Source organism: Euphorbia lathyris, chromosome 5 (assembly GCF_963576675.1).
Source record: "Euphorbia lathyris chromosome 5, ddEupLath1.1, whole genome shotgun sequence".
Taxonomy (NCBI): domain Eukaryota; kingdom Viridiplantae; phylum Streptophyta; class Magnoliopsida; order Malpighiales; family Euphorbiaceae; genus Euphorbia; species Euphorbia lathyris.
In genome coordinates, this window is record NC_088914.1 from 61,178,860 (window position 1) to 61,323,038 (window position 144,179).

Consider the following 144,179-nt stretch of genomic DNA (forward strand, 5'->3'; position numbering starts at 1 on the left):
AGTTTCGTGGTTTGTCAATTCCTACGGTTTTCGGTTTGTCACTTCCGGTAGAACAACACCTATATAACTCCTTAAAGATAGCCCAAATGGCGTCGGAAATTGCGTTCTCCTACACAATAATCAATTATCAATATCAAAACAAGTAGCAAACACTAACACGTAAAGGGAAATAGAGATTATAAATCATGAAATTATAAATATGAAATGTATATAAATGGAATACAACCAAGCCTAGTACATAGGAAGAGTACAAGCTAATTAGCACGTAAAAGGGGAGAATCCGCCCTTGAAACTAGCTAACCGGACTCAAAGCCGTCTCCTAGGTCGTGGAGGTGGAACTCTCGAGCTTGGTGACGAATGGTGGAGCGGAACTTCGATGGAATGCCGAAATAACCGAACAAGCTCTCGAGGTGGAGAGTTTAGCTACAAAAACTGAATCTATACTATAACAAATACCAAAACAAGTATAGTTTGCTCTCTAGTGTGTAATTATTTCTTGGTATCAAATGAAGTTCAAGAGCTTCCTATTTATAGACATCAAGCAAGGGTAAGTTTGTAACTTCACAAAGTGCAAGTATGGAGCAACATTATTTGGTGCAGAAATCCCATGATACGCCCCGCGTAAGGTGGTCTACGCCCCGCGTAAGTGCCCATTCCGTCAGAAATCTCCTGCATGTGGACCAATTCGTTGTCTTGTTGTCTCAAGCACGCCCTGTGTAGCTAAAGTACGCCCCGCGTGTTTGAGTCTCTGAAGTTTTATTGCTTGAATTGGAGCTTTTACGCCGTGCGTAGCTGACGTACGCCCCGCGTAAAAGAGTCTCTGAGTTTTTATCATTGAGGAAATGCCTGGTACGCCTCGCGTGTATGGTTATACGCCCCGCGTACGAAGAGTTGAGTCAGGGAGACAGTGCAGTCTGACTTTCAGGATTAGGCCAATCATTTCCGACATGTGTCATACGCCCCGCGTAGGGTGGCATACGCCCCGCGTATGCTGAGTCAATTCCACATGGCTCTTGCGGATAAGGCAATCATTGCTGACAACATGTTTCACGCCCCGCGTAAAGGATTATACGCCCCGCGTATTTGAGTAAATTTTTGCGCCTTGCTCGTACCTGAAATACAAATCTTGCGAGCCGAGTTAGCTTGACGTTTGTATTTCCTAAACTAATAAAAAATACGGAAAATGAACTGAAAGTACGAGATTTATTTTTATTTCTTTATTTTATCAAAACACTTTATTTTTATAATTAAACTTATTTATTCTATCCAAAATCAACCCATAAATCACGCTAAAAGATAGGGGTAAAATACCCCTATCAAACCTCCTCGGACTTTAAAGTTTTACTTGTCCTCAAGTAAAAGAAATCGAAAGACAAGGGATTGAGAAAATTAAGAAACAAAACGAAGGTTGGTTTTGCCAAGTGCGTGATTTCAAAGTAATGGTTTTGTGCAAAGGTTTCGGTAAGTACCTACGCAAACAATTGAGTACGAAACTTGTTTGAAACCTCCATGATCAAGATTTAATAGGCAATATTAATGGGGGTTGATTATCTTTTGAGAACCCGATAGTACCTCACCGAGGGATTTCGCTCTTACGCTCAATTTTAGGTGGGTCGGTGTTTTAGCACTCTTCTTGGCACTTACTCGAGATCATGTTGAATTTGCATTTTCATCCGGGTTTTTCCTCCTAAAATATGGTTAGGCAATATTAAAAATGAACCCGGAGGGGGGTTGTAATGTGGGTGGCTTCTTTAGTGGTTAGTTTAAAGAAACTCGAGTTCAAAAATACCATTTTGTGATTGCACCGTATCTTTGTTTATTTCGGCCTTGGTGAATTTTACAAAATATACTTCAAAATTGCTCGGGTGGAGCTTGAGAATGCCTTTTTATTTTTATCGTATCTTTTGTTTTGATAGAGGCACAAAAACAAAATTTTGAAGGCTTATGGTGCTCATTTGCTAAGGCCGTGACTTATTTCGGGTAATTCGGGTGCAACTTGGTTATGTCGGTATTTGAACAAGAGGAAAAAGGGTTAAATGTTTAAACATGTATTAATAAAAAGGTTGGTTAATAGGCTCGAAGGGGTTTCCTAATGTTCAATGAAAACGAGAAAAAATAAATTAAGAAAAATTAGCCTAAGTGGGTTCGGTTTATCATCTATTGCCTTTTTACCAAAAATAAGTGTACTTAACCCGATATTGGATGAAAATTCTATGAGTCGAGTGAAGTCAAAGCTCTCGAAAAGTTGTGAAAGAATTAGAGTTCTCATACGAACTCTTTTAGGCTCAAAAATACCTCACAAAGATTCGGGTTTAAATTGTGTACTATCAAGTCTTCGCTAAATTCTCAACTATCCCGTTTTTATTGCCTTTTTAAAGTTTATTATGGAGATAACATTTGGGTTAAGCCTCAATGCCTTAGTTTAGTACTAATCCTAAGTTTTGCACAAATTCCCTAACTTTAAGATCAAGACTAAAATCTCTTAATTGAATCATTCCTTTATGTTCCGATGCTTTTATTTTTGATGACAAATAACGGAACTTTAATTGATTTCCGAAGGAGGGATAGCGTGTCGGGAAAATTTTGAAGAGTCAATAAATGAGTTTAATTATTTTGTTGTTATTAAATTTTTATTTTTGTTTTTGGTAGTGCAAACCAAACTAAAAGTACGGGGTTGCACGGCCCTCCGCGTTATTTAAAATAACGCCTATTCCAAGGGCGTCGCAAAAAGAGGTTAAAACAAAAACAAAAATAAAGTAAGGAAAGGAAAAGAAGACCCTTAGTGGTCAGGGGCCCTACGCGAGGCGTGCCCAGGGGGGCGCCCCGCGTAGGGTAGCAGTTCTATTGCGCATTGAGTCAGAGACTCAAATATGCGGGGCGTAATAGGGGTGGCGCCCCGCGTAGGGCGGCATTTTTATTGTTTTTGAAGTCAGAGACTCAAATACGCGGGGCGCAGGAACAGGGCGCCCCGCGTGTTTGAGTTTCTGAACTTTTTTAAACATAAAAATGGTGGGTACGTGGGGCGTACCATGGGGTACGCCCTGCGTGGTGTTATTCTAAACAATAAAAACGAAAATAATGAAAGCACAAAACACAAATGGAACTTAACGCTTTAATTAAAAATAACATCATACATTAAAACATAAAAACATCATAGGAAATAACAAAAGAAAATACATAAAGAAAAGAGAAAGAAAAACGGAACTATGGTTGTGGTGGAGGCGGATTGTCATGGATGTTGAAGTGGGTGTAGAAGGCGTTGGTGAAGGCGTCAAAGTTAGCCCTATCCTCTAGCCTTTGAGCCTCGAGGGCATCGAAGCAGGAGTCGAAATGAGCCCGATCCCGACGTTGGTTATCCTCCAAAATATCCAACCGAGCATAAAGAGAGTTAAAATCATGGAGGGGTGGAGGACTAAAATTGAGACCCAAGCTTGAGTCCGAGTCACCGTCCGCATTGGAGTGGGCCACCCCCGAAGTCTCGCCCGGGCCGGAGGTCGAATGATTAAGAGACTTAAAGGCATTCTTATCCACGGGCCGAGGCAAAAGGCTCGGGAGGCGATCGAGGGCAGCTTCACCGAGAGCGGTGAGGGCGAAGATGGTGATGAGGTGGCCAAAACCGAGCTTGGCCCGCTTCCGGATGGGTGTGGAGTGGAGGTGAGCAGCCACGTGATAGGCGAGGTCATAGGTGAGCCCATTGACACAACAGTAGAGGGCCAACAGTTCGTGTTTGTTGACCTTAGAGGCCTCGGACTTCCCCGAGAAGTAAAATGAGATGAAGCGGTGGAGAAGTTGGAGGATAGGGTCACGGATGAGAGATGGACAGAGGTTGGAGACGTGATAGTCATCGGACCCGGTAATGGAGGCCCAAAACTCATGAGCGGCAACACCGTCGGGCCAACTGGATCGGCCCCCCTCCGCTTGGGGAGTGAAATGGTGTTGGAGCCATTGAGTGTCAATGGAAAAGGGGCGGTTGTGGAGGCGGAAGTTGAAGAGGGCGGCTCCGGGGACATTGTTGGAGGTGAGGGTGGTGTAGAACTCCACCACTAGGGACGGGTACACCCGCCGATGCGTAGAGTAGATGTCGTACCAACCGAGGGCACGGAGGCGAGCTTCGAAGGGAATGCCCAAATCATATTGATCAAGCACGCTTCGTTGGATATAGGGGAGCTCCACGATAGTGGCGGCACAAAGATCTTCGTACCTTTGGGCCTCCTCCTCGGTGAGGAGATGAAAAGGAGCCCGGTATTGGCGGGTGAGTGGTGGAGTTTCCTCCCGTTCGGGAGGTGGAGGGGATTGTTGGTTTTGTGCGGAACGGGAGGATCGGGCCCGAGTGGACCGTGGGGGGCGTATGTCAGTGGCTCTTTTTCGTGCCATGAAAATTAGTGAGGAATGGAGGAGAAGTAGAAAGAGTGGGAGATGAGTGTTGGGGAAGAGTTGGGTTAATGAGTGGAGAAAAAGAAGGAAAAAGGAAGGATATTTATAGGAAGGAAGTGGGGATCCAAGCAAAACTCGGATCCCCGGGAGGGGTACGCGCGACGTGAAGCGGCCACGCCACGCGTATCCCACCTTTTGAGCGCTTAATTGCATGATAGGGGTGCGATACGCGGGGCGTACATGGGGGTACGCCACGCGTAGTGCACCTCCTGCCCTTTTTGATGGTAGAAAAAGGCAGGGACGCGGGGCGTACAAGGGAGTACGCTGCGTGTAAAACGGAATGCGAAAAAATCTTTTTCAGTTTTTTTTTTTTTTTTAGATGTATTTTGAATTTTTTTGGAGTTTTAATTTATGATATTATTAATGAGGTGTTAATGTTTTTATGGTTTTTATGTTTAATTAATGTTTTTGGGTGTTTTAATTTTGAAATTAAGAGGGTAGTTAATGTTAATTTATTGTGGAGGGAGGTTGAGGATTTGAATTTGAAAGGATGGAAGTTGATTAGATGGAAGAAGAGGTGGAGTGGAGAAGTGGGAAAGATTTTTGGGGAAGAGGAGTGATGGGAAGTTATGACAAAAGAAAGGCTGCCATGGGGAGTTGTGATTCACAACTCCCCGAGGATACGCGCGGCGTACCCTAGGGTACGCCCCGCGTGTCCTCTATGTGGCATTTATTGGGATTAATCGTAAGATACGCAGGGCGTATGGGGTTATACGTCCCGCGTACCTTAAAATTTTTGGATTAATGTGGGATTTGTTTTTCTTTTGGTTTTATAAAAATAATAGAAACTAAGCTAAAAATAAAAATGAAAGCAAAAATTAAAAGAACGAAAACTTATAATACATATAAACAAAAGGGTTCGAGTAATTCAAACCGATGCTACGTTTATAGTCGAAGTAGCTCGACTTTCTCACGCCGCGGCTTAGGGCAAGATGTCCGGGTTGGAACTTGACGGGTCCGAACTCCTATTGTTGAGGAGCGTTACCACCTGTCCGGATTCCCGATTCTTACCCCGCGGGTTTTGTTCAGTGTTTGTCGGGAGGGTCCCTAGTGGCCTTTCTTGTTGTTGACGGTTTAGGTGGGCCACCTGGCGGCTAAGATCCCTGCAAAACACTTCGCTATCGGAAAGACGAGTTAATATGTCCTTCAACAAGGACGTGACCGATTGGTCGTGTACATTGTTGGAAGGTGGAGTGTTTCGATTACCGGGCGCGGCTTGTGATTGCCCGAGCCCGTTTTCCCGAAATTCTTGCTCAAAGCCGGATGGGGGCCTCAACACGTTATTATTATTGCCATATGATAAGTTCGGGTGTTGGTACCGAGGCCTCCATCCGCCATTATTATTATTATTATTATTGTGGTGAGAATAGGAGTTCGGATGGGAATTATACCTTTGGTTGCCTCCTATATAACTTACGTTTTCGGCATCGCCGGTGAAAGGGCTACCGGTTTGGCAATTAAACGCATCATGGTCTCCACCACAGTGAGTGCACATCAGGACCTGCACACTTTTATTGAGGCTCAATTGGGCGATCAACGAGTCAAGTTTCTTGTTCATTTCTGCTATGGAGCTTTTCAGAGCCTCTTTCTCCACAGCGAACGTCTGGTGTCGCGACGGGCCGGCAAGCCGATCCTCTTGCCATTGCACAGTTTTCCTTACGAGCTCATGAATGAGCTCGTAGGCCTCACTAGCTGACTTCCGAAATAGATCCCCACCTGCAGCGGAATCAACAGTCGCACGGTTAGTGGGGGTTAACCCGTGGAAAAAAGTGCTTACCAAGTCGTTCTTTGGGATGTCATGGTGGGGGCAGTTTCGGAGCAACTTCCGGAACCTAGCCCAAGCTGCGTGAAGGGCCTCGCATTCCAACTGCCTAAAGGATGTGATATCGGTCCGTAACTTGACTGTTTTGGACGGCGAAAAATAGTAGGAAAGGAACTCCTTTTCGAGCTCCTCCCATGACGTGATGGATCCCGCCTCCAATGAGTGTAGCCACTCCAACGCCTGTCCTGTCAATGAAAAAGGAAACAATTTCAGTCTACAGCCTCAATGGGAACACCATGTTGCCGAGAGGTATCGGCACACATAAGAAATTTATCTAAATGCTCGTTGGGGTTCTCATGGAGTTCCCCTCCGAATTGACCACATTGTTGTATCAATTGGATCATTCCGGTCTTGATCTCGTATGTATTGGCCGGGATCGTGGGAGCGACAATGCCATTACGATTTTGGGGACGATGCGGAGCAAGGATCTCCATCATCGAACGTGTATCATTGCCCCCGCGGATGTTGTTGACTTGTGGCCTTGGGTTTCCGTTGGGTTGGTTGACCTCGGCGTTGGGGTTTGCCATTCTCTCTTTTCGAAACCTACAAAGAGTACGTTCAATTTCGAGATCAATAGGAATAAGAGAATCACTTTTCGATCGGGTGTGCATAAAGTAAAAAGGAAGTAAAAAAAAGGTTATCAACAAGAAAGAATAAAAGAATATTGTTGGGAGCTTGATGTATGCATAGACTTGTACTGGGCCAGACATTAGTTTTTTTTGTTGGAATATTAGGCAAGTAGCAAAGTAACCTAAGATTTGATCATTGGAAAGCTGCAAAAAAAGTGTTGCAATATCTTCAATGAACAAAATATCATATGCTCACTTATAAGAGATCTGAGCATCTTAAAATGATTGGATATTTAGATTTCAGATTATGGAGGATGTGTGGATACGAGAAAATGCACATTCGGCTATTTTTTCCAATTAGCTGGAGGAGCAATTTCATGGAAGAGTGCAAAAGAATCTATAATTGCTACGCCCACTATGGAAACTGAGTTCGCGGCATGCTTTGAGGCCACGATTCATGGATTATGGTTGCAGAACTTTATTTCAGGACTTGGAATTGTCGATAGTATTGCCAAGCTGCTAAAAATTTATTGTGATAATTTTGCAGCAGTCTTCTTTTCTAAAAACGACAAGTATTCATAAGGTGATAAACATATAGAAATCAAATATCTTGTTGTTAAAGAAGACGTTCAGAAACAAAGAGTGTCAATCGAACATATAGCACAAATGTTATGGTTGTGAATCCATTGACAAAAGGATTATCCCTTAAGATATTTAGTGAACATGTTGAAAGAATGGTGATTATCGGATATCATTAATGATGTTATAATTATATTTTATCTTATAGTATATTTAACACTCTAAGCATATTTACTTCTTGTTCCTGATATAAATTTTATGCATGTTTCTTATGATTAGTATATAATGAGTTGGAGTAGCCTTCTGGTTTGGATCACATCTCTGTGCCAGGATCGGTCCCTATGAAAACTCTGATGCCCAAGTTAGTTCGATATAGAGAGATAAAGTATGATGATAAGAGAGAGAGAGAGAGAGATCATACCCCTTAATAGCGTTGGTGTGGTGCTTTTATAGGCGTGGGATTGGCTTTTAGGTGGGCCGGTGGCCCTCTTCGCCGGTGTGGGCTTATGTCTATATATGGCTGTGTCTGGCCTATATACCTCATCAAGTAGTCCCCCTCCCCCCCCCCCCCCCCCCCCCGCGAACCAAATTATGAGAATGAACCATTACATGTGAGGATGTGTTTCCGATGTGCCCATATGTGTCGCTATCGATGTGGCCTATAGGTTATTCACTTTTGATGTTGCTTAGCCTCGGCGTTCCATAAGTATGGTGTGGTGTTATGATGCGAGGCGCCTAGGCGAGCGGTGCCAATCGAGGATTCGGTTTTTGCAAGATGCATGCCAATTGTAATGCACTGGCAATTTTAAAAATAAAGGAAGAGACCTTTGCTCTTCTGTGCGTGCTTTTTTGTGTTGACTGCATTTATGACGCGTGACTAAAAAGGCGGCGTGTGAGAGCCAAGTGTCCAGAGTAGAATTTGATTGGCTGCATGTGCAGTATAAATAGTTTTGCATGTTTCAGTTCTCAGTTCCTTCTAGTCTTCTGAATTCTCTTTTGCCCTCGCTAGTTTTCTCTCTGCTTCCATTTTGAAGAGTTGTTTCCCGAGCTCGGATTACATTTCGTCTGCTTCGGCTTGCAACATTCCTCCCCGTGAAAGTTTCCCCTGCCTACGACTTGGAAGAAGAGGTCAGTCCACTTTCCCTGCCGAGCTTTAATCTTCCTTGGTGCTTTCTTTGGGGTGTTAGGGTAGGTATTATATCGGAGAGTTCGTCTCAATAAAATCGTGAAATTAGCTCTGGTTGCTCCTAGTGATTTCGCCTTGAAATATACTGGCCGAATTCGTCAAAGGAAACGCAAGGCGGAATCGGATAAGGGTAAAGACATAGGTGCATCGCGACCTAAGAGGGTTAGAATCTGAGGTGGTCATGCTGGGTTGATATCGCCGATTGTTCTGAGTCCCGTAGGGGGGGTGAGACCTGGAGTAGCCTTCCGATTCATGCTCACCGCCCCAAATAATGAGGAGTTGGAGTAGCCTTCCGATTCGGATCACGTCTTTGTGCCGAGATTAGTCCCTAAGAACACCCTGACGTCCAAGTTAGTTCGATATACAGAGATAAAGTATGATGATAAGAGAAAGAGAGAGAGAGAGATCATACCCCTTAATAGCGTTGGTGCGGTGCATTTTATAGGTGTGGGATGGGCTTTTAGGTGGGCTGGTGGCCCCCTTCGCCGGTGTGGGCTTATGTCTATATATGGCTGGGCCTAGCCTATATACCTCATCAGTATATATACATGAATGCATTATGTGAAATAAACAAGATATAGTCTCTAACAAAGATATTATGGTTGGACCATCATGAAAAACCTTATTACAGTTCACGTTAAGTATAAGATTTGTATTGTGATACATGGAAGGGACTATGTCGATAAACTGATATACGACCACTATGATCCTTATTAGACTTAATGATGACTTTATGATGTGATCAATATGATAATGGATTTATTTTAATGCGTGCATCATGTTTGTTTTTTAAACAGTATATATAAATTCACATGGACCAAGTGGAAGAATATTGGATTTTCCATAATATTTACATCAAGTTAATATATGGTCCTAGTATATTATATACTTATATGGTTTAATAAAATAAAAAATAAATTCTATTGGTCAGTTCACGAAAAGGTACGATCAATCGTCGTGATTGATTAATGAAAAGGTATGTTGAATCTTGTTGGTTCATTAATAAAAAAAAAGGTACCTTAGGGATGAAGAGACACCTTGAAATGTATATTTAAAGAATATAATCAGAATTAGTCCTCTCTCTAACATATCTAAAGTTATTTTTCTCTCCATCAAGAAAATATGTCAAGTCTGAGGGGTTAAGCGAGAGAAACACAATTCTCGGTGATTTCTAAGAACTCAATCATTCTCATCATGGATCAATGTACGCTCTCTTGATTATCATTATGTTTGTGAAAATCATTTTATTCAAACATTCAGGCAGTTAATGTTTATGTAATATTAGGGTTAAATTTAAAGAATTATAACAGGTTGCACTCTTGACCTATGCTTAAGGCCGACCGTGGATATAGGTGCAAATAACCAACTAAAAAATTATGAAATCGTTTCAATTTATCGACAAACTTGTTTGGAATGTTTCATCTGATAATTAAATAACAGTAAAACCAATTTTTTTAAATTTTCAATAATGTACGGCTAAAATTGATCTTACTTAAAAACACTAAGGTTAAATTTGTACCATTTTATACGTTAGAGTTAAATCTGCACTTCTTTAAAAACGTTAAGTTATTCCCATGTTAAACTATGCACTATAATATATTTTTGATACTTGCAATCTCACACCCAACTTAACAGAGCAAACTGGTCTTTGTTAATTTTCTAGGCTTTGTTTTGTTTATATGTTGTTACTAACTTTTGTTTTAGTAGTTAATGTAAATATTAGAGTAATTATTTTTGAGGGATTGGGACTCCCAGCAAAAATTGGTGCGGAGTAAGGGTGGGGATTAAAAAAAAAAAAAAAAAAAAAAAGTCTGAACTTTTTAACGATGATATTTCAAAACCGTCTCCATAAATATTGGAGGCAAAATAGGAAATGTATCGCCGCCCATGCCCTGCCATTTGCCACCCCGTAGTCGTAGTCAAGAAATACTTCGAGCTTCATACTTCCATGAAATTCAGGAATATCAATTCTCAAACCTGATTCCCATTGATGGTTATCCTCTCTTTGTATCCCCCACGTCTTCTACAATCAACTTTACCTTGTGGTTTTGTGCCTCTAAAGTTAAGGTTTCTTCTAAGATTAGGGCTCCTCTCCAAATTTAGATCAGCCGGTCATGAGCTTAGTCATCATGTGTATTAAAGTCTCCATGTCGAACTGTTGCTCCATTATCTCCGTCAATTGAGCAGTATTGTCATCCACCTGTTGTCTTCTTAAAACCTTAAATAACTAGGGCTCTAATACCAACTGTTATATGGAAGAATAAGTTTTGTTAGTAGTCGGTTAATTCGATTGAATATCAGAAAGATAGGATTCTATATACATATTGATTCTAAATACAGTAGAACCTCTATATAGGAATACTCTATATTAGAATAACCTCCCAATTGTTATACAAAAGTTTGGTTTCAAGTGCTGAGAGTCTTTGTTATACCAACCTCTATATAGGAATAATCTCCCAATTGTTATACAAATAGTCCGATCCCAAGTGTATTCCTATATAGAGGTTTTACTGTACTAGGAATATATAGGAAGAAAAAAGAGAAATTTTCTTTCAATTGTTATTTCAATCTCAAATACATCAAAAACTCATACAAAGTATTTTTTTTTTTTAACCCTATTGATAGTCAAGGCAACAAAAGAAATAAATTAAAGATACAAATAACCTTATAAGTGATAAAACAATAAATAAATTAAGATTTTAAACACCAAAGTTGCGGTAAAAAAAAATGGGCAAAAGACTAGCTGTCTTAAGACATGTCCATGTCTTTTCCCCAATTCTGATTAAGACTGGCTTCCTTAAGGCAATGCTCATACCTTAAGATTTCAACTTTCATATATTCATAAAACTTTCTGCTATTTCCTCCATTGCATAAATTACCTTATTATTTAATTCGGTTAACCATTCATAAATTTCTTATACATATTCTTTAATCGAGTTCTGTATTGATTTCTCCAGCTGTTAGTTGACATGTTCGTGTTGACCCTTTAAATACACTATGATAACAAAGTCAATATCTAATCAAAGTAAAGAAGTAATAATAGTATCAAATAGAAAATAAAAATTACTTATTTATAGACTTAAGGTTTTGTAAATGGTGTTTTACCCCTGATCTTGACAGTGGGACAATGGTGTTTAGAAATGAATTGAGCTCTCTCAATCCAAAACATATATACATTATTCATTTTAATAAAAATGTATTAATTATTTAATTTTAAAATTAAAATTTGAAAATCATAAATTTTAAGTCTAAATTTAAATTCCATGAGAAAAAACGTATATAATTAAATGTAGAATATGAGTATTTACATAGTAGTAAATTTTTCACTTCCAACCATTGATTTAGGCTAATCTGATTTTCAATTTTGATTTCGTTTTCATAAATTCATTTTTGAAATTAGTTTTGAGAACCTAGCAGCCAAGAAAAGAAAGCCACTGCCGTTCAGTAGTTGAGAAAAAGCATCCAGATAGTATAGCTCTCTAGTCCCTATTTAATATAATCTTTGTCAAAACACATGTATTTCTCATTCAGTTCTGTTGTATAGTTTTGCAACTTCCGAATTGCTACACCAAAATTGGTTTGTCATTCCTATAGAAAGAAATGACTAAGAAAAATAATGTTATGGTTTTTACGCGAAACAATACCCAAACAAACCAGTTTTACTAACTTAATGAGCTGTCAGCCATTTATAGCAGCTGCGTCTTGGATAGATGTGGACTCCTCAGGCTCAGCCGTTAAGTTTCCATTCATGTCCTGCGATTCTTTGACTCCAGTAACGTTTTCTTGCACGGGAGAGCTTTCTTCCCCCATACGTGCTGAAAGCCTTTGAAGCAGTTCTTGGCAGTCGATTGCTGTCACCATCACAGTTAAACTCGACCTACCCTTCCAGCATCCAATGGCTATTGTTGAAGCATCCACCTCGATACGATCTGGAGAAATTTTGCCATCTGCAAACCAAAAAATAACAAGCTAAACTCTCGTGTTTATGTGTTGTTATGTTGGACTGTACAGATAATACGCACCTCCCAGAATTATCACACAGCAACCCATCCTCAGTTTGGATGCCTTTTCCCCAAATTCAGAATCAACGAAGTCCGAGTATTTGACTCCTTTATATTGCAAAAGATGCTTGAAATCTACAGGAGAGGCGCAGAGGATCTGTTTGGTGATGTGAGGAAGAATCACCGGCAATCCTTCTGATGATATCCGAAATGAGCATGGAGCTGATGTGCCTTCCCTTGACGTTTGTCTCTCCTACACAAGGAAGAAAAATGAAAAATAAAAAATAAAATCAGTTCTCTGTTGATGGAGAATCTTAAGTGAATCAGGTCACCCAGCATCTTTCTCTAGAATCTATATTAGATATAATAAACTTTGATATTATAATGTAAAAAATAGCATGTCATTTTACTTACAAACATCTTCAGGCCAACCGAAGATATCTTGAGCTGTTGGCCACCCATAAGATTCAGCTCGAGCACATCCTTGATTGACTTGGAAACGTAATAGATTCTCTTCACATGGTTATTATCAATGTTTCTTGATATTAGGTGTCCATTGAATGGAAATGATTCATTAATTCCATAGAATGCCTTAATGCTATTGATGATGACTTCATCATTGAAGAACAAAACAGGGTCAACGCCTTTCCATCTGCCTTGAGTTTGCAACTTTCTCTTCCCCACTTCCTTCCCAGATTGAGTCTCAGTCTCCACATTACCCGTGTCCTGGGCTTTCTCTGAATCACTTTTCTCAGAGGTATTGCAAGTATCAGGTTCTAAAGCAGCTTGGTCTGGTTCATCCTCAATTAAATCAGACTCTGAAGCTGCTTCAGAAATTTTTTCTGATGGAGAATCTTCCATGTTTAGCTCTGGAACAACAGTAGCTCCAGTAACCTGATCTGATAACTTCTCCGGCAGCTCACTTTTTTCAGTTGAGCCATTTCTCCGCCGACTTGGTTTCTCTGGAATGACTACAATAATAGGATAAATTTAATACCATAGGAAGCAAAAAAAAAATGTGAAATTGTTCCTGATTAATGACATAAATACAATCCATCTCGAGATACAAATTGAGTAATTCACAGATGGCAAATAAAAACATAAGCAGTTTGGAAGAAAGTGGTCCAGCCCAACAAAAGACAAAAAAGAATGTCAGGGAGGATGGAGTGGCATGAGAACCAACAACAGACATTCGTAATCCTGATGTCCTACATGCCTACAGTATTAATACGTTAGCTGCATGTATGAAATGATACTTCAAGGATAAATTACCTGGTAAAGGAGAGAGTTTGTGGAGGACAGCGACGAAAAAAGCTCCACTGTTCTGATCTTGAGGCATAATCCTCATGCATCGTTCTAAAGGGAGATCAGAAACTTCTTCCTCATTCAAGTCATCTGTTGAAGCCATGGGATCCTGCACTGGTTCATCTTCAGAATGCGCATAACTACCATTCTCGTCCTTCTGGTTGCTATCGGCTGGGGCAACATAGCTTTTTCCCGAAGGAAACATGCTGCGATGTATCCCGAATCTGCGGAATTTGTAGACGTCTTTGTGTGACGATAACCAGATACCTTTATCACATACCTGTACATGCAATAATTATCCAAAAAGCCAAATTTTGAAAATAATTACCTACATTCAAATGTATAAGAAAAATGGTATTACAGGAAAAACGATCCTGATTTACTTCAAAACCTATGCAGCTATCAGTGGCTTATACCATGGTTAACAGAAGCAATTTGGCACATACAAGAAACAGTACAAACTGGAATTTGTTTTACTACCATAAAAAAACTAAAAATTATATCAACCTGGCTTGAGCAAGCTACCATACCAGTGTTAGACAATTAAAAAGTACAATAAAATCATGTATAATGTAGGTCAATGGGATTGTAAGCACAAGCCTCTCCATGTATGTGACATTATCTTAAAAGGCTGCTAAAATCAAAATCCTTAATATATGGAATTAGCAGGTCAACCCTTCAGCAGAAAAGGGCAAAGAGACAAAAATAAGCTGAGCACAGATAACAAACCTTCCATTTCCTTAGACCTGGGCGGCGGAGCAGTTGAGGAAGATCACTAGAGACATCAACTAGTTCAACAGAGCCTTCACACTTCCGTAAAATCTGATAATATCGGGCAGGTTGCCCAAAAAAAAATAGAATTTAGAAACAAGAAGCTCAGAAGTGTAGATATGATAATAATTCTGGAAGATAGATTGCCTCAGCGACAACAGCTTCATTTTCAACTGGATTCATTGAGCAGGTTGAATACACCATTCTTCCACCAACTTTAAGCAAGGATAAGCCTGAAACAATCAATTTCATTGTTCAGCATAAAATTCCACTTGAAATAATCTGGTCAGGATATCTTAAAATTTCAATTACCGAAGATTACAACTAGATAAATCCAAGAAACAAAACAGAGTTTGCGCAAAAAAAAATGGTAAAAAGAAAAAACTAAAGTTGAAGCCCAGGCTGACACTCCAGCAGCATAAAAAACATTTTAACATACATTGGTTAATCAAAGTTGGATTAAGAGCCTGAAAATCATCAGCCAGCAGTAGACTGCTCAATTATGTCTTTCCAATATAAAATACAGTAAAAAAGCAGCATAAAACATGATAAAGATCACGAGAGAAGCATATGAAGTCCTACTGATTCAACTCTTGACATCCAACATTTCAGGAGAAGTGGGAAAACACATCAGAGGCGAAAGCGCTCATCCTCACATTTCTCATCAAAATGTAGTCTCAGTTCATGTTTACGACAGAACAGAAAAAAAAACCTTCATTTATTGATGAAATCCAATTCACACAAGATCATGCATGAGAGAAGCAAATGAAGTCCTACTGATTGTTTATGCACAGAAGCTATAATGCACGGAAACTCTTCATGACAAGCGTTTCCCCGTTTCCGGCAGATGTGGGAAACGGAAACTCTCGGAAACTGATACGAAACGTTTCCGGGCACGTTTCCGTAATTACCAAAAATATGAAACGCGTCTCTCAGTTTTTGAACGGTTTTCCCTACCTATTTTGATTAAAATTCTGGAAATTCAAACTTTCTATTTTGCAGTTCCTCTTTAATCTAAGACTAGGAAAATTGAAACTTTGTATTTGAGAGATAATTACTTACTTGTATCCTTCAATTTAAAGAACTTATCCATATTTCTTTCTCCTATAATCCTTGTCTCTTGAATCTTGATTGAGCTTGGACTTTCTTCATCTTGTTCTTCAATCTTGTTTTTATTTAATGTATAATTATATTTTTACTATTTATAAATATGCCCCTATATTTTTAATATTTACACGTTTCCCCCACGTTTCCGTTTCCTATGTTTTTCAGAAATTACGTTTCCCAGTATCGTTTCCGTTTCAGTTTCCGTGCAACATAGCACAGAAGCAAGTTCAGTTCAAAGTATGCCTTAAAGCTTTATGGCCAAAAGCTTTTTCTGAAGGAGAGATAACACAGCCATGAACTAGAAAAGATTAGTGTCTAACTATCTATAACGCATCATTCAGTTCCAGTAATTTGACCCAATCCTTGTGAAAAAATTGCTCTTTTCTCTATTCTCTTGTTCTCTTATTTGTACATTTGTTCCATTATCCTTTCTCCATAAATGGCCATTATGATGCCTCAGAAACATTGTACACTGCTCTCAACCAACCGTCAGTTTGGTCTTCTTGATCTTCATATTCTATTCCTAATAAATACCAACTTCCTAGCTTTTCCATTCATTTTACCAGCCAAGCAAGTACCCTTCGTTTCGGAAGTTGTTTCTACATCTGTTTCTTCCTCGCTTTCTTCTGTTTCTGAGGTTTCTTTCAGTTTCTTAGTAAAAATGGGTGACGGAATTTGAAACATAACCAATAATCAAATTCTTGAAGCCCGTGTCATTCAATATGAAACTAACCAATTCAACCAAAAACCAAGATCCTGTCTCTTACAGTCCAAACATTAAACTGCCAAATTATCCAATGCTTAGCAGCTAAATCAAACAACATGACTTTATCATGCACTTCTACTTGCTACTGACACTAGAGTAGAGAAGATTAATTAAATTTTAAAACATGCAATTGGCATGCACTAGTAAGAAATTGCGCAACCATAGAATTTTGAAAAGAAAGAAAAAATCTCTAAAATGGTACTGTTATTTTTATTGACATTTTTCTCATCAAGGCATCAAGTACCTCGCATTGCTATTTGAAGCTGCAAGACATGGAGTCCATTGCCCATCCCTGGACTCCTACATATAAGGAAAGACAAATAAATTCCAATCTAAAGCCAATGAAAAAAGATGCAGATAGTTAAAAGAGAGATTATTTTCGAGAACTACTGTGTTGTCCATAAATAATGAAAATAAGTACTGAATTTAAAAATACTAGTTGATAATGTTCAAAACTTAAAATTTTAAATTAAATATTTTTACTTAACAGAATAAGTGAATTTTAACTTAATTGAATAATTTAAGTGGCCAAAAAAACAGTTATGAAACACACTTAAATCAAAGAAGTGCTTAATATATTAATTTAAGTGAATTTTTTTGTTATCAAAGGGGGTCTAATTCTACCATTTCCTCCACAGATCGGGAGCCTTCCGGAGGGTGCCATCTCCACTGCAGGGAACATCGCACAATACACGATCAAAATGAAGTTGGCTAATTGGGGGTTCAGATTCAATTTCAGAAGCTTTAGCAGAACTTTTGTTCAAACGACAGGCAGGGAAATGCTGGGCTTCATTATTTGTCACTATCAAGTTAGCAGTGCACATTCTTTTTGTTTGATGAATGAGAAGATTACATCTTTGCACATCAAGGTCATTTGCTGTAACCTACAACAAGAAAATAGTGAATCAAATTTACATAATAGTGTGTAAATGGGAGTTGTCCATTCTACATGACCACAAAGAAGTAAAAGAAACACCTTTTGGGAGATGATGTAATAAATATGGGATTCTAGAGTAACATAATTTTTACAACTTCACTTGTTAAGTGCCACCAATAGATGAATTATGGAAAGCATATTGTGGTTAAACTAATGAAATGCAAACGAAGTTATGAAGCAGAAACAGACTACAAAGAGAGTAAGCAAGATTATAGAAAGAAAACAAACCATTCCGTCAGGCAATGATCCTGGTTTTGTCGATTGGTATATTATCTCCAGTAACTGGAATGTTTTTGAACCTGGTGCAGCACACACTACAGAAAGGGCAATTCCATATTAGGAAGTGAGAGAGAGGGAGAGGGAAGATGGTGGACTGAGAAGGAAAGGGAATTATGCACATGTTACTCACTATCAAGAACAAAATGATTTGGATGTACATCCAGGAAGAGAGGAGGTACCTACATCACAAGCCAGCAATTATGGAAATGAATATGTATCAACAAGGTCAGCAAAAACCTCATTGAAAATCAAGGCGCTCATGCTCTGAAGAAAGAAAACAAAATATCATTAAGAAACCACAAAATGGGTTGCCCACCATGCTGACAGCCTCCTGTCTAGTAATGTTTCCGATTTCATTTTCCAGCTTCAAGAACTCATGAAACCTGAAAACATTGAATGAGAATGTTCAACTGAAAAATAAGAATAAGAATAAGAATAATAAACCAAAAAAGTTGATTGAAATGAGAACAGCTGGTAAATATTGCACATATACTCTAGTACTGAAGAACTGGGTGCCTAAAAAATTATTGTCGTGAGATTATCTGGGAAGAAGTACAAATTGACTTCGCAAATCAACTTTTTTTTGCCTAGTTTCCCCAAATTGGCATATTTTCCCTATTTAGCCTAACTTACTAATTGACTTGTCCAATTTGATTACTGTTGATACTGAGGTAAAAGTTGTGAGTTAGAGTAAATTATCCATTCGACCAAAAAGTTAATGCAGGTGCAAGTTTGTGGGTTATTTTGTACTTTCAGAAGGTCCTAAGTTACATGGGTGTAAACTGGAAGAAACAATTTTGATATATAAAGGGCGGCCCGGTCGCATTACGCGTCCCCGCTGAGCGAGGGTCCGGGGAGGGGTCCCACCACAAGGGTGTATTGGGGGCAAGCCTTCCCTTGCCAATTTAATTGGCAAGAGGCCGCTCCTAAGACTCGAACCCGTGACCTCTGGTCACACGGCAACAACGTTTTACCGTTGCGCCAAGGCTCGCCCTCTAAGGTGAAAACAGCAAAATGTTAAGCTAAGCACACAACTGCAAATGGAAAGGTCTCGCAGTTGCAATAAAAAGGAGAAATTGTATACTCAATGTAGCCCCAGTCAAAATATGCAACCTCTAAGGTGATTTCTTCTGATTCAAATGGGCACTTTTTATGCAACTAATCCCAATCCTTAATGTCACTACGCTGGATGATTTATGAATAATTCAAGACATGAAAACTATCTTTAACAATTGAATGTAATATTTCTGCGAAGTTGGTCATCAAATAATGACCAAACAATTTAAGACCCATTAATAAATCTTGCACAGTAAAAAAATAACAAAAAGAGATTCACTTATTATACATTTAGCCAAAAATATGAAAGTACCACACTGCCACTACAACCTTACAATAATCAAGTTGTATAAAATATGAAAAAGAAAAATTAGAAGTTCCAGCTTGCAAAAACAATTCAAAATTCAACACTTGAGCACATACAATTTATATCATCTTTTATGTCACATTTATGATTACACAACCATCAAAATTTCACGGATTATAAATCTTTTTTACAGCAACAAACACACAGGAATTTTCAAAATGTCATAAATGATGCAATATTGATATTTAGAACTAGAAACCAGAAAAATTCACAGTTGCAATAAGTTGCACATTTGGCATCGTATATTTAGGGCAGTAACCCCTGTCATCTATATCTTTATCCCCTTTACTCAGAATTTCTTATATCTCATTATAAACAATCAGATGTTGCCATTGATAGAAGATAATCTACTGTCCTTTCCATGGTATACATTTCTATTAAAAATATTGCCAGATAAATCAGAAGGTGAAATATAAATAAATCAGGTGGAAATTGGAATATAAATGAGCAGGCAAGCAAGTTTCAACATTATCAATCGTGCTTTAGTTGAAAACAAGTCTCCAACATTACCTCTCTAGAGTTTGGTTCTTCCTTAGCTGCATACGAGAAAAATTAGACTGCCATGCTAGATTATTAGGATACCAAGGCAATGGTCTGATAGCCTCCATTTCAACACCATCAGTGGACTGGCAAAGAAAAAAAGAACCTAAGAACAATAACAACAGTTGGCAAATGCACACTAAAACTCTGTATAAACGTACCTCAGCTTGAAGAGATTTTGAGAAATCATTCTCTAACTGTAGTCTAATATCTGTACAGAACTGGCCACTGCAAATATAAACGATAATTTGTAAGTTATGAGATTATATCACTAGCTATATCATTTTTGAATAATCATTATGTTTAAGTTTTCTTATGCTGCTCAACTTAAAAGGATTTTCCACTTTTTTTTTATGTAAGCTTCATCAGTTTTTCAGAATTGGGAAATAATGTGGTGAGATACAAGATGTCATGCTTAAATCGTGACGAACATCACTCACTTGATTGTTCACAACTTGTGTCAGTAGCCTCATTGTTCAAATTAAATAAGAAAAATAGAAAGAAGTCTCATTATTTTATTCTATAACAAATCCTTCATCAACCAAGACCACCTGATTATTTCCATTTAAATTGTGATCCACAGATTCTCTTCACCCATGTATTCATAACTTTCTTGGCACAAGTAGTATAGTGTTTACTGAATCTCTGACTCCAGAAAATATACTTCTCTTTGAATTTCTTGTAGGAAACTATTTCACAGAGCTCAGAACATGACCTGCTCATGTCCCAACATCTCAATATATTGATTGACGATTCAAAGACTGGCTGCCCAAACTAAATCCACCATTTACAACTGACTATTATACAGGAGATTACCATCTTGAATTAGGTAAATTTATAGCATAATGCTGCTATAGCACGCCTATGGAAAATTACACTACCACCTTCTAGATCTATCAAGTAGCTCGATTCAGTATTATGTGACCACTAAAAAAACACCCCACAATTCTCTTGATGTAAATTTCCATTTATTTTGAGCGAAGAAATCTTGCGTATTCACAATGAAGTAGTAATATCCAATATTTCTTCAGTCACTAAGTAGACAGATGGAACTGCAAGTACGTAACTAGCTAATGCCATAGTGAAGAGCAAGCAATCGATTTTAGTTCAGTTACTACTCTAGACATAATTATATCCATTGTTCTCATTCACTTGTATTAATTTAAGGCATCAGAAAACAGAAGAATGCCAGCCTAAAAGAACAAAAACAACATCAAGAACTACAACACAGAAACCTCGAGTTGATTCTGAAAGCAGATGGCAACGGTGTACGAAGAAATTGTACAAAGGAGTCCCATTCTTCTGGCGTCACTATTCCTTGCTCCTGTTACAAAAAGGGTATCACATCCACAACTAAAAGAATTCCATAGCCATGAGACAGTAGAAAAGAAAGAGAACCTTGTAGTATTCATCGAAGGCGGCGTTTTGAGTGGCGAAAGGCTGCCAAGAACGATCTTCATTGTTGGGACCAGAAGAAGTGTCAGATTTGGGGCGTTTCCAGACGTTTTCTCGGCCATCACGGAAGTGCTTTCTTTGAGTTCGAGACCTGTGTCTGCCGCCGCCCATTTCACTTCTTGCTGTTTGCTTCTAAGACAAAATGGAGCTTTGTTCCTGCTTCGAGGTTCAGGTGTACTTCTACCCGCTCTTGCTAGGTTTTAAAGCGGTTTTCTATTTTCAACTCTTCTAATTAAATTTTGCTGTTTTTTTCATTTCCACTACTCCCACTTTCCGCACAGCTTGGGCACCAGTAAAAGGAATGGAGGTTCCAGATAAAAAACAAAGATAAAAAAAAAATTGTTTCAAAAAAAAAAAAAAGATAAAGTTTAATTCATCCTATAACTTGTTATTCAAATCCTATAAGCTTATTGTTTTGTTTTGTTTTTGTTATTGAATAAATTTTTGATTGATTTATTAGGTTAGATTTGGTAGTTTCTCTTTATTTATAATTTTTTTTTTTTGTTCTTGATGGATGATTGTGGTATGTCTCTTTACATGAATGATATCATGTATTCCTTCATGGAAAAACATAAGAGTTTGTCCGTCATCACAATAATCTAGCTTATTGAAAGATTATGAAGTCATTTCTAAAGAAAAATACTATAAAATCGATTCTGGGTGGAGTGTGTATTCGTTGTTGTGCCAAAAACAGTTTTAAGCACTATCTAATATTGTTCTATCAAGATCTATGATATTGAAGATACTGATTCAACATTTTCTAATGTACTTCTGGATTGTGGTTTTTAATTAATTATATCGAAAAAGTATTTTTCCTATAAATAAAATAATTATCCTTCTTCTAAAAAAACAAAATGTTACTTAAATGAGTTTATATTTTCCATTTATGATATTATTGCATATAATTTAATTAGATTATTATTTAAATTTGATTATGATATCATAATTTTCATAATAGCTTTTAGTTTTTAAGGTAAATAATTATAAGTTGTTGTGTTTTTACTTAATGCACTAGTATTACACGGTCCCTAAGTTGAATCTTTGTAAACTCTTTAGTCTCTCTATTTATTTTTATATATAAAAATACAAAATTGATAATCATATAAATAAAAAAGACTTATCTTTAATTTTTAAATTTAATCAGAATATCTATATATTTATTATAAAAGTATACATATACTTATTTTGAGAAAAAAAAAAAATAAATAATATATTTTTATATATATATATACAGATCCGACCCTCTTTCGGACACTTGGAAATCCATTTGGGCTCTGAAAATCCCTTACCGAATGAGGAGCTTCCTGTGGCTTGGAGTCAAGGACAGGTTGCTGACTAATTCGGATAGACATAGACGTCACTTGGCGGATTCAGGTGCTTGCAGTAGATGCAGAGGCCAAGTTGAATCTTTGTGCCATGCCCTTAGGGACTGCCCTAAGAGTAAGGAGGTTTGGCAGAAAGTTCTTCCGCACCACATTCTCCCCTCCTTCTTTGCCTACCCTGAGAATGACTGGTTCTCCAATGGGGTTAAAGGTAGGTTAATGGCTAGCATGGAGCAGGGAGACATTTTATTTGCTATTATCTGCCACCACCTTTGGAAGTGGAGAAATGAGGAGATCTTTGGTGAGAAGACTGTTTTTATTCAGAACTTACCCGAGTTCTTCTCTAAAAAGCTCCTTACCATTACGGGGAGCTTCAAAGGGGACCCCCTTGCCAATTCTACCCAGAATAAAGAGGTTCAACTCGTTGGGTGGTGTAGGTCGAAGGATGGGGTGGTTAAGTTGAACACGGATGGCTCCTGTCTCAACAATGGAAAGATCGCGGCTGGAGGCGTGCTCAAGGACGCGGGAGGTGCCTGGTTGTCTGGATTCACCCATAACCTGGGTTTGGGTTCATCCTTTTCAGCGGAACTTTGGGGTATTCTTTCTGGAGTCAAGCTTGCCAGAAATCTGGGTATTAAAAGGCTTGTTGTGGAGTCTGATAATATGGAGGCTATTAGTATGATCTCTAATAATCATGCTTTTTGTCTTAGAGTTCAGCCACATCTACAGAGAACAAAATCGAATTGTGGATCGCTTGGCGGCGGCTGGGCACGAGGGGATGTTAGGTGTTTCCACCCTTTCTGATCCTCCTATCTATCTTTCTTCTCTCCTTTTAGAGGACAGAGTTGGGGTTAGCTTTCCTAGGCTGATCCCAGGTTAGATTTTGTCTCGGTGTTGGTTTGTTTTCTTTCCTGTTTCTACCAAAAAAAAATTAGAAGGAACAAAGTCAATACATGATGAAAGAGAAGAAGGAAAATCATTAATTAAGATTTGAGGGGAGAGGAGGGGGTGGACTACTACCCCATTTAGCAAGTTCGTGAGCAACTGAGTTACGAGAATGCCCTTCGAAAATGAAGCTCGAGAGAAGAAAAGAATTGGATGCCTCACGGATAGAAGAAGCCACAATATACGTGAACTCACATCATTGGCACCCATGATAGCATCAACAGCATCTTTGCAATCTAAAGAAATCAAGTGCCGCACAAAATCACAATTCTTTGCAAAAAAAACTACCTCATTTAGAATTGCAAGTAGTTCATCATGAAGGATTGACCAACACCGCCCCATTGGACATGCACCTCTCCTTTGAAATTCCGAGCAATGAACCTAGTTGCACCCATGTTACTCCTATTAGAGAAGGCCGCATCATAGATAGTTTGACGACATCAACGGGTGGTGGAATCCATCTCTGTAACCTAATATTTACCCTAGAGTTTGGAGCAAAAAAGACCTTAGTTTGATCAATTGCAGTCTGAGCCCCACATAAAATTATCGTATCACTAAGAAATTTCCCTCCATTAGTGATATTAATATGATCAACCCATATCATCCACATAGAAGAACAAAATAGGAAAAAATCATCCATGGATAAGAGTCTTTGAACACCTGCAATCCATTCAAAACAATCAAGCCCGTCTACTTTATACACTTTCTCAGAGAGCCCACATTCCTTCCATCTATACTTTGTACGAGAAATTTTTTTAAATAAGTGAACAAAAAACTCATCAAGTGCACCACAAAAGCAGCAAGATTTCTCCACCACAATATTTCTATGCATTAAGTTAGATGGACATGGTAAGTAATTATGACAGCAAGTACAAAGAAAATAAAGAACTTTAGGAGGTAATTTAAGCTTCCATACTTTATTCCACAACCTATTAGGGCCTGATGAACAACCTGCCAAATCACTTATAACACTATTAGGGCATGTTTATACTTCATAGACTCCCCCTCTTAACAAAGGCTAAAACATTTTATCTCTTCTAATGGGACTAAGTCGGATATGCATAACTTTCTCTACATCCTCAACAACAAAAACTTGATTGGCACACCTCGCATCCCAACATCTTCCATCGTGGGTGATTAGAGAATTAACAAACTCAGTAGGAGGTGCATTTTGCAGGACTAGTGGATGACCACATTGAAGATCAAGGACCCACCTATCTATCAGGATTCTTTTGATTTTTCTTTATTTTTTAATATATTATTTTTACACTAACATTAAATATATTGTTATGAATTGTTTATAAGTTGCGAGAAAGAGCTAGACTAGACGTTTATTGACGTCTCTCGACCCCGTTATTTTTTCAAAGCATCGTATTTTATACATTTCATTCATAAATTTATTCGAGAGAAAAAGAATTAACGTTTACGATTTTATATAGTTCTAGTCCTATTTTGATAATTTTTTAAATGTTTTTCATTCATTTTTCTAATAAATCAATTCTACATTACTAAATTAAAGTTTAATAATTATATAAAATTAATAAATCAATTACTTAATATTGGAGAGATTGTAATTATGTAGTAAAAAAGAAATATATATATATATATATAAAAGAAGAAGAAGAAAAATATATGTTTTATCATTAAACACAGAGTAAAAGATATTTTTGGTATTTTAAAATTTATTTAGTCTAATTTGATTATTAACTCAGGTAAATTTCATCAATAATCTTTACTCGATTTCACACTTTGGTGTACAACCTTCAATTTGTCTCACTAATATATACGAACTTATAGGTGATCTCTCAATTTAGTGTACATCAGGTAAAAAATAACCGATCAACGTGTCATGTCAGCAGTTTGACCGGTCAAAAAGTTAAAATTTGACTACCTAATATAAATTTATTTTATACCTTCCTCATTCTCCTTCCCCTTTACCTTCCCCTTTCTCTCTCTCCTTTTTGTGCGTCTAAATGGCCCTGATCGTCATTCTTTGATTTTCATCTTTGGCATTCTAGATATATTCACTCATTTTATCATAATTTTTTAGCATTCTTCCATGAAATTACATATTCTGATTAGTTTTTCTTTGATTCTACTGCTTAGGCACCATGTTTTTACTTAGTGAAAATACTGGTTGAATTTTTATGGAACTTGATTGAAGCTCCAAGTTTGAAACTACATACGAAATTGAGGAGATTTGAGTTTGAATTTTTGAAAATCTAATTCATTGATGATAGGATTTTTCAAGAGAAACCTAAGAACGATATCATAGGTTGGGAGAATATCTTTCAAAGCTTTCCAAACAAAATGTTTGATTTTCAGAGGAAGCTTTAATTGCCAAACCCAGTAATATCGATCATTCATTTGCGAAGATGATGAAGCTTAGTTTAAGATCAAACAGATGCATCTGCTCCGTCAAATAGTAGGTTGGACAGAAAAAATATGTCCATGATCGAGTTCCAGTCCAAAATTGATCATCATCTAGAAATCTTTTGCTAAAAGGGATCTCTACAATAGCCTTCGCTTCGTCTAAATTAAATACTTCGTTCAACATATTGCTCTTCCATAATCAATTAGAGTTGAAATCCTTGTAAAATTCACATCAAAATTTTGAGTTAAAGGATCCTTACGAGAGAGAGAAATAGAGAGAGAGAGAACCATTTTGTTTTCAAATGTCTATATGCTCTCCATCTCCAACTCTGCGGCGCAACCCCTCTTCAACTAAAGCTTCAATTATTCTTTGAAATTTAGAGAGAGAAAAGAAAAGTTAGAGAGAAAAAATATTTGCAGAAAAATAAATGAAGGAGAGAGTATGTATTTTACTTTCATTCCGTAAAGAAAGGATTTGGTGAATAAAGATTAAATAAAATGAATAATTGATGAGCAGCGGTGAAATCTGGGTAGAATTTAATTAAGAAGACGAAGATGAATAGATTTTATTAAATATAAATCTGAATCCTTTGAAGAGACAGAGGTTAGAGAGAGAAAGAAATGTATGGAATAAGATGAAGAAACAAAGGGATATGGATAAAGCAATAAGGTTGTTTTAGACATTTCAATCTTAGGGTTCCTATGTTTTTAAATGGGAGAGATGAAAAAAAAAGATGATGTGGCGCATTGACTGATCACTTTAACCTGTCATACACTAAAGTGGAAGGTCATATATAAGTTCGTACATATTAGTAAAATAAATTGAAGGTTGTACACCAAACTGTCAAATAGGGCACATGTTGTACACCATTGATGAAATTTACCGCTATTAACTCAAACATAAAGATTAAAGAATTGACGAAAGTAAAAATTAAAATACTATATAATTATTTTTAAAAATCCAGGAATTAAATAAAATAATTAGAAGTCTTATAATTATTTACCTAATTTTTTATATAGATTGAATTTTTAAAAGTAATTGTAACAAAAAAAAAAATTAAAAGTAATTTATAATAAGATACAACTGCATGTCATTGTAATAAATAATATAGTAGATAACTTTGTAGATTTTTTTTGTTACCCTTTAAAAGAAATCGTCAGGGAAAATACGAAGAAAAGGAAAAGAAATGACAAGAGGAAGTCACTCAAATGAGAAACGATCCCTTTTATAAGAAATGGTGCAGCACTTTGAAAGCCGAGCCAAACGTGTCACGTATCCATACCTAAATGGCGAGGAAACAGTGTTAGAGAGAGCAATAAATGCACAAGCACGCTTTGAAAATGAACAACCCTAAAGGGTTTTTTTTTTGTCTTTTTAGGGGAGCTTCTGATAATATCCGCATATTATCCTTAGGGCGAAAATGTAATAATAAAAGCAAATAAGGATTTACCAGCATAATACCAAGCCACGTGGCTTGGACCCATATATGTCTCGTATAGGCATATGCCAAACGGAGTCAAGAAGATAGGATTCACCCCAATACCCTCTTGAAGGTGTCTCAAGGAGAACCAAGGGTTAACACCATTAATGATATTGATGGCAGGAATGGTCAAATGCCAGAATTAAGCAATAAATGTGATAAAGAGCATTATAATGGCATGATTGTTCGTGTAAAACGTTATTAATGCTCAAAGGTTATAGAAATCTATATAAATACCTCAATTCCAAATTATTTGATGTATGTTTTATGATTTACTAAAAGAGCTCTTGTCAATTGCTATTATTCACAATCCTGATACTGACTTTGATATTAGAGTGTCCCCCGACCGATCCCACAGGCACTTCACAAGGCAGAACTCCGGCTAGAGCTACATTTCATAAATATCAAATAAGTTTGGGGTATTTTAATAATTTGAATATGTATTGACAATTTTGTATATATTGGGTATTTAGGATAGAATTTGGTAACTTTTGTGTTGTTCTTTCTTATTTTCTTTGTAATCTTCTTGTCTTCTTCTTCCTTCAACCTTCATTTCATCCTCTTTAATTCAAGATTGACATTTTCATCGGACTTATTAATCATGTACAAAGCTACTTCTATATATAGGAGTAATAGTCATTGTGTAAATCATCTCGTTCAATATAATTTATAAGTTCTCACTATGCCATTTTCCCTTTCACATGACACAAGATACATGACAAACATTTGTTTTCGTGTCGTCTGAATATTTTTCGTGACAGTATTTTAACTGTATGTCATCTGAAGGCGAAATAAAAAATGCGCTCGATTCTCAGATGACATTACGATTACAGAATCCTGTCATCCAAAGAAAACGCGCGTTTTCGTTAAATTTGATGCGCTCAACAGATGACACTTCTAATAAATGAATGTCATTGTATGTCGAAAACAAAAAAGCGGCAAATGAAATTTTACTTACGCAGCCATACCAAATTTTAGGCGCTCTATATCATTTGACTGAAATTTCAGCTGATATATAAACTCTCTCTCAATCCCAAACCCCAGTTTAGGTTACACAAGCTTCATCCCTCTCATCCCTCTCTATCTCCATGGTTGATTTGAACATGCAATCACTGGATGAGCTCGAAACATGGTACTAGTAAGCCATATTTTCTTTGTTCCTAGCTGTATTAGAGTATCATTATTCCTTACTCTATCTTTTCCTCATCCGATTTACTTTGGTGTATGTGGATTTCAGCAGCTGGTATAATGATCTTGTGATTTTCAGACCTATCATTGAAAGGTTTAGATCTCTCACTTAGCTACACTGATTTTATTGTATTTAGATTCAATGCTGTAAAGCTTGGGTCTTTATCTTTTTTAATCTAGGGCAAGACAGTGCCTGATACAGTAGATGGTATGAACTCATCTGATTCCTTTTTATTTGAACACTATTTGCAGGGATAGTAAGAATGCTTCAGTATATGGGAAGGCTGACTGAAGAGATTGTCAATCGGTTCATACCTTTAGCATATGGGAAGATTTCTTTAATTTACTGAATATATATTAATGTTATGTTGGTTTGAACTGATTGGTCATGCCTTTAGAAGTGATTGTGTATGTTTGATGTACTGTTTTGGAACCTAGAACTCATTGATTTAGGAGAAACTAGCCTGATTTAGTATATATATTGTTATGTGGGTTTGAACTGAACGATTACATATATGTATGATGTTGTAGGTGATGATGAAATGATTGGTATGAACTGACACTAGTAGAAAAATGGGCATTTTCATCGACACATTTGCATCGGCCCTTATAAAGTGCGATGCAAAAGGTCCATTTGCATCGACCGTTTGTTTGGGGCCGATGCAAATGTCATAACATTTAGTATTTGCATCGGCCCTTTAACAGGGACCAATGCAAATAACTGTATTATTTGCATCGGCCCTTTTAAACGAGCCGATGCAAATATCATTTGAATCATTTGCATCGGCCCCTTTATAAGGAACGATACAAATACCTATATTATTTGCATCGGTCCTTTCAAAAGGACCGATGCAAATATCAACTGATTCATTTAAAAATAGTGTTGGCCTAAATTTAAAATTTTAAGAAAATAAGAGGAGATATTTTGTAATTAATTGGGTCACTAATATAAATTTGGATTTTAGGGTTTTTCATCCCACTTAGCCGACCTTCTAATCTTCTGCTTCCTACTCAAATCGCAGCTTCCTATCCATGAGACTCAATCGAGAGTTCCGATCAAGCTTCCGTTCCCTAGGATCTCGTCTCCCTTCCTCTATTCTTTGTTCTCCTTTTCATGGTCTTCCTTTCACTCAATCGAAGTATGCAGAGTTTGGCCAATTTTCTACATCGTGGATTCTTATCAAATTAAAGAGAAATTAGCGAAATGGGAGTGTTGAATTAGCACAATGGGAGTGTTGAACTAGGATTAGTCTGTAGTGGATTAGCAGTTGCTCTCATTGGACCAATTAGCCCTTCACATCAGTTCGATTAATCTCTCTTTCTCTCTCTCGGGCTGGTTAGCTTCATTTGAACGCTCTGTCTCTACCGTCAAGCGCTGGGTTTTGGTTCAATTTAGGTAAGTTAACTTATTATGTTTGAGTGAGAATTTGATTTGATTTTGAATGGGTTTAATTTAATTTGAATGGATTTTTTTAAATTTTGAATGGATTTAGGGATTTTCCCCTTAATTGATATGTGTTTTAGTGATTTTATGGGTTAGGATTTATTGCACTGTAATTTGGTGGACTCAAAACCTATCTCACTGGCTCTGCCGATTCCAACCTTTCCATCCTTCTTATTTTCTGATACTTTTGGTAAAATTTCCCTTCAATATATGCCTTGTTTTTCGATTCTTCTTTTACTTTCAGATTATGTTGGTTAGGTATGATTATACTTGAAGCTCCAAATTTGAGGTATATTTGATTTGATTTTTATTTTTCTGAAAGAATTGTTCTGTAGCTTGATTGAAATATGAAACTTACTATAATTCTTCGTTACGCTTGTGATTTTGATATTTTGCATTTCCGGACCTGGTTGGCTTAGTTTCTATCAGTGGAACAAATGATGTTGATGATTGTAACCTAGCCTGGATTTTGCTAGGTTTAGATCAGTTATTGCAGCAAGAATTAGAACCCTTGTGCCAAACCTAACATCATCACATTTATTAGAACACTTGTGCCAAACCTAAATGACCGATGCAAATGGTCATATTACACTTTGCTTATGATTTATCCTCATCTTTCATCTCTGTTTCTCGCTTATTTTTTAGCATGCACATAACCTGTTCGATGAAATTACCTTTAGAATTTTACTTAAAATGCTGATATGAGATAAATATCATCTCTGAAGAAAATCCTACAGCATCCCATTGGAATTCTTTCATTTTTTCCCTGTTGTAAATTTCATTTTTGGTAATCTCTTGAAGTGCATCATCATCTTCTATTATGCGAGCATGTTAAAGCGTTGACAGGGAGAAGAATGTATATTTGATCTTTTCATAATAAGCCCAAGCCCCATTTCACTTTTTTTTTCTTGACAACAGGAATTGGATTGAAAACTTAACTTGTACTAGTTTGATCCACCTCTTAGTTTTCTTGATTCATAATTTATTTTCCTATGTTCTCTGATTTCTGTAATCGTGTTAACCCTCTTGGCGTGTAGAATTTCTCACCATAAATCAATTCATGAATGTCGTTTACCTTATAAATAAATAGTGTTAAAACCCAGATAAATATTATCTGGTTCTGGGTAAAACACCATCAAAGCATCATTACTGAATGACCAATGATCATTATGCCTCTTTTAATATCTATGCGAGTGGACGATTCATTTGCTGATAAACACAGTAAGCACACGTCCTGTTATGTTACCCTCAGAACCATTTACATCCTGTTATTTGGAATCCCACTTTATTTGTATGGTTTATCTTTTGTTTCGTGGATTTTGTATGAAAACCGAACCTATGCACGTTTGTATGTTAAACTAGAAACAGGTTGCACAGAAAGTAAGGCAGGAAAATATAAGGATGCCAAAAGTGGTGATATACAGCTGCTTGTGAAGCTCAATCTAAAGCTATTAAATGGAGCCAAAGAGTTAGGTAATGATCATATCTTTCTTGGTCTTGGTACACATTCTAAGATTGTATAAATATCTCTTTTTTTTGTTAATTCGCTCAATGATTGATGGAATGTGCAGGAATACATGGATTCAAGGAGGTTGCAAGAGCTGTGACTCATACCATTTAAATGTGCTATTTAGTAATGTTTTCTTTATTTGCATTTGAAATTACATATTGTTCAACTACCATACCTTAATTTGTGTTAGTATATATATACAAAAGCCAATTCTTACGCTTGTCTGTTGATGAACTTAATTTGTTTTTATGTTTTTTTTATGATGGATGAAACTAATTGAGGCTTTGTTAGTATGGTAGTGAATTTTGGCATTAAATACTTTTAAAGATGTTATTATTAAGGGATAAAGTACCAAAATAGGCCTATGGTTTTTGGGGAAGTATCAATTTAGGTTTCGCCGTACAAAATAGCACCATTATAGGCTTAACGTTTAAAAAAGATATCAGTTTAGGCTTCGATAACGGGTTGGACACGTCATTCTTATTACAATTGACAGAACTTAACGGAGTAATAGTAATGACATGTCTCATTCCGTTATCGAGGCCTAAATTGATATCTTTTTTAAACGTTAAGCCTATATCGGTGCTATTTTGTACGTGGAGCCTAAATTAATACTTCTCCAAAAATCATAAGTCTATTTTGATAGCTTATCTCTATTATTAATCTTGGTATTCTCTTCATTTTATTTATTCTATGTGATACAAGTCGACAAATATTTTGGCTAATTTGAACTTTTTATTGCAAATGGAATGTAATATGTCATTGCATACAGCTAACTAGGTTCAAAATTTTCATGATGTAATGAAGGATTTTGAGGTCTAACAACATTGCCATATTTCAGTTGCAGATCGTATGTGCAGATTTGGTGCTGTAGGTCTTATTTGTGTTGATTCTGTGTCAGCTCTTACTCCACGAGCAGAGATCGAAGTGTGCCACCAAGTTATTTGCTATATTATAGAGTTCCATTCAATCCAAATTATTTTTTTTTATTTTTTTTAAATGACATTTGCATCGGCCGTTTAAAAGGGCCGATGCAAATGAGACTGCATTTGCATCGGCCCTTTTAAAAATGTGATGCAAATGCTACATCATTTGCATCGGCCCTTTTAAAGGGCTGATGCAAATAAGATGCATTTGCATCGGCCCTTTTAAAGGGCTGACGCAAATGCTACAACCATTTGCATCGGCCAACGACTGATACAAATGTGATGCAAACACATTTGCATCGAGGGCTTTTGCATCGGTCGATGGCCGATGCAAATGGCCCCTAAATGGCCGATGCAAATGGCCATTTTTCCACTAGTGTGATTGGTTAGATATAACTGTTTAGGAAGCTAGGACTTGTAGAGTTTATGTATGAATGATCATTAAGCATGTGGCTGATTAGGCATACTCTAAAGCTTTGAATGTTCATTGAGATTGACACTACTCTTACACCTATAAATTATACTGCTAGAAGTGATTGAGTATGTGTATGTGTATGAAACATGTTTATGTATGATGTTCTGTTGATGTTTATGTTTGAGGTTCTGTATGAGTATGTGTACGATTGTTCATTTGGGCGTGTAGCTTATTCATCATGCATCAAGTATTAGAGGAACATTGTAAAAGGGTCATTGAGCATGTGGCTGATTAGGCATACTCTAAAGCTTTGAATGTTTATTGAGATTGTCACTACTCTTACACCTATGAGTTATACTGCTAGAAGTGATTGTGATTGTGATTGTGATTGTGATTGTGATTGTGATTGTGATTGTGATTGTGATTGTGATTGTGTATGTGTATGTGTATGTGTATGAAACATGTTTATGTTTGATGTTCTGTTTATGTTTGAGGTTCTGTATGAGTATGTGTACGATTGTTCATTTAGGCATGTAGCTTATTAATCATGCATCAAGTATTAGAGGAAAATTGTAAAAGGGTCATTGAGCATGTATGAAACATGTATTAAAGGGTAAATTTAGTCTAATTGCATGTACTGATATGGTTTGCAAATGATAAGATATCACCATACTCTTTTTTATTTGAACATGACCTATGATGATAAGTAAGGAATAAGTTGTCTTGAATAAGTAAGGAATAAGTTGTCTTGAATAAGTAAGGAATAGACATGCACGAATAAGTTGTCTACTTGTTATAGCATGTTCACTTGAATATATATGTCTGCTTGAATAAGTTGTCTACTTGTTATAACATGTTAGACATACTCCTAAATCTCCATTACTATGTATCATGTCACTTGGCTTGTTATGCTTATGGAAAAGTGTTTAACATGGTGATAGCTTCAACATCTCTTGGTCAACGAAATTTAAAAAAAAGAATAGCCTATTCTTCTGTATCTCATATGGGTTTCATAATTATAGGAATTTGCTCCTACGAATTCGCCAATTATGAGTTGGGCGCTTTAACCATTCAGCCATGGATGCTTAGCGGGGATCCTCGTACATGGTGAATAACCAAATTCCAAGTTGTATGATTCTAACAACACAAGTTTATGACTAAGCTTGTGGTGACAGTATCATACACTTCATCACCATGCTAACTTCATCATGAACTGTATAATCCAAGTGGCAGGTACATAGTGGTGGCTTTATGATGCTATGAGAACAAGTTTTAGACATGCACGAATAAGTTGTCTATTTGTTATAACATGTTAGGCATACTCTTAAAGCTGAAAATGTTATGAAACCATTCAGGATGGTGATGAGATAAGTTTACAATATACCTTCCACTTGGCTTGTTATCTGATTGAAACCATTCAGGATGTTGATGGGTTTTCGATGCTATCAGCATAAGTTATGAACTTGATATTATGTTTAGGAAGGTAGCTGATCATGCATACTCTTAAAGCTGAAAATGATGAACTTGCTTGATTCTTTTCTATTTTAACATGAGTTATGCTGATGAGACATATGTTTCATGTCAATTTAGCATGTTATGTGTTATGTGTCTATGTATGAAGCATGTTGGCTTGTTTTATGTTCTGTTTATGAAGTAACTGATTCAGGAATAGACATATGTTTCATATCAATTTAGCATGTTATGTGTTAGGAAGTAGAACTGATTCAATTTAATAGAAATAAACGAATAAGTTTACTACTTTGTTATAGCATGTTATGATCCACTTGAATATACATATATATGTCTACTTGAATAAATTGTCTACTTTGTATCAAAAAAGGATAGCGTGCAAGGGGGCATTATGATGTGACGTGCGAATAGCGTATAAGGGGGGCGTGATGCGCGAATAGAAAGAAGATTTTGATGCTAAAGAAACACAAGAGCTGGATGGATGGAGTGGAATACTGGAGGGGCATGGAGCCAACATTGAATATCAGATTGATTACCAAGTACATTTGTAATCAGTAATCATTCTGTTCTTCAAGAATGGCTCTATGCCCATCCAGTAGTCCACACCATCCAGCTCAGTGTTTCTTTGGCATCCAAATCTTCTTTCTTCAAGAATGTGCAAATGGTAACCAAGGATATCGGGATGATAGGGAACCATTAGAGTTAAATGGCGTTGAATACTGGAGGGGCATGGAGCCAACATTGAAGATCAGATTGATTACCAAGTACATTTGTAATCAATAACCATTATGTTCTTCAAGATTGGCTCTATGCCCATCCAATAGCCCACACCATCTAACTCAATGGTTGCCCAGCATCCAAATTTCCTTGTTATTCACACATCGCGCCCCCCCTTGTATGATATCCGGACATTGCATTATAATGCCCCCCTTACTTTCTATTTGCACATCATATATCCATTGCATGCTCTTCAGTCCATCTCCTGGCAGTTGCTACATAACCTGCCCTGTTGCTAATGTATCGTTCAGCAATTCGCTCTCGGCCAGGAAATGGCCCCTCAATGAAAGGCTCTACCAGCAGTCCATAAATATTCCACAGCAGTTATAAAATGCATAGATAAATTAAATTAGACCCCAAACATGAGTAGATAAACTAGACCCCAAACATGAATAGATAAATTTACGGGTAAAAAATACATAGATTTATAGCATCATCTTACCGTGGCAATACTATGGGCAGGGCGATCAAGTAGCTGGGGCATAGAAACATGCCCCAAGGGACCGATATTAGGATGGTAAATTTTGGTCCTGAATATGACCTGCGAATAATAGTAATATCATGAGTGTATTTACAAATATATGAACTGATTTATGTGTGTTAACAAGTTTATGCATGTTCTTACAACTGGAGGTGTGGAGGGGAAATCGATAGGGAAGTCCATGTCGACTATGAATACACCTCCTTCATAAGGGGTGTTTGGAGGGCCCTTCATCACGACAGTCCATTGCCGCCGGTAATGACAGAACCTAACCGTCGTCTGAAGGTGCAATAGACGGCAGCGAGCCCTGTGATAGATTTATATCTCGTGGGACGACGGTTTCTAACCGTCGTCTGAAGGGGGTTTTGGCGTAGTGTCTTCATTTCTATTCAATCTCAAGAATTAGACCTTGAAAATTAATAACTATGTGTTTTCCCCATGAATCCTTATGGAGATAATATTTTTACACTTACCATTATATTACTTGCGTGAAAAATGTGCTGACATGTGTATATGGAACCGTAATAATTTAAAATAGTATATATGAGATAATTCACATATTCAAAAAATAGAAAGAATAAAATCAGTATATTTTTATGCTTAAATAAAAGATGAAAAATAATATCAGAATAATTTCAACTATTAATTATTTAAAATCTATCAAAATCATTCAATTGAAGTCAACAACTTAACACTAATTAAAAAAACATAATGATTTTAATTAATCTATGTTTGTGCTATGAGAAATCTCTTATTATTTAGCATCATCAATAACATTAATATCTCTTTCTTCTACTAGTTAACGGGTATTAGAAATCTCAGTTTCATCTTTCGATTTTCCCCACAATACACCATAAAGTCCCAAGATTATAAGAACTGCCCCTATCAAGCTGATGGAAAAAACAAGTATCAATGAATTAATAGAGCTAATTTTATAACTATATATACAATATATAATCAGAAATTTTGATCTAAATCAATCTTGAAAGAAATCTCACTTCCACAAACAAAATATGCATTATAGAGATTGCAAAATATTGTATGATACATGATCTTACATGGTGGGAGATGATTGGTTATGCTAATGAGGAAGAAGGTTTATATCATCTAGTGCAACCCTAATTTTCTAGTATTGTAGATTCAAAAATATTAACAATATTAACTTTTGATAAGTACATTTGGCACAATAGACTTGGCCATCCTTCATTATAAAGAATTCAGAGATTAGGAAATTTCTTTCCACTTTGTATTATGAACATCCAATTCCTTATTATATATGTCAATTGGCTAAACATAATAAATTACCATTCAGTTTAAGCATCCTTGAAGCGATAGAGGGGATTTTTATTCCTTTGGCTTAACCGATGGGTAGCTTTACATTGCAAGATTCACAAACTTGATAGTCGAGTAGCCTAGGTTCTTTGCTTAACCGAATCGACCAGAAGGTTCCTTTACTAATATCCGACCCGAGGTCTAAGGGATTAGGATCTTGTTTTGATTCTCTAGCGGATTTGGGGAGTGAGAAGAACTCAAGTCTAGCGATCGTTAGACGTCCTTTATACCTACCATTATGGAATTTGAAAGATTTGAAAACAAGATGTGAACACAAGCTCATTTTTTGTTCGCGATTCCCTTATAGCTACTGACTTCGGGTCTCGGGCAAAAAGGATTTTTGGCTAGTTAACCCTAGAGTTATTCCACATGGTATAGAGAATCCTAGTTAGTAATGCCTTGCTGCTTTGGGCCCTTGCTCTCTCTTCTTCAGAAAGACACATTCAATTCAAGCTCAACAAACAAAACTAATAGGATGAAGAATGCTCAATACCGTTAGGATTGAAAAACTAATTGACTAACCGAATGGCTCTTACTTGCCCACTGACTGAATCAACCTTTCCTAATGAATGCGATTAATGTCCAGCTGACGAAAGAATTCCGGCCACAATTATGATTACTCGACTGCCGACTCTTTCACATCTTACAATCCCTACTTATGGGGCTAGTTTCAATTAGTCTGGAGATCAAAGAGAAAGAAAGGGCACATCTTTCTTTTTTTACCCTATGTAAAAGAGACAACTGGAAAGGCTGGAACAAAGTGAAGTGACTGGTTCGATAAAGCCAGGAATTGCTATTAGACATGAGATGAGGCCTAAACAATGTTACTGATTTTAGAACAACTTTCCCACTTAACTTGCTTGCTCATTCCCTTAACCTTTCACTTTAACTGGAAGGGCAAAGAAAGGAAAGTAAATAAAATAGATGGAAATCCTATTTGCGCTAGCCCACTTTATAACAGTTCTTTTGTAGCAGTTTTTGATTTAATACATATGGAAATTTGGGGACCATTTAAAGCTTCATTTTCTTATCAACATTATTTTTTAACCGTTGTTGATGATTTTAGTATATACACTTGGATTTCATTGATGAAAACCAGGCTAAGGCAAGGCCATTATTGCAAAAGTTTTGTTCTTATACTAATACTCAATTTTATAAGAAAATTTAAAATTTGTTAGATCAGATAATGGACTTGAATTCCACATTACTGGTTTCTATGCAATCTTTGGCATGATACATTAGAAATCATTTCCTAAAACTCCTTAGCATAATGGAATAGTTAAGAGAAAGCATCAAGACATAATGAATGTCACTAGAGCTTTACTTTTATAGAGTTCAATGCCAAAAGATTTCTAGCTAGTTGCAATAATTCATGCAATTTACTTGATACACAGACTACTATCAACAACTATAAGTAACCAAACACCCTTTTACAAACTTTACAAGCATCATCTCGACCTTGCTAATTTAAAAGTCTTTGGATGTATATCATATGCTTCAACCATTAATAGAAACAAAACCAAATTCATATATATAGCAATCAAATGTGTCTTTTTAGGATATCAGTAAGGGGTGAAGGGGTACACGTTGCTTGATTTAGCAACCCAAACGTTCTAGAAATGCCAAGTTCTATGAGAGTGAATTTACATTTAAACACATTTCCTCATAAGCTACCTTACCAAATTTCAGTGAAGATGAAATAAGATACTTTGTATACCATTATACCAGCTGAAGAAGGAAATTTGGAAGAAGAAGAATTGTTACCACCATTAATCATGGTACATGAACCAAATATAGAAAATTCTGATGCAGTTATTGATGAGAGTGATTAAGATATGCCACAACCATGATTAACAAGGAAATCATCCAGAACCAGGCATCAACCAAGTTATCTACAAGGTCATCACACATCTTTACTCACAAATAAAACACCACATATTCTCCAAAATACAACATTTCCTAACTACATATTTGTCATACACAAACATGTCTCAAACTAAGAAGGATTTTTCCATCAACATACACTGAACCACAAAACTATGGTCAAGCTTCTAAGGATCCCTTATGGCAGGAAGCAATAAACAAGGTGTTAGTGGCACTTAAAGCTAATCAAACTTTAGAAATTAGAGATTTACCATACGGGCAAACCTAGGGTGCATATGGATATACAAGACCAAATACAAGATTGATGGAAGAATTGACAGGTTCAAGGAATGATTAGTATCCAATGGTTTCACACAAAGAGAAGGAGTTGAGTTCAAGGAGATATTTGCCTCAATAGCCAAATTCGCTACTATCATAGCCTTATAAATAGTTGCAGCCATTCATTATCATATTGAGCAACTTGACATTAATAATTCCTACCTCTATTGTGATCTTAAAGAATAGGTGTATATTGTCTTACCACTTGGGATTTCTTCTAAGAAGTCAAACTAAGTCTGTAAACTCAAAAAATCATTATATGATCTTCGTCAAAAACCAGGAAAATACTGGAATTTTAAATTGATAGCAACAATAAAAAAAGTTGGACTCAAGCTCGTTCAAACCATTCTCTACTAATCAAGAAATGAGGTAATCAATTTAGAGCCTTGTTAATCTATATGGATGATGTTATCCTAACAAGAAATGATATTAACAGTATTACACATATTAGACATTTGTTACATGACTTATTCAGTATTAAGGATCTAGGTTCATTGCACTACTTTTTGGGTTTTAAAATTTGAGATCCCACAGAGGTATTCATATATGCCAACATAAATATATACTAGAGCTGATCATGATAATGGATTTCTTGGATGCAGACCTGCTTCCACACCAACAGTTCCTCACTACAAACCTATCCAACAACCACAACTTTATCAAACATTTTTTTCTTAAAGAAAGCTCATTGGGAAACTCATATATGTTATCTATACCAGGCCTGAGATCTCCTACATCATTAACAATCTTTCTTAACACCTTAGTAATCCAACTATAAAAGATCTCTTTAGAGCTTATAGAATACTTAGATACCTCAAGGGATCACCTGGTATTGGTTTGTTCTTTCCCACGAATAATAAAATCGCAATTCAAGCATTCCCATACTCATATTAGGCATCATGTAGTGGATCCAGAAAATCATTAACTGGTTCAATTTTTCTTAGTAAAGCATTCATTCCTTAGAGATCAAAGAAGCAAAGTTCAATCTCAAGATCATCCTCTAAAGCATAATACGAAAAAACGGCCTCAGCATCATATTGAATCTTCTAAAAGCTTTCGGTATTCCTCACTCACCTTTAGCTCGGTTATTCTGTGATAATACTTTAACTCTACATATAGCACAAAACCTTATATTTCATGAAAGAACCAAACACATCAATATTGATTGCCATGTTATGAGAGATTGGGTTCTTCCAAGCCTAATTCAACTTATGTCCATTCGACCATCTCTTCCATTTGAAGACCTCTTCACCAAACCCAATATTATCCATTAATCACATGTCTCACTTTCAAACTTGGCCTTTTCAACCCATTCCTGCCAAGTTTGGGGGGGGGGGGGGTAATCATGCTTAAAATATTCCACATAACAACTTCACCTTTTATCATCAACTACCTTTACTTTCTCTCATTTTCACATTACTTGAAATTGGCTAAAACGGAAATACCAGGCACTCCTCAGGATCACTCACTAGCTTGATTAAAGAGATGACAAGTCGCCAATCCAAAAATCATCCAACATTCAGCTTTCACCGATCATAATTAAGGAAAAGTATTCTCCACTATTATCATTGCATCACAGATAAATGTTTAAGTGATCGTATAGATTTTGTGCACAATTTCTAGAAGATGGTTCTGTTTTCTCTTTCCTAGATGTATGGTAATTAGGCGTTATTTTTTTGTTTTATATAAATGGACACCTTCGTCCTTCTTGACTGCAATGAGTAACAAAGTATTTTCTCATTCGAATCTAAATCTTATGATTATATTCAAAGTCCACGACAGAGGCTTTGACATCAGTGACAACATTTACGACGAAAATAGTCATCATTGATATGGTTATTATATATATATATATATATATATATATATATGAATGATCAAGTGAAAACACCTCCATATGTGAGAATAAATTATTTTTATGAGAACACCCACTAATGGCATTATTATAAATATTTTCACGGTGGTAAGGACTTTTCTGATCTCATTCTCTTATTTCTGATATCCTTCTTCGTTTTTCTGTTTCTTTCTTTTCTTCCTCTTCTATTCTTTTCGTTTATTTTATTTATTTTTTCTCCTTGATGGTTCTATTTCGGTTCAGATATGTCAAAATTAATTACCGGCGAACAGTAGTAAACAACGGAAGCGACGGATAAAATCTGAATCCTTCATGGTGTTGCTCATAGATTCTATCAGTTTCAATGTCATGCATATAAAAAAATTTAGAACACATGGTAACATATAAAACATATGTAACATTATTTAGAACATTCTACTTAATTTTTTAGAACATATACTATAAAATATAGAACATATACTTCAACATGGTTTTGTTATGCATGTGTTTGAAAACAGATGTCTTATATTCTACAACTAATATCTTATGTTTTAAAACTAATTTCTTATGTTATAAAATTAATGTCTTATGTTCGTAAAGCATATTTCTAAAAAATCACTAGAGTTCATGCATAAAACTTTTTAGAGCGCAGACTATAAAATTTAGAACATATATAACATTATTTAGAACATTTTATTGAACGTTTTAGAACACATGCTATAAAATATAGAACATATACTCCAACATATATTCTAAAACTAATGACTTATTCTCTAAAACTAATTATTTAGGACACATACTGTAAAATATAAAACATATATATTTCAGCATGTGTCCTAAAACTAATCTCTTATGTTTTACAATTAATGAGTGTTTTAATATAGGAACCATTCTCATATATATAAATAAAAAGGTGTTCTCACCTTAACCATTCCCTATATATATATATTAATTAGGCCTAATTCACCTATAGCCTAACCCCTATGTACTTCAAATGTCTTAAATATTTAAACGTTTTTTTATGTCTCATTAACTAGCCAATCTGAAATATTAAAATATTTAAAAATTAGAAAATTCAATTAAAAGGAAATAAAAATCTTACCTGCCCAAATGTAGTCTTTCTGCAAAAGCAATTGCTGAGAAAATTGCAACAATTATGAGAAGCAAAGGACTGAACATGGCTACAAAAACTGGACCCTTTTTGGTAATACACCATGTTTGTAGGTAGTAAACTAACGCTGAAATCACAACTCCCTATATATACCAAAATATTTTTAACAATAAATTAATATAATTGCCATATAATTAAAAATATACCAAAGACATAAATTTTAAAAGGATAATGTGCAAAAGAAAAAAATTATTCTCAACGTTGCTCTTCAAAGAGCAATTTTATTCCTAACATTTAAAATGGTATAATTTTATTTCTAACGTTAGCAGTAAAGAGCAAATTTATCCATAATGTTGATAAAGTTGAGCCAGTTTGGGAAATCATTCATCACACTATATTTTCTCAGTCATGAATCGTGTTATCTAGATTTCTTATGTGCATCATTTTATCACTCATTAGTAACAAATCATAACCATATAAATAGACGTGGAGTTTTTTTACTAAAAAATTATTAATGCAACAGAAATAAACAGACTTGTTTTGAGTCGTTCAATCATACACGTTTTCTGATTGAAACCTTTAAAATTCAAAGACAACTTTGGAAAAATGAAATAAAATTCTTAGTCAATGCTAAATGGACTAATACATCCGAAAATAGGCTTTAATTAGATAAACCTAACACTAATCCTAAAAGTAAAAGGAAAGAAAATAGAAACAATTACAAAAAAGACCCCCAAAATAATAAATTACGTTTTTTAGGCCCTAAATGAATGAATTTAGCCAAAAAGCGAGGCACGACGTAGCCCTAATTTTTTTTATGATTGTCTAGTTTCTGATCAAATTAGGGTGCAAAAACGCAAAAATCCGAAGTCATCATGAAGTCATCCGTCATATTTATCTAAAAACTTGAATGATATCTCCTCCACTTCATCAATTATATTATATTTTGTACGAGCAGGGACGGTCCTGGGCATAGGCCCGGGGTGCGCCGGCCGGGCCCACGGCTGGAATGGGTCCCAAAAAAATTTAGCCTTGTGGTGCGACCCTTTTCCGGACCCTCGCTTAAGCGGGGACGCGTAATACACCAGGCCGCCCTTTTTTTATATGTATATATGTAATTTATTTTTTAAATAATGATAAAATTATAAAGGATGGTCTATTTCTTTCCAACACTCCATTTATAAAAAAAATATTAAAAGACCTATTTTGTTATGTATACATTTTTTATTATTAAAGGGGTTCTTATTACTTATTTTGCCTATGGCCTCTAAATTGTCAGGACCGGCCCTGTGTACGAGTTGGACAAAAAAAATCCAAATATTTTATTGATTTTAAAAATATTAATCTCCAATTCTATTATTAAATCTCAAAAAAAAGTGAAATCTTTGTTTTAGAACCAATTGATAGGTAACTAGTATACAATAATGAACAAAATATATGTGTTTTATAATGATATCTGAAATTGATTCTACTTATGAACGTTATGGAGAAATTTACTCCTTACTACTATTATTAAAGATAAAATTGCAACATTTTAAACGTGAGGAGTAAAATAATAATAATAATAATAATAATAATAATAATAATAATAATAATAACAAACTTACACAATATATGATGGCGAGTAGCTCAATATTCCAGTCCAACTTCCAAAGAGTGGGATTTCTTACGAAAAATAGAGAGAGAATAGAGGATTGAAGTGATGCAAAAAAGCATATGAGAGCGGTGAGTGATAATCTAGCTGGATACTCTTTATAAATCACACACTGGATATTAAATTTATGCATTTTAAATATATTAGCAGCAGTTTATATTTTAATTTTTCGCGTAATATCAATATTTAGGACCAATTTTATCCTTAATGTCTAAAATGGTGTAATATTATTCCTAACGTTAGTAACTAAAAACAATTTTACCCTTAACATTGACAAGTTAGATCAATTTCAGACATTATTATAAAACACATATTTTGTTTAGTATTCTGCACGAATTACATATCAGTTGGTTCTAAAAAAAATTATATTTTTTATATTTTAATAACATAATTGGAGATTAATATTTATAAATTCAGGGAAATATTTGATTTTTTTTTCCAACTCATACAAAAGACAGTGATATGGAATGAAATAAGGAAATGGGCTTAAGAAAGTGAGTTCATGCCCACTATTTCATGTATCCGGTCAGCCCACCCAAGTACGAACGGCTTTTCCGGAAATAATCATAGGGAAAAGACCTCGGACTCTAAATTACACGCTAAAGTTACTTATTGTGGAAATATAGCTTCCGGACCAATCAGAGGACGACATGTATAATCAAGCACAAACTTAAATGTCTATAAATAGCACAGAAATCAACAAGACAGGTACACAATTCTATATACTACAACATCATTATACTCCTAAATTACGTATTCTCAATACTAATTTATGCATCGGAGAGGGTTCGCCGGCATCAGCCTCCTGTCTGACTGTTTTCTCTCTTTCAGGTCACTGGAAGTGTTTGACTAAGCAAGTTAAAGGATATTCCGATATCACACAGTATATATATTTTTATTTTTTATTTAAATTCTCATTTAATCATATGTTTATGATCTGTTACTAATGAGTCATAAAATGATACACATGTGAAGTGTTAATGACAAGGTTCATGATCGAGAAAATAGTTTGATGAATTATTTTTCAAATTGACCCAATTTGTCAATGTTATGGATAAAATTGCTTTTGAATATCAACGTTAGTGTTAAAATTGCACCATTTTAGATGTTATGTGAAGTGTAGATGACAAGATTCATGACCGATAAGATAGTTTGATAAATTATTTCTCAAATTGACCCAATTTGTCAATGTTAGGAATAAATTGCTTTCGACTACTAACATTTGAGTTAAAATTACACCATTTTAGAGCATCTCCAACAGCCTCTTAAATTGGCTCTTAAGTTAAAATTTGAGGAGGGAGGGATAAAAATCAACTCCAACAGCCTCTTAGTGGCTCTTCAAATAACTAAGAGCCTCCTCATCCTCTCTATTAATAGAGAGCCTCTCTCCACCTCTTAGTGACTCTTAACTTATTTTTTATTAATAATTTATTATTGATGAGTCTCTCTCCTTTCACTATTGGTAGATAGAACAATAATTAATTATTGATTTGTCTCTCTCCTTTCACTATTGGTTAATATAACAATAGTTAATAACTTTATTAATAAAATAATAAATAGAGAGTGAATATAAGGAGTATTGTTGGAGATGATATGTATTAGTAACTCTTAAATCACTAAGAGTCAATTTTTTATATTATTTTTAGGGAGTGAACTAAGAGTCTGTTGGAGATGCTCTTAGACATTAAAGATAAATATTAGGGATATTTTTGCAGCTTAATATTAAAGAATTAAAGATAAATATTAGGGACATTTTTGCAGCTTAATTCTAAAAATTGAAGGCTTAATAGAAAAGATATTTTACAATTGAGAGTTTAATAGATCAAAACAATAATGAGTTTATCAATAAAAAGAACCTTTTGTATTTTAAAAATGTATTTTCTTAATTTGAAAACTTATATTTAAATTGGATTTTTAAAAAGGGAAAAGTACAAAACAAATCATGTAGGTGGACCAATCTGTAAAGACAATCCACCTAAATAACCTCAAAGTTAAAAAGTTGAAGAATTAAAATTGTGTATAATATTATTAAGTTTTTAAATTTTTATTTTTGAGGTCGTCAAGACTCATTTTAATTTTGAGCTCTTATTTTTAGTAAAGCAAAAAATATCAGTTATCTCCTGGTCACAAATGCAAACTCCAGTTCACATATTCTACATATATATGGTTGACAAAACGTGAAAGCACATGAGGGTTTTTTTTTAGAATTTATCTATTTTTTTAATTCAATCTAATCAAAACAACATCGTTTTGATTAGGTTGAATTAAAAAAAAATACAAAAGATGGAGGGTTCTCGGTCTTTATTTTCTTCACATAAACCTTAGTCTGCTATGGTTGGGAGAGGCTCCCAACCATGTCAGATAGAGGGGCGGAGCTAGCCAGCCAATTTCTCGCTGGGTTTTTTTTGATAGTCCGGTGGATTGGTTGACCCTCTCTGGCTCCATCTATGTATATGTTTATATTTAACTAGTTTTTGACCCGTGTGATGCACGGATTCATCTTAATATATAAATATTAACAAAAATATAATTTAATAATTACAATTAATGGTATAAAGGTGCTATATAAATTAAATATTATTATTTTATTTTCACATTTAATTTAAATAATCTTTTTTATAAATAAATATAATAATATAACTAAAGTTAATATATTATATTTTTTATCAGTAAAAAAGGAGGAAGTGACACCTCAACTCAATCGTTACTGTTTTATATAATATATATAGATATGCAGAAAATTAGAGAGATTTTAGGGATTAATTTAGATTCTGTAGAACTTTTAGATATAGATATGCAGAGAATTAGAGAGATTTTAGGGATTAATTTAAATTATGTAGAACTCTTAGATATAGTACGGATAAAATGATCTTTTTATAAATAAATATAATAATATAACTAAAGTTAATATATTATATTATATTTTTTATTAGTAAAAAAGGAGGAAGTGACACATCAGCTTCATCGTTACTGTTTTATATTATATATAGATAAATATGGAGAGAATTAGAGAGATTTTAGGGATTAATTTAGATTCTGTAGAACTTTTAGATATAGATATGCAGAGAATTAGAAAGATTTTAGGGATTAATTTAAATTCTGTAGAACTCTTAGATATAGTACGGATAAAATAATCTTTTTATAAATAAATATAATAATATAACTAAAGCTAATATATTATATTATATTTTTTATCAGTAAAAAATGAGGAAGTGACAACTCAGCTCCATCGTTACTGTTTTATATTATATATAGATTAATTAATATGTAGAGACTTAATTTATGTAATTATTTGAGATTATATTTATTTGTATGTATAAAATAAATAAATAAATTACCTGAAAAATGAGCCAGGCACTCCAAGCAAAATGGCTGACGAGAATAAGAGCAGAACCTTTAATCCAATTATGGGTAATTTGGGGTTTAGTTGCATAATTATAAATATTAATTAGTGGCCTTTCCTCTATACTTTTATACACAAATCCTCCTTTCCAAAATATGAAAATCATTGATCCTCCTATGCATGTAATTGTCCCCATCACTTTCCCCCATCCTCTTCCACTTCTTATGTCCACCTTTTCCATCCTATATCCACCATTCAAAATTCAATTATACTTTTGATCTTATATTTTGATTACAAGAACAAGTTTAATTTAATTCCAAAATCAGGACAAATCACATATTTTGATGAGTGATTATAGTAGAATTTTATTAAAGAGAGCTCAATTTCGACCGATCAGAAAAATTCAACTTCAAACTAGATAAAATTGAATATTAATTTTTATCACTTTGATCAACCTTTATTAGTAGGGCGAGCAGCCATTCAATTCGGTTCAATTACTATATATCAAAATAAAAATTGAACCGAATCGAATAAGCTCAATAACAGAATGTAATCAAGATAAATTTATTAGTTTGGTTTCGGTTACTAACCAATGATTAGCGAAAATTTATTATAATTTTTTTTTAAAAATCTATAATAAATATAAAATAAATGAAACAAAAATAATATAGTACATTAGTAGTATATATATTAAATAACCAGGTAAAATTATAATAAAAATATAAAATAAATATTATATATACATATAAAAAATATTTTTATATTATATATATCATTGGGTTCGTTTTCGGTTACAAAGAATTTTTTTACCAAATATTTCATTTTCAAGATCGAATTGGACCAAACTAACTAAATAACCGAACCGAATTATATGTTTAATTTAATTTTGGTTTGGTTATCAATTATTTGTTAATTTTGCTCACCTCTTTTATATCGGCATATTTTTAACAAGTTAATTGCACTCATGGTTCTTTAAGTACGAGAAATTAAACAATAATGTTATAAAACTTCATTTTTTAGCATCAAACTCATTCAATTTTACATTTGATTTATCCCATAATCTTTTTTATATCATTTTTATATCAGATTTCAGCAATAACAGTCTCTAGAATGAATACATAGGTGACACATCACATATTTTTCCATGTGAATTAAAAATTAAAAAACTGACATGTTACTAAATAATATTTACCACTATACCACCATTTTAATTATAATTATTATTAGCCATTTATGAAATATTATAAATTATATAATTAAAATATTATTTTATTTTATATTTAGATAAATATCATAAAAAAATATTTTATCTTTTCAATAATAATAAAATTTAATTAGTATTTAAACTTCAAATACATACGTATAAAATTTAAAAGTCTAATAAATTTTATAATTAAGTTAGTCTATAAAATATATATTCTATTGTTATATTATATTTATATGTTAATAATATAAATAAAAATAATAACTATTTAGTTTAAAAATTATATTTTCTATTCAATTTTATATATATTAAATTTTAATAACATTTTAATTTTATTATATTAATTAGCTTATTAATTTAATATCTAAAATATCATAAATTGATATTAAAAAATATTATTATTATTATTATTAAGATTGTAATACGTTATAAGTTTAAATGTGAATACAAATATAAGTTTCACATAATTTTTTGAACTTCGGTTGAATCTCAGTTGAACCTCTAATCCTTGATCTTTTATTTTTTTGGTTCTTTGACCGATCTGGTTTTAACAACCATAACTACATGAGAAATCAAATATAAAGTTTGATGAGTTTAATGTTCAGAAATGAAGTTTTATAACATCGGTGTTCAATTTCTGATACTTGCAAGACCATGGCTACAATTAATCCTAATTTCAACTTAACAAATGCGGAGAATTAAAAAAAAAAAAAAAGCTTAATACATATGTTGCTCCTTGTACTTGGTCCAAAATTTTAATATCTTTTGAACTTTTAAAAGTTTTAAATGACCCTTATTCTTATTCAATTTTATTCAATAACCATTTATTTTTGTCCAATTTTATTTAATAACCTCCTATTATTGTCCAATCGCATTTAATAACCCCTATTATTGTCTAATTGCATTCAATAACCTCAATTTCAAAAGCCCCGTGAACTTTCAAAAGTTTCTAATTGTTTGTCTATTTTGTATTTTTTTTGACATGTGACGGAACATGTCTCACAATTTGTGCACCCAACTATTTCTATTGAAAAATAGAGGGTTGTTGAATGCAATAGGATAAAAATAAATGATCATGAAACTTGTGAAAATTCAGAGATGCAGTTAACTATAGGGTGCAACAGAAGTATTAGTCTTAAAAAAAAGTGAAGTAAAAAAAAACTAATGTGTTTTCACGTTTTGTCAAACAGGTAAATGTGGTTTTTTTTTTTTTTTTTTGCAACTAAGACATGACTAAGGTTTTTCGTTTTGATAAAAATATGGCTGTTGACGATCTCAAAATTAAAAAACTTGATAATATTTTAAACAACTTTAATTCTTAAACTTTTTAATTTTGAGGTCATTTAGATGTTGTTTGGTGAGGAGAAAATAAATGTTTAGAGAGAGAAAACTTCCAAATGATGATTTTGGAAAATAAAAATTTTGGTTCCATAATATATGGTATTAACCGATTTTAATTCTTGAAATTTCCATTTTGAGATCGTTAACCGTTATTTTTATAGTGTCAAGCTAAAAGTTCTCGTTTTTTGTAAAACGAAAACGAAAACCTCAATCATTATTTGGACAAAAATAAAACTATAATGACCATTTATTCTTATCCAATTTCATTTAATAACCTCCTATTCTTATCCAATTGCATTCAATAACCTCTTATTCTTGTCTAATTGTATCCAACGAATCCCAAAACTTCAATAACCTAGTGAACTTTCAAAGTTCCTAATTATTTGTCTATTTTTCATTTTTTAACATGTGACGGAATGTGTCTCTGAATTTCTGCATCCAATAATTTCTATTAAGAAATAAAGGGTTATTGAATGCAATCAGATAAGAATAAAGAGTTATTTGAAATTTTAATAAAAGTTCAAAGAAATTTTAAAACTTATGGCAAGTAGAAGGTGCAAAGAAGTATTATTCCTTAAAAAAATGTAGGCATACCCAAGTAGAAAAGCCAGGAAGAAAGTGAAACTTGGAATGACATTACTCAAAGCACTTGCAACAGTTGCAGAAGTATAAGCTAATCCAGCATAGTACACATTCAAATGAATTGTAGTTCCTAAGGATGATACCACAAATATCTTCACCATCAACCCCAGAGACATTGGAGGTCTTTGCTTCCTACATAATCAGAACCAAACACGAGAAGATGTTATTTCTAAAACATAGTCTTCAAAACACAATAAGGTTTTCTCTAAAACATAGTCTTCAAAACACAATAAGGTAACAAAAAAAAAAAACGGACACGAATAAAAGTAGAATTTCCGTGCAACATAATTATCCAACATATAAAAGATTGTAAAAAAGGGACTTGTTATTATTGAACACATACCTCTCAAGGATAAAAGCAAAAGGGGCTAACAAGAACATGGCAATTAAGTGGCGATAAATAACAAACACAAATTGATTGAGTCCTTTATGAATAGCAATCTTCATGAGAATATTAGATCCTCCATATGCTATTTCTATCAACACCATTGCTGCATATGAACTCCACCTTCTCATCATCTTCTTCTTCTTCACATCAAATCAAATTAATAAATCATACACTATATATTATATATAGTTTCCATCAAATATTTTAGTTTCATCATTTTGTTGACGTGTCTTCCATGAGGGAGGTAGTGGGATTTACTATCTGTACTCCAATATTGGGTTTTCACATTTTTATTTTTTTCAGATGGATGGCTGTAGTTGCCAAAATTTTCATGTTTTTTAATTTTGCTTGATTTCAAAATGAAAATTTTCAAGAATTAAACATACTTAAGCAACTTTAATTCTTAACTTTTTAGGTTTGAGGTTATTTAGGTTTTGTTTTTTTATTAGAGAAAGTTAATGTTTAGAAAGAGAAAATTTCAAAAATGATAATTTTGAAAAATAAAAAAATATGGTTTCGTAGTAAATATGATACTAAACACTTTTAATTCTTGAAAATTTTCATTTTGAGGTCGTTATCGGTCAAAATTGGAAAAATGAAAATTTTGCCAACCACAGGTACCGATCTACAAAAAAAATATAAAACCACAAGGTATTTATTTAAAATTAATCATATATATATCTCCATGAGCCCTGAAAATCGGGGGAAGATTAGCTTCATTGCTCAAAGATAAAAGAGAAAGGTACGTCGACACCAAAAGTGGTACCAGGAAGAAGCGCGCCAAAGGCTAACGGTTAACCTTCGATGCCTTCAAACAACATGATCTGAGGCCGAGCCCAGAAAAATTCGCTTCTAAGGTGGAATTGGTACAATTCTCAAGCTTTATGGCTTCACAAAAGGAAACTAAGGCGTACCCTGACCAAGTCCGTGCCATCGTCAATATGGACCATTCTCAAGCAGACCAGTAGGTTGTGGAACACTCTCCCTCAGCCTTATCGAGTCCAGTGAATCTATAGGAGCCATCTTGTTTGAAGGAAAGGGGGAAAACAATCATTCCTGACCTGAAAGATTGACATTATGAAAACCTTTTTGAAGGACGGAGGGCATTACCAATGTTTCCTGGTAACCGTTAGCCACCTTATCAAATGGAGTAAGGAAAAAGCCGCCCTTTTCTCAGCCATGGATGCAGTAATGGAGTTCGTTGATAAACTCATGGCAGACAAAGGCACACAATTTAACTCAACAGCTCTTGGAACTTACTACCTAAATGGCAAAATAGGATTCGGTTTGCTTCCGTACCATATCCCCAGTCAAATGGAAAGGTGGAAGTCGTGAACCAAACCTTAGTATTCGGTTTACAAAAAAAGATTGGAACTCAAGAGAAAGAATTGGGTGGATAAACCACCGCTGGATACATGGGCTTATGATCCTTGGAAAGTAACAGGAGAAACCCTATTCTCCTTTACGCTACGAAGCCAAAACATTCATACATGTGGATCTTGGAGGAAACTGGCCAAACGAAGCACCGAAGCCTCCCATGAACCCGAAGGGAAGACCCATTCCAAAAAACCAAGTGTATTGATACATATGCTTCGTGGTAAAAAAGAATGGGAGGAAGGCCAACATCCAAAACTTGGAATACAATAGCACCTAAAAAGTACTACCAATGGAAGGTTCGACAAGTACCTTGTTTATTATACTTTTTTAAAACATAATAAAATGTACTCGTTCCTATTGCTTCAGGATATCAATAAAAGACATTTGACTATCATACTATTGAGTAAATTGATCAAGAATTCCTTAATCGACCACATTAAAGGTCAATCCTATGCATGCTAAAAGGATTTCAATCAAAGGTCTTAAGTCAAAAAAATTCTTCGATGCTAATACTTTCACTCTAAAAACAAGGTAAATAAGGTACTTTCTCAAAATAACCATTACATGGAACCAACGAATGAACCGTATGGTTAACTAGGAAGGCTCCATACACACTTGTAAAAGGAAATAGATGATTAAAAAATGCATTTCATTTACAAAAAAATTGTTCAGTACAATGTAAAAATGAGGTTACAAAAGCAAGAGCAGTAAAGAGATAAGATTAAACATCCAAATTTGGCATCACTTCATCGTCAAATTCCGAATCAGACTCTTAAGGGAGATCCACGTTTTCAAGGCCAGCATGAGCAGGAAATGAAGTATCAAATTATGGGTAAGGCTCATTATCATCAGAAGCCTACACATTCACCCAAAATTGCATATCTACATCGAGATATCTCTCTCTTATTGCCCTCATCGTCTTCACGCGATAATGGTTCATTCTAACATAACTGATTTCACAGGTACTCTTCACCTTCGCTAGATGGCTCTACTCTTCATCAAATAGATACTTCCGGAGCTGTCAGATATCGAAAGATTGCTCTTCAGAAAAAACTTAGAGCCATTAAGCTTCTGCCTTCGCCTCTAGTAAGTCATCCTCACATGTTTTCAACTTTTTGTCAGACTCAACAAGCTGAGCAGAGAAATGTGTGGTGACTTCGACAATTTTTGCTTGAGCAGCATATAGAGCTTTCTCTAAATTGAATAATCGAGTCTCCCACTCATTACGCTCACCTTGAAGGTGATTCTATTGATCCTCTTCACACTGACACCTTACGATATCCAATGGCCAATGCATCTCCCAACTTTTGCATAATTCGTCGACGAAGGCTTTCTGAGGCGTTCACCCTACCCTCAGCTTACAACCAAGTAGCTCACACAACTGCAAACTCAATTTTGAAATGGCCTAAGTCAGCACGAAGATTTCCTATCACCTTTTAAGCCGAAGTAATTTTCTCATCCTTCAAATTTAACTCCCGATGGAGGGAAGCAAATTCCTCATTGTGAACAGTGCTTTCTTACATGGTGAATTAGATCGAGAGATTTACATGGATCAACCTCAAGGGTTCGAGAGCAAGGCTCAACCAAACTATGCATGCAAGCTGAAAAAAGCGTTGTATGGATTGAAGTAAGCACCAAGAGCATGGTATGGGAAAATAGTGGAGTTCTTGATTCAAAGTGGCTATATGATGGCACTAGCTGATTCCAGTTTGTTTGTGAAAGTGCAAGGTGAGAAGTTGGCTATAGTATTAGTTTATGTAGATGATCTTATTATCACAAGTGATGATGTTGCTGAGATCAATCAAGTCAGAGCCAACATATCGGTACGTTTCCAAATGAAATCCTTGGGAGAGTTAAATCATTTCTTTGGTCTTGAAGTTGAATGCACGAAGGAAGGACTTATCTTTATGTCACCATAAGTATGGGATGCTCGAATACAAGCCTATTACAACTCTAGTAGAAGTATGTACACGTGAAGTTATTGTTGGTCCCGTGTAATGTGATAGGATTAGTTCCAAGGGGGGGGGTTAGGAACTAATCTAACTTTTTCGCTTAATTATGCTGACTTAATTTAATTCTTTAAATAACTTCACTCAGTTTTGGTCAGCAAGGCTGAGCTTGATGTAAGACAACTTTAGTCAAGGGATGACTAGAACTGTTTCACTTGTGAGTTGGGAAATAACCCTTATGGCCAGCTTCCAACTCAGCACTTTGATTACTCAGTGTCGGCTTATACAAATTATGTACCGAGTAATTCAAGCAAGCAACACATACATATATATATCAAAAGAAGGGTTAGAGATTACTCAGCAGTCTTATCCTGGTTCGGTCTCACCGCCTACGTCCAGTCCCCAGAATCCTTCCGAGCTTTTTCAATCCACTACTGAGCTCTTTAAAGGTAGAGCACAACCCGTTTACAAAGCAATTGAGTATGCAAGAGTACCGTCCTCTATTCATCTACTCAATCCTACTGAGCGCTATAACCGAACACTCAGATTTTCTCTACCGCTGAGTACTAAAACCGAGTACTCAGCACCACTCTCTCAATCTTTACAATTGATACAAATTTGTTCTTTCTAGATGAAGAACACTTTAGATGAATACAAATTCACTCTAGACTTTTACACAGAGATTGGATTTGGGTGTAAGAAATTGCTTTTTCTAATCAGACAGCTTCTCTTTTAGATTTTCACTCTTGTGATGATTTTCTTTTCTGTCTGTACTTGCTTTTTCTTTTGTAAATCGGCAAAGGATCCAAGTGATGATCTTGTCCTTTTATAGTAAAATCTGATGCTTCAATCATTTGAATTCGGACATATCTGTTGAATTCAAACGGTCTTCTTACGTCATTCATTGGTCAGCATACAGATTTGCAGGACAATCCTATCGTCTGAAATTAGCAGTCTCCAGGCATGCCAGTTTCGTCTTCTTGTGCCAGGTTTCGTCTTCTAGCGCCAGGTTTGTCTTCTTGCAAAAGGCCAGTTGATCCATGCGTCTCGAAAAGGTCTCTTGACACAATTCCGAGACTTCTGAATTGGTGCAGACCTTTGTCGGGCTTTGTCTTCTAGTTAACGGATCATTGGTGCTGTCCTGTCGAACACTCAGCTTGACTTATTTGACGTTGCCTTCGATCTTTATCTTTGACGAGGCTGAGTTACGTTCTACTCAGCTTCTTCGGTCAGCTTCGTCTTCAAGCATTTGTTCTGAAGAAGACTTTTCTTCTTTGATGCTGAGTTGTGTTCTACTCAACTTCTTCGGTCAGCTTCGTCTTCAAGCGTTTGTTCAGAAGAAGACTTTTCTTCTTTGATGCTGAGTTGTGTTCTACTCAGCTTCTGTGGCTCATGCTGACTTCGTCCTGTCTTAATTTTTATTTATGTTCTCATTTATAAATATACTCAACATTGAACAAACATATTAGTACAATTAAATTAAAGCACTTAAATTTAATTGTCTTAATTATGGGATTAACTTAAATAATTTTGTCAAATCAAAATCATGTGGAAAGGTGTTTCAACAAACTCCCCCATTTTGATGTTGGCAAAAATATTTAATTATGGAACTCAGCATTGAGATTCCCCATGATTGATTTACCTTTTATTCTTCTGAAGTTACTCCCCCGTAAGGGTTGCATCTATTGACTTAAATTGACTCTAAACCTTCTAAGATTTAATCGAGTGAAAATAAGACATGCCTTTACTGACTTAGTTCAATTCTAGACCTTCCAAGATCTAATTCAGATGAGCCTAGGCCAGCTTTCAGAAGTAGGTTAATGCTTGGAACATTTAGTTATTACTCAGTGTCAATTATAGGTATCAGAGTTGTATGTTGAGTATATTTTACTTGTATAGTCCTTATGTTCACAAGATTCAATTTGTTGTTCAATGATTAGTTAAGTATGACAGATCAGCATATAAGTACAACAATTAAGCATCGCATGTAAAGTCAGTTTGAATAAAAGATGCTTATAAATTATATAACTCAGCTTAACATGCCATAAAATACAAGTTATAAGCACTATAGACTATTGCTAGCACTACTTCCTAATGTTGGCTTGAACTTGATTCGACTTAGGTTTGGTTTGGGCAGTACGTTGTTGCCGAGTGCGGGTGCTCGGGTCAGCAGAAGTTGAACCAGGCTTCTACTGAGTTCCGGCAGCTGGCTTAGATGTATCCCCCGTTTTCTGCTGAGTTCCAGCAGCTTGCTTTGGTCGTTCTTTCTCCCCCGTTTTGCCAGCATCATGAGATGGAGGAGAAGGAGCATAGAAGATTCCCTGTTGAACATCACGAGTCAGTTTGGATGAGTACAGTTGAAGTTGACTCGTACTCTCTCGTAGACCTTTGAAAACCTCCATACCATCGGCCATACTTGAAGCGGGGATTTTAATGTTGGCACTGAGCATACTTAGCAGATACTCTTGAGATTTCCCGATCCAAGTTATCAATTTCGTCATCCGGACATAGGATTGATGGTACATCATGAGCAGGGCAGTGTCATATGTTTGACGTTGAGCATTGGTATGCCGGACTTGTGCAAGTGTAGACTGAGTGCACTGCAGAATCTCGTTGGTTTTGACCTGGTCAGTGTCCATTTCCTCTTTGCTCAAGTTGAGGAGGCGAATGGCTTCACCAATCTGTTCGATGGAGCACTGAGAGGAGGAGGAGGAGATAAGTTCACGAGCTCCGGTCAGCTCAGAGGTCAGCTGGGAGAAGTGTTGATTGACCTCAGTAGAGGTTGCATATGTTGAGTTCGCAGCTGATAAGGTATTGAGTTGACCTTGGATGGAATTCATATGGTTGACCATCATCAGCTAGAGTTCAGCCAGCTTCACTATTGACTCTTGCTTGGGCTGTTGAGATACAAAGGATGGCATGACACTCATCAAATATTTGAGACCCTTGATTTCGGTCAGAAGCTGAGTGATAGAGGAGATTTGAGTTGGCTCAATATTAACAGACCCAGCAGCTTCGGCGTGAGTTTGATGAATATCTTGAAGGAGAGCTTGAGCTGAGTCGATGATCTTTCTTCCACACTCAGAGGCATTCAAGTAAGCGTAGGATTCATCAGTGTGGAGCTCAGGGGCTGGAATTTTGTCAGCACTGGATGGAGGAGGGGTTTGGTGCTGGGAAGTGGAGGTGCCAGCTTGGTCAGCAGCTGCATTTTTATCCAGGTCGGCATCAGGGGCTGACTGATTTTCATTCTACTGTGTAGGAGTAGGAAGCGGTGGATCAGCTGAGTTATTAACCTGCTCAGTGTCAGTCTAAAGTTGAGTAGATGTTGGAGGTTGAGGCAACTCAGAACTGTCTTGAGCAGGAGTTTCCTTTGCTAGCTCGTTTGGTTGAGCAGCATGGACTTCGAGCACTTGCTCAGTGGAAGGTTGAGCAGAAGTGTCGGCAGAAATTGGACCCTTAGGAGTTTTGGGGTCGGCTTGTTCCTCAGCTTGAGAAACAGAGGCTTGTTTTTCCTTGATTTGTTCCGGAGTTGGCTCAGTGACAGTGGAGAAGAATTGGAACTGAAGCTTAGTGAGGTCGGTGATTAGATCTCTGAGTGGGGAGCCATCCATCAAATCGATGAGGTTGGGCTTTTGAGCTTTGCGTTTGAAGCGCTTGTTTGTGCTGTCCTTAGGAGTTTTGGTTGGTGGAGAAGGATCAGCATGAATAGACTCAAGAGACTCAGAGGAGGAGTTAAGGTCAGTATCAAGGCCTTCCACAACCTTGTCCTTCACTGGTGACTTAGCGAGCTGCTCAGCTTGCTCAGCATCAACTGATCTACTTTTCTTAGCATGACCCATCACGTCATCTTGAGGCTGTCCCTCAGTATCACCCAGTTCTTCCTCTTGACCAGAAGGAACTTTTTCCAGATCAATTTCTTGACTCCGCACGAAGTGTGATTCCTTTGTAACTACAAAGTCAAGTGGGTCAGCTTCTATCGGCTTCAACCCATAAGTTTTCTTCCTCTTCAGGGGCTGATCAGGTGTCTCCTCACTTTCTTCCTCAGGCTCAACTTGCCTTTTCTGTTTTTCTGCTGACTTAGGTTCCCATTGAGCTTGCTCAGCAGCAGCTTTCTTCGCACTAGAGATTATCCGAAGCTTCCTCGGAGCTGTGTTGATATCTTTTGCGGATTGGTCAGCTTTCCGCTTTTTGTCATGCCTAGTGCGGTCAGCGGGTTCTTTATCACCCATCACTTTCTTCCCTTTCTTCGTCAGCTCAGCCTGTGCTGCTTCAACCATATTATCCCCTTCTTCATTTTCATCAGCAGGTTCTCCTTCAACCATAGCCCCCTTTCCTTTCTTGGGTTTTATTGGTTGGTTGTATGCTAAGCCGAACAGTACTGCGGCGGTGATTTCTGTACCCGAGATCTCAATCTCTTCTACCATGCTGACCTTATGATCCTGCAGTATCTTTGTGTTGAGGGAACCCATCTTGAGTGTCCCGGTACTGCGTTGGAAGGCACCGATGAGAAAAAAGGGCATGTTGAGCAACTGGTAGGTCAGCATGTGCCAGATGAAGCACTGCTCAAAGTTCGAAGCTGATGAGGAGGAGTTGACCTTGGGGAATAGGAAGTTGGTCAGGATATAGTGAGCCATTTTCTGAGGCTGACCCATGTAAGTGCTGGCGATTTCGCCTTTATGGTTCTTTGGTTTACAGAACTCAAATGGGTAGTCAATGCGTGAATAGTCATTCATGGTCCTAAGTTCTGAACCATCAGCCTTCAGCTTTAATAGTTTAGCGAGATAGGACGGAGTGATGGTGATGTCCTTGTTTTTGACCTTGGTGACCAGGTGGTCAACGTCATCTTCGGCAACTCTTAAGTTAGTGTAGAATTCTCTTACCAACTACGGGTAAGTGGTGCCGGGAAGTTTAAATAGTTCGGTCCAACCGTTTTTGGAGATCCATTCACAGAATGGCTTCTCAGCTTCTACAAATCCCTTGGAGAACCAACGGGAACGGAAGACTTTACATTTTTGCACGCCCTTGAAGACTGGAAGAAAAACCCTTTCTTAGGGTTGCTTGTTCTTTTTCTCCTTCTTCATCCTTGAAGGAGTTGCTTGGTCAGCTTTGGGGGTTTTTCTGGGAGTGCTGACCTTGGATTAGTCATGCTGACCTTGTCCTTGAGACTCAGTGGAAGTCTCTTCATAGTCCTGCTCAGTAGGAGACGGAGGGTTTAGGCCGGAGTGATTGTCGTCGTAATCCCGGCCGGAGTTATTCTGGGAATCGTCAGACATGATGTTCTTGAGGATTTTTGAGAGATTTTAGAGGATTTGGAATTTAAGAGAGAGAAATCGAATGCCAAATATTTCAAGTGTAAAGAGAGTTTAGTGGGAAATCGTTCACTATTTATAGTCATTTTGAGTTAATCTGATAGGTCGGAATGGCGGTTTCACCTCGAGTTGATCAATCGACCATTATCTCTGGCATTTATGACACATTCCGCGCATGTGTTTTCTAATTATTACGCTTACGTCATCCTAGGTGGCTACTTAATGTGCGGTCTAGCATTTATTGTGCAAGTGGCTTTACCCAGCATCTAGAATACGAAACGTTTTGAAGTTCTGAGTGCACAGTTTTTCGTAGAAGGGATATTCGCGTGCTTAGTAACTCAGCTCATAGTAATCACTCAGTATGTATGTCTACTCAGCATAAGGTGATTTTATGTTATTTGTATTTGAAGGGAAATAGGCAAACGTTTGGCAGCGGAAATATAAAATTTTTAACCTTTTTCCATTAACCCAAGATCCGTTAATCGTTATTTCATATAAAGAGGGATAGAAGGAAATACCTTTTGATGTTCTATCTACCGCTGCAATCGAAGTGTCCACAACTCTTACTTCGAGTTCCGAGCACAAGACAAAAACACAATTCAAAACCAAGTTAGAATTCAACCGTATGAAAGCAATCAAGAATAGATTGCCTCTAATTAATCAACACAAGATCAAGGAATAGAGAAAGAGATTGATAACCAATTGAAACAGAAGGAAGCGGTGAATAATCTCATCCTCAACAAGGGGGTCGAAATTCTTCTCTTCGATAGACACAGGGTTGGCCGAAATTTACACATAGGGGGGTATATATACTCTCTTGTATCTAAACCCTAGTCAGATAGAATTAGGTTACTGAATAAGAATTTAATTCGGAATATAATTCTTATTTATTATCTATAATTATATCTAAATATAAAGATAATAATAATAACCTTTTAGGATAATAATAGGAGCAATTTAATCTCATTAAACCTCCTAACTTATTTATCCTTTAATTAATTTAATTCACAATCATAATCTAATTAGGATTGCTTAAAATCAAATTAATTTCTTTATGTAAATTATACATAAAAATCGCCCCCCCCTTATTTACTGGGCCTTAGTGGACTCAGTTGGGCTTCCATCAATTACTTAACATCTGTTTCTCTTTTGGGCTCCAAGTCTTATGTGTGACCCATTAGGTTCTTATTGCTTCTAGCCGTATGCAACTATTAAATTAATTTTCTCAGAATTATATTTAATCTTTGCATAACGGAATGAGTACGCGAAATGTGATTAGCAAATCCGAAACATTCCCCCAGAGCTATAAGAAGACAGGTTGATTCTGTCGTTGACCTTTCCGTATTAGTTACAGTATAATTCGATCCTTTATCAACTACATCCTTGAACTGAATCTTATGACTATGGGTAATGTCAAGTCACATATAGCGAGACGTTCGTTTTACTTGTACAGGCCGAGTTAACTCCAATTAGATAGGTTAAGTGAAATCTGTATTTCAAGTCTTAAGCTATCACCTTGCAAGGATTTAGAGTTAAGTCTTCCACAAGCGATCCTTGGACGTATCTCCCATTTATCGGGAGTGACAAATGCTCAATCCAATATATAACTATCCTGCAATTACTTTCTGTGATACCCAACGTCTGCCGTTCACACCCCAGAGTCATCTCTGTTATGGATCGTGTTACAACAGGATCAAAGCATCACATTCCATAATCCAGAATCACTAATTAACATTCCTTTGAGTCTGAGGATTACTTATACCTATTAATACCAATGAGATGAACAGGTGACAAGGATAAATCTACCCATCCTGTTATCTCAATTCGGGTCCCCAATCCTAATGAACTCCCTTTCATTGGATCCATGTAACTGTCCAGATATCTGCATATCTGAAGCTTGTGAGATCAGCTCTCTGTCTCGACAGAAGACATTGTTACATGCAAGTCTCAATAGTGATATGTCAATCCTATTTCTAAACATATTACTTGACTTGGGGTGGTTTTAAGTTTATTAGTTTATTATAAAGTTTCGTCTCACTTCATGCTTGTATGAACACTTTATAATCACTTTAAACAAACTTAGGGATTTCCTTTTATTAGACTTTATTTAGTTCTTAAAATAGGTTGCCTTTATATAGTTATGAAACCATATCTTATTAAAACAAAATGATGTAAAGAACACTTCATTTACATTAAGTTTATATCCTAGAACAATTGTCTATATGACACTAAACCCCAACATACTCCCACTTGGACTAAAGCCAATTGTTTCTAGAACTTATCCCAGTAGAACTTAGATGACAATCATGTACTTTCTAGGCTAAGGGCTTTGTCAACGGATCTGCAACGTTGTCCTCAGTAGGTACTCTTTCTATTCTCACATCTCCTCTTGCCACAATCTCTCTTACAATGTGGTATCGCTTCAGGTAATGCTTGGATGCATTATGAGACCGTGCTTCCTTTGCTTGTGCAATGGCTCCATTGTTATCACAGTACAGTGTAATGGTATTTACAATGTCAGGCACCACACCAAGTTCAGTAATGAACTTCTTAATCTAAATCGATTCCTTTGCTGCTTCCGCAGCAGCGATGTACTCTGACTCGGTCGTAGAGAAAGCTACGCTTCCCTGCTTGGAACTCTTCCAACTGACCGCGCCCCCATTCAAGATAAACAGGTATCCTGATTGGGATCTAAAATCATTCTCATCTGTGAGATGACTGGCATCTGAAAATCCTTCTATTTTCAGATCCCCTTCTCCGTACACTAGGAACATGTCTTTAGTCCTTCTCAAGTACTTAAGAATGTTCTTGATGGCATTCCAATGCTCGTCTCCCGGATTACCTTGATAACGACTCGTTATACTTAACGCGAACCCTACGTCAGGTCTAGTGCATAGCATAGCATACATAATCGAACCGATTGCGCTGGCGTACGAGATTATAGCCATGCGTTTCTTATCATCTTCAGTTTTAGGACATTGATGATTGCTTAACTTTACTCCATGTACCATGGGTAAGTTACCTCGTTTCGATTCAAGCATGATAAACCGCTTTAGCACCTTTTCAATGTATGTAGCCTGTAAAAGACCAAGCAGTCTTCTTGATCTATCTCTATAGATCTTTATACCAAGTATATAAGCTGCTTCACCAAGGTCTTTCATGGAGAAGTTACCTGATAACCAAAATTTTACCGACTGTAGCAGAGCTATATCATTTCCCATTAATAATATATCGTCCACATATAATATTAGAAATGCAACTGAGCTCCCACTTGCTTTCTTGTAAATGCAAGCTTCTTTGCAATTTTGTTCGAAACCAAATTGTTTTATGGTTTCGTCAAAACGCTTGTTCCAGCTTCTAGATGCTTGCTTGAGTCCATAAATGGATCTCTGTAGTTTGCAAACCTTATTGGCATCCTTTGATATGAAACCTTCAGGCTGCATCATATATACATCCTCAAGCAGGTTTCCATTTAGGAAAGCTGTTTTCACATCCATTTGCCAAATCTCGTAATCGTAGTGAGTGGCAATAGCGAGCATTATTCTGATTGATTTGGACATAGCCACATGAGAGAAAGTTTCGTCATAATCAATTCCTTGTTTCTGACGATATCCTTTCGCTACTAACCTAGCTTTGTAGGTGCTAACCTTTCCATCCATGTCAGTCTTCTTTTTGAAGATCCACCTTCACCCAATGGGTTTTATCCCTTCGGGTGGATCAACCAAAGTCCACACTTGGTTGGTGTACATGGAATCCATTTCAGAATCCATGGCCTCGAGCCATGCTTTAGAATCTGGACTGGTAAGAGCCTCTTCGTAGTTTTCGGGTTCGTCGTCTAACACGGGAACCTCATCATCATCTCCCACTAGAAAACCATATCTAATTGGGAGTTCACGAACTCTTTGTGATCTACGAATGGGTGGCACTTGAGTCTCATCCAATGGGACTGCTTCGGGTTCCTCAATCGCCTTTGTTGTTTCAGTCGGTGTTTCTTCTTCTTGAACTTCATCAAGTTCAATCATGCTTCCCTTTTCTGTTTCTTCGAGAAACTCTTTCTCCAAGAAGGTTGCATGCTTGGATACTATTACTTTCTGATTATCTGGATGATAGAAGTAATACCCTACAGTTTCCTTAGGATATCCAATGAAGAAACATTTATCAGATTTAGAATCTAGCTTGTCTGACGCTACGCGTTTGACAAATGCTGAACAACCCCATACTCTCATGAATGAGAATGTGGGTTTCCTACCAACGAACAATTCATATGGTGTGGAACTAGCGGATTTAGTTGGTACTCGATTTAGGGTGAAGAGGGCAGTTTCTAAGGCATAGCCCTAGAATGTCTTTGGAAGTAATGCTATGCTCATCATAGATCGTACCATATCTAGTAAGGTACGGTTCCTCCTTTCGGATAAACCATTGTGTTGTGGTGTATAGGGAGGTGTCCATTGTGAGCATATCCCACACTCAGTTAGATAATTCAGAAAATCATCTGAACGATATTCGCCACCCCGATCGGATTGAAGTATCTTTATTTTCTTTCCTAATTGATTTTCTACTTCATTTTTGAAGCATTTGAATTTCTCAAAAGCTTCGGACTTTTGCTTCATCAAGTAAACATAACCATATCTGGTATGGTCGTCTATGAAGCTTATGAAGTATCTGAATCCTCCTCTTGCTTGGACCGACATAGGACCGCATACATCTGAATGTATTAATCCTAGAGTGTCTGATACACGCTCACCTTTATTGCTAAAGGGTGTCTATGTCATTTTACCTTTTAAACATGCTTCGCATGTTTCCAATGATTCAGAATCAATTGAATCTATAAGCCCATCTTGATGTAGCTTAAGCATGCGTCTTATGTTTATATGGCCTAAACGACAATGGCACAAGTAAGTCGAATTATCTAGCTTATGTCTTTTGGTATCAATTGCGAATACAGAAATTTTGTCATCTAGCACATAAATCCCATTTTGTGATATTCCTGAAAAATAGAAAATACCATCTCTATAAACCTCGCAACGTTTGTCTTTTATTGAAATATGAAAACCGTCGTCAATAAGACGGCTAATATAAATAATGTTTCTGGACATTTCTGGAACATACAAATAGTTCCCTAATTCTATTACAAGCCCAGAGGGCAAACTTAAAGCATAATCTCCAACAGCGAGGGCGGCAACTCTTGCTCCATTTCCTACTGGCAAGTTTATGCTTCCTTTCTTCAATTCCTTAGTCTGATTTAGTTCCTGCATATTTGTACAAATATGAGATCCACATCCGGTATCAAGTACCCAAGATTCAGACTGTGAAATTGTATTTATTTCAATATAAAACATACCAGACGTTGAAGCACCGTCTTTTCCCTTCTTGAGGGAGGCTAGGTACTCCTTGCAGTTCCTCCTCCAATGCCCGTCTTTACCACAGAAGTGTCACTCTCCTTTGGGCTTCTTCACTTCCTTTCCCTTTGCTCTAGTGGGCATGGCCCTCTTGCCTTTCTTGGGATGTTTAGGATTGGGAAAATTCCCTTTCCTCTTCTTTGATCCCTCTATGACAAGAGCCGGTATTGCTTTGTCTTTCTTCATATTGGGCTCAACTGTCTTGAGCATGTTTGCAAGCTCTTCAAGAGAGGTTTGCAAGTCATTCATCTGGTAGTTCATGATGAACTGTGAATAACTCTCTGGGAGGGATTGAAGAATTAAGTCTATGCTTAGTTCATTATCCATCGCGAATCCAATACTAGAAAGCTTGGTAATATAGCCAATCATCTTGACACAATGTGTCATTACAGATGTGCCCTCTTGCATCCTGCAACGATATAGCAATTTTGATATCTCGTAGCGTTCGCACCGAGTTTGCTTCCCAAACAACTCTTTCAGGTGCACGATGATGGAATAGGCATCCATTTCCTCATGTTGCCTCTGCAATTCCGGTGTCATCGATGCAAGTATGATGCATCCCGCATGATCGTCATCTGCCTTATGCTTCTGGTAAGCATCGATCTCTTCGATGGGAGCATCATCAGCTGGGATAGGAGGTATCGATGTATCAAGTACATACCCTATCTTATCGAACTTCAAAACGATTTTGAGGTTACGAAACCAGTCAGTGAAGTTTGAACCGTTCAACTTGTTATCGATAAGTATATTTTGCAGATTGGTTTTAGTCATGATTTTAAGAGTGTTTTAATTTAACCTGAGAGTGAGAAAGAGTAAACGTATGTTATTCATTTGCTTTAAAGTTCATCAATCTAAAATTATAGGTCTTTTAGTTCATTTTAAATTGCTCCCACTATTTTGCCAAATTAATAGTCCTCCATATTAATTCGAAGAATTTCACAAATCCTTTAGTGAGCTAGGATCCTAACTCCTGAGATTTCAACTTGAGTTTGCTCAACAAGCTAGTCTCATTTGTTAGGTAGATTCATGTAATCAATCACATCTTTAATGTGATTCCTAGGTTATTGGGTTAGTAACCACATTAGTAACTAATATGCTATTCATATTAATCCCAACCATATTGCCTATTAGTTTATGATAACATGAGTTTGCTCATCCAATTACCATAATCTAATTTAAGTATTACTCCATATTCATGAAAGAACAATTTTCGATAATTCAGGTGTTACCATAAGACCCCGGGCTTGAGTTTGCTCAACAACCCAAAGGCCCCCAGTACTTCCGGCTGAATTATAATATTAGGGAGGGGCAACCGATTTTAATAACTTGCTTATTTACCTAACTTTTAATTAGTGAGGGATTTTTATTTTAAGTCTCATAATCTAACTTAACCTTGATTTGCTTTAGCATACATCAGACACATACATTGGTGTTATGGACATATTATCTAAATCATTCCGTCGAGCCAGAGACGGAATAAAAGGCCAAACCTAGGGAAATACTAACTATTACATATTTCTCTTTAGGTCCTCCGTCTTCTCCATGGCTCCTTGAAATTACATATTAATTTCTATACTACTAAAGAAAACTTCAATTAACTTGAAGGGAATTAGATGAGAGGAGAAATTACAATAGATAGTAGAAAGGCAGGACTCGTAGGACCTATTTCAAAAATACCAAAAGACTAAATAGAGGGTCCAAATATGTCCATAACTCCAAACATACATAGACTCAATTAAATAAATTTAATTGGTTGATTACATAAAATACTTATGTAATATTTAGGTTAATCACATTAACTCATCAAATTAACTTCCATCCAATTTTAATTCTAACAGTTTCGTATCTTCTATATTAACCTTTTAGATTTTTTTTTTGGTAAGAAGGGAAGAAAAAAAACAAACAAACAAAAACCTAACCTGGGATCAGTCTAGGAAGACTGACCCCAATCCTATCCTCAAGAAGAGAAGGTAACAGAAAAGAAGGAGGAACGAAAAGGGTAGAAACACCTAACATCCCCCCATGCCCAGCAGCTGCCAAGCGATCCGCCACGCGGTTTTGCTCCCTATAAATATGGAAGAAGGTAAGAGAATCGAAGGCAGGACGAAGCCTCAAGATGGCTTTAATGAGATTCTGACTCTTAAGACAAACAGCCTGTCTATCCGAAATCCTGTTGATAGCCTCCAAATTGTCAGACTCCACCGAAAGTCTTTTAACACCCATGCGAATGGCGAGTTTAATGCCAGACAAGATCCCCCAGAGCTCCGCAGTAAAGGAGGAGCCCGTACCTAAGTTATGGGTAAACCCAGCCAGCCAGGCGCCACCAGCATCCCGAAGAACTCCACCAGCAGCAATTCTGCCATTACTAAGGCAGGAGCCATCCGTATTCAACTTGACAACCCCTTCCCTGGGCTTCCTCCAACCAACTAACTGGACCTCTTTAACCGGGGAGGGGTGAACCAGGGGCTCTCCTTCAAAACTCTTTGTAATAACAGAGAGTTTTTTCGAGAAGTAAAACCGGAGGTCAGGAATAAAGACAGTCTTCTCAGTAAATAACTCTTCATTCCTCCACTTCCACATTTGGTGACAAATAATAGCGAAGAGAATAGCCCCGTGCTCCATACTGGCCAACAAATTCCCTTTAACGCCTTCAGAGAACCAGTCAATATCAGAGAACCCCATAAAGGAATAAAGGATGTGGTGAGAAAGGACCCCTTCCCAAACCTTTCTACTATTCGGGCAATCCCTCAAAGCATGGCACAAGGTTTCCACATGGCCGCTGCATCTGCTACAGGCACCAGATACAGCCAAGTGCCTTCTGTGTCTATCTGCATTCGTGAGGAGCCTGTCTTTGACTCCCAGCCATAGGAAACTCCTAATGCGGTAGGGGACTTTGAGGGCCCAAATGGACTTCCAAATTTCCAAGGGAGGATCAGCCCTATTAGGGGTAAAAGCTTCATAGGCCGATTTGCAAGAATAAGAACCATTATTAGTCAAGGCCCATCAGTGTCTGTCCTTATCCTCCTCCTGATTACTAATCTTCACACCTCTAATATTAAGGAGGGTCTCCAGGCTAAGAAAGGAGTCGAACTTAGACCAGATCCAGTCTCCCTCCGAGTCCACCATATCAGCAATTCTCCAGGAGAGGAGATCATTCGGCGGAGGGGCGATGCACACCTCAATCAACGGTTTGTCACCAATCCAGGTGTCATACCAGAAACTAATGGATCTCCCATTACCCACCTCCAAGCCAATCCCCATACAGAACTCAGCAAAAACAGCACTAAGCCCTTTCCAGAGGAAGGAACAGCTGACAACCCTCTCCTTCGGGCCACCAAAGATTCTATCTTTCCTATACTTGCCGCACAGAAGACGAACCCAAAGGGAGAAGGGGGATTGCCACATTCTCCAAAGAAGCTTCATTAACAGGACTTTATTATTGTCCTTAGCTTGCCTTATACCAAGACCCCCCCTGCTCTTAGGCTGGCAGGCTTCCTTCCAAGGGACCAGGTGAATCTTCCTCCCATCCCCAGACTCTCCCCACAGAAAACGCCGATTAATTTTATCAAGGTCGTTGAGGACCGGCTCAGGGAGCTTACAGGCTTGCATGATGTGATTTGGAGCAGCGCAGTTGATAGACTGGATTAAAGTAAGGCGACCTGCAAGGGAAAGAGAATTAGCTTTCCAACTAGCACACAAACCGTTAGATTTGTCCAAAATGTCTTTAAAAGAGGCTTTGGACACCCTGTCACTATGAAGAGGGACCCCAAGGTATTTCCCAAACGATTGAGTTAGGGGAATGCCAGACATCTCACTCAGTCTTCTACACAAGCTATTATCCATATTCTTGGAACAAAGCATACGGGATTTATGGATGTTAATCTTCTGGCCAGAAGCCTCACAAAAGCAGTCGAGGATATTAATCTTTTAGATTAATACAACTATACAAAACTTTATTTATGCATGTCCCAATTATTTTGATTTCAATTCATTTAATACTTTTGATTTACAAATAGGTAAAAAAACTTTTAAATAAATTCTTTTATTCGATAATCAAAACAGAAAACTATTAATTTCTGAAACACACACACACACACACACACACACACACACACACATATATATATATATATATATATATATATATATATATAACTATATTTAAAAAAACCATATTTTAAAACAGTTCTAACATATACATGTTCCGGGCTAGGCCCCGAACACGTGGCTGCTACCGTTTGGTAGCAGCCACGCATCTGGTCCGCCGCTGCCTCGCGGTAGCAGCGGCCAGACGCCATGCGATTGCTGCCCCTTATATATATATATAGGGGAGGGATCAAGTGAGAACCCTCCTTAGGTGAGAACCACCTAAAACTACGTAGTTTTGAGTGTAAAATTTAATAAAAAAACGCTGATGCTGCTGGGGTTTGAACATTGACCTCCTCACTTACACTCCACACTGCTTACCACTGAGACAATTACATTTCTTTTTGTATTTTACCGCACGCTGATTAATATACCAATGCCCTTGTAGCTTCTATTGTTTAATATTTGATGCATGCACTTATTTTTTTTTTTTTTTTTGGTAGAAAAGGAAAAGAAAAACGAATAACAACAAACTACCCAGGAATTAGCCTAGGGAAGCTAACCCCAATCCTATCTTCTAAGAGAAGATGAGAGATGAAACTAGGGGAAACAGGAAGGGTAGTAACGCCTAACGTCCCTTCATGGCCCGCCGCCGCCAAGCGATCAGCAACACGATTCTGCTCTCTAAAAATGTGTCTGAACTCTACGAACTCAAAGGAGGAGCAAAGCCTTATAATAGCTTTGATGAGGTTGCGACTGTTAAGACCCATAGAATGATTCTCAGAAATCATTTTGATTGCTTCCAAATTATCAGACTCCACAGAGAGCCTCTTAACACCCAGCCTTTTAGCAAGATTGATTCCAGTAAGAATAGCCCAGAGCTCCGCAGAAAAGGAAGAACCCAACCCTAAATTCTGGGAGAACCCAGAAAGCCAGACGCCCCCTACATCTCTAAGCACACCTCCAGCCGCAATCTTACCGTTACTGAGGCAGGAACCATCAGTATTCAGCTTCACAACCCCCTCTTTTGGCCTGCTCCATCCCACGAGATGGACATCACAACACTGAGAGGCTCTGGCAAGGGACTCTCCTTTGAAACTATCGATAATAGAGAAAAGTTTTTCGAGAAGAAATCAGCTAAGTTTGTCATAAAAACAGTTTTATCTCCAAAAATCTCCTCGTTTCTCCATTTCCAAACTTGGTGACAGATAATAGCAAAGAAAATGTCACCATGCTCCATGTATGGAAGCAACTTTCCTCTAACACCATCAGAGAACCAGTCGACCTCAGAATGTGCCATGAAGGAAGAGAAAATATGGTGTGGGAGAATTTTCCTCCAAACCTCTTTACTATTAGAGCAATCTCTAAGAGCATGGCACAAAGTCTCAACATGACCTCTGCATCTACTGCAAGCTCCAGAATCAGTCAAGTGCCTTCTGTGCCTATCCGAATTAGTAAGAAGCCTGTCCTTAACACCCAGCCACAGGAAACTCCTAATACGGAAAGGAACTTTAAGGGTCCAAATCGACTTCCACACATCCGAGGGAGGATCAGATCTAAAGAGAGAGAAAGCTTCAAAGGCCGATTTGCAAGAATAAACTCCATTGTTAGTCAGCGCCCAACAGTGCCTATCCAAGTCTTCCTCTTGATTACTCACCTTCACTCCCCGCATTCTAAGGAGAGTCTCAAGGCTAAAGAAAGTATCAAACTTTGACCAGATCCAGTCCCCTTCCGAGTCAACCACATCGGCAATCCTCCAGTTGCGTATATCACTAGGCGGGGGGGAAGAACACACCTCAATTAACGGTTTATCCCCAATCCAGTTATCAAACCAGAAACTAATGGACTTACCATTCCCCACCTCCAGGCCAACTCCCGAGCAGAACTCATCAAACACAGCACTAAGTCCTTTCCAGAGGAAGGAACAATTAGCAACTCTCTCTTTCGGGCCCCCGAAGATTTTGTCTTTCCGATACTTACCACAAAGGAGGCGAACCCAAAGAGAGGAGGGGTTTTGCCACATACGCCAAAGGAGTTTCATTAATAAAACTTTATTATTGTCCTTTGCTTTCCTAATACCCAGACCCCCAGAATCTTTAGGCTGGCAAACCTCACTCCAAGGCACAAGATGGATCTTCCTGCCCTCCGCAGCTTCCCCCCACAGGAACCTACGGTTAATCTTGTCAAGATCATTAAGCACAGGATCCGGAAGCTTACAAGCCTGCATGATGTGATTGGGAGCAGCACAATTAACAGATTGAATTAACGTGAGGCGGCCAGCGAGAGACAGAGTCTTGGCTTTCCAAGTGGCACACTTCGAATTAGCTTTATCCAAAGTCTCTTTGAAGGAGCCTTTAGACACACGCTCACTATGGAGGGGAACGCCCAGATACTTCCCAAGAGAATCAGTAAGAGGAATACTTGAGAGATCACTTAATCTCTTACAGACTCTCTGATTCATATTCTTAGAGCACATCATCCTAGATTTCTGGATATTAAGCTTCTGCCCAGAGGCCGAACAAAAACAATCCAGAATATCCATAATGACTCTCAACTGCTCCTCATTACCCTCAAGAAAGATAAGGACATCATCTGCAAAGAATAAGTGAGTCACCTGGGGACAGAAGCTGTTGATCGCCACAGGGTGGAAACTCCCATTATCAATCGCATCCTGAATCAGGTGAGAGAGCCTCTCCATAGCAATAACAAAAAGGAAAGGGCTCATAGGATCCCCCTGACGGATTCCTCTGCCCGGGGAAAATTCCTCCGACATATCCCCATTGACCATAACTTGAAACACAGGAGAAGAAATACATACCTTAATTAAACTTCTCCAGCTGTCCGGGATTCTAGCTCTCTCAAGGCTCTCCATCAAGAAATCCCAATTAATTCGATCATAGGCCTTCTCTAAATCCAGCTTCAGAGCCACAATGCCTTTCCTCCCCTTCCTAATCTTCATCGTGTGGACCATCTCTTGGGCGATCACCACATTATCCATCATTTGTCTACCAGGCACAAAGCTACCCTGATTCTGACAAATGATCGCAGGAAGAATGCCACGGATTCTATTAGCCACAATCTTTGTAACAGTTTTGTAAAGAACATTACAAAGACTGATAGGTCTCATATGCAAAAAGGAAGAAGGCTTATCAATCTTAGGAATCAGAACCAGGAGGGTTCTATTAACCAGCTCAATATCCTTCGAACCACTGAACACCCCCAAGACAAAATTATAGATGCCTTCCTTCACTACATCCCAATGCTTATGGTAAAAGCCCGCCGGAAGACCATCAATCCCAGGAGCTTTAGAAGCCCCAATGCTGAAGATAGCTTGGTCAATCTCTTTTCGGGAAATAGGTTGAAAGGCCTCCTGACTACAATCCTCACTGATTAAAGGAAATGTAGCAATAGAGTGAGCCCTCTCCAAAAGAACAGGTTCCTCTTTGAACAGCTCTCTGTAGAAATCCAGGGCTAAGTTCCGAATAACCTCATCTTCATAAACCCAATCACCATTAGAATCCTTAATGGCCTCAATTCTATTTCTCTGCCTTCTGATCAGGGTAGAGAGATGGAAGTATTTGGTATTACGATCCCCATCTCTAATCCAGGACTTCCGAGACTTCTGGAACCAAAAGAACTCCTTCTGCCTAAGCACAGCCTCCAGCTCCTTCTGAAGGGTTCTGAGGAGGCCCTCAAGGCTATGATCAAACCTCCCCTCCAACCTGCGTTGAATGCCCTCCATCCTCTTTAATAACTTGTTCTTCCTTCTGATAATATGCCCAAACACATTCCTATTCCACCCCTGCACCTTATTCCTGAACCCTTCAGCAGCTTGCAGTACATACGAATGAGGTCTCCAACTCTCATGAACAAACTCTTTAAACTTAGGATGGGACTCCCAAGCTAACTGATACCGGAACGGTCTCTTACCCCTAGGATGCTTACCTCTCAAAAGTCTAAACCAAATAGGACAATGATCTGAATGACGGAATGGGAGGTTCAACACAGAGCACTCGGGGAAGGAAGTTAGAGCTAAAACATTAGCGTAGACTTTGTCCAATCGAACAAAAGTATTATTACGCTTCCAAGTGAATTTATGACCAGAAGCCCCCAGATCGGAAAGCCCACATAAATCCATACTATTCTTGTGATGCAGACAGCGATTAACATAATGATTGGATCCCCCTCTCTGATCACTCATAAAGGCGATATCATTGAAGTCACCCGCCACAAACCAGGGCTCCGAAATGCTGACACTCATAGAATAGAGAACCTCCCAGAGCCGTTTTCGATTAGACAAGATAGGGTCAGCATACACAAGGGTAATAAAAAAGGAAGTATTGCCGGAAATACTCACTTTACAATGAATGAACTGCTTATCCATGCTAAGAATATCAAAATGAATCCGATCTGGCCTCCAAAAAAGCCAAATCCCCCCAGCCCGGCCAGTTGCCTCCGATCTAACACAGTGCCAGTTCTTAAACTTCTTAACCACCTCATCTGCTTTCTCACCACTAATCTTAGTTTCCAAAAGAGCAAAACAAGATGGATTAAACTGCTTAATAAGATCATTAATATGGATACGGGTAGCCTTGCTAGCCGCACCCCTAACATTCCAAAATAACAAATCCATAGAAAGGAGGACAACTGACCACACCCCTACCCTAAGCTAGGTATTTACTAGGGGCTCCTGAGAGCCTTACCGAGGTACCCCCGGGCCCCCTCTTATCTGGAAACGCCAAAGTGTTAAGGCCACTTTTTTGTTTTCCTTTAAGCTTTTTCATATTAGTTTTGTTAACTCCCATAGATTTCCCAATCCCAGGATCAATACCATGAACAGGAATACTAACCTCATTTGAATTCTTCATCCTTCTAGCTGCAAGGGTCAGGGTCCTCCCCTGGGCTTCATCCTTAGAGACAAAAAGCGGGTTCATAGATTCAACCACCTTCTCGACTGGATCTACAGACTCTAATCCTGGAATACTCTCATCCATATGATTCTCATCTTGGTCTGACTCTTGAACTTCCTCAATCATCAGGGCCCCAAATCTGGACCCAGGCAAGGCTACTGAAGAAACCCCAGCCTCCTTTCTAGCTTTGAGGACAGGCTTCTCCTTGACATTTGGAATAACAGTAGCTTTAGGAGAAAGGGACTTAGAATTTGTGTTGATATCAGGAGGACGATTGTGAACCACTGCAGGTTGATTCCTACGTCTAGCGGGCCTCTTTGCCACCATCCAGGGACCAAAGTTCCTTTCATACCCCTGGTTCCCTCCAGTAATCCGCACACTACTCTCAACCCTCTCTATAACAACCCTCTCCCTTTTAGGGCAACCCTCCTGAGAATGACCATACATGCCACAATCATAACAGATGTTATGTAAACCTTCATACTCAATAAAGAACACTTTATCCTGAACACAGAACTTAGAAAGTAAAGGTTTAGCCAGATCAACATCTATACATACCCTAGCAAACTTACCCCTAATGGCCCCAATTGTAGTCTTGTCCACATGGTGGACCTTACCAACCAAACCTCCTATTTTACTCAGAAAGTTTTCACTGTAGTACTCAATGGGAAGGCCCGGGAATCTTACCCAAGTCAAGATCCTGTTAACCGAACAGTCGTGAGGATTAAAATTAGGAACCCAAGGCCTTAAGGCCAAAACATGATTGGAAATGATATATGGGCCTCCCTTGATAACCGAATTATAATCCTCAACCCTAGTAAATTTAATGACATAGTAGTCATTTTCCAGGTCAGTAATACTGACTTTACCTTTCCTTGCCCACTGCGCTTGTATTCTTTGGGCAAAATAGTTAAAACTAATTCGCTTACCCAGGACAGTAACAATCAAAGACACCTTCCACTTCTCTCTAAGCTCACGCTTCTCTGCAGCGGAAAGTCTAATGACCGGACAGAGAGGATCCTCCTGGCCATTATCTTCCTCATCAGAATCCGAGAACATATCATCAGAATCTCCCACCATTAAAACTTCCTCTAAAACCGACTCTTCCTCAGCCACCCCCATGACCGTGTCCTTCCAAGAGTTTTTACCAATCTCGCTCATCTGAACCCTAGGTCTGGGGGAGACCGTCTTCCCATGAGCTACTCCTACAACACCCACCCTTCCCGAATTATTAGAAACATCCAGACCCGAGGCAGCCTGCCTCCCCGTCGTAGCCCCTGCCTGCCCCTCACAGCCCGGAGGAGAGGATCCCGTGCAAGGCACTGCGCCGACAGCCCCAGCCCACTGCCCGACCGAGGAGCCGGCAGCGCCTGGGCAGTGCCCGGCACTATCGGCGCATAGCCCTGCGCCAGGCACCCCCGGCCCCACTTCTCCCCTCGAGATTGGGGGAGCCTTACCCCCGGCATCAGAAAACCCAGCCGCCCGTATCTCCCATTGATCCGCACCCAGCCGCGACAACCTTGTCGAATCTGCCGCCTGTGGATCGCAAAGATCTGTCCCCAGCCGCACGGGCGGCGCCCGCGAGAACCCTGCCGACGCACCATCCATGCCCACGAGATCCCTACCGATGCATGCACTTATTAATATTAATTAAATTCGCATAATAATTATTAATAGAAAAAAACAAATGTGCATAATAATTAATTATTAATAGAAAAAAACCAAGAACATGCTCTAATTTCTTATTTATTTAATTCCTCTATATTTTTGTAATTTATGTTTTAAATTGTTAAGGACGATGTTCTAAATATTGTTACATATGTTCTAAACTTTATAATTTGTGTTCTAAAAATTAAGATAATGTTTTAAAAAAATAGTAAATATATGGGCCATTTTTTTTGTTAAAAAAAACTCACATTCTAAATAACATAACGTATGTTCTAAAAAACATAACATATGTTCTAAAGTTTATAGTTTGTGTTCCAAAAATTAAGTATAATTTTCTAAAAAAAACAGTAGATATCTGGATCATTTTTTCACTTGTTCTATAATATAATTTATAACTGATGTTCGAAAAAACATAACACTTGTTCTAAAAAACATAACGTATGTTCTAAAAAATATGTCGTACGTTCTAACTTCATAGTTCGTGTTTTAAAAGTTAAAATATATGTTATAACGTATGTTTTAAAAAATATATAGTTTGTGTTCTAAAAATTAAGTATAATGTTCTAAAAAATCAGTAGATATCTGGATCATTTTTTCATTTGTTCTATAATATAATTTATAACTCATGTTCGAAAAAACATAACACATGTTCTAAAAAACATAACGTATGTTCTAAAAAATATGTCGTACGTTCTAAACTTCATAGTTCGTGTTTTAAAAGTTAAAATATATGTTCTAACGTATGTTTTAAAAAATATATTTTCTTATATAACATAAATTACAAAAATATAAAAGAATTAAATAAATAAGAAATTGGAGCATGTTTTTGGATTTTTTCTATTAATAATTCATTATTATGGACATTTTCTTTCTATTAATAATTCATTATTATGCAAATTTCTTTTTTTTTCTATTAATAATTTATTATTATGCACATTTAATCAATATTAATAACTGCATGCATCAAATATTAAACAATAGAAGCTACAAGGGCATTGGTATATTAAGCAGTTCGCAACATAATGTATAAGAAAAGCAAATTGCTCAGTGGTAAGGAGTGTGGAGTGTAGTTGAAGGGTCCAAGGTTTGAACCCTAGTAGCATCAATGTTTTTTATTAATTTTTACACTCAAAACTACGTAGTTTTGAGTGGTTTTCTCTCATATATATATATATGGGAGTGATCAAGTGAGAACCCTCTCTTAGGTGAGGACACTTTGTTAGATATATATATATATATATATGTTTTTAGATTTTTTCTATTAATAATTCATTATTATGGACATTTTCTTTCTATTAATAATTCATTATTATGCAAAAAAATTTTTTTCTATTAATAATTTATTATTATGCACATTTAATCAATATTAATAAGTTCATGCATCAAATATTAAACAATAGAAGCTACAAGGGCATTGGTATATTAAGCAGTGCGCAACATAATACATAAGAAAAGCAAATGGCTCAGTGGTAAAGAGTGTGGAGTGTAGTTGAAGGGTCCAAGGTTTGAAACTCAACAGCATCAGCATTTTTTATTAATTTTTACACTCAAAACTACGTAGTTTTGAGTGGTTCTCACCTAAGAAAGGGTTCTCACAAGAGCCGAACCACTCAAAACTACGTAGTTGAAGGGTCCAAGGTTCGAACCCTAGTAGCATCAATGTTTTTTATTAATTTTTACACTCAAAACTACGTAGTTTTGAGTGGTTCTCACCTAAGGAGTGTTCTCACCTAAGAAAGGGTTCAAGTGAGAACCCTCTCTTAGGTGAGGACACTTTGTTAGATATATATATATATATATATATATGTTTTTGGATTTTTTTCTATTAATAATTCATTATTATGGACATTTTCTTTCTATTAATAATTCATTATTATGCAAATTTCTTTTTTTCTATTAATAATTTATTATTATGCACATTTAATCAATATTAATAAGTTCATGCATCAAATATTAAACAATAGAAGCTACAAGGGCATTGGTATATTAAGCAGTGCGCAACATATTACACAAGAAAAGCAAATGACTCAGTGGTAAAGAGTGTGGAGTGTAGTTGAGGGGTCCAAGGTTCAAAACCTAGCAGCATCAGCGTTTTTTATTAATTTTTACACTCAAAACTACGTAGTTTTGAGTGGTACGCTTCAGCTACACTTCACACTCTTTACCACTGCGCACTGCTTAATATACCAATGCCCTTGTAGCTTAGGTTTTAAAACGATTTTTAGAAAATAAGAAAACTTATTAAAGATTTTCCGCTTTATCTTTAGATTTAATAAAACTAACTTTTATCAATCTAACTATAAAACTAATAGTTTTTGTCATAATGATTATCAACCATAATAATTAGGAACATATGCATAATCTATTTTAATTAACAATTAATTAAAACTTATTTATCTTTAGAATCAATTAATCAAAACAGTTTCGTTAATTAATCTAACTATAAATATTCATTCAATCTGATTGAAAAACTTCTTAATTTTCATATATGAAATAACGGATTTAACACAGGCTCTGATACCACTTAAGGAAAATAGGCAAACGTTTGGCAGCGGAAATATAAAAATTTAAACTTTTTTCCATTAACCCAAGATCCGTTAATCGTTATTTCATATAAAGAGGGATAGAAGGAAATACCTTTTGATGTTCTATCTACCGTTGCAATCGAAGTGCCCACAACTCCTGCTTTGAGTTCCCGAGCACAAGACAAAAACACAATTCAAAACCAAGTTAGAATTCAACCGTATGAAAGCAATCAAGTATAGATTGCCTCTAATTAATCAACACAAGATCAAGGAATAGAGAAAGAGATTGATAATCAATTGAAATGGAAGGAAGCGGTGAATAATCTCGTCCTCAACAAGGGCGTCGAAATTCTTCTCTTCGGTACACACTATGTTGGCCGAAATTTACACATAGGGGGGTATATATACTTTCTTGTATCTAAACCCTAGTTAGATAGAATTAGGTTACTGAATAAGAATTTAATTCGGAATATAATTCTTATTTATTATCTATAATTATATCTAAATATAAAGATAATAATAATAACCTTTTAGGATAATAATAGGAGCAATTTAATCTCATTAAACCTCCTAACTTATTTATCCTTTAATTAATTTAATTCACAATCATAATCTAATTAGGATTGCTTAAAATCAAATTAATTTCTTTATGTAAATTATACATAAAAATCGCCCCCCTTTGCTTACTGGGCCTTAGTGGACTCAGTTGGGCTTCCATCAATTAATTAACATCTGTTTCTCTTTTGGGCTCCAAGTCTTATGTGTGACCCATTAGGTTCTTATTGCTTCTAGCCGTATGCAACTATTAAATTAATTTTCTCAGAATTATATTTAATCTTTGCATAACGGAATGAGTACGCGAAATGTGATTAGCAAATCCGAAACATTCCCCCAGAGCTATAAGAAGACAGGTTGATTTTGTCATTGACCTTTCCGTATTAGTTACAGTATAATTCGATCCTTTATCAACTACATCCTTGAACTGAATCTTATGACTATGGATAATGTCAAGTCACATATAACGAGACGTTCGTTTTACTTGTACATGCCGAGTTAACTCCAATTAGATAGGTTAAGTGAAATCTGTATTTCAAGTCTTAAGCTATCACCTTGCAATGATTTAGAGTCAAGTCTTCCACAAGCGATCCTTGGACGTATCTCCCATTTATCGGGAGTGACAAATGCTCAATCCAATGTATAACTATCCTGCAATTACTTCCTGTGATACCCAACGTCTGCTGTTCACACCCCAGAGTCATCTCTGTTATGGATCGTGTTTCAACAGGATCAAAGCATCACATTCCATAATCCAGAATCACTAATTAACATTCCTTTGAGTCTGAGGATTACTTATACCTATTAATACCAATGAGATGAACAGGTGACAAGGATAAATCTACCCATCCTGTTATCTCAAGTCGGGTCCCCAATCCTAATGAACTCCCTTTCATTGGATCTATGTAACTGTCCAGATATTTTCATATCTGAAGCTTGTGAGATCAGCTTTCTGTCTCGACAGAAGACATTGTTACATGCAAGTCTCAACAGTGATATGTCAATCTTTTTTCTAAACATATTACTTGACTTGGGGTAGTTTTAAGTTTATTAGTTTATTATAAAGTTTCGTCTCACTTCATGCTTGTATGAACACTTTATAATCACTTTAAACAAACTTAGGGATTTCCTTTTATTAGACTTATTTAGTTCTTAAAAGAGGTTGCCTTTATATATAGTTATGAAACCATATCTTATTAAAACAAATGATGCAAAGAACACTTCATTTACATTAAGTTTATATCCTAGAACAATTGTCTATAGGACACTAAACCCCAACAGTATTAGCTCAGCATACAATAGTTACTCATTAAGCACTAATCACTCAGCATGTAATAATCACTCAACATTCATTTAAGCGCAGAAATCTATTGAAGAGGATTAGACATACTGATAGCTTCCCTTAGTATGTTGAATTGCTCACGAGCCAAGGGCTTCGTAAAGATATCAGCAAGCTGTTCATCTTTTGGAACATAGGTCAGCTTGATCTCACCCTTGAGTACATGGTCTCTAATGAAGTGATGCCTAATGCTGACATGCTTCATCCTGCTGTGTTGGATTGGATTTTTGGATAAGTGAATGGCACTCTTGTTATCGCATTTGACTTCGATTGTTTCTGTTTGTACTCCGTAATCCTCCAACTGTTGCTTAATCCATAGGACTTGTGCCACACAGCTTCCAACAGCAATGTACTCAGCTTCAGTTGTTGACAGGGCCACTGACGATTGCTTCTTGTTGAACCAATACACTAGACAGCTTCCAAGGAAGTGACATCCTCCTGAAGTACTCTTACACTCTAGCTTATCTCGTCCATAGTCAGCGTCAGTGTATCCGATGAGTGTGAAGTCATTTGTATTTGGATACCATAAACCTGCATTAACTGAGCTCTGCAAATATCTAAAGATTCTTTTCACAGCTATATAGTGAGATTCTCTGGGGTCAGCTTGATATCTTGCGCAATAACGTACTGAGTACTGAATGTCAGGCCTACTAGCAGTTAGATAAAGTAGAGAGCCAATCATACCTCGATATAACTTGCTGTCTACTAACTTACCTTTCTCGTCAGCGCAAAGCACAGTGTCAGTACCAATTGGGGTAGATATGGGCTTACATTCCTCCATATCGAATTTCTTCAATATTTCTTTGGCATACTTAGACTGACTAATGAAGATGCCGCTCTTCCCTTGCTTAATTTGAAGTCCAAGGAAGAAGTTGAGTTCGCCCATCATTGACATCTCGAACTCAGTTTGCATCTGTTTACTAAATTTCTTGCACATAGATTCATTAGTAGCACCAAATATAATATCATCTATGTAAATTTGTGCCAGCAGGGTATCTTTACCCTTTTTCTTAATGAATAAGGTTGTGTCAGCTTTACCTCTGACATAGTTCCTGGTCAGCAGGAAACTGGTCAACCTTTCGTACCAAGCACGTGGTGCTTGTTTCAGGCCGTACAGGGCCTTCTTGAGTTTATAAACGTGGTTTGGAAATTTTGGATCTTCAAACCCAGGAGGCTGACTAACATATACCTCTTCGTTTATAACTCCATTAAGAAATGCACTCTTGACATCCATTTGGAATAGTTTAAAGTTCATGAAGCTAGCATATGCACATAAAATTCTTATAGCCTCTAACCTAGCTACGAGTGCAAAGGTCTCACCATAGTCAATGCCTTCTTGCTGACTGTAGCCCTGAGCTACGAGTCTGGATTTTTTCCTGACTACGTTACCTTGCTCATCTAGCTTATTTCGAAAGACCCATTTAGTACCTATGGTCTTTTGATTCCTAGGTTTTGGCACTAAATCCCATACCTTATTTCTCTTGAATTGATCAAGCTCTTTTTGCATCACATTGATCCAGAATTCGTCGTGCTCAGCTTCGGTGAAGTTCTTTGGTTCATGAACTGAGACGAACGCAACATTGTTGAGATATCTCTTGAGCTGATTTCTTGTCATCAGGTTGTTCTTAGCAGCATCAAGAATGGAATTCTCCGTGTGTCCTCTTGGGATTTTGATCTCTTTGGGGAATGTTGAGTTTTCAGGAGCAGGTGTTTCGACAACCTCTGTAGTTTTAGATTGGTCAGCAAAGGTAATTTCAGGTTCATTTTTACCTTTGGTCAGCCCGTGCGGCAGTGACTCAGCGGCTCCATTTTGGTCAGCGGAAGCTGAGCATGGGTCATCTTTGGCAGACTGACTTGACTTTCCTCCAGGGTCAGTTTCATCGAACTCAACATGTACAGACTCTTCTACGACATGAGTTCGTTTATTGAACACCCTATATGCTTTACTGTTAGTTGAGTACCCTAGAAAGATTGCTTCGTCAGCTTTAGAGTCAAACTTGGCAAGGTTGTCTTTCATATTGACTATAAAACATTTACAACCAAAGGCACGAAAATATCCAATGTTGGGTCTTCGTCCTTTCCAAAGTTCGTAGGGGGGTTTCTTAAGTATAGGTCTAACTTGAAGGAAAATAGGCAAGCGTTTGGCAGCGGAAATATAAAAATTTTAACCTTTTTCCATTAACCCAAGATCCGTTAATCATTATTTCATATAAAGAGGGATAGAAGGAAATACCTTTTGATATTCTATCTACCGTTGCAATCGAAGTGCCCACAACTCCTACTTCGAGTTCCCGAGCACAAGACAAAAACACAATTCAAAACCAAGTTAGAATTCAACCGTATGAAAGAAATCAAGAATAGATTGCCTCTAATTAATCAACACAAGATCAAGGAATAGAGAAAGAGATTGATAATCAATTGAAACGGAAGGAAGCGTTGAATAATCTCGTCCTCAACAAAGGGGTCGAAATTCTTCTCTTCCGTAGACACTATGTTGGCCGAAATTTACACATAGGGGGGTATATATACTCTCTTGTATCTAAACCCTAGTTAGATAGAATTAGGTTACTAAATAAGAATTTAATTCGGAATATAATTCTTATTTATTATCTATAATTATATCTAAATATAAAGATAATAATAATAAACTTTTAGGATAATAATAGGAGCAATTTAATCTCATTAAACCTCCTAACTTATTTATCCTTTAATTAATTTAATTCACAATCATAATCTAATTAGGATTGCTTAAAATCAAATTAATTTCTTTATGTAAATTATACATAAACCCCCCCCCCCCCTTTGCTTATTGGGCCTTAGTGGACTCAGTTGGGCTTCCATCAATTAATTAACATCTGTTTTTCTTTTGGGCTCTAAGTCTTATGTGTGACCCATTAGGTTCTTATTGCTTCTAGCCGTATGCAACTATTAAATTAATTTTCTCAGAATTATATTTAATCTTTGCATAACGGAATGAGTACGCGAAATGTGATTAGCAAATCTGAAATATTCCCCCAGAGCTATAAGAAGACAGGTTGATTCTGTCATTGACCTTTCCGTATTAGTTACAGTATAATTCGATCCTTTATCAACTACATCCTTGAACTGAATCTTATGACTATGGATAATGTCAAGTCACATATAGCGAGACGTTCGTTTTACTTGTACATGCCGAGTTAACTCCAATTAGATAGGTTAAGTGAAATCTGTATTTCAAGTCTTAAGCTATCACCTTGCAAGGATTTAGAGTCAAGTCTTCCACAAGCGATCCTTGGACGTATCTCCCATTTATCGGGAGTGACAAATGCTCAATCCAATGTATAACTATCCTGCAATTACTTCATGTGATACCCAACGTCCGACGTTCACACCCCAGAGTCATCTCTGTTATGGATCGTGTTACAACAAGATCAAAGCATCACATTCCATAATCCAGAATCACTAATTAACATTCCTTTGAGTCTGAGGATTACTTATACCTATTAATACCAATGAAATGAACATGTGACAAGGATAAATCTACCCATCCTATTAATACCAATGAAATGAACAGGTGACAAGATCAAAGCATCACATTCCATAATCCAGAATCACTAATGAACTCCCTTTCATTGGATCCATGTAACTGTCCAGATATATGCATATCTGAAGCTTGTGAGATCAGCTTTCTGTCTCGACAGAAGACATTGTTACATGCAAGTCTCAACAGTGATATGTCAATCTTTTTTCTAAACATATTACTTGACTTGGGGTAGTTTTAAGTTTATTAGTTTATTATAAAGTTTCGTCTCACTTCATGCTTGTATGAACACTTTATAATCACTTTAAACAAACTTAGGGATTTCCTTTTATTAGACTTATTTAGTTCTTAAAAGAGGTTGCCTTTATATATAGTTATGAAACCATATCTTATTAAAACAAATGATGCAAAGAACACTTCATTTACATTAAGTTTATATCCTAGAACAATTGTCTATAGGACTGGCGTCTGAAAATCCTTCTATTTTCAGATCCCTTCTCCGTACACTAGGAACATGTCTTTAGTCCTTCTCAAGTACTTAAGAATGTTCTTGACGGCATTCCAATGCTCGTCTCCCGGATTACCTTGATAACGACTCGTTATACTTAACGCGAACGCTACGTCAGGTCTAGTGCATAGCATAGCATACATAATCGAACCGATTGCGCTGGCGTACGGGATGACAGCCATACGATTCCTATCATCTTCGGTTTTAGGACATTGATGATTGCTTAACTTTACTCCATGTACCATGGGTAAGTTACCTCATTTCGATTCAAGCATGCTAAACCGCTTTAGCACCTTTTCAATGTATGTAGCCTGTGAAAGACCAAGCAGTCTTCTTGATCTATCTCTGTAGATCTTTATACCAAGTATATAAGCTGCTTCACCAAGGTCTTTCATGGAGAAGTTACCTGATAACCATACTTTCACCGACTGTAGTAGAGCTATATCATTTCCCATTAATAATATATCGTCCACATATAATATTAGAAATGCAACTGAGCTCCCACTTGCTTTCTTGTAAATGCAAGCTTCTTCGCAATTTTGTTCGAAACCAAATTGTTTTATGGTTTTGTCAAAACACTTATTCCATCTTCTAGATGCTTGCTTGAGTCCATAAATGGATCTATGTAGTTTGCAAACCTTGTTTGCATCCTTTGATATGAAACCTTCAGGTTGCATCATATATACATCCTCAAGCAGGTTTCCATTTAGGAAAGCTGTTCTCACATCCATTTGCCAAATCTCGTAATCGTAGTGAGCGGCAATAGCGAGCATTATTCTGATTGATTTGGACATAGCCACAGGAGAGAAAGTTTCGTCATAATCAATTCCTTGTTTCTGACGATATCCTTTCGCTACTAACCTAGCTTTGTAGGTGCTAACCTTTCCATCCATGTCAGTCTTCTTTTTGAAGATCCACCTGCATCCAATGGGTTTTATCCCTTCGGGTGGATCAACCAAAGTCCACACTTGGTTGGTGTATATGGAATCCATTTCAGAATTCATGGCCTCGAGCCATGCTTTAGAATCTGGACTGGTAAGAGCCTCTTCGTAGTTTTTGGGTTCGTCGTCTAACACGGGAACCTCATCATCATCTCCCACTAGAAAACCATATCTAATTGGGAGTTCACGAACTCTTTGTGATCTACGAATGGGTGGCACTTGAGTCTCATCTAATGGGACTGCTTCGGGTTCCTCAACCGCCTCTGTTTTTTCAGTCGGTGTTTCTTCTTCTTGAACTTCATCAAGTTCAATCATGCTTCCCTTTTCTGTTTCTTTGAGAAACTCTTTCTCCAAGAAGGTTGCGTTCTTGGATACTATTACTTTCTGATCATCTGGATGATAGAAGTAATACCCTACAATTTCCTTAGGATATCCAATGAAGAAACATTTATCAGATTTAGAATCTAATTTGTCTAACGCTATACGGTTGACAAATACTGAACAACCCCATACTCTCATGAATGAGAATGTGGGTTTCCTACCAATGAACAATTCATATAGTGTGGAACTAGCGGATTTAGTTGGTACTCGATTTAGGGTGAAGAGGGCAGTTTCTAAGGCATAGCCCCAGAATGTCTTTGGAAGTAATGCTATGCTCATCATAGATCGTACCATATCTAGTAAGGTACGGTTCCTCCTTTCAGATACACCATTGTTTTGTGGTGTATAAGGAGGTGTCCATTGTGAGCATATCCCACATTCAGTTAGATAATTCAGAAAATCATCTGAAAGATATTCGCCACCTCGATCGGATCGAAGTATCTTTATTTTCTTTCCTAATTGATTTTCTACTTCATTCTTGAAGCATTTGAATTTCTCAAAAGCTTCGGACTTGTGCTTCATCAAGTAAACATAACCATATCTGGTATGGCCATCTATAAAGCTTATGAAGTATCTGAATCCTCCTCTTGCTTGGACCGACATAGGACCGCATACATCTGAATGTATTAATCCTAGAGTGTCTGATACACGCTCACCTTTATTGCTAAAGGGTGTCTATGTCATTTTACCTTTTAAACATGCTTCGCATGTTTCCAATGATTCAGAATCAATTGAATCTATAAGCACATCTTGATGTAGCTTAAGCATGCGTCTTTTGTTTATATGGCCTAAACGACAATGCCACAAGTAAGTCGAATTATCTAGCTTATGTCTTTTGGTATCAATTGCGAATACAGAAATTTTGTCATCTAACACATAAATCCCATTTTGTGATATTCCTGAAAAATAGAAAATCCCATCTCTATAAAACTCGCAACGTTTGTCTTTTATTGAAATATGAAAACCGTCGTCAACAAGACGGCTAATAGAAATAATGTTTCTGGACATTTCTGGAACATACAAACAGTTCCCTAATTCTATTACAAGCCCAGAGGGCAAACTTAAAGCATAATCTCCAACAGCGAGGGCGACAACTCTTGCTCCATTTCCTACTCGCAATTTTATGCTTCCTTTCTTCAATTCCTTAGTCCGATTTAGTTCCTGCATATTTGTACAAATATGAGATCCACATCCGGTATCAAGTACCCAAGATTCAGACTGTGAAATTGTATTTATTTCAATATAAAACATACCAGACGTTGAAGTACCGTCTTTTCCCTTCTTGAGGGAGGCTAGGTACTCCTTGCAGTTCCTCCTCCAATGCCCGTCTTTACCACAGAAGTGGCACTCTCCTTTGGGCTTCTTCACTTTCTTTCCCTTTGCTCTAGTGGGCATGGCCCTCTTGCCTTTCTTGGGATGTTTAGGATTGGGAAAATTCCCTTTCCTCTTCTTTGATCCCTCTATGACAAGAGCCGGTATTGCCTTGTCTTTCTTCATATTGGGCTCAACTGTCTTGAGCATGTTTGCAAGCTCTTCAAGAGAGGTTTGCAAGTCATTCATCTGGTAGTTCATGATGAACTGTGAATAACTCTTTGGGAGGGATTGAAGAATCAAGTCTATGCATAGTTCATTATCCATCGCGAATCCAATATTAGAAAGCTTGGTAATATAGCCAATCATCTTGACACAATGTGTCATTACAGATGTGCCCTCTTGCATCCTGCAACGATATAGCAATTTTGATATCTCGTAGAGTTCGCACCGAGTTTGTTTCCCAAACAACTCTTTGAGGTGCACGATGATGGAATAGGCATCCATTTCCTCATGTTGCCTCTGCAATTCCGGTGTCATCGATGCAAGTATGATGCATCCCGCATGATCGTCATCAGCCTTATGCTTCTGGTAAGCATCGATCTCTTCGATGGGAGCATCATCAGCTGGGATAGGGGGTATCGATGTATCAAGTACATACCCTATCTTATCGAACTTCAAAACGATTTTGAGGTTCCGATACCAGTCGGTGAAGTTTGAACCGTTCAACTTGTTAATTTTGCAGATTGGTTTTAGTCATGATTTTAAGAGTGTTTTAATTTAACCTGAGAGTGATAAAGAGTAAACGTATGTTATTCATTTGCTTTAAAGTACATCAATCTAAAATTATAGGTCTTTTAGTTCATTTTAAATTGCTCCCACTATTTTGCCAAATTAATAGCCCTCCATATTAATTCGAAGAATTTCACAAATCCTTTAGTGAGCTAGGATCCTAACTGCTGAGATTTCACCTTGAGTTTGCTCAACAAGCTAGTCTCATTTGTTAGGTAGATTCATGTAATCAATCGCATCTTTAATGTGATTCCTAGGTTATTGGGTTACTAACCACATTAGTAACTAATATGCTTTTCATATTAATCTCAACCATATTGCCCATTAGTTTATGATAACATGAGTTTGCTCATCCAATTACCATAATCTAATTTAAGTATTACCCCATATTCATGAAAGAACGATTTTCGATAATTCAGGTGTTACCATAAGACCCCGAGCTTGAGTTTGCTCAACAACTCAAAGGCCCCCAGTACTGCCGGCTGAATTATAATATTAAGGAGGGGCAACCGATTTTAATAACTTGCTTATTTACTTAACTTTTAATTAGTGAGGGATTTTTATTTTAAGTCTCATAATCTAACTTAGTCTTGATTTGCTTTAGCATACATCATACACATACATTGGTGTTATGGACATATTATCTAAATTATTTCGTCGAGCCAGAGACGGAATAAAAGGCCAAACCTAGGGAAATACTAACTATTACATATTTCTCTTTAGGTCCTCCGTCTTCTCCATGGCGCCTTGAAATTACATATTAATTTCTATACTACTAAAGAAAACTTCAATTAACTTGAAGGGAATTAGATGAGAGGAGAAATTACAATAGATAGTAGAAAGGCAGGACTCGCAGGCCCTATTTCAAAAATACCAAAAGACTAAATAGAGGGTCCAAATATGTCTATAACTTCAAACATACATAGACTCAATTAAATAAATTTAATTGGTTGATTACATAAAATACTTATGTAATATTTAGGTTAATCATATTAACTCATCAAATTAACTTTCATCCAATTTTAATTCTAACAGTTTCGTATCTTCTATATTAACCTTTTAGATTAATACAACTATACAAAACTTTATTTATGCATGTCCCAATTATTTTGATTTCAATTCATTTAATACTTTTGATTTACAAATAGGTAAAACAAACTTTTAAATAAATTCTTTTATTCGATAATCAAAACAGAAAACTATTAATTTCTGAAACATATATATATAACTATATTTAAAAACCATATTTTAAAACAGTTTTAAAATACACATGTTCCGGACCGGGCCCCGAACACGTGGCTGCTACCGTTTGGCAGCAGCCACGCGTCTGGTCCGCCGTTGCCTCGCGGCAGCAGCGGCCAGACGTCATGCGATTGCTGCCGCGAGGCAGCAATCGCACGACGGTAGTCGGGTTGCGCCGTGAGGCGCAACCCGAACTGTTGTCCTTTTTTTTAAAATATATATATATATATATATATATATATATATATATATATATATATATATATTGGTTTTAAAACAGTTTTAAAAAGATTTTCAGAAAATAAGAAAACTTATTAAAGATTTTCCGTTTTATCTTTAGATTTAATAAAACTAACTTTTATCAATCTAACTATAAAACTAATAGTTTTGTCATAATGATTATCAACCATAATAATTAGGAATATATGCATAATCTATTTTAATTAACAATTAATTAAAACTTATTTATCTTTAGAATCAATTAATCAAAACAGTTTCGTTAATTAACATAACTATAAATATTCATTCAATCTGATTGAAAAACTTCTTAATTTTCATATATGAAATAACGGATTTAACGCAGGCTCTGATACCACTGAAGGAAAATAGACAAACGTTTGGCAGCGGAAACATAAAAATTTTAACCTTTTTCCATTAACCCAAGATCCGTTAATCGTTATTTCATATAAAGAGGGATAGAAGGAAATACCGTTTGATGTTCTATCTACCGTTGCAATCGAAGTGCCCACAACTCCTGCTTTGAGTTCCCGAGCACAAGACAAAAACACAATTCAAAACCAAGTTAGAATTCAACCGTATGAAAGCAATCAAGTATAGATTGCCTCTAATTAATCAACACAAGATCAAGGAATAGAGAAAGAGATTGATAATCAATTGAAATGGAAGGAAGCGGTGAATAATCTCGTCCTCAACAAGGGCGTCGAAATTCTTCTCTTCGGTAGACACTATGTTGGCCGAAATTTACACATAGGGGGGTATATATACTTTCTTGTATCTAAACCCTAGTTAGATAGAATTAGGTTACTAAATAAGAATTTAATTCGGAATATAATTCTTATTTATTATCTATAATTATATCTAAATATAAAGATAATAATAATAACCTTTTAGGATAATAATAGGAGCAATTTAATCTCATTAAACCTCCTAACTTATTTATCCTTTAATTAATTTAATTCACAATCATAATCTAATTAGGATTGCTTAAAATCAAATTAATTTCTTTATGTAAATTATACATAAAAATCGCCCCCCTTTGCTTACTGGGCCTTAGTGGACTCAGTTGGGCTTCCATCAATTAATTAACATCTGTTTCTCTTTTGGGCTCCAAGTCTTATGTGTGACCCATTAGGTTCTTATTGCTTCTAGCCGTATGCAACTATTAAATTAATTTTCTCAGAATTATATTTAATCTTTGCATAACGGAATGAGTACGCGAAATGTGATTAGCAAATCCGAAACATTCCCCCAGAGCTATAAGAAGACAGGTTGATTTTGTCATTGACCTTTCCGTATTAGTTACAGTATAATTCGATCCTTTATCAACTACATCCTTGAACTGAATCTTATGACTATGGATAATGTCAAGTCACATATAGCGAGACGTTCGTTTTACTTGTACATGCCGAGTTAACTCCAATTAGATAGGTTAAGTGAAATCTGTATTTCAAGTCTTAAGCTATCACCTTGCAAGGATTTAGAGTCAAGTCTTCCACAAGTGATCCTTGGACGTATCTCCCATTTATCGGGAGTGACAAATGCTCAATCCAATGTATAACTATCCTGCAATTACTTCCTGTGATACCCAACGTCTGCCGTTCACACCCCAGAGTCATCTCTGTTATGGATCGTGTTACAACAGGATCAAAGCATCACATTCCATAATCCAGAATCACTAATTAACATTCCTTTGAGTCTGAGGATTACTTATACCTATTAATACCAATGAGATGAACAGGTGACAAGGATAAATCTACCCATCCTGTTATCTCAAGTCGGGTCCCCAATCCTAATGAACTCCCTTTCATTGGATCCATGTAACTGTCCAGATATTTGCATATCTGAAGCTTGTGAGATTAGCTTTCTGTCTCGACAGAAGACATTGTTACATGCAAGTCTCAACAGTGATATGTCAATCTTTTTTCTAAACATATTACTTGACTTGGGGTAGTTTTAAGTTTATTAGTTTATTATAAAGTTTCGTCTCACTTCATGCTTGTATGAACACTTTATAATCACTTTAAACAAACTTAGGGATTTCATTTTATTAGACTTATTTAGTTCTTAAAAGAGGTTGCCTTTATATATAGTTATGAAACCATATCTTATTAAAACAAATGATGCAAAGAACACTTCATTTACATTAAGTTTATATCCTAGAACAATTGTCTATAGGACACTAAACCCCAATATAACTAAAGCCCTATTTAGTATATAGCATGCTGTGTTGACAGCTTCACCCCAGAAATACTTTGGAAGCCTATTCTCACTCAGCATTTTCCTAGCTATTTCAACTAATGTTCTGTTCTTCATCTCAACTACCCCATTTTGTTGAGGAGTTCTAGGAGTAGAAAAATTATGGTCAATGCCGTTGACTTCACAGAATTCATCAAACAGTTGGTTTTTGAATTCTCCGCCATTATCACTTCGGATGTGAGCTAATTTTAAATCTTTGTCATTTTCAAGTTTTCTGATCAGTGTTGAGAACATCTCAAAAGCTTCATCCTTGCTACTCAGCAAGATGACCCAAGTATACCGAGAGAAATCATCTACAATGACCAAGGAAAATCTCTTACCGTCCAAGCTGAGTGGCTGGACAGGTCCGAAAAGATCCAAGTGTAGTAATTCCAATGGACGCTTGGTTGAGACAATATTTTTACTTTGAAAAGACTTTTTGGTTTGTTTACCTTGCTGACAAGCATTGCATAATTGATCTTTCTCAAATCTAAGTTTGGGCAAACCCTCAACTAATTGCTTTCTTGCTAATTTGGCAAGGAGGTCCATGCTTACATGACCAAGTCTCCTATGCCAAAGCCAGGAATTATCTTCCTTTAATACTAAGCATATGTTTTTCGAAAACTTCTTTTCTAAACTCAACATGAAAACATTGTCAACACGAGGGGTAGTTAAAATCAATTCATTTATTTTTCCCTCGAGTATCCGACACTCAGTGGCATCAAATACAACCTTTCTACCGCTGTCACACAGCTGAGCCACGCTCAATATGTTATATTTGAGACCCCTGACTAAGGAGACTGACTCAATAGTAGGATTTCCTCTGATAGTACCTGATCCTACTATCTTACCCTTTTTATTGTCTCCAAAGCTTACGTTTCCTCCTCGTTTATGCACCAGTGTGATGAACTAAGTTTCATCACCAGTCATATGCCTCGAGCATGCGCTGTCAATGTACCATAGCTTTAACTTCTCCGCACACCTGAGGCTCACCTGCAATTTAAACTATTCATCTTTAGGTACCCAATTCTTTTTGGGTCCTCGTTGGTTAGCACGAACATGTGAAACATCATATTTTGCTTTGTGACGACATACATTTATGGTGTGGCCATCTTTACCACAAAAGTCACAAAAAATTACCCTTTGAGGGTATTTCCTCTTTTGGTCAGCACGGCGGTGCTGAGCATACCAACACATGTTTATAGTGTGTCCTCTCTTTCCACAACAGTCACACTGACTGTTCTGCTGAGTGTACTGTCTATGCTGACCAGTACCTTGATACTCAGCATTTGGATAGAACCTTTTCTTAGCCGATGTACTCAGCTGGTTCTGTATAGTTGTGATGTCCTTTCTCAGTTTTTTAGAGTCTGTTTGGACTTTTGAGACAAACCGATGCATGATTTTTAGATTTTCATCTTGCCTGGTGTTATCTTGGAGCAGATGTCGGAGGTCACTCAGTTTGACCTCTTCAATCTCATCACATCGCCTGCTGAGTGCTCTTATTCTCTTATTACACTTTTTGGTCAGTGTATAGAGATCACTCAGGGCATTAACCATTTCTTTTCTGAGCAGAAGAAGAGATGTTACCTCATTAGAGTGTTCCTCTTGGTCAGATCCATCTGAGAGGTCAGCTTGCTCAGATCGGCAGTGGTCAGCAGATTCGTCAGCCATGAAACATATGTTTGCTGACTCAGTGGCATCAGCTTCTGATGAGGTTGACTCATCACTATCGCTCCATGTTGCCACCATAGATTTTCTGCTTCCTTTCTTTTCTTTCTTCAGTGTGGGACAACTTGATTTAATGTGCCCAGTTTGATGGCATTCAAAGCAAGTGACAGGCTTCGAGCTGTCCTTCTTGTGTCTGCTGTCACTGGACTCAGCTTTGTATTTATCGCTTCTTCTGAATGGCCTTTTGCTGTTCTTGTCATTCTTTTTGAACAACTTCTTCATCTTTCTTGTGAACATGTCCATCTCCTCATCATCTGATGGGTCAGCTTCTGTTGAGTCAGCTTTCATGACAAGAGATTTTTGCTTCGTGTTCTCTCACTTTTCCTTAGCTTCAAAATTCCTCATGGAGATCTCGTGGGTCAGCAGAGATCCTATGAGCTCATCATATTTTTATGTGGCCAGGTCCTGAGCTTCTTCCACAACTGTCTTCTTAGCTTGCCAGCTCTTGGGGAGACTCCTCAAGATTTTCTTCACCTGTTCTTCTTCTGTGAAGTTCTTGCCGAGTCTCTTAAGCTCATTTATGATATTGGTGAACCTTGAGTTCATCTCAGAGATGTCTTCATTTTCGTTCATCTCAAACAGCTCGTACAGTCTCATGTGTTGATTCACCTTGGACTCCTTGACCTTGCTAGTACCTTCATAGGTCACTTCTAGCTTTTTCCATATTTCATGTGCTGACTCACAACTTGAAATTTTGTTGTACTCTACAGCATCTAAAGCACAGTGAAGCATATTGATAGCCGAAGCATTATTTTGCAATTTTTTAAGGTCATCTTCTGACCACTCAGTTTCACTTTTAACAACTTTCTCGTTGTTTACCATTTTGTAAGGAACAAACGGGCCTTGGACTATCGCAAGCCATGCACTCATGTTTGTTGCCTGAATAAAAATTTTCATCATGTTCTTCCAAAAATGTATAGTTTGACCCGAAGAACAAGGGAGGCTGACTAATAGACAATCCCTCAGGGAGTATCTGTGTTGTTTGATTTCCTGGAAGGAAACGAGTGATGTTCTCAGCCATTTACAGGGATCAGCTCAAGATAGTTTTATCTTTGAGTAGTGAGCTACCGGGCTCTGATACCACTTGTTAGTCCCGTGTAATGTGATAGGATTAGTTCCAAGGGGGGGGGTTAGGAACTAATCTAACTTTTTCGCTTAATTATGCTGACTTAATTTAATTCTTTAAATACCTTCACTCAGTTTTGGTCAGCAAGGCTGAGCTTGATGTAAGACAACTTTAGTCAAGGGATGACTAGAACTGTTTCACTTATGAGTTGGGAAATAACCCTTATGGTCAGCTTCCAACTCAGCACTCTGATTACTCAGTGTCTGCTTATACAAATTATGTAGTGAGTAATTCAAGAAAGCAAGCAACACATACATATATATATCAAGAGAAGGGTTAGAGATTACTCAGCAGTCTTATCCTGGTTCGGCCTCACCGCCTACGTCCAGTCCCCAGAATCCTTCCGGGCTTTTTCAATCCACTACTGAGCTCTTTAAAGGTAGAGCACAAACCGTTTACAAAAGCAATTGAGTATGCAAGAGTACCATCCTCTATTCGTCTACTCAATCCTACTGAGCGCTATAACCGAACACTCAGATTTTCTCTACCGCTGAGTACTAAAACCGAGTACTCAGCACCACTCTCTCAATTTTTACAATTGATACAAATTTATTCTTTCTAGATGAAGAACACTTTAGATGAATACAAATTCACTCTAGACTTTTACACAGAGATTGGATTTGGGTGTAAGAAATTGCTTTTTCTAATCAGACAGCTTCTCTTTTGGATTTTCACTCTTGTGATGATTTTCTTTTCTGTCTGTACTTGCTTTTTCTTTTGTAAATCGGCAAAGGATCCAAGTGATGATCTTGTCCTTTTATAGTAAAATTTGATGCTTCAATCATTTGAATTCGGACATATCCGTTGAATTCAAACGGTCTTCTTGCGTCATTCATTGGTCAGCATACAAATTTGCAGGCCAATCCTGTCATCCGAAATTAGCAGTCTCCAGGCTTGCTAGTTTCATCTTCTAGCGCCAGGCTTATCTTCTTGCAAAACGCCAGTTGATCCATGTGTCTCGAAAAGGTCTCTTGACACAATTCCGAGACTTCTGAATTGATGCAGACCTTTGTCGGGCTTTGTCTTCTAGTTAACGGATCATTGGTGCTGTCCTGTCGAACACTCAGATTGACTTATTTGACGTTGCCTTCGATCTTTATCTTTGACGAGGCTGAGTTACGTTCTACTCAGCTTCTTCGGTCAGCTTCGTCTTCAAGCGTTTGTTCTGAAGAAGACTTTTCTTCTTTGATGTTGAGTTGTGTTCTACTCAGCTTCTTCGGTCAGCATCGTCTTCAAGCGTTTGTTCAGAAGAAGACTTTTCTTCTTTGATGCTGAGTTGTGTTCTACTCAGCTTCTGTGGCTCATGCTGACTTCGTTCTGTCTTACTTTTTATTTCTATTCTCATTTATAAATATAGTCAACATTGAACAAACACATTAGTACAATTAAATTAAAGCACTTAAATTTAATTGTCTTAATCATGAGATTAACTTAAATAATTTTGTCAAATCAAAATCATGTGGAAAGGTGTTTCAACAGTTATGTTCCGCTAAAGGAAAGGACTTGGAAGATGCTATGATGTACAAACAACTGGTTGGAAGCATGATCTATCTCACTCTGACGAGGCTAGACATATCATATGCAGTAAGTATGGTAAGTCGGTTTATGCAGAATCTGAAGAAGCCTCATTGAGAACCTATTCAAAGAATTCTATGATATGTCTGAGGTATCATGTATTATGGTATGTTATACAAAAAAGGAGGAAAGAGTGAGGTACGTGGATATTGTGATGCTGATTATGCTGGAGATCATGACACAAGACATTCGACTACATGTTATGTGTTTAGTCTTGGATTGGAACCTATATCTTGGTGCAACAAAAGACAACCTACGATGTCCTTATCAAGTACCGAGGCAGAGTACATGGCAACAACAACAACAGCTCAAGAATGTACTTGTCTAATACAACTCATGAAGGATCTTCATCAGCCAATCGATTACTCAGTACATTTATACTGTGATAATTAGTCAGCTATCCACTTGACTGAGAATCAAATGTTCCATACAAGAACCAAACACGTAGAGGTGCATTATCACTTCGTACGAGAGAAGGTCTTACATGGAGACATCAAAATGTAGTACGTAAAGACTGACGGTCAGGTTGCTGACATCTTTACGAAAGGACTAAACGGTCTAAAATTCGAAAACTTCATAAGGCAACTTGAAATGGCTAGTAAGTACGAAGTAATTAAAGTCGGTGTGGAGGGGGAGCATTAAAAAGCCAAACCGACTTTGAAGTTAGTAGAAAAATCTAGCCTATTGAATACAAAATTATAAGATATATCTAGTAAAGTCTAGATTTTTGAATTTGTGGCTGAAATTAGTTGAGCCACCGACATAAATGACTATAAATTAGGAAGAGATGTCCTAGTGTGTCTTGAAGGGGAAATAAAGTGTGCAAATCTAAGTGTCCAATTTATATATGTGTATGTGAGTAATTTGTGAGTGAGTGTAGATTAATAAATTTTATTTTGGTTCAAATAAAAGTTTAGTTTATTTGAAGTCCTCCAATTTTTCAACACCTTCTTGGCCCGTCCAAGCTTGTGTTCAATGGATAAGGGAAAATGAGTTCGCTCGACTCGGACATGTTAAAACCCACCAACATGTAGGACATGCTTAAGATTTATAAAAACAGCATGGTTCGGTCCGACTTATTAATATTAATAATTAAATTTATATGTTAAATATTTATTTTAAGTACAAATTTAAATTTTTATTATTAAAACGTGTATATGTATTTTAGGGAAAAGCACATAAATAAACCTTATGGTTTGAGCTATTTTCAAACCTAAACTATGTGGTTTAAAAGTTGGCAAACAAGTACCTTGAGGTTGATTCCGTTAGCAAACATAGTCAATTTGGATTGTGTTTGCTAACGGAATCAACCTCAAGGTATCTGTTTGCCAACTTTTAAATCACATAATCTATATATAATATAAAACAGTAACGATGGAGCTGAGGTGTCACTTCCTCAATTTTTACTGATAAAAAATATAATATAATATATGATATAATATATTAATTTTAATTATATTATTATATTATTATATTTATCCATAAAAAGATTATTTTATCCGTAATATATCTAAGAGTTCTACAGAATTTAAATTAATCCCTAAAATTTCTCTAATTCTCTGCATATTTATATATAATATAAAACAGTAACGATAGAGCTGAGGTGTCACTTCCTCCTTTTTTACTAATAAAAAATATAATATAATATATAATATATTAATTTTAATTATATTATTATATTTATCTATAAAAAAATTATTTAAAGTAAATGTGAAAATAAAATAATAATATTTAATTTATATAGCATCTTTATATCTCCAGATTTGGGGTTCTGCCGGTTGATGGAGATCAAGACCCTGACCCTACTGGTGATCAATTAGAGTTGGAGATGCCAGACTTAGAACCTGCAGATCCAGCTGAAAATAAAGTGGAAACCGTTAATCCTCTTTATGAATCTAAAGAGGTCTCCCAGAATTGCCCTCAAGATCAAGCTCCTCATGTTTCAGAGTCAATTAAAGAGGTTAGTCTTTCTAATCCCAGTATTGAGTCTAGAAATGGGAATATCATGGGGGTTAACAAGATGAAGATGAAGAAACTTAAAGGTAGTCTTAAGACTAGCCAAACTGCTTTCAGTTTCATGGAAATGGGGGGGGGGGGGGGGCACGGGCACCTCTTTTAGGCTCGCAGGAGCCCCTAACAAATATCTGGTTTAGGTGAGCGGGGTCTGTGTTTACTATCCTCTGTTAATGGATTTGTTTGTATGGAATGTTAGAGGAGCGGCAAGCAAGGCGACCCGTATCCATGTCAAAGATTTAATTAAACAGTTCAACCCGTCGTGTTTTGCTTTATTGGAAACTAAGATTAGTGGAGCTAAAGCTGATGAGGTGGTTAAATTATTTAGAAGTTGGAATTGTGTCAGGTCTGAGGCTTGTGACCGAGCTGGTGGTATTTGGTTATTTTGGAAACCTAATCTGGTTCAGATTGATATCGTTAGTATGGATAAGCAATTTATTCATAGCAAATTTACTTTCCCTGGTAATAAGCCCCTCTTTATCACTATTGTGTATGCAGATCCTATTATGGCCAACCGTAAACATCTTTCGGAGGCTTTGGTTTCTTTGAGTTCGAGTATGGTGGAGGCCTGGTTCGTTGCCGGGGATTTTAATGATATTGCAGTTATGAGTGATCAAAGAGGGGGTGGGCACCACTATATTAATAGGTGTCTTAATCATCAAAAGGATATGGATTTGTGTGGTCTAACTGATCTTGGTGCTACTGGCCATAAGTTTACTTGTAAGCATAATAGTACCTTTGTTCGGCTGGACAAAGTCTATGCCAATATTGTGGCCTAGAGCAGGTTTCCGGAGGCGGCTGTGTTAAATCTCCCCTTTCGTCATTCAGATCATTGTCCTATCCTTGTCAGATTAGTGAGAGCTCATCGTCCAAGGGGGGAAAGATCTTTTAGGTATCTTGTGGCTTGGGAGTCTCACCCCGAGTTTAAGAACTTTGTGTATGATAATTGGAAACCCCATTTTAATGTCTTACTGGCTGCTGAGGGTTTTAGAAGTAATGTGGTGAGTTGGAATAAGAAGACTTTTGGCCATATTATTAGAAGGAAGCAAAAAATTCTGAGAAGGATGGAAGGTATCCAATGTATCTTGGAGATTAGATTTGATCATAGTCTGAGTTGTCTTCTTAGATCCCTTCAAAATGAGTTGGAAGCTGTGCTGAAGCAAGAAGAGTTACTCTGGTTTCAGAAGTCTAGGAAAACTTGGATTAAAGATGGAGATCGTAATACAATGTATTTCCATCTTTCTATGGTCATTAGAAGGCAAAGGAATCAGATTGATGCCATCAAAGATCCGAATGGTAATTGGATTTATGAGAAGAAGGAGATCCGTCTTCTGGCCCTCAATTTCTACAAAGAGTTATTCAAAGAAGAGCCGGTGGATTTGGATAGTGCCCGGGCTAGGGCTACGGTTCCGACGGTTTGTGAGGATAAGGTTTCTGAAGCTTTTCGTCCTATTGATTAGAAAGAGATTGGCCAGGTTGTGTTTAGCATTGGTGCTACTAAAGCCCCTGGGGTTGATGGGCTCCCGACTGGCTTTTATCATAAGCATTGGGAAACTGTAAAGGAGGGAATTTACAGTTTTATTAAAGGGATTTTTAAAGGCTCTGAGGATATTAGGCTTGTGAACAAAACCCTTCTGGTCCTGATTCCCAAAGTTGAGAAACCTTCCTCTTTCTTACAGATGAGACCTATTAGTCTTTGTAATGTAATTTACAAAGTAGTCACCAAAATCATGGCTAATAGACTTCGATGTATTCTCCCTGAGATTATTAGTCGGAATCAAGGCAGTTTTGTCCTAGGGAGACAAATGATGGACAATATTGTTATTGCTCAGGAGATGGTCCATTCGATGAAGATCAAGAAGGGGAAGCGTGGTATTGTGGCTCTGAAGCTGGATCTTGAAAAAGCTTATGATAGAATCAACTGGAGTTTTCTCTTGGATAGCTTGAGGAGAGCTGGGATTCCGGATAGTTGGAGGAATTTAATTGAAGCTTGTATTTCTTCTCCTGTCTTTCAAGTGATGATTAATGGGGATTTGTCTGAGGAGTTTACTCCTTCCCGGGGTATCCGTCAAGGGGATCCTATGAGCCCGTTCTTATTTGTTATCGCTATAGAAAGGCTTACTCATCTTATTCAAGATGCTGTTAGTTCTGGGAGGCTTCACCCGGTTTCCATTAATAAATTTTGTCCCCCGATCACTCATTTGTTCTTTGCGGATGATGTGATGATCTCTGTGGAAGGTAGTGAGGATCAAATGGGTGTGATCATGGATATCCTTACTAACTTTTGTTCTGCTTCTGGTCAAAAGCTTAACATCCAAAAGTCTAGGATGTTGTGCTCCAATAATATGGACTAAAGGGTCTGCAAGAACCTGAGCAAGAGTTCTGGTATCCCTCTTACCAAGGCTTTGGGGAACTATCTGGGGGTTCCTCTTCATAGTGGTAGGGTTTCTAAAACCTCTTTTAAGGAGATCTTTGATAAATCTAATAAAAAGTGTGCTAATTGGAAGGCTAAGTCCCTTTCTCTGGCAGGGCGGCTTACCTTGATCCAATCTATGAACTGTGCTGCTCCTAATCACCTTATGCAAGCTTGTAAACTGCTCGAACCTGTGCTTAATGGCCTGGATAAAATCAATCATCGTTTCCTATGGGGGACCTCTTAAGAAGGTAATAAAATCCATCTCGTTCCTTGGAAAGAAGTCTGACAGCTTAAAGAAAGGGTGGGGGGGGGGGGGGTTTAGGGATTAGACAAGCCAGGGACAATAATAAAGTCCTGTTAATGAAACTTCTTTGGAGAATGTGGCAATCCCCATCGGTTCTTTGGGTTCGGTTATTATGTGGTAAATACAGAAAGGATAAAGTCTTTAGGGGCCCAAGAGAGAGAGCTCTGAATAGTTCATTCTTATGGAAAGGGGTGAATGTTGTGTTCTTAGAGTTTTGCTCTGGGATTGGTTGGTCAGTGGGAAATGGCAGATCTATTAGCTTTTGGAAAGATGCCTGGCTGGGGCCGAAGCCTTTATTAGAGGAGTGCTCTTCTCTTCCGCCCTGGAGGTTCGTGATTGGAGGATTGCTGATATGGTGGACTCAGAAGGGGATTGGATTTGGTCTAACTTTAAGGCTTAGCTAAATCTGGAAACACTCCTAAAAATTCAGGGAGTCAAGGTGAGTAGTGATAAGGAAGATGGGGACTTTCGATGTTGGTCCTTTACAAACAACGGGGCCTATTCTTGTAAATCTGCATTTGAGGCTTTCTTTATAAACTTGGATTCTCCTCATTCTGTCGTTTGGAAGAACAGTTGGGCCCTGAAAGTTCCCTATCGCATTAGGAGTTTCATGTGACTGGGTACTAAAGACAGGTTACTCACGAACGTTGAAAGAAAAATACGCCATTTAGTGGAGGTTGATACTTGTAGTAGATGTAGAGTTCAGGCTGAAACTACCTGCCACTCTCTGAGGGACTGTGAGAAGAGTAAAAAGGTGTGGAAGGAAATTCTCTCGAGCCATTTACTTCCGAATTTCTTGGCCTATCCGGGTAGTGATTGGTTTATTGATGGGGTTAAGGGTTTGTTATTACCTGAGCTAGAGCATGGCAATATCCTCTTTGCTGTTGTGTGTCACCAGCTTTGGCAGTGGAGAAATGCTGATATTTTTGGAGAATGAGCAATCATCTTTCCTAATTTACTTGCTTTTTTCTCTAGAAAAATTAATTCTATTATTAAAAGCTTTAAAGAGGAATGCTTGTCTAATACTTTCCAGAGGAATGTGACCCATTTGGTGGGGGTGGAGGAGACCTGGAGAAGGGACTATGAAATTGAACACTGATGGCTCTTGTTTGTCGGATGATAGAATTGCTGCGGGTGGAGTCTTAAGAGACGCGGGAGGTGCTTGGGTGTCTGGCTTTGCTCAGAACCTGGGAGTGGGGTCTTCTTTCACTGCTGAGCTCTGGGGAATCTTCTCCGGGCTTAGACTCGCCAAAAGTCTGGGCTTAAAAAATCTTCTGGTGGAATCTGACAACCTTGAAGCGGTTAAAATTATCTCTGATAATAAGGCATTATGTTTGAGTAACCTTAATTTAGTAAAAGGGATTAAAAGATTATGTTCTTCCTTCGACACCATCAGCTTTGGGCATGTCTTAAGGGAGCAGAATAGGGTTGATGATCGCCTTGCGGCTGAGGGCCATGTGAGATTACTTGGTGTCTCTACCTTCCAGAATCCTCCGGATTAGGGATGGCAACGAGTAGGGTACCCGCGGGTAGTGCCAATCCCAAACCCTTATCCGTTTATTTTTTAATTACCCGTACCCGTCCCATTACCCTAACGGGTATATTTTTGCATCTCATACCCTTCCCATATAATTCGCGGGTACCCACGGGTACCCTTACCCGTTAAAAATCAATAAATAAAATAAAAAATATTACAAATTTAACAAAGTATAAATTTAATAAATCATTTATCTAAAAATTGAACAAATTGAACCTTAATCAATAAGAATAAGTAGCTTAGTGGTATCACTCAATGGTTGAAAAACCAAAGGTTGGAGTTTAAAAGCTCAAATATTACATCTAAAAAACAATATTTTTTTAATATATAAAATAATTATGACGGGTAACAGGTACCGGGTACCCTGGGAGTATTCCCATACCCGTCTCATTACCCTAACGAGTAATTATTTTGATCTCATACCCTTTCCATACCCTTTTATACAGGGTACATGTAGTCCCATTAGGGTCGGGTAGTGTCGGGTTCCCGTGGGTACACTACCCATTGCCATCCCTACTCCGGATTTCCTTTTCTCTCTACTTTCTGATGACCAGGTTGGGGTTAGCTTTTCCAGGCTAATCCCGGGATAGTTTTTTGGTTTTTGTTTTTTCTTTTCTTTGCCTACCAAAAAAAAATAATTGTAATTATTAGATTATATTTTTATTAATATTTATATGTTAACATGAATTCATGCATCGCACGGATAAAAAAACTATTTTATGTTTGAAAAACCCACAAAGTTTATTTTTATATTTTCTCTTATATATTATGTGGGTTTATTTGGATTGGATTTGAAATTTGAATTTTTAAGCTCTAGCTCAGCCCGATCCCAATCCGCCTCAAATAACAATGGGCTAGACTAGGCCCGAGCTAAGCATTTTTAAATAAAAATATCCTGGGCCTGGCACGAACCAAAGCCAGCCCGACCCATTAACATAAGTAGTAGAGATGGAGAGAGAGTTCCTTTGTTGGGTTTAATTATGATGTTAATTGGTGAAGAGGTAGAAGAATTTACAACATTCTTGTGTCCATTAATTCCACTACAAGTCTGACATTCACTTCCCCATTCAACTCTCATCAATTCAAAAAATAAAAAATTAAAATCTGATCCCACCACTTTCTCGTTTCCCCTAACATGCCCAAATATTCATTCATGAAAGGAAGTAGTAGTATTAGGTTAATTTTGACATCTACATATAATATGATATAATATAAAACAGTAATAATGGAGCTGATTATAAAAAATATAATATAAGGTATAATATATTAATTTTAATTATATTATTATATCATTTATAAAAAGATTATTTTATCCGAACTATATGTAAGAGTTCTCCAGAATTTAAATTAATCCCTAAAATCTCTCTAATTCTCCGCATATCTATATCTAAAAGTTCTACAAAATCTAAATTAATCCCTAAAATCTCTCTAATTCTCTACATATCTATATATAATATAAAACAGTAACAATGGAGCTGATGTGTCACTTTCTCCTTTTTTACTGATAAAGTATACAATATCTATATATAATATAAAACAGTAACGATGGAGCTGAGGTGTCACTTTCTCCTTTTTTACTGATAAAATATACAATATATTAATTTTAATTATATTATTATATTTATCTATAAAAAGATTATTTTATCCGTACTATATATAAGAGTTCTACAGAATTTAAATTAATCCCTAAAATCTCTCTAATTCTCTGCATATATATATATATATATATATATATATATATATATATATATATATATATATATATATATAATACAAAATAGTAACGATGGAGCTGAGGTGTCACTTCCTCCATTTTTACTGATAAAAAATATAATATAATATAAAATATAATATATTAATTTTAATTATATTATTATATTTATTTATAAAAAGATTATTTAAATTAAATGTGAAAATAAAATAATAATATTTAATTTATATAGCACATTTATATCACTAATTGTAATTATTAGATTATATTTTTGTTAAAATTTATATATTAAGATGAATCGGTGCATCGCACGGGTCAAAAACTAGTTTATAATATTATAGTATTACATCTATCTCTTTTTTCTTAATTAACATAAATTCATTACTTTTCTTTCAAGTATTTTTCACATTCATTTCCAATTTTTATGTATTCAATTAATCATCAATTACTAGTATTTAAAAGGAATTTAATAGACATATGTATAGAAGAGAAACAATTCTTTTAAACAAGAAATAAAAGTACTAAATTTTCAAAAAAATAAATAAAATAAATAACTCAATGCCAAATAGATAATAATAAATTGTAGAAAAAATAAAATTAAAGAGTCATTAAAGTGGTAAATACAGCTGGTTTTTAATTTAATAGCTTTTGGTTTGGTAAAATAGGATGTTGATGGGAAATATTCATCCTAATTTAGTTGTTGCATAATTCACAAATTTAGACATTTAATTCAAAGTATTTAAAATTCAAATTAGGATAAACCAACATTAATCATAAAATGGACAATTTATAAAATAGGATATACTTACAATAATAGACAGACACATATATCAACCTATGGAGGCATGGCATCATTCTGTTTATGTGGACTCCCTCCTCAAACCAATCACCAATTCAACTTTTATATCATATACAATTTACAATTGTTTTTTATATAAAATTAATAATAATAATAATAAAATAAAATGTCCCTTAACTTCAACTTTTTTTACACATTTAGGCCGCTAGGGAAAATGGAAACTGCCCTCAAGCTCGATATGAGTAAGGTATACGACAGATTGGAATGGAGCTTCTTGAGACGGATATTGGTTGTCTCTGGATTCTATTCACGGTGGATTTCGTGGATTATGGAATGTGTATCCACTGTTTCATATTCCTTCAACATAAATGGGGAAACTCAGGGCTACATTCTACCTCAACGAGGGCTATGCCAGGGTGACTCCCTTTCCCCCTTCCTTTTCATTCTCTATTCGGAATGCCTAAGTCAAGTCCTAAACAATGCCAAAGGAGAGGGGATATTTCAAGGAGTTAGACTTGCCAGAGGTTGTCCAACTGTGTCTCATCTATTGTTCGCTGATGACACACTTTTGTTCTGTCAAACGAATGAGTTAAATATCCATAACATCAAGATGACTATTCTTGCCTTCTATGCAGGCAGCGGTCAACAAATTAGCATGGAGAAGTCCTTGATTTTCTTTAGCAAAAACACCCCACGGGCTAAGCGGGAACAACTAGCACTGTTGGTCGGGATACAAAATATGGGGGGGGGGGGGGGGTCAAGACAAGTATCTTAGGTTACCAGTGGTTGTTAGCAGGTCCAAATCTCAAACCTTCTTTGACCTTAAGACAAGGGTAGGAAACCATCTTGCTAGTTGGAAAAGGAAAATTCTTAGTCTCGTGGGCAAGAAAGTTCTAATCAAGGCAGTCGCTACAACTATCCCTATTTATTCGATGTCGTGTTTCCTCCTACCTTTTACAAACTATAAAGATTTGAATAAACTGGTTGCTAAGTTGGTGGGATGAAGAGGATAATCAGAGGAAGGTCCACTGGGTAGCATGGGACACAATGTGCAATCCTAAAGATGAATGAGGAATTGACTTTAGGGATCTACTGGCCTTCAACCGTGCCCTCATTGCAAAACAATGTTGGAAACTGATCAAACACCCTTCATCCTTTCTTGCTCGGGTTCTCAAAGGTAAATACTTTCCTTATTCTGATTTCATGGAAGCTCGGGTACCAGGAAACTCTTCATAGGGTTGGAGAAGCCTATCTAAGGGTCGGGATGTTCTCAAAATTGACTTAAGGTGGCAAGTGGAAATGGGAGATCAATTCGATGTTTTATGGACCTTTGGCTGCCTGATGCTCCCCCATTCCTTCCTAAACCAAAGAACCCTACCATTTCACAATCCATCAAGGTCCATTACCTCATCAATCATGGTGCAGGGTCTTGGAACATTGATCCTATTAGAAACCTTTGTGCTGAGGAGGATGCAACTCAGATTCTTTCTACCCCTGTTAGTCTTACAAATTGCAGGGACTCACTCATCTGACATTTTTTCCAACTCAGGGGATTATCTTGTTAAGCCTGGCTACATGGTGGCTCTATCTCTTAGTCAAGCAGTTGACTCATCATCTATCCAACCCCTGCAATTCTCACAATGGCAGTACATCTGGAAACTCAACATTCCAAATAAAAGAAAAATCTTCATTTGGCACCTCATCCTAGATAGACTGCCAACTGATAGAAATTTGCAAAAAAAAGGGTATTTCACTGCTGTATACTTGCCCATATTGTACTAATATTGAAGATGTTCCACCTAAGAGGGTAAAAACAATATGGTCGGCGCCGTCCTTCTCCTTTCGACCTGAATTGGATTGCATTAGTGGCATTGCTAACTTCTGAGGTCTGTTGAGTCGTTTATTTGGTCATGATCCCCATCCTCCAGAACTTCTTCCCAGATTTTGCTTCCTCCTACGGCAGATTTGGAAGGGTCAAAATGATATTATTTTTAATCAAAATGTTTGGAGCACGACAAAATTTGTTGACAAGGTCGCGGCTCAAGCTGGTGAATGGTTCGACTATGTGTTGTCACAAGCTTCTTCACCTATGGCGTATTTTAGGTCCTTCTCACCAGGCATCGGTACTCCTCAAACTCTTTCCTGGTCCAAACCCCTTTTGGGATGGATTAAAATTAATGTGGATGGGGGAACTCAGTCAATAAACAGAAGAGGCAGTGCGAGGATTATTGCTCAGGATCACTTTGGTAAGGTTTTGGCTTGCAGACATCGTCTCTTTGAAGGAATTTACTGTCCTCTTACTGTCAAAGCCCTTGCAATGTGAGCAACTATTTGTTTGTACGGATTACAACTTTTCCGACATTATACTATAAAGTGATTCATGCTCAATTCATCAAATGTTTTATACGACACTGATTGCCAAGCTCCAAGTGCTAATCGGACCATCGTGGAAGACATTCAGTGTCTCTCTTCTTCAATTTGTAATGTCTTTGTGTTTATTAACAGAATCTGTAATTGAGTAGCTCATTGTGTAGCTAAGGAAACCCTCTTAATCGAGTATGTTTGTTTGAATGGTATCTTTTGTCTCTAGTGGCTTTTGGCCAACTTGGTTTTTTATATATTTTTTTTTGCTACAATACCTTGTTTAGTACATGTTTCTTCTCGTAAAAAAAGCTCATATCATATATTTCTTAAAACTGTCAAATATTGAGTTATTTACTTTTTTTTTTAATTAAAAATTAGAAAGTAGAACACAAAAACCCAGACCTCACACATTTAGTTATTTACTTATCAACATATTAAGTTCTTAATTATATCTACACATTAGAAAGCTTAACACCAATTAAGGTTGTTTTGAGTGATTAACGTTTAAATTAGATCTTGAGTTCAAGTCTTAACGTATGCAGAAAGCGTTAATTGGGAGAGGATCCACCTAAAGGGTATCTGACAAGCCTCAAACCGAGAAATCGGCCAAACTATAAAAAAAAGCTTAATTAAATAATTAAAACTTGAATATATCAAGTGGATTACTATACCTAGCCCTTAATTCTCACACTTAGCCTCGGGAATAGACCGAAATACCCTTTGGAGCCGATCCCAATGCTTATGATGCCAGCCAGTTGGAGCCGATCCCATTGCTTGTGATGCGGGGTACATGGAGTGGTACAGACGATATTCACATCCTCATCTGCTTCATGCCCCTCGGGATGCGCCGGTCCAACATGCTCGCTCCAACAGCGAATATGTAAGTTTATTATTATTATTTTATTTGTTATTGGTTTACATATGTTTGTTTTCTAATATTTAATTTTCTATAATGGGTTAGCCGTTTGCTATGTATCACTGAGAGGTCGCTCGTCGGGCGAAATGATGCGGAGGCTCCACTTATTAGGACTGATATGGAGCAGCTTAGGGACGAGTGGCGCCGGGTGAACTGATATATGTTGTAATATACTAGAACTTATTGTTTTTAACACATGTAATATTTTTGTGTATATTAATTAATTGTAATGTTAATGTTGTATATTTAAAACTAAAAGGTTAATAGATATAATCCACAATAATCCGCAATAGTATACAAGCATATGAAACATAATTTTTTTCCTCTCCCGACACGCGGGTTAAGGGAATCACGCCTCATCTTGTGGTGAGGCATGTGGCTATCACGCCTCACCACAAGGTGAGCCGTGATTCCCTCACCCCCGCGTGTCCGGAGAGGAAAAAAATTATGATTTCCCACCCCAACACCTGAAAGGGTATTTTCGTCCTTTCACAGGGCTAGGGGTGGGAAATCGAGGCTATGTTTAACAACACCCTATATCAATTTAAGAAAAAAAAACTTGAATATATCAATTTAAGAGCTGAAATGGGAACGGGGATGGAGAAGGCTCTCCTCATTTCTCGGAATCCGATCTTCGACTTCGTAATGATTCTAAAATTGTTACTAATAAATATATTTATATATATACATTCTTAAATATTAATATTAATTTTTAGGGATAATTTTAAATAAAACTCATGTGGTTTGATATTTTTACGATCTGGTACCTATGGTATTTTTTAGAGCAAAAATAACCCCGTTGTTGGCAATGTTAGCAATTTCGATGACTTTGCCAAATTTGGTCATTAATGACCTCAAAATGAAATTTTAAGAATTTAATGATATTTTAAGCAACTTTAATTCTTCAACTTTTTAGTTTTGAGTGGTTATGAGGGGAAAAAAGTTAATATTTAGAAAGAGAAAGCTCCAAAAAGTAATGATTTTGAAAAATATAAAATATGGTTCTATAGTAAATATGATACTAAACAACTTTACTTTTTGAAGATTTTCATTTTGAGGTCGTTAACATCTAAATTTAGCAAAGTCATTTTAAAAGTTTAAATTTGCTAACGGTGCAAATCATATGGTTATTTTTACTCTAAAAAATACCATAGATACCAAATTGTGAAAACTTGAAACACAAAGATTTTGTTTGAACTTGTCCCTAATTTTTATACACAATAAATATAATTATAACACCAATTAAAATATTCATACATATTAGTGGTATTTAATTAAAATTTTGAATTATTATAGTTATTTTTTTTATTAATTTAATGTGTTATTATATAGGGTAAATTACAAAACTAGGTCAAATGGGAAGCCCATTTACATATTTAACCCATTTACTAACCTACTACATATCTGACTGTTTTTATGTGACTTTCTCATAATACCCTCAATATTTACGTGCGTTTGTCTCCCTCCCGTCTGACTTCGCAGATTCGATCTTATGTGAAGCCTGCAAAGCTAATGTTTGGGTTTACTTGATGAATTTAATTAGCATATGCGAAGCCTGCAAAGCTAATGTTTGGTTTAGTTGCTGAATTTAATTAGCATATGCGAAGCCTGGATGTGTTTTTAAGCTAATTCGCGAAGTGGTATATAACAAAAAATGCCAAACAGCAACGAATTCTAACATTAAAATCATAACATTATCAAAATTTACAACAAGATTGCCATAATAACAACATTAAAATCATAACATTATCAAAATTTACAACAAGATTGCCACAATAAACTCCTAACAAATCACTTCAAAGTGAACCTGACTAATCTGGACGAAAATTTCTCTCTTTACAGGAAGTCCATACCTTTTGGGATGAGAAATGGAAGTACAGACCTTTTGGGATGGACGTGTCCCATGGTGCACACCAAGATTGGCACAATCTCTCCTAACCAATCATTTTAAAGTGAATGTGCCAATCTTGAGGGAAATTTCTCCCTATACAGGAAGGAAAGTCATCTCCCCTGCATCCGAGGACGCCGCCTTCTAGAAAGGGATGTTATGTAATCAACCACCTTCAGAAAAAATTAATCGTGTTAGGCAGGGAAAAAGACGATTTTGGCTTCGCGAAATAAGGATTAGCGAAGCATGCGAATGTAGATGTACATGGAAAGAGATGATTTTACTTCGCTAATCGATGTTTTCGCGAGGTATGCGAGGTTTGAAACGTGACAATCTACGTCGCATATCGATGCTTTCGCAAAGTCTGCGAGTGAAATCATGAACTTTTCTACTCGCAGACTTCGGGAACTAATCGATTTGTGAAGTAGATCGTCACGTTTCAGGCTCTTTCTCTTCGCAGATCTTCGTGAAATCATCGACTACGCGAAGTGTATTCATGGAAAAACGCAGAAAAAACAGCAGATACTTACATTTTTCGCGTCTTTCACCCTTAAAAGCGACAATAACAATATGATAAATTGGGAAAAACGATGGAAATAATGTAGAATAACCATTTCTTTGATGGTAACAAGAAGAAAGAAACCAAGTAACGAGCATGAACAGGAAGATGAAGAACCATAGCTTCGTTTTCTAGGATTAGGAAGTTGCAGAATCAAGAGATGAAGAGAGAAAAAAGAGAAATACATTGTGATTTGGAGAAATGGTGTAGATTTCGTGCAATTTAAAGGAAGATAGGAAGATCAAAAGTCTTGGAATCATTAATGGAGGAGCCAACAGCCGTTTTGCGCACCCAATGAGAAGAGGGGAGAGAATGTTTACGTAAGAGGAAGTGGGAAGGTTAGGGGTATTATGGAAAAGTCACACAAAATCAGTCTAGATATGTAGTAGGTTGAGTAAATGGGTTAAATATATAAATGGGCTTCACATTTGACCCATTTTTATAATTTTCCCTATTATATATAAATTTTATAAATTTAATTAATATTTTAAAAAAATCTCCATCCCTATATTTTTCCAATTCATATATAAAAACGTAGATTATTCACCGAGAAAACCATTCCTTACTCATCCCAGTTTGCTTACAATCTTATTTACGAGGATTAAAGCCTTATTTGATCAATGTGGTATTCAAAATTTTATCATTTGCCTCGTATAATATTATTTGGTAACACTTGGTTCTGAAGTATTTTCATAGATGACATTTTATCCATTTTGGATGAAAAATTATCCGATTTAATAAATTTTTCACATAACATAATTTTTAACAAGTGATATGTACACGTGTCAATTATTTTAATTTTTTTTCATATAAACTTAATATGTAGATAAAATAAAGAGTCAATTTTTTTCTTATTTATCGATATATAAAATCTATATAAAAAAAATAAATTAAAACAATTAGTACATATACATGACACGTGTTAAAAATTGTGTCATGTAAAAAAAATTAGCGTTTCATCTATTAAATGTTGAAACAAATATTATAAAATAATACTACATGAAAGAAAGTGATAAAATTTTGGATACGTTCAAATAAATCGGGTGTCAAATTACAAAATCAAAGACCGAATATATAAAACTTTATTTTTTTTTTCCTAAAAGAAAAATCATGTGCCGTCCATGCGAAGCATATATGATTATTGGGGGAGAAGTTTAAAATCCCGGAGCAAGCACCCGTTTTAAATCACTTCCAACACGACTATCAAATTACAAACCAGAAAGAAAGAAAAAATGTCTCCTCTCCTCCTTATACTCTTTCTCCTACTCAAACCCACATCCACATCCACCGCCTCTGCTTCCCATCTCCGCCCCGGATTTTACTCTGATACTTGCCCAGAAGCCGAATTAACCGTCAGGAATGTGATGAAGAAAGCCTTGATTAGAGAACCAAGAAGCGTTGCCTCTGTCATGCGCTTTCAATTCCATGATTGCTTTGTTAATGTACAAACACTCTTTCTTATATCTTGATTTCAATTTCAATCTCATATCAATTTGATTTTTCAATTGTTTTTTGAATTTGTTGAAAAGGGATGTGATGCTTCTATGCTGCTTGATGATACACCAACTATGCTAGGAGAAAAGCTTTCCCTTTCCAATATCAATTCCTTAAGGTCTTACGAAGTTGTTGATGAAATCAAGCAAGAGTTAGAGAATATTTGTCCCCAAACTGTTTCTTGTGCAGATATAATTGTCATGGCTTCTAGAGATGCTGTTGCTCTGGTAATTCTTCTTTTTCCCAAATTTCCCCAATTGGGTTTTTTTTCTCTCTTTTTCATAATTGAAATGATGTGAAATTGATTGAATCAGAGTGGTGGACCTGATTGGGAGGTGAAATTAGGGAGGGAAGATAGCCTAACAGCAAGCCAAGAAGATGCAGACAATATAATGCCAAGTCCAAGAGCAAATGCAAGTTATCTAATAGATCTATTTGCAAGATTCAATCTTTCAGTGAAGGATCTAGTAGCACTTTCAGGGTCACATTCAATTGGGAAAGGAAGGTGTTTTTCAATAATGTTCAGGCTGTATAACCAGTCAGGAACAGGGAAACCAGACCCAACAATAGAGCCAAATTTCAGAGAAAAATTGAACAAGTTATGTCCAGTAGGAGGTGATGAAAATGTGACAGGAGACCTTGATTCAACCCCAATTGTATTTGATAACATGTATTTCAAGGATTTGGTATCTGGAAGAGGATTTCTGAATTCAGATCAAACACTTCATACGTTTGGTAGAACAAGAGAGTTTGTGAAGCGTTATAGTAAGGATGAAAGTGAATTTTTTAAGGCGTTTGTTGAAGGAATGATAAAGATGGGTGATTTGCAATCTGGACGGCCTGGTGAGATCAGAACCAATTGCAGATTGGCTAATGGACGTCCTATTAGTGTCTTGCTTGAATCTTGACTTGCGATTCATTATAGTTTAATAGTATTAGAAAAAGATATAGAAAAATCATATATTTATTGGATAAGTTAAGTGGGTTGGTTGCTATCAATTTTAGTGTATCTTCTCTGATTTCTTTTGGGTGATTTTTGATTGAAAATTGGAACAACTTCTATTATTACTTGTTACTTCACTTACCATAGTTCTTCCGATATAAATATATAAAGGTTTGGTACATTAGTACTAGTATGATTATACCCGTTAAAACAATATATTATATTACAGAGAAATGAACATAGAAACTGAAATGGAAATGTACATAGAAACTGAAATGGAAGTGTACACCCAGAAATCATAAATCATGAGAAATGAAAATGTGGTAAAAATTAATAAGTATATTTATGAACTTTATAAATATGCATGTTTGTTAATTTTGTTTATAGAAAATGAAAAAAATTAGATAAAAGTTAATGAAGAAGTAAAAATGGTTTTTACATTTGGAAAAATTTGAATAAAATGAGAGTGCAAAGAAATCAACATGTAATGGGCTAAAAGGAAAAAAACGTAAAGCAAAATGTTCTGTTTATGAGTTTTTTAAGAGTTTTTCATTTCGAAAATATTCCAAATTGTGTAAAAGCTTTACCGTCAAAATTTAAATTAATTTAATGTAAATATATTAAAAGGAGATTTCACAATTGACTGATTTTGGAAAGGAAAAAAAACTCATTTACTAGAATAAATAAATAATGACACTTTTTATGATTTTCTCTAGAAAAATTCTCTTTTCAATAAGAATTGACTCAAGTATCAGTGTTCTCAATAAATATATATAAATGATTATCCATGTTTAAACCAACATTTTGTTGACTAATGAGTGGCTTAAATATTAGAGTATCTTCCATTAAAAAGTCCAAAGTTTTTCTTTGACTCTCATTAAATTAAGGGGGCGTTTGGTTTGGGGGTTTCAGGAAAGGGTAAGGAAAATGGAAGACTTCATTCCCTTTGTTGGTGTTTGTTTTGCTAATTCAATGATTTCCTTTGCCCTTTTTTAGTTTTGGGTTTACCCCTAACTCCTCTAACTCATTCCACATTCCCCCTAAGGTTTTCTATTCCCTTTCCCCTCTCTTTCTAACTTAAACTTCTACACTCCTTATAAAATTCTACTTTACTCTCTATTTTATTTTTTTATTTTTATTTTGGTCTCTATATTTTTTTATTTTTTCATTTCTTTATCTTTAGATTAATTTCATTTTCATTATATATTTTTTATTTTTTTACTCAAAAAATATTTTTGACTAAATTTTACTTTTTTTTAATTTTTGTTTAATCCTTATATTTATTTATTTATATTTTTTATCACTAGATTAATTTCACTTTTGATCCTTATACTTAATTATTTTTACCTTTTTACTCTGAAAAATAATTTTGACCAAATTTTTTCTTTTATCATATTATTCAGTTTTAATATTTATTTTTAATTATTTTAAAATAATTATTTTCTTTTTAAATATAATGTTTATGCATTTTCTTTGATTAATTTTATTTCAGTTTCCTCTATTTCATTATCTTTTGATTTTAATTCTTATATTTTATTAATAGAGGCACATGTATGTATAAAAATTGTTGTCAAAGATTTTCTCGGTGAAAAGGACAATGAAGATGCTTAAACTCTTTCCGGTGATGAAGTATTATACTTAGAAGGCTATTGGCTTTTGTTTGTTTTTTTTATTTGTATAAACTTTGTTAAGTTTAAATTTTAACTTTTATGAACTTTATATTATTATCAATAAGGGTAGCAAGTGAGTGACGCTTTGAATTGTTTGGGATTATATATGAAGTTATTTCACGTTTTATGGAAACTATAGTAAAAGAGTTGAATTTTTTTTTTTTATTATATATGAATTTGAAAAAAAAAATTAGTTTTGATTCCCTATTTGAACCAAACATCCACAAAGGGAATGGGGTGGAATTGCATTCCCTTTCCTAAACATATCCAAACACATAGGGGTATGAATGCTTATTCCTTTCCTTTCCTTTCCTTTAGTTTCCCTTTCTTGATTCCTTTTTCCTTACCCATTGTGAATCAAACGCCCCCTAAGTATTATTATGTTTTTTCTCACCTATTTATGTAGGTAAGATAATTGAGAATGCAGTAAAGCTGAGCTTTGACATATTCAGGTTCGGTTCATCAGAAAATTGACAAGTTTAAGTTCGATCTCAATATTCTGTTTGTGAGTTGTTCAGGAGTTTTGCTCACGAGCTCATTAATTCAATTCATGAACAATCTATTAATTATTTCCATTAAATTATATTGATTTGATTCTTTTAATACAAAACTACATGGTTTTGAAATCTATAAAACTAAAATTTACACAAAATTACGTTGTTTTACATTTCTCCATCATTATTGAAAAAAATAATCAAATCAAACTTACTAACAAGAATGTTCACGAACATTATAATCGAACTGTCTCACGGGATTGTTCATAACCTGCTCGCGAGCTTTCAACCTGAGTTTTACCGTGTTCAAACTCAGTTCACGGTTCGGTTCATTTATAGTTATGGGTAAAAACCAAGTCAAATTAAAAAAAAAAAAAAAAGTAATAGATGGATGATAATATATTGAATGGCATTAAATAATATAGAATAGATAGTTGTATATGAGTGGATCCACATGCAATGCAATGCAATGTGGATATGATGATGACTAAGAAATTGGAAATATGCAAAAAAGTGGACAATAGGATTAGCAAATAGAATTATTTATTTATTTAAAAAGGGTATGTGATAATGCAATAAATAAAAAGTAATTTATATGTCTAACTTTGTGAGGCAAAGAGATGAGATAATTTTAAAATTCTATAGTCTTGTATTAGCAGCCATTGAGAGAAAGGGTGGTCCATACTATCAACGAATATGGGAACACAGCAAAGTGGGCTTTCAGTTTCACAAATAAATGTTATATGGGGGTGGGGGGCCAATTTGTTATTCATCTATCTTGTTTGTTTTGATGGATTCACTCTCATAACTTATTATTGTTGCGTTTTACACCCAAACTCACTCTTTTTCATTTAATTATCTAATGTGACAGCGATACTCATACCTAAATAAATCAATAATGTAACAACCAACCTTTTACATCTCATTTCAACTACGTATTTTCTTCTAAACACTCTCTTCTCATTACTATGCCGATCTCTAAATTTAGCCATTCACCATAAGAAATCATAATCTCTTTGTAAAAATTCAACCTCTTCAATGAATGAGGTGTGGATTGTATTTGACATCCGAGTAGTTAGACAACCACCGAAACTGAGAATCAACTTTCTTTTTTACATATCATGTAAAATTGAGTTTGGTTGGACTTTAGTAAAATATACTATTACGTTCAAATCAGTTTTGATCGAAATATACTAAAAGGATGGAATGTGATATTTAGGGATGTAAATAGGGTGGCGATTCCCTATCCCCATTAGGGGCCACACCAACGGGAATGGAAAATCCTCGATTAGAATCCCCACGGGACTAGGACGAGGATTGTTTTGTATCTCGGAAGCGGAGACGGGGATATGTATCCCCTAGGGACTCCCGTACCTGTCCCCTATTAATGATTATGTGTGAAATGTATTATCAGTATATTTGATTGAATAAGATTTACAGAGAACGTAAGTATAAATAGCAAGGGAGTCCTAACCCTAGCTAGCTTTGTGAATATTCCTAACAGAGATAGGAGTGTGAGTGATGTGTTCTAGTTACAATTGAATAGGTATAGATAAATACAAAGTTGTAACCATTGTGATTAAGGGAATTCCCAAGATAAATACACATTCGTGAGCGAAAATCAAACTTATGTTTGTTGTATGGACGGAGTAAAGGCGGGACACCACACCCGAAGACACACAATTTGGAGAAATATGGTTGTTTGTTAAAAGCTTTTGTGAATGGTGACACGGAACCAAGAACCAAAGTGGGTAACAGATTGATTAAGTGAACACCGTGTAAAGCTGCATAATTCCAATACTTTAAAGGTAGTAAAGCATGAGCCAAAAGAGTTAAAGCTGTGTCAACACCATGCTGAATTTTACGTTCAGAAATACCATTTTGTTCACGAGTGCAAGGACACGCCAATTTATGCATGATGCCTTCTTTGGAAAAAAATGTTCGAAGTTTTTGGAATTCGCCATCAAAGTGAGTAAAAATTCTTAAGCTTGGCCTAATATTGGTGAAAATCATAGAATAAAATTCAAGAAATATAGAATAAATATCACTTTTGTTTTTCAAACAATAAACCCAACTGAAACGAGCCAATTCATCAATAAAAATAAAAAAATAACGATGTCCAAGAGTTGATAAAATAGGGGAAGGACCCCAAATATCCGAATGTATACACACTCAAACATGTAAGTACTAGAACGAATAACGAAATTTAAATGAGATTTGGATAATTTTCCCAACGGACAAGAAGAACACGCCTCAGTACTCTGGGATGAAGGAAGCTGATGTTGGTGAACAATCTAAGAGACAGTTTGTGAATGATAGTGACCAAAATGAGCATGACATTGTGCAAACAGAATCCGTTCCCCCACCAAAGCTTGCTTCGGAGCAGGCGGTATGGTGTACAATCCGTCTCTACTCAGTCCTCACAAGAGGATTTCCTTGCTGACCTGGTCCTTGATAAGAAAATAAGAAGGCCAAAATTCGAAATAATATGAGTTGTCACGAGAAAATTGTTGGACAGAGAGCAAAAATTTAGTTAATTGAGGCACAAACAAAACATCTTTAAGATTAAAATTGTGTAGAGAAGAAGAACTCATATGAGATATAGGCAAACCTTGTCCATTACCAAACTAAATATTGTCATGACCTTGAAATGGGATCATATTTCGAATCTGCTGAGCATCATTGGTCATATGATGAGTGACACTTGTGTCGGGGGTACCATGGTTGTGTTGGTGTGCCTTAGTTCTTAGGCATTGGTTTTATACTTTGTATTGGAAATTATGTATTTTGTTGGAATACATTATTAAGTGTTATATAAATAAAAACATTAATTCATTCTATTTATGTCTTGTGCTATAAACCTGAATGGAGTATCCATTAATTGTTAATCATTCTATTTATTTGTCGTTGTACTATGCCAAATTCCAACAAGATAGAGAAAAGATAAAATAAAAGTTATATATAAACATAATGAAATGGGGAATGAGGATCTCCTTTTCAGATGTACTAGCAAGTGCATTAAAGATGTAGTCATCGATTCTCATAAGAAGCTAGGAACGGGGATAAAAGTTTCCCCATTTGGATTTCGGGGAGCGGGAATGTGGAATATAATTCCTGCCATGTCTCGTTTACATCACTAATACTCTTGTTGAGGAAGGAGGAAGCTTTTGCAAATCCGAACGGTACATTCGGTGAAAGGGAAGGAGGATCTGATATAGCCTGAGACTGAATCACTAAATATTCACATAAGATATCAGAAGTCCCCCACCTCCATGAGCTAAGCCTAGCTTTTTAAGGCTAGAGAAACGTTTGCAATTCTTGAGAATACACGCCGCTTCTAAAAGGTTCTTCCTTCAGTAAGACAAGACACACATTAGGTTCATACTCGAAATGTTTCCTTTATCTCTTTAAAAGGAAAGAATGGGTATGTGTATCTCTACCTTTACCAACTTCATCTTTACCACGTCGACTTAGTGATTTTTTTTAACTCCTCTCAAGTTTCATACAACGAACAGTAAATACTTAATTCCTTTCCGTTCTTTAACTTGAATTAGAAATGGTCACTTCCTTTTCTAAGGTTCAAAACATGACCCATTGGATTGAGGTTATTGCTTCAACGATACCTCAGTCAAATTGGACAATTTGAAGGGAAACCCCTAGTTGAACAAGTGTGAGTGTGTCATTCTCACGCAATGTATATATGCCATTAGTGACTTGTTTCACCATATTTGTGATCTAACTGATCTTTTTGGCATGTTCAATAGTAATGGTTTTGGCCAACCTATGGATAACCTGATCATCTATTTCTCTTTTTGAGGGGAATATTGCATATAGCTATTAAGGAAGATGAACCTCCAACGTGTCAATCAAACCTCCTCGGGACACTTATGCTCTCAGTCACGACATCGTTAGAGTGATTGGATTTGTGGTGAGAGGTATTGAAGACATTATAGCGGCGCTTAATCTCATGTTGAATGCTCCAGCGTCAATGCCTAAAGTACTCATGCTAAAAGGTCAGGTCTATGCTCAATGCATCAATGATAACACCACGAAGAAATTCCACGATGAAGGTTTGGTAATATGCTGAATGAGATCCTCAATATATTCATAATCGAAGAATTTAGGGAGCGATTGGATATGGGAATCGAATGTCTTGTTTATATATCCTCTAAAATAGAGCTTAGCTAGACCCTGACGAGGGATATACCGACGCTCAATTCAGTTCCGATCTAAAGAGATGCGTGAGAGAAAGTAACGTGATTTTAGTGCAGACAATATTATGAAGGAGTTTTTTCCTTATGTAGGAGTGAAGAGTCCTATACTAACTAGGAGTAAACTGACTTTGAATCCCAATAAGGAAAGAATTCATAGAGAGTTGATATTCCTTACCAGTTGACACTATCTATACACACTAAAAGAACTCATAAATAGGATGGAATGTGATACTCTCGCTTAGGAAGGTGGAAACTTCTGAAAATCCGAACCGTACATCTGGTGAAAGGGAAGGAGGATCCGAAATAGTTTAGACCGAATCTCCAAATATCCATATATATTATCAAAAAAATAATTGAGTAAATTTGTCAAATCAAAGAGATCCAAACCTACGAGTAGAAATTCAGTTGGCAACATAGACTGTGTTTGTAAGAAGAAACCTTGTGTTTCAATTCTCAATAAATACATTCGCAGGAATGAGTGACAAGTTTTAACTGTGATTGAACTTTAAACTAGATTATCTCAATTAACATACATATGCATTAAGAGATTTTCTACAATACTACTAGAGGAACATGCTCAATCAATTAAAAGAAGGTTGCATACCACATTGTTTAAAAATAATTAGTGTTAAGAATAAAGGTATACAAATTGCACCAATTAATTAGTAAGGATATATCACTCCAGGAGTATGATAGAATTTATCAGACAAAAATAAATAAATATAGTGATCCAACTAAAAAAATATGTTGTCCTTATATTACTATTCTTTTACGTTACTTTTTATTTTTATTGTATAAAGATTAAAATAAGATAAGTATGTCATGTGTTATAAACTATCGCATACAGATAACTTAAAAATATCCAAACCACAATTTCTTTGAGATCCACCATATGCATGTGGAACCCACACTTTAGGAGGCCCACCAAATATATAATAATTTCCGTGAAAATATTTATGGGGAAATTAAAGTTGATTGGCAAAGGATGAATCTTTATTTGTTTTTATGGTTCTTTGTATTGTATGATTCCATTAGCTTTAGAGGGATATTTTAAAAGAAGAAGAAAAGTAGCAAGTAGCCTTGAAAATGTTATCATCGTCCTTATCTTTCCTTCCTACCCACCAATAAAGACAAAGTTTCACAATTCAACAATCAAACATCAACATGATGGCACCCAAAGGAAATGAAAGACAATGTCACCCAGCAACCCTTTTTAACATCATTAATCTTTATAAACATTTCATAATTTATCTTGATTCATTTTCCTATCATTACCATAGCCAGTTGCGTTTACATAAATCCTGATAACCACGTAAATTTAGTCATTCACCGTTAGATCTAGACAGATTAAATATAAGCTTTAGAATGTTTTGAACGTTCACTTTAGGATTTTAATCCGTCTAGATCTAACGGTGAATGACCAAATTTACAGAGTCCATGTGACCAAATTTACGTAATCATCAGAGTCTATATGAACGCAGCTGTTACCACAGCTACTCTTTTTCAATCGTTAATGGTAGTTTCAAACCTAAATTACCACAATTTTGAGTTCTTTGCACAATTAAAGGTCAGAATAGCTCATGAAGTTAGCAAGCAATATAAGTTTAGCCGGGTCAAAATAGCCCATGAAGTTACTACATGGTATAAGTTTGTACACAGTATCAGTTTGGCCAAAATCAAAATTTAGGTACAACTTCGGTTTCAAAGTTGACATTATTTCAAAAATTAGCTTTAGACAAAAAATTTAAGTATTTAACAAATACAATTAGTTTCAACATGAGCTAATTACAATTTCAAGGTTACAAAACTTCATTTTGTTTCAATAGTCTATTGAATTTTCATTCTTATTTTAATAAAATCATTCCGCTCTTTTGAAACAGAAAAAACAACCTAAAATGATTGACTTTTATATATACTATTGTGAGATGTTAGAAAAAAAAAAGTTCATACGGTTACTTTGTTTTTGACAAAATAAAGGTTACTTTGTTTTTTTCACCATTGATCATTGTGGACTTTAACAAAGTAAGTTCTTCCCAAGCTTAATGCATATTTACACCCTTGAACTTGGCAAGTTTTGCCTAATGGCACCCTGAACTTTTAAAATAACTTATCACACGCCTATAGTTGGCTTTAAAAACCTATTGCACACTTATAGTTGGCTTTAAAAATCTATTACACACCTATACTTGGCTCATTCGGACCTCCTACACACAAAATCGTTGATCTTTAACGAACGAGGTAGTATGCGTGTTATAGAAAAAAAGAAAAGCGCGGGAGTTCGTTCGATATACCACCTCATCCGTCAAAGACGAAAAATCAACGATTTTGTGTGTAGAAGGTCTGAATGAGCCAACTATAGGTGTGTGATAGGTTTTTAAAACCAACTATAGGTGTGCGATGGATTTTTGAAGGCAACTATAGGTGTGTGATAGGTTATTTTAAAAGTTCATGGTGCCATTAGACAAAACTTGCCAAGTTTAGGTGTGTATATATGCATTAAGCCTTCTTCCAATGGTAGTAAAAACAAAGTAAGACTTACTTTGTCAAAAACAAAACAAAATACACATAGTCTAACCCTATATATATATAGGCATCACATGACATACAAGTTGTTGCCACGTGACTGTCATGTTATAAGTAGCAGAATTTTATTCAACCAAATCCAAAATGTTATCAACTTACAAATGCATTTGGCAGTTATTAGCATAAAATGTGTAAGATTGTATACTTAAATTTCTTCGACGATTATGAAGAGTTAAGCAAAGGTTAACATCATGTGAGATTAGGAGGTAAGCCTACCTAGGCAATTAATTTAAGAGAAACCTACAACACATTTTACATGAGACTAATGCTATTCCTAATCATAGCATATAAAGCTCATTAAATTAGCCAACCCCACCGTTCTTTCAGTATAGTGACCAGCCCAAACCATGCATATAGTGACAACTATTCATTTTTCTAATTGTCAAATTTAAATTCAATGACCAACAATGTCATGATTATAACATAATAAATGTAAACAAAATTTCAGATGTTTAAAGTTGATACAGATGCAACAAAAGTCTTGATTCTCAAAATCCAGAAAAATATGTAAGTTTCATCACTCACAAAGTAACATGAACAAAAATCTTGATTCTCAAAATCCAGAAGAAAATGTAAGTTGCATCACTCACAAAGTAACATGAAACACCTATGCTGCAATAGAAGGCTTTGAGGCTGCAGAGAGTCTAGATCTCTTCTTTGCCAAACTCTCACTGCGGCGTTCACGCTGCTCCTTCAACCTGCTGGCAAGGAGCTTTTGATAATCAGCTGCCTCGGACTTGGCCTTGGCAATTCTCTTCTTCTTGTCAGAGATTCTAGCTCGCTTCCTTTGCAAAGTCAATGGAGTCACCAACCTCTGAATTTTGGGAGCTTTGCTAACCTTCTTACCTGCAATATCAGAGAAAAAGCGTCTTGATACACTGGTTTTCATTGATATGGAACAAGCACTAACTGCAGTCAAATAAATGATGAAAAGAGAACTATGATGGAGCTACTGACCAGCTTTAGTTGTAAATGTCCGGCGGTAAGTGTTCACATACTTTCGGACATCATCCTCCTTTGAAAGGTTAAACAGCTTCCGGATCTTTGATGCCCTTTTAGGACCTCTCATTCTAGGCTTCTCAACATCTGTTAATCCAGGTAAATCATTTTCACCTTTCTTCACAATAACCAAGTTCAGAACAGACAGATCTTGACTAACAATGCATCCACGAACAGACTTCCTTCTGCGCTCGCCATTTCTTCTTCCATATCCACGGAAGCAAGGGGTACCTGTTCACCACAAACATATTACCACATTGTTTTCATCAAGCCAATACATTATTGCAATAGAAGGCATATACCACAAACCTCTATGAAGCAAAAGACGAACACGACCAGGAGTCAAAACTCCTTGCTTCATTGGGAAACCCTGCTTGTCACAGCCTCCCATAATCTTAAAAACATATCCCTTGAACTCCTGGAAGTACATACAAATGGATAAATATGAGAAAGATTACAACATACTACCACTTTAGTCAAGGAAGCATCACAAAATCCTAGCAAGAACATACGTCACCCAAGGCATCCCCATTGACTTCTTGTGAGATCCTCTTGTCAAAGAAAGCACGCCTGCCATGATAAACCTTTCACATGAGAAACAATAAACTAAATAGATCTACTCTTAAAAGGAGTTGCAATGTACCATGAAATCACCCTAAAATGTGATAAAGGATGTGCTAAAAGTGACGGAATTATGGATCATGTTTAAAATGGTCCAAGGGAATTGTAAGTGTATGTTAGGAAAAAAAAGGTCATGCAACAGGAAAGGGCAATGGTTGAAATTGAATTATAATTTAAGTTATGACAGCTGAGTAGTTTGTTGTCCATAGGGGTAAAAGTTAGTTATAGTCTACTATGATCTGGACATTTGAGGGAGGAGTGAGTTTATATCGCATGATTTTTGTAGAGGTAAAAATATTTTTGTACGTTTCTCTGTTTTACAGCAGGGCTCTATCTTGGGATAGAGCAGGAAGTCTTTCCTGTTTAAAGCTCTTACAATCCAATTTTCCTAATCAATACGCTTATATTTCCTCTCTAATTTTTGTTTTAGACTTCAATCCTACATTCTTCTGTTTTAAATCTTGTCAAAATACTAATAGCAGTAACAATGTTGCAGCTGCATTGTTTTGTACCCCTTACTTTCTGGTAATATATGTACCCCTTACTTTCTGGTAATATATTCAACAGTCACAATTTGATAGAGAATATGCTGATAGGCATCAAGGGTAATATGGAATTGGGGGACATACGGTTTAGGGTCTGATTAGTGAAGAGAGAGAGTTGTAGTTAGTATATATATATAGCAGTAGTGTTCACAAGGACCCTGATGACCAAATGAATTGTGGCCATTCACCGTTAGATCTAGACTTATCAAAATCATGGGATGGAGATTCAAAGCATCCTAAAGCTTATATTTAATCAACATAGATCTAACAGTGAATGACCACAACTCATTTGGTCATCAGGGTCCATGTGAACACTACTGATATATATAGCAATGGGAAGAGAAGGTGATGGCATGCAAAATCATGTTGTTTGGCTCATTTTAGTAGGGAGGGGAGAATATCTTCCTGTGGGGATTGAGTTTAGGCTCAATCAATTCCATCTTTAAGTTATTCAATTTAATAGACTACTGTTTGGTAGTTTCAATCTTCTTCTCTGTATTTGTATTTAGTTTCTATCACAATTGCAAAATAAAATGCACTTCCAGAATGAATACATCCAACTACTCAAAGATGCATAATTTTTATAGCCGATTTTCAAAGAGAAAAAAAAAAGAATTCTGCTTGTGTCCATATACAGAGAATGTAAAACTACAGTTCTAGCCAACAACAACATTCATAGGAATTGACATCTACATCACTCTTAATTAACCGGGAAACTAATCAGCAAAATCAGGAAATCCCTAACTTAGAAAAAAGGAAGAGGAAAGCTCATCAAGCTGAACCACAGGCATTGCAATGCAAGGAGGTGAATTTGAAAGTCCAATTGTAATAAAAAAATCTAAGTTAATCTAACAAGTTGCCATTGTATAAAAAAAAACTGCATTTATGCACCGGTTTGAGGGCGAGCCTCGGCGTAACGGTAAACGTTAAAAAGTGGAATTGACAAAAATAATTAAGAGCTCTAAGAGACTAGGAGATAGCATTATCAATTTTAATTCAACAAGAATGTACAAAAACTACAATACTTACAAGTCCTAGCAAAATTCAAATGCGACACTTCTCTAATTTGTATTTGATTAGATTTGATAGGATAAAAGAATCCATATGTTCAGTTCAACTTGATTTAAAAATAATTTATTAGTTTTCCTGAATCTGCCACAATATGTAACTCCAACAAATTAGCTATACCTACATATATTCTTTTCAACAAACAAGTAATATAATTTCCTATCATATTTACATTCTCCAACAAGGAAAAATATAAATCCTTTCAACATCTGTGACTGTAAACACATATAATCATGGCCAAGGGAAGAGCTACGAAAAAAAATAAACACAAGAAAGAGATCGTACAGTTTCTGATCATCGTCTATCTCGAGCTTCTTCTGGCACCCAGTGGTTGGATTCGCAATATTGAACTGTTCAGAGAGAGATAATTAGCAAAATTGAACATTTTGGTACCGTTAATAGACGAGGGACACAGTAAGGGAAGAATACAAAACCTTCATCTCTAATGTAGGAAGGGGCAACGGTTGATTGTTGCGAGGAAAGCCAAATACTCGTCCACCTGCGACAGCTTCTTCCTCTCCGAGACGCGAATTAGGGTTTACTATGGCTTTGAATGTGTTTATATATGGAGAAGGGGAAACTAGGGTGTTATTCAAGGATTCTACTCACATGTTGGGCCCATATTCTAACGTTTACATAGGTTTAACGAGAAAGGATAACAAAGGCCCAAACAAGAGAAATGGTTCATCTGAACAATTAATAAAAAGAAAAAAAAGAGAAATTTACATGCAAAATCATTTTTAAAAAACTATCTACGATTAGTAAAATCAGTATCTTTAATATATTTTAAGAATTAGAATTTATAAATTAGGAGTCTAGAATATATTTTTTAGAATTTAAAATTTATGAATTGGGGTCTAATTTTTTAAAATCATAGTGTAAAATCATACTTTATTTGTAATATATAAAAAATAATGACAAATTAATAATTAAGTTTGATAATATGATTTAGTTATAATTTTATACTTAAATATGATATTCATGTATTTTATACCCATATAAAAATGGGGGAATTTACATAAAATGCCCTAATTAGCGGTTACATTTTACTGTATAATTTTTTCATTTTTATTGTGTATATTTTAAATTTTCATTTCTTAAATATCATTGTTTGTGTTTTACATTTTATGTCACCATTTATTGATCTCGTGTTGTTTGAAATGTCCCTTTAACTTATTTCATTATGAGTATTAACCTTTATCGTTTTCCTTCATTCCGTCTCTATTTAGAGTATCAGTATTTTTTATTGTATTATATTGTTTTTTTTTATTCTTTATATTGTTTTTATTTTTTCTATTTTATTTTACAATGGTGAAAGCAAGAATTTGTATCTTACCTCTTCTAACAAAATTAATTTTTTACTTCTAATTCCTATAATTATAAATTATAAAGATAAGCATTCGATTAAATTGTTTTTTACTAAGAATAGAAAGAAAGAGATATATTGTGAATGATGATTACTTTGTGAAAAAACGCATAAAATTTTTGAGTCTTGGGCATAATAATGATAAGAATGATAGTGAAAAGATTGTTTAGAAGAAATAATTAAGTAGTCACGAAAGAAATCATATAAAAATAAGTGAACCTTTTTACCAATATTGACTGTTAGAATACCGACTATTGCATATTGTTCCAGAATTTAAAAAAAAAAACCCAAGTGGAATAGAGGGATAAGTTAGAACATTTGAATTTGCTTGACGAAAAGCGGTTGATGTCATTGGATTAACTATGGATATATCAACAACGGCTAGCCGATGTGTATGATCTGAATGTCTCATCCCATAAAAGACGGTTGAAAGTTGAGATTTTGTCTTAAAGTTGAGATTTTGTCTATTCATTCAAATAATTCCAAATTGTTTGTTAGTGAACCTAGTAGCTGAGCCAAGATCGAAAGTTCAAGGCGCTCCACCAATAACGAAACCAAGATTCCAGATATGTCGGTGTTTACATACATATATTCTTTCATATGATAAAAAGAAAAAAAGATTCTGATGACTATCGTGATAACCCAAGATGACTAGGTAAAAGAGTTAAAGACTACAGACTACTTTTAGCTTCTACACTAGCCTTTTTACTTTGTTTCATTATTTGTTATTTCCGAATCTTTTCCGAGACCGAATCGAGCTGCCGTTTCGCTCTAAAACTATTTGGTTGATATGGTATAAAAATGGTTAATACACATATTTGCCCTTGTATTTGTTCGTTTAAACAGATTTGCCCCTATATCAAATAAATACACAAATATACCCTTAATTTTTTCAAATTCCAGCAAAAATGCCATAATCTAAACGGTTTGCTTATTTGGCATAACACCGTTAATCTAGTCAGCACATCTATTAATACACCACCAATTAATAAATTACACATCATTAAAATAAATTTATACCCTAATAAAAATTATAACACATGGCATACCCAAACCCTAATTTACCCGCTGAATATGTAATGACCTTTCACTTTCATCTTCATCTCTAGGAAGAAGAACTAAGGCGGCTGGAAAATGGAGGATAACAACGACGCTTTCGACCATGAACGATGATGGTTTCTTCTCTGGAAAACGAGGAAGCAAAGGATCCGATCATGTCTTTTTAAATTAGCCCGACCACTGGATCCAGAGCATCAGAGATTTACTCGAGGTCCCGCTTGGATTCTCCTGACCCATCCGTCATGGACCCAACAATCCCTCAAGGTCCCGACGACGATGTGCCTCCTCCTGGCTAGCGATTCGCTCAATTTGGTGTCGGATGCTTCTGGGGTGTCGAATTGGTATTCCAGAGAGTTCCTGGTGTAACCAAGACTGAAGTGGGTTATAGTCAGGGCTTAGACATAACCCTACCACTTTAAATCGTCAGGTTAGTTTCTTTTGAAATGGTTTCATCTTTCTTCCTATTATTGAATCTCTGTAATTTTTCTTGTTTAATTGATTGAGCATTTTGGTTTTTAATGGATTCTTTACTACTGGGTGCGGCTCATTTATTATAGATTTTGATAAAAATTCGAGGCTTCCCAGGAATTTTTATTGATCTATTCGTATGCTTGTTTAATTTTGTATGTGTTGAGTTCTATTGGAATTTGGTGTGTTACTTTACAGGCCAGCGTGCACTTGTTCGTGACAATTGGGAGCCAGGCGTGGTGGCGAAGGCCCAACACTAGATTTCAAACTTGAAGAGTGGGTTCTCTGAGACCGCTGCAAAAGGAGGAGTAAGTCTTGAAGAAATTGGTTATGTTACCAGATGAAACGGCACTCTTTTGGACAGGTAAATCAAGGGAGTAAGGTTCGGTTCCGCGAGTCTAAATCCCTTATATCTGATTAGTGTATGCTTGGTTATTAGATGAGTGATCATGACATTGGCATTGAATTTGGCTACTAAAATTGCAACACACCTGAAATGGCTTTAAAATATGGATTCTGGTACATGATAGTATATTGCCTTTCGTTTTATAGCAGGAATATGAAGGTGTGGGTGTGTACAGTAGAAAATGAAAGTCAAGCCTAGTTATTTGTTTTTAGATTTATACTTGCTCCTATGGTCAATTTACTCAAAATGCATTTTGTGTAAAAATCAATTTAGTCGACAACTTAGTCAAATTAATCCATTAGCTAATTTCTGATGTTCTGATGCTTGAGATATGTTACTTTGAACTGATTTGTTCAAGTTGAATGCTGAATTGATAGTTAGTTCACTGTGATGCAAATGAACTCTTGAAGAATGCTCCTTTTGGTTTTGGTTTTTTCACTCCAAGAGTGTTGGTTAGAGTTGAATTGTTTTAATTGTAGGATTTATCCTCTATAGACAAATGCTATTTTAATTGTCCTTTTCTCCACTAAAAGGTTCATCCAAAATTTAGGAGAAATGATTACCTTGTTGTGACAGGCATGGAGTTGGACGAGTATGAAGAAACTGATGTTAATATGGAGGAAGCAGCAAGATCAGCATGAAGCATAAGATGTATACTTGTTGGCTGTCAAAATTGGAAATAATAGTTGTAATATCATTTTTGTCCAATTTAGAAATAACATTTGTAATATGTCCATTTGGATCCATTTATAAAATTTATTCAATTTAGACATTTATCAAAATTTGTAAATTTTTATATTATATGCCTTTTTTTAAATGATCTGAAAGTTTTGTTGATTGAAATTTAAGCATGGTCAATTATTATTAGGTATAAAATTTATCTATAAAATATAATATAAAAATAAATAAATTGCTAATAGGGCACTTAAAATCATTCTACAGTTACATCGGCAAATTTAGAATTACTATAGAGGACGAATTTCGTCGCTAATTTGTAGATATGGTTTCATTTGGCGACAGATTTAGAAGAATTGTTGTGTAAAATTTCGTCGCATAAAATTTTATCATGAAAACTTTTCCGCGTAAAATTTTGTCGTTAAAAATTTAATGTGTCATTTTTTAGTTGACGTGTCAGATGATGTGGAGGGTGACATGTTGCACCGTTAGTGCCAGATCACTATTCTGTTAGATTAGGGTATTTTTGCTGCTTTTAAAAAAATATAAGGATATATTTATGTGTTTATTTGATATAGGGGCAAATCTGTTTAAACGGACAAATACAGGGGCAAATATGTGTATTAACCCGGTATAAAAATCTGTTTTTGTAAAAAAGAAAACTATTCATATTTGATGCTTGTAAATACAACTAAAAGATAAATTTATATTTTTTGTTGCCATTTACAAACTCAAATAGAAAAACAGAGCATATAGAATTGAATCATTAATGATATAATGTCCCAAATTATATGCACAAAGCAAACAGAGCATTCACATTCACCCCTACTACACATACTAAAAAGTGGCATTTTGTTGATCAAGATTGGGTACAAAAAAATTCCGTTGAAGTATAAAAATTAGAATCACAAAGCACAAACAAAATCACCACTCTTATCCATATCATCATCATCATCAATATCAGAATCATCTATATCATCTAAATCCATGCTTCCTCCGAATAGATTATTTCCTCCTATTTTTACCCCATTTTCTGGACCTTTCCTTGCCTCTTCTATTATTCCCAATATTTCTTCAATACTTTGTGATTCTTCCTCTCCCTTTTCCTCCTTCCCTTCTTCCATCAATTCTATTGGCAAATCCTTCAGAAACCATGGGTGCTTCTTTATTTCTTCCATTGTTATTCTCTACCAAAAAAAATTTATTTTCAATATTCTCAGCAAACACACAAATTAATTAACTGTTATGAAAGAAATTAAGTAATTTGATTACCTTTCCAGGATTAGCTACAAAAATCCTAGACAGTAGATAATTACATTCTGCTGTAACTCTAACATAGTCAGGAATTGAGTAGTGGACACTAAGAATCCTCTGCCATTGTTTATAAATAAATATTAGTAAAATGATTTGTGGAATTCATAAAAAAAATATAAAAAGTTATTAATTTAAAGAACCTGAATGGTTTTCTTGAAGTTTCTTGGATCTTCATGATCTTCAAATGGATAAGCCCCTACCAGCATCACATACAAAGTAACCCCACAAGACCAAACATCTGCAATCTGTACTTTTATATTATTATTTTCTTAATTAAATCAAAATTAGCAGTTGGTAAGATAATATACACATTTCAAACAAAATTAATTTATATACCTTGCCATCATATTCTTTTCTTGATAAGACCTCAGGTGCAATGTAGGCTGGTGTCCCTACTGTGGACTTGGGTTGAGAATGCAACACTGATGACTGTATGTATATTAATTAGAAAATTAATCAGGATTTTTTAGATTTATAAAAAGAATTAGAGAAGAATTAATGAGAAAGTAGATTTAATTATTGCCTTTGAGTAGCCAAAGTCACAGATCTTAAGACGAGGCGGTGAGGTTCCATCTAAGAGGGTATTTTCAAGCTTAAGATCTCTATGGCAAATTTGCTGCATCAAAGTTTAAAGAGTTTCATAAGAATAAATTGGATATTGTTTGAAATTGAAATAAGATGAGAAGAAATTAGTACCATGGAATGGCAGTAGCTAACTCCTGATATGAGTTGTTGAAAGAAAAATCTTGCCTGATATCATAAAAAAATTAAGAACAAACCTTGAGTGAGTTAATCAAATGATTAAACGAATTAAGAGTCAAAACTACTCTTAAAGTTAAACATTTTGATTAATTTAATCCAAATTGAATCACACATATCAACTCAGTTTTTAAGTTAGCAACATTAACATAAATTTTAAGTATTAAATATTACCAATTTGATAACGGGATTGATATCTAAAATTTGAACAGAGCTTAATTGATCAAGATAGTCGCGCGCGGAGTCACTTTTATAGAGTTAGGAGAGAATTTTCTATAAATTCCAGCTCAACGGCTTTGGCAAAATTCCTTTTTCATCCTCAAAACGTTAAAACTTTATCGCTTTTGGTGCTCGATATTTCACTCTAAAGCATACAAACACATCAAAATATCACAATAAGGTAATATTAGGAGGTTGGTAGAGGTGGCACCACCAGTGGTGAAGCTAGTGGTCCGAGGGCTCTAGTCCTTAGGCTCTGGACTAACTCGGCCCTAGCTACTTGAATGAAAGCATTTAAAGTTGTACTAGTATTTTCAATGAAGGAATACCTCATCTTCAGTGAATCTACCAGCAGTGCATATTCTTTCAAAGAGTTCACCTCCTGCTGCATATTCCATCACTATGGCTAAATGGGTTGGCGTCAGAAATACCTGTACAAAAAATAAAAATCATTTTCCTCAACATTGAATTTTGTTTTTTTTTTTTATGGCGAGGAAAGCAAGAGTACAAAATAATTCTTGTAGAAAAGGGTATTTTAGGAAATTGGTGAAGCTTGAATTTATTAGTTTAGTTGCCTCTTCCACTAAGAAAAGAAAACAAAAGTGGGGAATGGAATAGTAGAACAAGTCTAATTCTGAAACTTCAACTCAACAACAAATATTCTTCTTGTTAAATCTGAATGATAAATGAGAATGATTACCTCTTTGAATCTAATTATGTTGGGATGTTGGAGTGACCTGTGGTTCATGATTTCTCTCTGAACATGCTCATCAATCTGGGAAAAAAAAACCCAAAACTTATGAATTTACATAAGAAAGAATTCAAAAAATAGAAAAAGAACAAACCTTGAGGCCTCTCTCAATATATTTGACAGCAAAGAGTTGACCACTCCATTTATCTCTAACAAGCTTAGCAACTCCAAAATTGCCAGAACCTATATCTTTCTTTATTTCATATCTCTCCATTTTTGAAGAACAATAAAAGTATAAGTAGCTTTATATATATAAACAAATAAATGATTGGTTGCTTGCTTCACTTGAATTTGAGTTTGAGTTTGAGTTTGAGTGAGTCCCTTTGCTTAAATGCTTTCAGAATCGTCTATCGATGGAAAAGCAAATTGTGGCGTTTGTTTCTTTTTTATTTTTATTCTTTCTAGCCTGAGATAATGGTTTCAACGGCCCCCACATATCGACGTGTCTTCTTTCTACTGGTTTAATTGTCAACCTCCATACCGTCATATTTATTGGTTCAACTCTTTCTTTCATTTTTTTTTAAAGAATTTATCCAATATTTTCTTCCATATTAATGAATAGTATTGAAAGACAATTCCACTAGCTTACCTTAGCTTAATAGTGGATGTCGGTCCACTTATTAATTGGCTTTCATCTACTGCTACTCTACTATTCTAGTACTACTCAAAATTTGAGTCACGTGTTTATTTCTAAATCTTTCATTCTCACTATCTAATCTAATGTTAAATCCAAACTTAACAACCCTAATTTGTTCACTTTTATACTAAATCACATTTTAGTTTTACGAAACAAAAATAATATAAAGAAAGAAAGAAAGAAATATTCTCCTTCAGGAAACCACTCGCTCTTTATATATATTTGGGATGGGGTGTAAAAATATCCATAATTTTTATGGTCAAAAGTAATTTTATCTCTAACGTCTCAAATCATATAATTTTATCTCTAATCTAATTTTGATAGTCAAAAGCAATTTACTCATAATTTTGATAAATTTAGTCAATTTCAAACATTATTATAAAATACACATATTTTATTTTTTTATTACGTATCAATTACATATCAGTTAGTTCTAAAAAAGATTTCATATTTTTTTGTGATTTAATAATAGAATTAGAGATTAATATTTTTAAATTCGGAGAAATATTTAAATTTTTTCCCAACTCATACAAAATACAATACGTTTTTAAACTTTTTATTTAAATTTTTTCCATGCTTAATCATATGTTTGTCCCGGGAGAAAATCTGATGTCCCATTTCGGTGTCTCCTTCCATGTCCCTCTCACAAAAAGTGGCTCCATTTAATCATGTGGGTCCCCTTGGCTCATAAAATATATTATTTTAATTAAAAGGGCCACTTTTTATGAAAGGGACATGGAAGGGGACATCGAAATGGGGACAACAGATTTTCTCCCGTTTGTCCCTACAAAAAAAAACATATGTTTGCAATCTGTTACTTATTAGTGATAAAATAACGTACATGTGAAGTGTAAATGACAAAATTCATGAACGAAAAATTATTTTTGATGAATTATTTTTCAAATTGACTCAACTTGTTAACATTATGGGTAAAATTGTTCTTGGCTGCCAAAGGTAAGGGTAAAAATTGCATCATTTTAGACGTTAGAGGTAAAATTATTTTTGGTTGTGTCGGATATATTTTTACACCTTATCCCTATAAACAACAAAAAAAACATCTCGACATAACTAATTAAAAATTACAATCCAAAAGTATAGTAGAGAAGTTTGAATCTACATCTTCAATTTATAGATCATGATAAAATAATAATACAATGTTTGAAACTGTTTTTGGCATAACGATGAGAAACACACTCCATGCAAAATCAACTTCATAGTCTTTTTCTCTAGAAATGACTTTATGATATGGATGATAGGTAAAACTTTTATTCCATAAATAAAAACATGATAACACCTGTATAGAAAAATATATCATAGTACTATCCATAAAGGGATGAGAAACTTCCAAATTTATCATAGTAGATCAATAAAAAAATATTAAATAAAGAAAAAATAAAACAAAGCAAAGAAGAAGTTTATATTCTGATTAACCCCACAACCTGAATGAATAAGAATATAGTTTCTCCGAAGGTTTAGGTCTTTTTTTCTACCTTTTAAAGGTCATCAAATTTTTAATATAAGAATTATCATTTTATTTTTTCATACTTTTCTATTACCAATACACCGTTAATAATTTATTTTTTTCAAATTTTAATAAAAGAGATGTTTATTATTATTATTTTTTTTGAACCTAAAGAGATGTTTATTATTAATGTAAACAGATCTAATTTATTCATAATAATTAATAAAAAAAATAGTTTTTGTTTGAAAACTACCGTTCTTAGGAAAGGGGTATTAATGATTAATTAACTAGTTATTTAATAATCTCATTAATATTTATTAGTTTTAGTTGGTGGAAAACAGCAAATGTTTGTTAGTTTTTTATTTATTAATTAATTTTTATGGAAACATGTATATTGGAGTTTTTCATGAATTTTTTTTGTATTTATTTAATTTTGGTATTATTCTATCATATTTTCACAAAACACGTTGCTTTTGTCAATAAGATCTCTTCCAAAAACAATTTTTGAAGTCTATAGAGAGCCAAAAATAATTTTTTAAGTAAAAGCAAGTTACAAATTTTTTTAGGCTTAATGTATATTTACACTTCTAAAATTGGTAAGTTTTGCCTATTGACACCCTGAACTTTTTAAATAACCTATCACACACTTATAGTTGGCTTTAAAAACCTATTACACACCTGTAGTTGTCATTAAAAACCTATCACACACCTAAAATTGGCTCATTCAGACCTCCTGAACACAAAATCGTTGATATGTCATCTTTGACATATAAAGTGACATACAGAACGAACTAATACGCTTTTCTTTTTTCTATAACACTCATATGTGACCTCGTCTGTCAAAGATGACATATCAACGATTTTGTGTTCAGGAGGTCCGAATCAGTCAACTTTAGGTGCGTGACAGGTTTTTAATGTCAACTATAGGTGCGTGATAGGTTTTTAATATCAACTATAGGTGTGTGATGAGTTTTTAAAGCCAACTATAAATGTGTGATAGGTTATTTAAAAAGTTTAGGATGCCAATAGGCAAAACTTGCCAACTTTAAGGGTGTAAATGTGCATTAAGTCAATTTTTTTTTATATAGCTATATAAACTTTTGAAAAAAAAATATATAGACATTTATTTATAAGTTGTTATTTGTGAATATTTTATATTTTAAAAATTATCTAATTTAGATTATTTTTACACTTTAACATATCTATTGCTCATGTACTTGCTCCAAAACTTCAACTGCCCCAGTCAAGGATGGCAACGGATACTCTACCCGCGGATAACCGGCACTACCCGACCCTAATGTGACTACACATACTCTGTATAAAAGGATATGGGACGACTATGAGATCAAAATCATTACCCGTTAGGGTAATGGAAAGACCCCCTAGGGTATCCGGTACCCGTTATCTGTCATAATTTTTTTATATATTAAAAAATATTATTGTGTTTTAGATGTAAAATGTGAGATTTGAACACAAACCTTTTGTTCTTCAACTATTAAATGACAACACTAAGATACTTTATTTTTATTGTCTAGGGTTCATTTTGTTCAATTTTTAAATGGATGATTTATTAAATTTATGCTTTGTTAAATTTGTAATATTTTTTGTTTTATTTAGTGATTCTTAACGGGTAAGGGTATCCGCAGGTATGAGATGCAAAACATATACCCGTTAGGGTAATGGAAAGGGTAATTAAAAAATAAATGGGTAATAGTTTGGAATTGATATTACCCGCATGTATCCTACCTGTTGTCATCCCTAGTCCTAGTGATCTTTCAAAAGTTTCAAATAACTCCTACTTTTGTCCAATTGACCCATTATTCTTGTCAAATTTTATTTAATAACCCCCTTATTCTTATGTGATTGCATTCAATAATAAGTTCATATTCTTATCCAATTTCATTCAATAAACTCAAAACTTCAATTGCCTCATGAACTTTTAAAAGTTTCTAATATTATTCGCTTGTTTAACATTTTCTTTTTGAGACGTGACGAACACTTTAACACGTGACGGAATGTATCTCCCAATTTCTACATCCATCAATTTCTAGTGAATACGGTTAAACAAAAATAGTAGATCATTTGAAACTTGTAAAAATACATAGAGAAGTTGAAATTTTAGGCCAATACAAAAATAATAAATGTATTAAACCTTATTTTTACTAACATTTATATAATATATATATAATTATTCAATATGGATTTAAAATTTAATCTTATTAGTCTTTTTGATATTGCGTATCAATCAACTAAAATCTAATAACTTACAATAAAAGCTAACACCAAAACCAAATGGATAAGCTAATATAAATGCTATTTTGAAAGATGTATTAAATATTAGCACTTTATTTGTGGTCAAATTTCATTGCGTAAGAAAAGTTAAACATAATTGTTTCCTTCTATTATTTTAATTAGATTAAGAAATGGATATAACAAAGAAATTTTATGTTTTAAATTTAATTTAATACATATAATATAATCCAAAACATACAAAGAGATCAATTTACGGAGGTAATTACGAACATATGTGACAATTCAGAAAAAGTCATTACACGTTTTTTTCCTTTTCATTTTTTTTAAAAGATAAATTGCAAACACTACTTTTTTTTTTTTTTACCCAACACTACTTTTTAAATATCGATCTTAATATTTAAAATAGTATAATTTTATTTTTAATATCATCAATTTGAGATATTATTAAAAAAATAAAGATATTTTATTGTTATATTCTACATTAATTACATATTAATTGCTTTTAAAAAAGAATTTATATTTTTTGTAATTTCATAATAATACTGAAGATTAATATTTTTAAGGTTTAATACATCATTTGCTTCATGAACTTGTCCAAAAAACTTGATTAGTCCCCTGAATTTTTAAAGTGTCCCGATAACTCTATCAACTTGCATAAAATATCCAGTTAGCCCCCTGAACTTACGCGAAATGTAATCAATTGATCACTCGGTTACAAAAAAAAAAAAAGTAAGTTAAATGTGGAATATGTATTGCACGAGTCTTAAAAAAAAGTAAAATAACAAAAATCGGGATATGCGGTTCTAATATTAGAGAAAACAAGTTTTATAGTTGAACAAATAATAACTTACTTTTTAATCTATTTTTGAATTGTGTAATAAAATTCTAAGATGCATCACTATGTCATTTTCCCTGCACTTGACACAAGATACATGACAGACATTTGTTTTCGTGTCGTCTGAATATTTTTCGTGATAATATTTTAACAGTATGTCATCTGAAGGCGAAATAAAAAATGCGCTCGATTCTCAGATGACATTACGATTACAAAATCACGTCATCCAAAGAAAACGCGCGTTTTCGTTAAATTTGATGCTCTCAACAGATGACACCTCTAATAAATGAATGTCATTATACAGGAATTTTCACATGCACCTTAATGAGCAAGTGAATTTGCTCATTCACCATTAGATATAGGCTTATTAAATCTAAGCCCTAGGATGCTTTGAATCTCCACCTTAGGATTCTAATAAGCCTAGATCTAACGGTGAATGAGCAAATTTTACATGCTCATTAAGGTGCATGTGATCAAGACTTTGTCATTGTATGCCTAAAACAAAAAAGCGGCAAATAAAATTTCACTTACGCGGCCATACCAAATTTTAGGCGCTCTATTGTTTTGACTGAAATTTCAGCTGATATATAAACTCTCTCTCTAATCCCAAACCCCAGTTTAGGTTACGCAAGAGCTTCATCCCTCTCATCCCTCTCTATCTCCATGGTTGATTTGAACATGCAATCACTAGGTGAGCTCGAAACACAGTTGTAGACACCGAGTCGGAGGACTTGTGACGAAAACCCATAACAAGACGGTTGAAGCGGTTGGTTCCGATAATTTAAAGCAATAATAATAATAAAAATCACGAGAGGATCTGTAGGGGTTGCGGTCGTTGTGTGGACGGCTCGCGGGTGCTCAGCGGCGTTGGACGAGCGCCTAGCGGCAGCCGACGCGCGTCCGACGGCAGTTGGACGCGCGCTCGGCAGCGCGGGGCGCACGCCCGGCAGCAGCGGGGCGCGCGCGTCCAACAGAGGTTGGGCGTACGCCCAACAGAAGTTGGGCGTTCGCCCAACCATTTTGGGCATAGGCCCAAAATTTTTGGGCGTAGCCCGATGCCCTTCGGGCTACGCCTAAAATTTTTTAGGATCCGTACCTGCCTATAAAAGGCACGGATCCCCATGCATTTGAGGGGGGATGATTTTTGGAGCTTCTCACTCTAAAACATTTTTTTAGAGAGAGAGAGTTATTTTTTGGGAAAAAACATTTTTTTTCCTAAAAAATCCGAATTTCCTAAAAAGTTAAAATTTTACTAAAAACACCGAAAAACATAAAAATCGTAACTCGTGGAATCAACCGACTTCAGCTGTCAATACCGATCTTGAGGTATTATCCGAGGACTATACTCGCTTTATTTATTTATTTTATTTATTTATTTATTCATCATTTTAGTTATTTATTCTAAAGTTTTATTTATTTAGTTAATTATTTATTTATCACGTTTTATTTAATTTTCGTCTCGTGTTAAACAAACGTTTGGTTTTGTTTTTTGAAATAAAAAACCTCGTTTTAATATCCCAATACGAACCGTGATCCGACTCAAAGGTAGTTCGTGATTAAAAAACGTTGTAATTATAAGTTTTGAAAATATTTCTAAATAACGTTTAAAAATAAAACGTCGTTTTAGGAGTCTCCGTTATAGACTATGATCCTATTTTGGTAGTTCGGAGGTCCAAAATGATAGAATAGATCTAATCTAAAGCGTTTGAATAAATCTGGAAAATATAGGGACTGTTTCTGATATTCTGTCATTTCTGTCACTAACAGCAGATTAGCGACGGATTTTCCGTCGGTAATCTGCTGGAATCCGAAAATCACCCTTTTAACCCTCTTTTCTCATTTTTTTGATATTTATACTTGTGTACCTATGTATTTAATTATGTAATATGTTTATAAAAATTACTTCTAAGTCCTATAACTATTAATTATGTATTATATAGCTATTTATTTCATGTTGAAATTTAATTGGTTTGGATTTAATGTTATAAAGTAATATATATATATATATATATATATATATATATGTATATATATATAGTTTTGGGGTTGTTTGAGTTATATTAGCTATTATTAGGTGAAACTATTTTGGGATAAATGATATTCTCTTATTTTGGGATTTTTGCCTATTATTTTTACATAACTTTAACTAAAATAAAGATGTATTATATTTAGTATTCTTTCTCATTTTCTTTATTATATCATATGGTATTTCTTACTCATTTTTATCTATAGATATATCCTTATTTTTAGATAAAACTATGTATATATATGTATTTCTATTTTATTTTTGTATATATGTATATATTTTAAATATGTTTGATTGGGTAAATTTGGCCTTGATTTGTTAATTATTGTAATGATGTTCAAGTAAGGGCTAATTGAGTGAAAAGGGGAAAATAAAAGACAAAAAGAGATTTCAAGTTGTTTGTTTAAATTAAAAGCTTTTCTAGATATTCCTAAATTGTAAATAACGTTTTTTTGTCATTTTTAAACCGTTTCCAAAATATCACGTGTTGAAACCTTAATCCTTTCCAACGGCGGATTGAGCGAACCTTGTAATTAAAATCGTTTTCTATTTGTAAATAATAGAGTTTTGAATCGTTTTCTTGTCTAAATGATTTTGTACAAAAATAAATGGACTTGTATGCTTAACCACGTTTTTGGTTAAAACTTCTTATCTCACGTTTTAAAACGCTCGAGTCGTTCCAACGGCGATTCGAGTCGATGTCATGTAAATTAACGGGGTTTTTGAAACGTACCTAAATCGTTCCAACGGCAATTAAGATACGAACCATGTAAATAAACTCGTTTTTGGGGAATGAGATTAGCTTAGAATTAGTGTATAGACTAAGGCATAAAATCACACTGTGAATAAATCAATTCTTTCTTCTCCCCCTCTTTCTCCTATGTATTTTAAATTTATGCAAAATGGGTGATTCTTTACTAAAATGGCTTTTAAAGACATGCTCAAAACGGTTTTCAAAGCGAGAAAGAAAAGGTTTCAAATGAATTTTAAACTTAAAGAAATATGAGATTAGTCCGTTATCGCCTAACACGCTGAGTAGGAGGCCGGTGGTTCATAACCGGGCGATGTCGGGGTGCCTAGTAGCCTTTCTTCGGAAAGGAGCTAGCCTTCTCGGCTCGTACGTAAGTTTCCCCAACCCTCACCGGTCTCCCGCAAGGGATCGGTGTTCATTTTCCCATTCGTGGGTGGCGACTCTTCCATACTCTGAGCTCCGGTCCTGCCGAGCAACTTGATTCCACGATTGGTTGCTTTCGGCGCCAATCACCGCTTACATCGCCATGAGGTGTCCACCCCCCAGTCCGTCCGGGCGAGGCCGTCGGCACCTTGTCTAACAAGTGGCGACTCTACTGGGGAAGCGAGAAATTTGATTCCGGAAGGCGTGTATTAAGCCCTTAACGGGGACAGATCGTATTATTTCTTTTCGTATACATTCATAAGCATTATTGCAAACCTTTTGGGTAATTTCCGCGAAACCTCTAGCGAGAGTCCATTCGTCGCTCGAAAGAGGCTAGTGTAAGTTCCCCCTTATAATAAGGCGCCAAAGGGTCCCCATCCATTCGTTAGGGGCGAATTTGTGCGGTCCTGTGAGGTCCCGCGATCAGCCGTGTCAGCATATAGTAGCCTTAGAAGTTTCCATAGGATTACCCGTTACTATTTTTGATGTGATAAATGGATCAGTTCGTGTTTTCAAAATTTCCATGATACGTGTCTAATCCTAAAATACGTAAAGAAAATGAAACGATACGTTAATATATACTCTTAAACCGATATACAAACTACCCCAAAACATTGAAACGATTCGAATTAAAGACGACTTAGTCATCTCGTACGAATGAACTTGTGCGACCCGCCTGGTCCCTTTCCATGTCCCAAAGAAGGCATATGTTCAGGAAATGCGTTATGACGTAAGCACGTATTAGTATGAATCGGTTTGGTATTAAGGATAGTTATATCTCGATTCAAAAGACTATATTAACGATAGCCGTTATTCACATTCTTTAAATACGTTGGGATAAAGTGAAATTATGACGAAACGAAAACGAAGAACATTTCTGTTTTGAACGACCCCGTTGTAACGTAAAGAGTTTTGCAAACATGGCCCGTCCCTTCCGAATAAAAGACGAGCTCTTACGTTATGCCTTGCGTTGTTCTAAAGAGAAATGGACATATCCGTAAAAAGTGACTAAGAAAATAAAAGAAAAGCAAAAATAAACAAACGACCAAAGTCATTCTGTATCTACGATGTATATCCATCCCGAGGGTAGTTAAAGAAAATGAACCAATGCCGTTAAATACGTGCCTCGAGCCGGTATGTACGCCGTTAAAAATCATAAAGTCGAATTAAGCTAAACTGCATAATTGCGCCATATGGACGAGACTGTGGGTTTGACTAATGGCTCGATCATTTCGACCGTTACCGAAACTACAAGAAGTATGGCCCGATCTGCGTGTTTGCTTGACTCGTGCCTAAATGAAAAAGAACGGTAATATCCCTGCTTCGAATAAGCATGCGATTCAACGAAACGTTGATTTTTTATAACCACGCTAGGGTGATATATCCCGTAGATGGGAAGAGATGAAAACTTGTTGCTAGCCGAAAGATTACCGTGCGCTCAAATAAGACTCGTCGTCTTTTCACATAGCAAAAATGAGCAAACGGATTCTTGATGCTAAAAAACAAACACGTTACGCGATGAGTCCGTTCCCTAAAATAAAAGTGATTTCATCACTAAATAAACATGTGGTTACGTCTCTCGATAGATCCAAAAGATCCCGTCGTAATCCAAAATCGAGACACGAACCCACGCGAATAAAAGGGAACGAGTCATTGTCAATAACGAACGATTGAACCAGAAGAATAACTCGTACCACGTCTAAAAACCGAGATGCGTTCAAAGGGTGTCAAAACTAGAACTGATGCATCTCGTAAAATAACAAGGGACGAGTTACTCCGAAAGGACAATCCAATTTGGTCGATACCTTAGTCACTAAACGTTGATATATCAAAACGAACTGTATTGTCTGATGGATGATTTACTTTTTCCGCAATAATCGACGGCATCACGCGTCCCTTGGACCGCAATGTGAGCCCCAAACCAAAATCCTAGGAAAGAGACTTGGACCATCGAGTGTGTGGAGGAATAAGGGTGGAAGAGAGATGCTATGATACGTGTAATTAGACTGACGTTTGTTCTTCTTATCTTATATATCCGTAAATAAATAAACGCACACACCACGAATCATGCATATAAAATCATGCATACATACTAATGGATGCCATTCACAAAGACTTCATCATTAAGCGGTTGTGGTTTCGCGAGAGTAACCGGCTAGTCAGGCAGTTTGATCAGCTACAGATTGACAGTTCCGAATCCGCAGTTGTGGCTTCTGAATCACCTTCGTCCGAGTATACTCAGACTTCTGCCAGTATGTCTGCGACCGATGAAAAAGTGGCCGAATTAGAAAACTCTGTGAACAACATTAATGATCAGTTGGCCGCAATTTTGGCCTAGCTAGCTGAGCTGGCGTTGAAGGATAACAAGAGTGGTAGTAAGCGCACTGAGAATGAGGTGAACACTGGTCCCCGCTTCGGGAACGAGGATGACTATCAGGATTACATCCAGAAACAGCTTGAGAAGTAGAAAGCTAAGGAAGAGGAATGGAAGCAGCACATTACTCAGGAGGTGCAGGATCTGCATGGGGGAAGCTCCGGAAGTCAGGACTTATATAATTTGAAGAATTGTTTGTCGGCAACTGCTTTGCCTTTGAAGTTTCGGCTCCCTGACATGAAGAAGTTCGATGGAACTGGGGATCCCACGGCTCACATGAATCAGTATGTTGCAGTAATGAAGCACACGATCCTGACTGAGGATCAAGTCCTGGGACTGTTTAATACCTATCTGGAGGGAGCTGCCCTCATGTGGTTTCACGCGTTGCCGTTGGTGACGAAGAGAGATTGGAAAGAGTTGGCAAAATCATTTATCGCTCAGTATAGTTTCAACACTATGCTTGAGGTTACTCTAAAGGAGTTGGAAAGCACTAAGCAACAAACTGGTGAGTCTTTTTCCGATTTTGTGAGGAGGTGGAGAGCCAAGGCGGCGGTTATGAAGCAAAAGCCGCTTGAGCAGGATCAAATCCGAATGGTAATTGGCAACACGTTGCCATATATTAAGAATGAGCTGCGGTATATGCCTTTTACCGATTTTAATCAGATGTATAGCTGTGCCTTGACAGTCGAGGGGGACGGAGAGCCGAAGAAAGCTTATACCAAGTGGAAAAAGTCTGGATATAGTGCCGGAGGGCCAAGCGCGAGTACAGAATCGGCCGCAGTGAAAGTGCTTGATCTTAATGCTATCGAGAAGAGGCAGTTCGCCAAGTTTGATCATACCTACGCAAAAGTTTTCGAACGATTGCAGAAAAAGGGATTGTTGAAAGCCCTCACTCCTTATATCAAAGCACCACCTACTCCGCAGATACAAGCTAGGGGATACTGCGAGTTCCACAGTAATTATAGGCACACTATTGAGAACTGCGAGAGACTGAAACACGAGATTCAGGATTTGATTGAGGAAAAGAAGATAGCCGATCCTTCGTCAGCGAACCCTTCCACTAGGCGTAATCCATTGCCTAACCATAGGGTGAGCATGATCGGGTCTGGGCTCGGAGCAAGTTTAGTCATAGAATCCTTCGGGGAAAGTGAAGAGGAGTTGTTGGACTCCGATGAGAAGAGTAATGTTGGAAATGGTTTATACGTGTCCTTCCTTGGCAAAGAGCAGGAGGGTGAACCGATGGATGAAGGGTTAGACGGCGGAGCATCGTATGATGAAGATAGTGCTGAAGAGACCGGGGAAGGGTCGTCTCGAACTATGGTGCCAGAATTGAGTCTATTCAGTGGAGGAGAGAATCCCGAGGTGCACTTGCGTGAGTATATGCATGATATGTTTGTTGAATCCTTTAAGGTGGATGAGATTGCTCAGTGGTTCCACCATTCGTTAATAGGAGAGCCTTTGGGGTGGTTCCACTCATTGCCTGACTCCTGCAATCATGATTGGGAACAGTTGTCCGATTTATTCCTAGAGAAGTACAAGAAAGCTAAGGATAGGACCGTAGAGTGTTTTGCGCTGCAAATTAGGCCCATTAAGCATCTGTTGCTAGCTGTCAGTAAATACAACGGCACCTTCACTTCTACTTGTCGGCCATGGGGCCGTTGGGTTTTAACGAAGAAGAGATCACCAGTCTGTTTTGCAATTCACTTATGGGGGAGCCGCTAATGTGGTATATGTCTCTCCCAATGCGTATCAAGTGCGATTGGGCTGCAATGACCAAGAGGTTCATTAAGGAATATACGGTGTGGATGCTTGCGGAGCAAACACCCGACTCGCCCTCTTACGAGACGCCTGAAGCAGTGTTAGCAATGCCCAAGTATGGTGGATATCGGGATCCCGTGGAGCACGCAAGGTTGTTCCGCAACCATATGTATGACGCCGGGTTCCCTCAATGTGAGTTACATGAACACTTCCCGGAAACTCTCATGGGAGA

General features: G+C 36.0%; 5 protein-coding genes and 2 long non-coding RNA genes across 7 annotated transcripts; 3 read left to right on the forward strand and 4 right to left on the reverse strand.

Moving 5' to 3' along the window:
* Positions 1 to 12,091: 12,091 nt before the first annotated feature.
* On the reverse strand, positions 12,092 to 21,431 carry LOC136229478 (uncharacterized). The gene is made up of 15 exons (XM_066018311.1): positions 21,118 to 21,431; positions 20,955 to 21,043; positions 19,881 to 19,947; positions 19,690 to 19,805; positions 18,073 to 18,139; positions 17,887 to 17,935; positions 17,706 to 17,791; positions 17,165 to 17,424; positions 16,785 to 16,840; positions 14,815 to 14,900; positions 14,626 to 14,718; positions 13,864 to 14,176; positions 13,006 to 13,562; positions 12,613 to 12,844; positions 12,092 to 12,537 (listed from the first exon to the last, which is right to left on the reverse strand). The coding sequence occupies exons 1-15, from the start codon at positions 21,283 to 21,285 to the stop codon at positions 12,269 to 12,271; spliced, it is 2,508 nt and encodes an 835-aa protein (XP_065874383.1). The 5' UTR covers positions 21,286 to 21,431; the 3' UTR covers positions 12,092 to 12,268.
* Positions 21,432 to 29,479: 8,048 nt separating this feature from the next.
* LOC136228701 (uncharacterized) lies at positions 29,480 to 31,661 on the forward strand. Its single transcript, XR_010688817.1, has 2 exons — positions 29,480 to 31,400; positions 31,499 to 31,661. It is a non-coding gene; the product is annotated as an uncharacterized lncRNA (long non-coding RNA).
* Positions 31,662 to 36,267: 4,606 nt separating this feature from the next.
* Positions 36,268 to 50,689, reverse strand: LOC136230875 (WAT1-related protein At1g43650-like). Its single transcript, XM_066020069.1, has 5 exons — positions 50,513 to 50,689; positions 50,122 to 50,301; positions 46,978 to 47,224; positions 41,977 to 42,128; positions 36,268 to 36,396 (listed from the first exon to the last, which is right to left on the reverse strand). Exons 1-5 carry the CDS (start codon positions 50,686 to 50,688, stop codon positions 36,306 to 36,308), a joined length of 846 nt encoding a protein of 281 aa, XP_065876141.1. The 5' UTR covers position 50,689; the 3' UTR covers positions 36,268 to 36,305.
* A 60,245-nt stretch (positions 50,690 to 110,934) lies between these two features.
* LOC136228658 (peroxidase 17) lies at positions 110,935 to 112,349 on the forward strand. Its single transcript, XM_066017103.1, has 3 exons — positions 110,935 to 111,222; positions 111,310 to 111,501; positions 111,589 to 112,349. Exons 1-3 carry the CDS (start codon positions 111,013 to 111,015, stop codon positions 112,180 to 112,182), a joined length of 996 nt encoding a protein of 331 aa, XP_065873175.1. The 5' UTR covers positions 110,935 to 111,012; the 3' UTR covers positions 112,183 to 112,349.
* Positions 112,350 to 121,571: 9,222 nt separating this feature from the next.
* On the reverse strand, positions 121,572 to 124,988 carry LOC136230590 (small ribosomal subunit protein eS6). Its single transcript, XM_066019714.1, has 6 exons — positions 124,846 to 124,988; positions 124,697 to 124,761; positions 122,690 to 122,747; positions 122,487 to 122,595; positions 122,136 to 122,408; positions 121,572 to 122,024 (listed from the first exon to the last, which is right to left on the reverse strand). The coding sequence occupies exons 1-6, from the start codon at positions 124,849 to 124,851 to the stop codon at positions 121,786 to 121,788; spliced, it is 750 nt and encodes a 249-aa protein (XP_065875786.1). The 5' UTR covers positions 124,852 to 124,988; the 3' UTR covers positions 121,572 to 121,785.
* Positions 124,989 to 126,829: 1,841 nt separating this feature from the next.
* Positions 126,830 to 128,506, forward strand: LOC136228812 (uncharacterized). Its single transcript, XR_010688852.1, has 3 exons — positions 126,830 to 127,263; positions 127,503 to 127,668; positions 128,287 to 128,506. It is a non-coding gene; the product is annotated as an uncharacterized lncRNA (long non-coding RNA).
* A 610-nt stretch (positions 128,507 to 129,116) lies between these two features.
* On the reverse strand, positions 129,117 to 131,816 carry LOC136230795 (serine/threonine-protein kinase SAPK1). Its single transcript, XM_066019979.1, has 9 exons — positions 131,523 to 131,816; positions 131,378 to 131,452; positions 131,007 to 131,108; positions 130,396 to 130,449; positions 130,223 to 130,315; positions 130,036 to 130,128; positions 129,840 to 129,944; positions 129,658 to 129,756; positions 129,117 to 129,572 (listed from the first exon to the last, which is right to left on the reverse strand). Exons 1-9 carry the CDS (start codon positions 131,640 to 131,642, stop codon positions 129,291 to 129,293), a joined length of 1,023 nt encoding a protein of 340 aa, XP_065876051.1. The 5' UTR covers positions 131,643 to 131,816; the 3' UTR covers positions 129,117 to 129,290.
* Positions 131,817 to 144,179: the final 12,363 nt, after the last annotated feature.

Coding starts and splice junctions, on each gene's coding strand:
- LOC136229478 (XM_066018311.1), bottom strand. CDS start 21,285: ATGGGCGGCGGCAGACACAGGTCTCGAACTCAAAGAAAGCACTTCCGT. Junction 19,948..20,954: donor GCTTTCAGAATCAACTCGAG/GTTTCTGTGTTG, acceptor TTATATTTGCAG/TGGCCAGTTCTGTACAGATA. Junction 14,719..14,814: donor ATGAAGCTGTTGTCGCTGAG/GCAATCTATCTT, acceptor CGATATTATCAG/ATTTTACGGAAGTGTGAAGG.
- LOC136230875 (XM_066020069.1), bottom strand. CDS start 50,688: ATGATGAGAAGGTGGAGTTCATATGCAGCAATGGTGTTGATAGAAATA. Junction 50,302..50,512: donor TTTGCTTTTATCCTTGAGAG/GTATGTGTTCAA, acceptor CTGATTATGTAG/GAAGCAAAGACCTCCAATGT. Junction 36,397..41,976: donor GAAAGACTACATTTGGGCAG/GTAAGATTTTTA, acceptor TTTTTCCATCAG/CTTGATAGGGGCAGTTCTTA.
- LOC136228658 (XM_066017103.1), top strand. CDS start 111,013: ATGTCTCCTCTCCTCCTTATACTCTTTCTCCTACTCAAACCCACATCC. Junction 111,223..111,309: donor TCCATGATTGCTTTGTTAAT/GTACAAACACTC, acceptor TTTGTTGAAAAG/GGATGTGATGCTTCTATGCT. Junction 111,502..111,588: donor CTAGAGATGCTGTTGCTCTG/GTAATTCTTCTT, acceptor TGATTGAATCAG/AGTGGTGGACCTGATTGGGA.
- LOC136230590 (XM_066019714.1), bottom strand. Junction 122,748..124,696: donor ATAGACGATGATCAGAAACT/GTACGATCTCTT, acceptor TTATCATGGCAG/GCGTGCTTTCTTTGACAAGA. Junction 122,025..122,135: donor GACATTTACAACTAAAGCTG/GTCAGTAGCTCC, acceptor CTGATATTGCAG/GTAAGAAGGTTAGCAAAGCT.
- LOC136230795 (XM_066019979.1), bottom strand. CDS start 131,642: ATGGAGAGATATGAAATAAAGAAAGATATAGGTTCTGGCAATTTTGGA. Junction 130,450..131,006: donor GTAGATTCACTGAAGATGAG/GTATTCCTTCAT, acceptor TTATGATATCAG/GCAAGATTTTTCTTTCAACA. Junction 129,757..129,839: donor ACTTCAAGAAAACCATTCAG/GTTCTTTAAATT, acceptor AAACAATGGCAG/AGGATTCTTAGTGTCCACTA.